The 144179-nt window shown below is 42.1% G+C and overlaps 2 protein-coding genes across 3 annotated transcripts; one reads left to right on the top strand and one right to left on the bottom strand.

Annotated features, from left to right (window-relative positions):
* The first annotated feature begins 30066 nt into the window (after positions 1-30066).
* Positions 30067-32994, top strand: LOC147450594 (putative WRKY transcription factor 74). The gene is made up of 3 exons (XM_086519762.1): positions 30067-31562; positions 31669-31794; positions 32625-32994. Exons 1-3 carry the CDS (start codon positions 30742-30744, stop codon positions 32779-32781), a joined length of 1104 nt encoding a protein of 367 aa, XP_086375888.1. The 5' UTR covers positions 30067-30741; the 3' UTR covers positions 32782-32994.
* Positions 32995-48532: 15538 nt separating this feature from the next.
* Positions 48533-103238, bottom strand: LOC147450593 (uncharacterized). Of its 2 annotated transcripts, XR_015189146.1 has the most exons (16): positions 102988-103238; positions 52627-52674; positions 52066-52126; positions 51954-51989; positions 51765-51889; positions 51271-51411; positions 51113-51189; positions 50673-50965; positions 50506-50562; positions 50223-50391; positions 50074-50131; positions 49917-50002; positions 49455-49511; positions 49240-49340; positions 48933-49154; positions 48533-48801 (listed from the first exon to the last, which is right to left on the bottom strand). XR_015189146.1 is itself a non-coding variant. In XM_086519761.1 (15 exons), the coding sequence occupies exons 1-14, from the start codon at positions 103154-103156 to the stop codon at positions 49254-49256; spliced, it is 1464 nt and encodes a 487-aa protein (XP_086375887.1). In that variant the 5' UTR covers positions 103157-103238; the 3' UTR covers positions 48808-49154; positions 49240-49253. The 2 variants fall into 2 exon arrangements, 1 of the variants encoding a protein (XP_086375887.1); XM_086519761.1 differs by lacking the exon at positions 48533-48801 and having other exon boundaries at positions 48808-49154.
* Between the last annotated feature and the right edge of the window lie 40941 nt (positions 103239-144179).

The following is a 144179-nucleotide window of genomic DNA, read 5'->3' as shown; positions in this document are numbered from 1 at the left end:
CATGGCTGGTGTGTGTGTGTGTGTGTGTGTGTGTGTGTGTGTGTGTGTGTGTGTGTGTGTGTGTGTGTGTGTGTGTGTGTGTGTGTGTGTGTGTGTGTGTGTGTGTGTGTGTGTGTGTGTGTGTGTGTGTGTGTGTGTGTGTGTGTGTGTGTGTGTGTGTGTGTGGGGGGGGGGGGGGGGGGGGGGGGGGTCCATTGGTGTGTAGGAGTGGTAGGGGCATCAGACATGGATAGAGGGTGATGAGGGGGCAAGGTCCTTGGAGAGGTATTTGGGGAAATGGGGATGGGAACATGATGCTACATTGCTAGAGGAGCTTGGGGGTATCTCCTAGGTTAAGGCTGTGGAGTGCGCCTTGGTGTTGGTGGCACAAATGCATTGGACACTCCTTCCGGGTGCATTGTTACAAGGTTGATCATGTTCTTGATCAATGTGGTTCTAAACAAGTCAACATGCACATATCTATACTATGCTAATTTTCTAGCCTGCAAGATCATTCAGCCCCATACGTTAGCTTAAGAAGTTATCAATAAGTCATGGATAGTGATGAACAAAAGGCAAGTTCTTACGCTTCTCCGCTCCTCCCCATACATGCACTCCAACAGGAGCTCTACATTCACTAACACCCTCGAGCCACAGGAATGCATGTATTCTTGTTTGGGGGCCTTGCAACTCAAAATGGTCATGTCTGCACATATCTTCTCCTAGGTCAGCACCTCTAGATCAATTACCAGTTTTCGAATAGACCTTAAACAATTGTCATTAAGTGTCATAACAATTTCATAAATAGCATGTGACACTCAAGAAAGAACTCCACTAACATTTGCACATTCCCATGGAAACCATGAGAGGAGTTTGTAAGGTAGTAATGCTTCTGGTCCATGGCCAATGGCAACAAGGCGCCAGTGGGAAGGGTGTAGGCCACCAAATTTTAGCAAACATTATAGCCTTAGCCATTTTTTCAACAAAAAAATGAACTCCCACGTGCCTCATATGTGCTTCTTGCAAGATTGGAAAGTATTCACTTTTTGATGCACAAAGTCTGAGTTGATTATCTTTGCAATGCTTGTACAACTGATTGCCAATCACTTTATATGACTATGCTTCAATTTTGATAGCTTTTATCCTAGCTTTGGACAAGTTCACAGGGAAAGGAACCTGGTTCAAACAACCCACAATATACTTACTCCAATGTGGTGCTATGTTCACCTAAAATAGTGTAGCATACTCCTTAGGGGGTCTGCCTATACATGATTTGAAATTATCAACATACATGTGTGCATGAAATTTCATACTAAGTCAGAAAACTCCCATTCTCATCAAGTTCTGGTAGGTTCTAATTTTCCCATGATGGATAAAGTCCATTGTGACATGTGATTCTCTTAGGTACAAAGGAATATCAGAGGCTTTGATACACAATCGCAAGATTCCATCCAAGCCTCTATGATATATGTGTACGCTAAGCCGTTGAAATGAACTTCTTTGCTCGATCAATCGTCTATCAGCTATTCTCTCTCAATCTATCAACAATTTTCCTATAGTAAAAAGTAGGATTATACTCTCACTCTATCTAGGTATCATTTCTAGGTTAAAGAGATATGAATCTGCAAGTCATCTTTAGCTTATTTTGGGTTCTCTCCATTTATTGGCCAAGAAAGGTGATCAGCCCATTGATGGGATGTCCCCTTCTTTACCACAACTATGCCAAATTAAATTCAAGCAAGATGATGAACCATCTCACTATTCAGCCCATGTTGCATGGCCTTTTCACCAGATGCAATAGTGCTTGATGATTCGCAAAGAAAATGAATTGATTGTGTAAGAGATAATGCATGAATTTCTTCTAAGCATAAACCATTCTTAATCCTTCCATTTCTGTACTTGCGTAATTCCGTTCAGCATTGTTTAGTTGACGGCTAGCATAGCATATGGGAAAATCCATAGTCCCTTCACCAACTTGTGCCACGATACATTCAAAGGCAAAAGCAGAGGCATCCACATGAACATGAAAGATCTTTGTCCAATCTGGTGCTTTAAGTATTGGTGCTGAAACCAATGCTCGCTTCAATTTCTAAAATGATTTCTCATAATCTTTTATCCAATCAAAGGTCACAATTAAACCAAAAGAGGTTTAAAAATGATGCCATACATGTAGATAAACTTTTTTGTAGTATCCATAATGTCCCATGAATGATTGAACCTCACTCACAGTCTTTGGGCATGGCATGTCCACAATCACCTTGATTTTATCCATATCCATGGATATTCCATTGGCAGAAACAATAAGTCCCAGGATTTTACCCCGTCTAACCATGAAAACACATTTTTTTTTATTAAGGCATATCCAATAGGTGTAACACATTCAAACACTTCTTTTAAATGCTCTTTATGGTCTTTGCATAACATTGAGTTCACACATAGATCATCTATATAGATTTCTAAAAATATATGCAAGTATTCTCTAAAAGCATGAGCCATGAGTCTTTGGAAGGTGGTTGATGCATTTGTTAGTGCAAATAGCATCACTCGGTATGCAAAAAACCCCAATCAGTAGCAAAGTTGTTTTATGTTGATCTTTCAATTTAATACTCAATTGATTATAACCTAAAAATCCATCCAAAAAGCTATGTGCGCACTTCTCCGCCACTCTTTCCAAGGCATGGTCAATAATAGGAAGGGGATAATTGTCAAGGATGGTAGCTGCACTCACTTCTTTTAAATTGACACACACTCTTAACTTGTCTTCTTGGATACCACCACAATTGGGGACACCCAATCTCTGTGTTCAATTTCATAAATGAATTCAGCTTTCTTTAGCTTATCAACCTCCTCTTTGATCTTCTTTGCAACATCTTCATTGTAAATGTAAGGCATTGTCTTCTTGGTTTACAATCATAGTTTAAAGAAATTATATGATGACAGATGGTGAGATCAACCCTCTTCAAGTCCTTATAAGACTAGGGGAACACATCTTTATACTCCTTGAGTGTTTGAATCAATAATTCTTCCTCATCTGGAGATAGATCCATAGCAATATAAGTAGGTTTGGGTTCTTCTCTTGGCTCTACTAGATATATTCTTTTAGCATCCTTAGGTCCATCATAAGATTTCTCTGGTTTAGCCTTCTCCCTAATGAAAATTCAATAATGATTTTGTGATCATGAATAGTGTACTTGTTTTAATGAAAAGGTACACTTGTCCTATCCTTTTCTGACTCTTTGTCTTTTATGTTTTCACTCTCCATTTGTTAAGTATGGAGCCTGATTTACCCCTTGTAATTTTTAATATTAAAATCTCACATTTGTAAGGCCCCGTTATGAGGAGAAGCCATCGTGCATGAAGAGAAATCACTCACCAAAAAACCAAAATTTCCACGGCCAGTCTCGAGCTGCAAGAATATTCCTTTTGGCCGAAATATTATGACCGGACGGAGGCCGAAAAGTGGTCAAAAAATCGCCGGTCAGTAGGCAGGTGGCCAATTTCAAATCCGAATTGTCTTCTCAAGGGCGGCCACACATGGGCGCATGGGAGGATTCAACTCGGACTTGTCTACACAAGGGCAGCTACACACAGCTGCCTCTCATGAGAGAGGGCATCCCTTTTGGCCTATAAAAGGAGGCCTTTTCTACACACAAAAATGGATTGAAGAGGTGTAGCAGTGTGGTGTATTGTGAAGTTGATGTGAGGTGGTGAGAGTGAAGCAAGGTGGGTGTTGTATTAAGGGTATAATCCCTTTGTGACCTACTTCTTGTTTGAAGTACTAAAGCCATAGAGTGGTTGCTTTCCCATTGATGTAGCCCACATTGGGTGAACCAGGTATATCATGTGCCTTCTCTCTCTCTCTCTCTCTCTCTCTCTCTCTCTCTCTCTCTCTCTCTCTCTCTCTCTCTCTCTCTCTCTCTCTCTCTCTCTCTCTCATGTGTGAAAATTATACGTCTCCATTAAGTAAACTACTATAGTATCTACTTAGCTACATCATATTCCCTAAAACCATTTACATCGTCCACACCTCTTTCAATGTTTGTTTCAATTCACTGTACTTCTTTTCTTGCTCAACCTTTGCCCATCTAAGCTCACTGTATCAAGGGTGTCTAGTAACATTCATTACTTGGCTCCCTATCATCCTTTAGAATCTGTCTTGAATCACTTGCCATCATAAGATCTTGAATAGAAATCTCATCTTGGATACACAAGCACTACATTTTAGTCTCTAATTCTCATATCACTTCACTATTCCGTATTGTTCTCTGATTATCTCTTTCTAGATTCACCCTAATCGTGCAAAAAGGAACCAAGCCTAGGCCATTTTTGTCTCGCAAAACTTGGTAGGTGTGATTTCATTGACACACATCTAAGGTGGCCAAAACTTGAGTCCACTCCAAGGCCCTCCATTCTTTCTTCAGATAAAAGCTCAAGTATATAGTCAAAATCTTCAACGCCATCATTAGCATACATCTCACTGGTGCTGACATGAGTTCTTGCTATGATAGACTTGAAGGTTCCTCGTTGTGATGGTAGGATGATAACATCAAATTTTCCTTCATAAATACCCAAATAAGAAGGAAAGTACTCCTTTTGAAGATTTCCTCCCTACTATCCTATAACACCATACATGGATTGCATATAGATATCCACCATGCCTTTATCAAGGTTGACTTCAGCAATGGTTGTTGACCCCCATTCCTGATTTTCATCTCTAGTCTTCTTAACTATGGCATAGCTCCATTGATGAGTGCAATGACTTCAGTGATCATAGAGCCACAAAATGTTGGTAATGAACCATTTAGTGACATCTTTGGTTGTGTTTATGATAGTCACATTTCAGCGGGGTGGATTGATGCGCATATTGTGCCATACAATCACCTCTGCCAAAAATTCCTCTTTGTTGTTTTTTTGCCAGTCCAATTGGCCATTAGAAAAAACAATGACCATGCAATAGAGATCATGACTTCTATAGTTGAAAGACGCTATCAACCTATGATGGTACCTTTTATCGTGTCCAAATCTTTCCTTAGACAAGATCTTGAATCTTTTGATAGGTGTGGTGTTCATGGGAGAGAGTTGGTAATGTCTGCCACCTTTGATAATCAAATTAGACTCATTCCATAGCCTAACCATATGGAGGAGAAAATGTTCATGGTGTGGGACGGCAATCATCGGATTCACGCATGGAAATATTGGGCATTGCATGAGCGACTAGATGAATTCTCAACCTCAAAGGTTGAGTACATGCTCATGAAGTTCAATCCTCAAGAGATGGTGGAGTTTCTATAAGTGCTTGGCATGATCAAAAAGTAAGGTTCTTTAAATTTACTTTTCTACACTTTAATTTTAAACGATCGCTAAATTGTTAGTAAAATAATTAGGACCACACGAGTTAATGTGCCTGACACCACTACTCACAACATTTTTATGATGCAAAATTTTGCACTTACAGACCCATAGTCCTTGTTGGACAAGTTCAATGAGGAGGATAGGGCAAAATCTAAATAGGAACTTTGTGGCACTGCCATGAATCAATCAAGGTGGCTTAGACTTCCAATGTCCTTGCTAGCCCAACTATTGTGGAAGGTGAATGTAATTTATAGCATACATGAATTGGATGACTTAACTATATTGTGTTTAAAATATAATCCATCTTTATGTTGCATACTATAGGAGGACTTGGATGCAATGTATCGCCATAAAACATAGAATTTTTATAGTAAAAGACACAAGGGAGTACCTTTCAAGAGAAGAAGAATACAAAGCAAGCTATGACATGGCTTTAAGTGCTATAGAGAACTTCTTCATTTGAAAGGAATTGAAATTATGTCATCACTAATCTAGAGAGTGGCATAGACTTCTTTCAAAAGTGTATTCATCCACGGCTTAGGGAGAGAGGGGGTGCAAAATGACTCCCTTCAAAGTAAATGAGATTGCAAGTGCACGCATCAGCCCTAGAAAGTAAGTATTCATTGCTTTTGAATGTAATGGTTTTTTTGCTAATTAATATGGTGCTATATCAATGAAACAGTGTAGGAAATGTTGTTTAGTGGACATATTGGCCAAGGGCAAGGTTTTAATGATCAAGGCATCTACACAGGAGAATTCATTCTTGCAGTGGCTGAGAATGCATGTCTATTGGTGGAAGTTGCAAAGGCGAGCATAGTAACATTAAAGAATGGGATCATATATATGAGTACAATGTTGCTAATACTTCTTGTGCAGGGGTGTATTGATCGTGGAAAGGAAGATGGAGGCCAAGAATTCAATGGTAAAGAATCTCCATTTATGTATTGCATACGATTATGGACTATCTCTTAAAGAGGCATTGCAAGCTTTTTGAGAGGATCACTTCAGCAAAGCATTTATGCAATAAAAGTCAACCATACAGTCCACACACAACAAAGAAGTGTAGTTGCACTATGCATGCGCAGTGTGATGCTTATTGTACAGGTATTTAGCTATTAGATTTTTTTGGGTGTGTCTGATTCACACTATATGTTTTGGTCAATAGTAGCCTTGAGTGAGCTTATGACACTTTACTATCTATTTTATATACCTAATTCATTGGACACTCATTGCTTTTTTTTTGCATTGTAGGACCCTCCAAGTGTCTCTCACACCGGTCAAATGGATACTAATTGACGGGGTGTGACTTGTGTGGATAGACTTATTGACACAGTGTAAATTGAGTGCTGGTATTATCGGTGTTCCCTCTTGGAATGTATTCTCTGTTGAGCTCGTGGCTAGTGTATTCAACCTAGCTATAGAGTTTTTGTTGCCAAATGGTACAGTGGTGGTGGCATGTCAAGAAACCCATCTACCACTTGTCATCTAGGAGGCTTGCAAGTGTGAGTTTCACCATCTTTCTACCATTTTCCTTTGGATGTTCTTGTGCACATATGTTGTTATCAATAATTTCATAGATTCAAAAAGCCATAAATCATTCCTCTATGTGTTTAATGATAGTTATATTTTTGTTTTTGTTGTAATAATAAACCATGTTGTAGGTTGAGACTTTAGTGCTAGACATGTTATACACAAATTTGATGGGCTTGTAGTTGTTCCATTGTATGATCCTTGCATCAAAGATGTTGCAACTGACGGTGATATTGATAGTGACATGGTTGGGAACCATTTTGAACGATTGCCATGGACTCTTGACCATAGTAGAGTACCCTTTCAGCCCGGTGTTAGGAAGAGTGAGTTCTTGGCTCGGTAAGCCATGAATTAATTCAAGTTACAAACTATAGTTGTCATTGAAATGCCAAAAATTTAAGTATGTGCTCTTCTTCAAGTGGCTTTTAGATACATTCACGAGGGTTGACAATGCAGTCCTAGACTGTCTTGCTAGATATGGTGGCTTGGCAATGGAGTGTGAAAGTCTACAATAGCATTGCATCGGCATTCACCATGAGTGATGCCAATATGTTGGCTTGGCAATGGAATGTGAAAGTCTACAATTATATTGTATTGGCATCGAGCGGGATTATGGTGTGTTTATGGCACGTATGTTGCCAAATCAATGGCTTCCAAGTGGGCTAGGTCAACTCTACATTTTGGTAATTTTTCACAATCCATGGAGACATATCCACGCACATCACACCCATCACATCCCCATGACCCCATGCTATGGTCTAGTCCAGATCCAAATACACATCCATCTATAGTGCCTAGTTGGTCATACCACGGGCCATCACTCCACATGCCACTCTTTCCCTCACTATCCATTGGGCCTCCACTAGCACCACCTAGCCAAATAGCACAGCCATCACCTGAACCATGATACAAAATTTGTATTATGTAATTCTTATGAACTCATTCTAATTGCTTCTGTCACCATATTCAAGTTTTACAAGGGATTGCTATCTGTTTATGATAAGTGAGTTTAGTGTATGTGGTCTAATTGTCCACGGTTTATTTTCTAGTTAACCAAATGGTGTTTAATTTTGATAGTGATTGTTAGCAGATCACCATGACGGACATCTATAGCACAGCATTCTGGCACTAACATAATTTTGATACTCAACATCAGAATCAACAATGAATATACTTGAATGAAAGAGCAATAGACAAAAAAACACATTGCAAGTTTTGGAATTGAACTGTGATTATCTAAGCTTAAGATATGAGGATTACAATGCGCATGAGAGTGCCCCTTCTCAGTCATAAGCTCCAAAACTCAAAACTTTGATAATGATAAGGGATCCTTTTCCCTCTTTATAAAATGAGTTTTATACCTAGGGCTCTCTTGGTGGCTAGTGGCCAAATTTACAAGGCTCAGACACAATTACAAACTTTACAACTCAACTTTGGTATGAACAGACTTAGAGATTGTCCAACTACAATCAAAGACTCTTAATTAATTATAAGGCTTCTCGGGAAAATAATGAAGGTACATCAAAATTTTAGGGCTCGCAAATGAAGGGGTCAACTCGAAGGACGGTTGTCTGGTTTGACTGCCAACATCCCCCCTTCCTAGTCTTTGCACATCCTCATGCAAGTTATCTCAGGTTTTAGCTGAAGTACCATTATGGTGTCTTTGCTTTGCTTGGGCAATTGTTGGAGTGATCCAATTGTATCCTTCTTTAGTAACCCAGTCTGCGCTTCTCTAGTGTGTGGGTGAGTAAATTGAACTTTTTTGTTCTCGTTTGGATATCCACCTTTGTTGCTAGCTCTCTGAAAGGATTGTTACTTAATGTGCTCTGATAAGCTATATAGCGGGCATGCGTATTCTTTGTCATGGGGTTGAAGATGGAAGAATCAAGTTTGAAGAACCCTGTCATGAATGCCTCTTTGAATGTTTTCATGTGAGAGGGCAAAAACATGACTCGGCATACAACCCCATGACTACATTTTGGCTTGGAATCTCTGTCTTGAGATTCCAACACAAGCCTTTGGTGCCTTCTAGGAACACTTTCCAAGGGTGCTCCACTGCTTCTATGTCTTCAAATGAGGTGATGCATATGATGATCATTTTGGCAATCTTCACCAGCATTTGTCATGTTAAATCCAGAACATCATTTGGTTGATGACCCTTTGTAAATTGCTGACCATGTACTTTTTTGATGGAGGAAAGTTATTCGTTGGCTTCGCGAGAACTGGGTAGTTGATCACCACTGTTCATTTGCTTTGCCATGTATATAAATTATCGAAGGATCGCCTTCTATTGATAGGACAAAAAGTCAGGTCGATCCTGAGATGTTGTGGTGTGTTTTTGTAATATGTTTCATCATTTGGGTGCTTTTCAAACCACCTTTTCCGCAATAGGGGTTGATGTTCAAGAATGGCCAATGCCTGTTTTACTATTAAAGGGACACCCCTGTAATCCCCTTGGTGATTTGGCTCTAATGTTGGCAACATATTTCTTTTTCACAAAAGGGTTCATCAGTGGAAGAGAGATCATTTCATGCCCATGGTTTTGACTACTTCATCAGGGGTGATCATCAAAAGTGCTACCAGCTCAAGTACCTTGAGTTCAAATTGCATATATTCCTTGTGTGATGGGTCACACATTTTGGATATCCATCTTTGAATTTCCTCCCTTGCATCTATCCTTTATTCTATGTCATCAAAATCATGTAAACCTACCTCTGTAGACATGCTTGGCACATCTTTGAATTTCCTCCCTTGCATCTATCCATGCTTGCTTGCTCTTTGCCAATTGCTGGTGGTGGGACTTCCACTTCTACTATCTGAGATTTTATGGCACTAATGGCCACATCTTTTTGTTGTAGTTCGAGGCATGTGTTGTGCTTTGTGCTACCAACTCTTCTTGTGCTTTAGGCAGTTGTTCTTCCAGCTGCTTGATCTCATTGTCTTTTTTAATCTAAATTGATCTATGCCCTGTAGTCATGATCTGACGGTCATATTTTTCTTGAGCTAGAGCCTCCTTGTTATCTTTGAGCTCTTGCAATCTTGAGTCAAGAGCTGATGAAGTAAAGGCAGGGGTTGGGGTGTCTTGTGCTGCCAAAAGCTAAGTGAGTGTGCTCTTGACTAACCCGTATGACTCCCCTAACTTGGCATTCCTTTGATGTTCTTCACTAAGCTCCTCTTCTAGCCGTTGTTGTTCAACTTGTAGCTGGTTGTTTGCCTCGTTGAAGTCTTGAGATTCTTTATAGTAGTGGGGAGCATTTGCTTTTTCTTTTTATAGTTCAGCAAGTAGGTCCAACTGCATGCTTTGGAGTTCATCAATCTTGCATTGTGGCCCTTGGTTTTCTTCTTTTAAGTCCAATTCTTTGATGTTGTTGGAATTAAATTTTGATATGTTTGAGATTCTCATCAATGTCAAAAGAGTAGACTATCTTCTTCCCATCCTCTATGATAGCTTTGGAGCAAGGAGATATTGTCTTTTGTTTGATGTATGCGGGTCATTGGAGCTACCCGCTTCTTTATCTTTATCTTTTGTCTCTTCCTTAATCTTTTCCTGTTCTTTCTCTTGTATTGTTGGTGGGGCCAACTCCTTCTTTTCTTGTTGCTTCATCTTTCCTTTGTCTTTGACTGTTGGTGGTATTCTTGACATCTGTTCTAATTTGGTCTCTTGTATTTCCTTCTCTTGCTTGTCAGTCTCTTGATTTCGAGTCTAGTCAATTATTCTTGAGTAGGAGGAGGGGTGGTTGGTTGGTTTGAGAGGGGTGGAATATTATCAATATGTTTCTCCAAAGTCTCCACACCACTCTTCTCCCTGGTCTTCGTCCTCTCCCTAAGATTGTGAGGAGTCATCCAATGATTCAAGATCATTGACTCTTTGCCTCTTAGAATCTTACTGTGCTCTTTGGGTAGCTTTCCGCTTGAACTCCTTTTGAATGCATTACCGCATGGTGCCGGGGGCAAGCTCCACATTAGTTGTGGCAGTTCTTCTTTTGTACTTCTTGATTTTTTCTAGCTGCTCACCTTTTGTTGTTTGAGTGTTTTATGTTGATCATCTTCACCTTCATCATCACCTCTACTCCCATGGTCTTCTTCTCCTCTGCTATTTTATTTCATAATTTCTCTATCTATGTCCGAGAATCTTTCATAGATCTTTGTGTATGAGAGATTGGTATTTGATCTCTATGCTCTACGGATTTTCAACCAACAGAGAGTGTATTCTTCTTTTTCTTTGTCATCTTCTTCCACTTTAGAGATCTGGCATTTTGACAAAGTGTCTTTGCTCCTTGGCATAATTTCTTTGTGGAGCTTGACATCTGATTTTGTCTCCTCATTATCCGATCTCTTCCTTCTGGAGCTCTATTCGACTAATTTCTTGGGTGCTTGAGCTAGTAAGGGCCCCGCCACTGGTCTAATATCATGCTTGGACTTGTGCAAGAAATCCAACTGTGACTCCACCGATGGTAGCTGATCCACCAATCCTAGTGCTTGATATGCAATCCTTGTTAGCACATGTCCACCATTCATGTATGTCTTGTTTCTATCATTGTTTTTTAGATTAGCTTCAACTAGATTTTGAGTAGATTTTCCGAGATATACGTGCCCAAGTCATAGCGGATCATCCTTTTCTTAGATAATCCAATGGCCATCACTATTGCAATGTGCAGGTTAGACTCAGTGTATCTTGGAAGCTTTTGGACTCTCAAGTGTTGTGATATGAGATGCAATGGAAATTTGGTCTCTTAGTACACCGAGTCTCTGTATGTGAACTTGTGACCCTGCTGCTTGACGTAGGCTTTGTCATTATCTGTAGCCTTGGTCTTGAGTAGCAAGTTGTGTTTGCCTGGTGGTAAATGTAGGGCTCGATTTATCGTATATATAATGATTCGCACTTTTATAGCTTTGCCGTCTTTATCTGTCAGTGTGGCTTCTCCATTGTACAAAATTGATGACATAAACTCATGTGCTCTTTGGAAGTATGTCCCCCATGGCTGCAAGTGGAAGAATCTGTCCATCTATAGACACCTTGATCCTTTAATCACCTCTTATTGTTGATGCGAAGTCCAAAGTTCCCTTGGGAAGATGGTGGTTTTTACTTTAGTGCCATCCGCAGGTTCGAATCTCTCAATGAATATATTTGTCGAGATTATTGCAAGCTCCTCCTCTGATATGCAAGCCTTCTTGTTTGAGGAGATTTCTACCACTTGGTAAGGTGGGGATTCCCACTGCTTTCTTGGCCATCTGGGAGGCATTATGTGATCAAAAATTCAAATGATTAGATCCAAAAGTTGGCCATAAAGTTGCCGAGAAAGTTGGAAAATCCAAACTTTTACCATAAAATGAAAAATGAGCATAACTTGATCAAAACAAGTCCAAATCTGTCCAAACTTTACCAGTGCAACTAGGGTAGCTACAAGCACTAGGTCAGGTGGTTGATGGTCAAATTCGGCTCAAGGGGTCATGGATCAAGATCCCATGTTGGACAACATTTTCAACTTTTGGTGGTACCCTCTGATTAAGCATGAGTTGGAGATGCTATGCCTCACTTCTTTTTGAATTTGGATCACTAATTGAAATTTCATGCCAAATTTATGAATTTTTCTTAGACTTAGAGATTTTTGGGAGTCTGGTAGGGATTTTGAAATTCACATGACTTGAAACTCTAGGGTTAGGTTATCCTTGGTATTTGGGACCAAGTGGTATGGTTTTTGATTGGCCAGCTTGCAAGGGGTCATGGATCACGATCAGTGTTGGACAGCATTTTGGGGTGAAACATGGGGAACTTTTTCCTATACCTTATCCTAACACACTCGTGAAGTTATTTTCGAATTTGGACAAGTTTCTCTCTAGTTTTTCCAGTTTTCCAAGTTATGGATTGATTTGCTCTGATTTTGTTGTATTTGTTTTTGGTTGGCAATTAAGTTCCTTGATTGTGATCAATCTAGTTGGCAATTTGCACTTCTGACGGTTGGTGTTGGAGTAGTACCCAAATCCGAGATAGTTGTTGATTTCTCGCCCATTTGGCGTCTGTTTGACTTCCCTAAGTTTCCTGGTAAGTTTTGATCATTTGGTGAGCATTCCTTGGCTCTCTTTTGCACTACTTCAAGTTTGCAATTTACTTTATCTTTGCACTTAAGACTCTGACTCTTTGATACTACTAACTTTGACAAAAGAAGCACTTTTTAGCTTCAAGAACTAGATTGAAAATGCATGGCACATTTCTTGACTTATACAAAAACTTTTCGCTTAAAATTGGTAAAATTTGGCTATGGGGGTCATGGATCGCAATCCATGTTCAGGCATAAAATTTGACCAATGACTTCATGAGTAGGTTCTCTGCATGGTTACCAAGCCTTTGATGCATTTTTTTCCAAGTTTGGACTAAATTTTCCCTATGTGGGTCAAAATGACCATTTGGAGACTAATTTCTAAATTTCCCTTGGGTTTGGGTGGTTACAAGGTTCAATTCACTCCAAATTTTCAGGGCACATTCCCTAAGGCAAGGTCAAATTGTATGGACAAAAATTTCTCTATTTTAGCATGTTGGGGGGCATGGATTGCGATCCATGTTCAACAACATTTTGCAATTGTAATCACACCAGTGTAAAGGTTCTTTCTCAAGGAACCTTTGACACCACTTGCTTTTGGGATCTGAGGTGGGGGAACATGGATCGTGATCCATGCTCCACCCCATCTAGCAACTTTGAATGCATAGCCAGATTGTGCTCAGTGAATGGAGCATTCCTATGAACCTACTTTTGAATGTTGACATGTTGCCCATCCCAAAAGTCCTTTGATAGTTTGCACAAATCCCATCTTTGATTTGATTGATTCTGTCTTTTGTGCACTTTTTGTTTTCAAGAAAGAATGTGCTACGATACCACATTAGTGGTGCTAGCTCCAGAAGAGAGTCTCCAAGAAGAGAATGCTAATCCCAAAAAGGAAAACAAATAATTGAAAGCTCAAGTAGCTACATTACAAGCCAAGCTCGACTGCAAGAAGTTGGTGTGCACCCACATGGACGAACACGGTGACAATGACCAAGATGAGCAAGGATATACACACAGAGAGCATGATGCTCAACAGAGACAACAACAAACCCAATAAACAAAGTTGTCTTCTGAAGTGACTCACACAACATCCAATAAAGGTCGTGATGACAGATTGAAATAGCAAGCTACCCAAGAGATTCCAAAAACAAGTACAGCTCAAGAGATAATAGCAGAGGGTAGCAATGAGCATGAAACCCTAGCAAAAAGAGCACACCGCTTAAAAGAGGTGGCCATAGCTAAGATGAAAGAAAAGATTGCAGGTACAGAGGAAGACCATTCAAAAAAGTAATTGGAATGGAGATCAAAATCCTCCATTTAGTCAATCAATAGCTCCTCAATTCAATGACAATCAATGAGGATTGGACACTTGTTCACTCCCTCTTCCTCTAATAAGGTATAGATGCCTTTACAAGAAAGCCACCATCAAACAAGAAATGTTAGAAGCTCAATCACAAGAGTGGCAGCCAAAGTGGAGAATGGCTTGGCTTGAGAAGTATCCGGAGTGGAGGATTTATATGATGAGGGTGCCCACTTCCCTTGAAAAAGATGCTACTTTCTGCCTAGTGCCCCGAGTGCGGACATAGATTCAGCATGAAACACTGCAATTACAACATTGCAACTTGTTGAACTATCAAATTTTTCCAAGGCACAAAGATAAAGAAATATTAGATGAGAAATACATGCTCAACACTCTCTGATCAACAACAATCAAGCAATATGAAAGACTTCATGATTTTTCTTGTTAGATGTTAAGGAAACTCTACAGAAAAATGGATGTATGCATCACGATCTATCATAAACCCTGGGATTTAGAAACTCCATGGTTATCCTTTTTGGAAGGAAAAAGGGGTTTAGTCTATGACCTCCATGAACACTTTTGAAAAAGCTTTCTCTACAGGATTTTTACATTGAAGACCCCTCTCTTTGGTCCAAAAGTCAACGACATCCGGGCAAGGTTTGTAAGTTATCATGCAACGGAACTTCATCGAACAGACACAATGAATTCCTTTGCCCCTAAAGATAAAGATCTGGGCAAGAGAATATCAAGAAGGATTACAAGTGCAAGCAAAGCACTCCTTTCAATGGTGACGCTTCATTCACTAACAGCCTCGATTCTGACTTGTGTCAAAAAAGACATGAAATAGGAGGGAGAGAGTGTTGAAAGATTCCAACGACAATGAATACCAAGTGTATACCACAAGCGATTTCATCATCCTTGTAATCCCAATTCATTGTATTTTTTTTTCCAAAACCTGTATCCACAATCATGATGTAATTTTGAAGCCTGCGATGTAATTTTTGTTATTACTGCAGCCAAATCTAGCATTTGTACCATAAAACCCAAAACCAGGGTATAAAAGGCAACCTTGTAAAGTTTTTGACATGAGCGTTATTATAAAACGAACGAGAAGTTAAGGTTCTTTTGTACATTGTGTGTTATCTTCTCTATATTGTGAATTTATTTATTTGCATTGCACTACACAATTGTTGTATTGAAATTCCAAGGGCACCATTGTGTTCATCTCATCAATCTCTACATGTGGATACCTTCATTGCAAGCGCTTTGCAAAAACCGAACAATGACTTCTACGACCTTCTAGGTGACATATCTCACTATCCAAGTGTCCTATTGTGATTCTGTCAATTGCATGAGATTCTCGGCACTTAGGAGAACCTAGCAGGCAAGTTTGAAATCTAGAAAGACAACCCACGTCTAGCTTGCTAGAGAAAATTTTGTTTCTCTCTCATGGTTTGATTACCAGTTTGATGACCCAATTCTATTCTATATAGTCTTAGGAAATTGCCTATTGACTTTGGAGTCAATTGGAGTTGATTTGCTTGTAGATTTGCATGTGGTTGTGTGAGAGTATTAGAGAATTGAATCCAAGATTCCGGTAGATAGAATGCACTTTGAGAGTCAAAGTGGAGTGTACTATGTTTAGATGAGAGATTGACAACCTCTTGTCATGCCTCCATGCCCTAGTCAAGTCACTTTCTTTCCAGGATTGACATTTAAATCATCATACGGTCCATTTGCAAGGAGTGCATATAGGCAATTTTATTGTGTGTGGATGCCAGAATCCAACAGATAAATGAGAGCGTCATTTTTATTAAAGATTTCATTAACACTATCTAAGAGAATACAAAGCAAAAATTGTGTGGAGAAGGTCACTATGAGTTACTGGTGCCAGCAGGAATCATAGAATTTCACCCGCATCATAAAATCAGAACGATCCTTGGCAGTATGAAGACATGTTGCAAGACCTCAATGAAGAACTTCCTCCCACTTGCGATATGACCAAAATAGAGCTATGGGACAAACTGTTGGGCCTAGGGAGGATGGAAGCAGTGGGTCACCATGGGGTGCACATGCAGAGAATGAAGAGGTTAGTGTGTGTGTGCGTGTGCGTGTGCGTGTGTGTGTGCGTGTGCGTGTGCGTGTGCGTGTGCGTGTGCGTGTGTGCGTGTGCGTGTGCGTGTGCGTGTGCGTGTGCGTGTGCGTGTGTGTGTGTGTGTGTGTGTGTGTGTGTGTGTGAGAGAGAGAGAGAGAGAGAGAGAGAGAGAGAGAGAGAGAGGGGAGAGAGAGAGAGAGGGAGCAGCCATGCAAACCTCTAAAAGAAATGGAGTGCATCTGCATGCTCCAAGAGAATGTTCCCATGGGTTGACACGATCGAACCAAGGCTTGCAAAACCCAACATCCCCCCCCCCAAAGCCCAAAACACTAACAATGGACTCGATATAGAACATGGCAAAGTTCAATCACCTGAACCTATGAGTAGAAGCCCCTCCCTTGACAACAACATATATGTGTGTGCACTTCCCTCAAACAACTATCAAAGTGAGACAAACAAGAACTCGACCAAACATAAATGGGAGGTCTTACCATTGATGTGTGTGGTAGTGTCTATAACCCATACAAATTTGTGGCATGACAATGACTGACAATTTAAAGGATAACACAGCTTTGAATGAGCGTGTAATTGTGTTGGCAACAGATAGAAAAATAACAGAGGGATTTTTTTTTTAAGTTGTATGCCACGTTCTTGAAGCAAATCTTCGTGCATGATGGTTGGTGCTTCATGGCTCCAAAATCTCCTCTTTCTCATGTGCCTTGAGCACAACTCATATGTGAACCAATGAATTTTTGGAACAACCTTCAGCACATATATGGTTTTTTTTTTGCCAATTTTTGAAGTCTTGTCGGATATATGAAATCCCCAGATCCTACTTTGCATCCATGCCATGACAAAGTTTTGAGATGTTGTAGGAAATTGGCAGCACTTCTGAGGTCATACACATAAGCATCTTGAGATGCTGTGAAAAATGCCAAAGAAATGGTCCTCTACTGCTTTGCCTTTTGAGATACTAAAAAATTGTGAACCTTGGTATCCAAGGGCATTTTGATATCCTATTGTTGGCAGACCTTTGTTTGGCTCGACCACTGTGAGATTTTTGAGATGCTCACCGATTGCACACCAACTACCTCTATAGAAGACAGCATTTTGAAGGATTCTTCTTGAGCTTGTTAAGCTATCTTATCACACACTATTAGAATTTTGATATGCTCTCAAAATATACCTTTTGAAGACAACGTTTTAAATTGCCTTTCAAAGCTGCCTAGCAAAAATGCCTGTTGGAAGGTAAGGGGGGAGGAAAGATTTATGCAAGGGGGAAATGGCATAACCAATCTACCACACTTGGGTGATAGAAAGGTTATACAATTTTCCTCTTGAATAACAGGTCTTGAGTTCAACTCTCCTCGCCGGCTAGATCTCTAAGGTCTCTTGGGATAGTTTCCTACGATGTTAAAATTCTCTTCTTCTTCTTCTCTCTCTCTCTCTCCCCCTCCACACACGCTCACATGCGCAAAATTTCAACTTGGAGTGCCTAAGCTTTGTGTGGGAGGATGACAATGACCAATGGCTACTGCAACGAGCGCTTATCAGAACGTCGCACCCACGCCTTTTAGGTCATACCCGCCTGGGCTCTCATATCATATCATATATGTTGGGAAAAGGCCTAGGGAGGATGGTAGTTGTCAATCACCATGGTGTGCATGTGCAAAAAATGGAGAGGTTAACAATAGAAAGAGAGAGAGAGAGAGCAGCTCGACACGCTAAAAAAAATAACAATTTTGTATGTATTAATCTTAAAAGACTTACATATATAAAGAGTGAAATTTTCCATGTAAACTTCTAAAAGAAATGGAGTGCATGTGCATGCTCCAAGAGAATATTCCCACGGGTTGACACGACTGAAGTAGAGAGTGAAAGTGTAGAATCAATCCAATTTGGCAGAGAAAATCAAGATGGCATAAGATGCATAGGGAGCCATTGGTGGCCGACTAAATGCCAACGGCACAGGAAATTTCATTTGCACAACGTTGAATGCCAAGTGTGTGCATTTGATAGGCATTCCCTACAAAGCTCTGGTAGAAGATGCTAGGATTGGAGCAATCTTGTTTGGTGTCTGCAACATATATACTATTAATATATATCCTTCTTTCCAGAGCATATCAATTACGTAGGAAGATGCTACATCTATGATCTACAATGTTCGAATTCATACACAAAGGCCAACGATATATATGCAATAGGTTTTTTGTATGAGATGTTGATAGATCATCATTTGTTGTAAATGATTTGTCATATGGTATTTTTAATTGGACCATACATCTCTAATCAATCATGATTTATTTTCACATGAATAGTTTTTCATTTGGGTCAATAGACTATAGTCAATTATGTTGACTATTGTACACATGAATTGTTTGCCAACTTTTTATAATCGTGTTGATTAGGCTAACTATTTATAATCATTTTCATTGAAGGAACTATCTATAATTATGTTGATTTAGCTATGTTTAAGCATTCTAAATCCTGATATCTTTGGTTCAATGCGGTCTTGTCATGGTTTGTAAACACTTTGAATAGAAGAGTTGCAGAGTAGTTGTTGGAGAGATAAATGTTTGGCCAAGATATTTAATATTTGACTATTTGGCAATTGCAATTGTGAGACTCCATGGCTGAGCAAGAGTTGGCATGTGACACACGAGTGATGCCAGCATATCAATACCAAGTAGTTGGTAATTCTTTTCAATGCATGAATTCTATAGCACATGGCATATCAATGCAACAAGCGACATGTATGGCTCATCGACTATCAAAATGGGCAAATCCGAACCACATGCAATGAAAAGAAATCAACAAAGAGTGACCAAGAAAATGATCAAGACAATATGGCCATGTGAAGATGCAAAAATCAAGAAAGGCCGATGGAAAGTATCGAAATGCCTAAAGTATCGAAATGCCTGCACCAAGAAATCATGGAAAATGTTAAGAGGATCTACTTAGAAGTTTTTGAGCATCCATTACACAATGTAGATTGTGTGTTGTACTTTGCAAAGATGTTAAATGCACAATTTATCCAGCATGATATCATCTAGTAGACTTCTCCTCACCTTGTATAAACCAAGCATTCTTTTTCATTTCAAGATGAATTTCACAACTTAATGCACGGCGTCAATTATTTTGGCAACCATGTAGTTTCTCCACTAGTATATCAATATTTTAGGAACAAGTTTAAATTGTGTGTAATGCAATTATTGGTCTAAATGTGTGCAAAGCATCTTTTTATTGTGTTAGTTGCATTTTTATAATTCTTTGTATTTTCCATGACTACTTGAATGACATGTTTAGCACCTATTTCTTTAATTACATTGATTAAGACCTCAACAATATATTTACCACTTTTAATAGCCCCAAAACAGTTAATAACTTTTATGAACATCTCTCCGCTTGGACAAACCAACATAACATTGATAAATGGTCTTCTTTGAAAATTAGAACAACTATCACTAACAATTATGTATCTTGAAAGTGATATATTCCCAAGAATTGTTTTTTAAACACACTCTCCTATTTCGACTCAACATTTGTCCAAGAGGTCGTGTGATACAAAGGGGCTGAAAATCCTTGATTGTACTCACTAATTTTCTTCCATGCGTGTTTCCAATGATGGCTGTCAACCATGACTAATGCACTCCCAATGAAGAAATTTCTTTTGCAAGCGCATTTTGGGCCTCTTCTAGCATCTGCGTTCAATGCAATGATCTTTGGGCATCTGCGTTCAATGCAATGATCTTTGTCACATTTGTCCAAGCCCAACCTTGATGTGGAACTTAGAAGAAACAATGCTTGGTATTGTGTCTCCTTGCATATGTTGTTATGTATTCTTTGGTGTTACCATTGAATTTTCATGATTAGTATTCAACTCTGGCTAATCTTGGTAAAATCATTGATCAGAATGCATTTTTGGCACCATACTTATATGCAATGTATATGGTAGCAATAAGGTAAATCACTCTGAAAATGGCAAGAAGTCACAAATCAATATTTATCAATGATTGCATTAGTGCTAGGCATGTAGGAAAGGAAAAAAATCTTGAGCTTGAAAGCCAAAAAAAATTAACTAATCTTAAGAGAACTTATTGAAGATTACTAAAATTATTGTCACCGCTCATCCACCTTCTCTCGCATGCAACTTGCATATGTACATGTACAAAAAAAAAATTACACTCTACAAGTTCTAAATTTGGGGCTCATAAATCTTATTTATAATACATTTCTCTACTCGGTGTCTCTTGCCACCATTCTTCACGAGTTCTTATCTCAAATGCTTTGCAACTCTGCCTAAGAATATTCGCATTTGCGACAAATTTTTGTAAAGCTACCCAAAAAATGGTCAATACATGGAGCCCCGTCTAATTTTGTGGTGAAGCATAATTTATATTTCCACTCCATATATTGACCACATATGTTGTGAGCAAACTCCCACTCTTTGCCGAGGGTTTTTTTTTTCTCTTTCCTAACTGCATCCCACTTCTGCCGACTTTTTTGTCCATTCATTGCCATTATAGCCGAAGGCATAAGAACAATATATTTAATTATAAAAACAATTGGCTACTTTTCAATATATATTGAAACTTAAAACTTCATTAAGAAAGCAATCAAATTTACACAATGTGTGATTTGCAAACAATAAGATACATTGTAAAAATCACATTATCTTTATTTGGTGGTGGTAAATTTTATTTAATGCTCCATTTTTTCACATGTAACAAAAAATAATCAACTCCTGAGCCTTTAGGCATGGTAACAATGATAATTAATTGCAAAATACAAAAAAAAATCAACCCTTGAGTCTTTAGACATGGTAACGATGATAATTAATTGCAAAATACAAACACAAATGTCAATACATATGATTTCAATCTCATGCACCAACAATCTTTTACAGTGCGCAATGCACTCTCTATTTGACATTATGCATAAAACAAAACTATGAATTCTTCAATGCAATTATACACTTGGGGATTATTTTTACACATTGCGCGATTTGCAAACAATAAGACACATTTGTAAGCATCACAATTTTTATATCTAGTGGTTCTAAAATTGATTATTTTCAATTGCAACAAAGAATAATCAACTTAGACAACAAAATTATGAAATCTTTTTTTGGGAAAATTACACAAATCCCGTGCGAAACGACAAACATGTACGTGAATGATTACACACTTGAGGACTACTTTTACTCAGTCAATAATTATAGCCCCCTTATACATTCAACTAAATATATAAAAGCTATTTTTACCCTATTAAGGATTGTAGCTCTCATATTGTGCAGTGACAAACAATATACATAAAATAAAAACTATGATGGTGTGAAATACAATACATCAAGCATCTTTATACATACTTGGTACACTAGTACATGACTTCCAACCCTTGACTAACGACTCATTTTTAGTATATGCTCATCTTCTACAACCAACTTCAGCCCCTTTACCGCCCAGTGGCTCCTTTGCAATGAGCATGAGCCTAAAGAGATCCAATTTGTTTAGCATCGTATCTTTGTCTTAGGTCAAGGATTTTAATTTTTTTAAGATCTGTATACCATATTAAGAATCATTTTCAGCGTGGAAATAGAACATGTGAATCTATAACCTTAGGTCCGTTCACAAGGAGAAATAATTGTACCAGGTGTAAGAATACACACCCTAGGGATCTAACTAGTCAAAAGGCTACAAATGGTAGAATTTTAACTTTATTCAAAATGGCCCATTGGGCTTTTTTAATTTCTCGACAGGCCCGTCAGGCTTTCTTCATAGCTCAGCAAGCCACCAGGATATTAAAAAAACCTGGGGGTGCTTACTAGCTAAGGTGGTTTTTACAGGTTACAACGAGGAGTTATTTAATATTTAACATAATTACATGTTTTTGATATGTAATTACTCAATGTTATTAACATTTTCACGTGTTCATGGTCATGCTAATAAAGTCCTTGATCAAAAAGTGCCAAATCTGGGCAAAGTGTGGATGACTTGGTGGACAGTTCAACAAAGTTTAGAAAATCCTAAGGAGTTAAAAGAGTCTGTAGTAGAGAAGGAGTGGCGAGTACCATTATCTATAAAACAATGTAAATTTTTGTCTATGTACTTTCATGCAAGGTGGAAGAGTGCTTATAGTCCACTCCACATTATGGCTTACATGTTGGATCATGAGTACTGTAATATAGACTTGATGTCAAAGACAGAGGCGTTCAATGACTTCTATCAGGTAGTCAACATGTTCTACTCCAATTTTCAAGATTGAATTAATTGCATCAAAGAGATGAGTGTATTCATACTAACGGAAGAACCTTTTGCGAATGATTTTGTCCAGTCGATGGCAAAACAGCAACCTGCATGGAAGTGGTAGATGATGAATGGTAGGAAGCATTACTCAAACTACGTCCTCTTGCAATGAAAATTTTGGCGATAAATTTTTGCTTGAAAGTGAATTTCAGGCATCTTCTGTTGATAAATCTAGCTCATAGCCATGTATACTGACAAAGTGAGAGTTTTTGGATGTACCATGCATGCCCGCTTGGCTTCACCAATATGAACACCTTGTGAAATAGCATTCAGACAAATTTCAAAGTTTCCCTAAGTTCATATGTTGATAGCATATTCCAAACTTTGAAGACTTCTATGCAAGATGTCCAAAATTGAAGCCTTGCTTCACCTTAAAAACTTCATCAAGTTATTGTGCTCATAGCTATCTTATGCATCTATAGACATTCACCTATCATGTAATTTGTAGGAGAAATTGTATGTTGTTCAATGGGTCGTGCCTGCAAAAGAGCATGTAGACTCACAAGGTATACCATGTCCCATTGGTACAAGTGAAATACCTAACAAACACAATCCAAGCAGCACTGAGAGATTCAAATGGTTGTGGAAAACAACCTTCAGAGAATTTTATAAAAGAAGAAACTTCTGCAATTTCTTGCCACTACATGTGTTACATCTATCAGTTTATTGCATACTATACAAATAACTAAAGGAATATATACCTAACGGACGACTAGCATTTGACGATGGACACTCTTTAATGACATCCATTAAAGCCCTATGTATCTAGTGCATGGGGACTTTTTGATGTTGTCCCAAAGTAGTTAAAACATAATTTTTGCACTTTTGCTCTTTGAAAATCCATAGTTGAAAGTCTCTTCTTGGCCACATTGACCAAGATCGTTTCCCCTTAGGTAGCTACCACCCTCTTTGAGATGAAAGAGGGACCAACTCCATTAGTTGTTGCACTTGAGTGGTGAGCTATTGAACACGACCACCAACTTGCAAAATTAGTCATCAAAATTTTTGAGATCACGTCGCGTGACGTACTTCTTTGCTTTGAGTAAATTGATGGTATTCTCCATAATTTCAAGCACAATTTGAGGAGGAGGAGGAGTGGACACCTATGGAGAAAGCTCAAAATCAAAAAGGTGATTTTCCAAAAGCTTTGTATCCAGTGAATCAAACATGGAGTCCATGACGTACTACATATTATAACAAGAGTAATAAGTAAGATTGCCTTGCAAAATCAAAGAATAAGCGCCAAGGAAATTGATGAGCCTTGCTAAATCGATACCGACAAGAGCTAGTCAGTTGTCAATGTCGAAACCGAAATTTTTCTAAAGCATCATCTAATCACAAACTGCACCTATACTTGAACGCTCATCATAAATGACCGTGTCTAATCCACCACCCCATTGTTGAGGCCACTTTGCAAGCCTAAAGCTTCGTCGATAAAGAAGATGGAAAAGATGCTTACAATTTTAACTCTCTAGAACTTCTTGAGCTTCACAAGCTTCACATAAATTTAAGACTGAAGCTCTGCCTGAATTCTGCTCACCACTTCAATTGAATAGGTGCTACCCCACTTAAGAGGAGATAAGGGTGGGGGTGTGTGCCATGAGCACCCTCCCTTGGGATTTTTTTTTTGTTTCACCTCCAAGTGGGGTTAAGTTGCCCTTGGACGCCCACCATGAGAACTCAACAACCTCCACGGTATGGTGACGAGTGGTAGTGTTGCAGAGAGAGAAGTCGCTCACTACGCACCATAGCACGCTCAAGAGAGAAAGAACAAGACATGAAAAATGTTTCTCCCCCCTTGCACTCCAAAATGAGCTCGACCATGTGTGATTCGGTGCAGGGAGATCTGCTCCTCTTCCTTTTCTAAGCGGCCCTGTATGCACAACTTTCTTGTCTTCAAGAGCCCGAGAGAGGAAGTGGGAGTTCGTGCAAGTTTTTTTTAAAGAAAATAGCTCGACGCCTTCTTGCCCACATTAGCTCTGATACCACTGTGAGACGAGAGGAAGTATTGAACCCTTCTCTCTAACCAACCTCTGCCCCTTATATAGACACCTCTGAGCTTGGTTCAAGATAGCCCTCCTACCTCTAACCCTTGCCCTGACAAAAAATGTCTTCTTAGTTGTAATTATGAGTATAAGTGTATAAATATCGATAATAGATCAAAAGAAGATTGAGGAAATGGTGATAATTTTCTAACTAAGTGTAGTTTCAAATCAAAAAATGTAGTGACTTAATAATTAGTACCAACATCTTCATTGGATGGAATCTAAAGAGATCCTTTCGGCACTTGAGAAGGAAAAGGGAGTCTGAGTGGAATTAAAGTTCTCCTTTGATCTCAAATCAAACTTAAAAGTTAAAAAACGTTATTTTCATTTAACTACTTGAGAGAGGGAAGAAAGTAAAAGGTAAGGGTGAGGGGTAGGCCCGGAAATTGAAGGGTGCCCTTGTCCTTCCTAGGGAAGGGGAATTTCTTAGTTGGCCTTCGGAGAGGAAGGGCCATCATACACTTTTCTCGTCATCATGCAAGGCAAAAACGCACCAAGCCGTCACTCGATACCCCTTAATTTTCTTGCTCCTATGAAATATTCACTTGCTTTTGATGTATCTTTTGTTGTTCCATACTTAAGAGGAGCTAGCATTAGGTAAATTCGATGGTTAGTAAATTTTTAGAATATTGGTATATTATACTTCAGCTCTGTTTGCTCCTCTTCCCCCCAAAAGCATCACCATTAGTTTTCACGTCTCTCTCTCTCTCTCTCTCTCTCTCTCTCTCTCTCACACACACACACACACACACACACACACACACACACATCTTGAGAGCACTCACTTTAGACAACATGTGCCACAAGAAGAGTATGCAAGAGTGTGCAAGTTTGAGGGACATTTGTGAGGTGAGGCCCTCTGAGAAAAGGAAGAGGAGGGAGGCAATTCAACGAGGTAAGACCCTCTAAGAAAAATAAAGAGGAAGGTGTCTTGGTCAATACCTATTGCAACAAAGGCATGGACGACATGATCGAGGAGTTTGTGCAAGGGTAAAGGGGCCAAGATGTGGTTCGAAATTCTCTTGGCATATAGTGGCCCTTCAACGGGCATGCTCCTACTTGCATGCTATAGCTACAAGTAGGAGAGAGGGCAGTGGGTGGCGTAAAGAGATAAGGAAGTGTACATAGAAAGTGTTCATCTCTCATGTGAAGCCATGTAGAGGCCAGAAATGCGGAGAGAGAGAGAGAGGGAGAGAGAGAGAGAGAGAGAGATCGTGACTTGTTTCCTTGAGTTTCAATGCTATCTCCTCATTTCCTTTAAAAGATTTATGCCCAAACTCAATTGTAGTCACACATGCGCTAGAGGCTAGGACATTAAAGGAGGAGCTTAGAGGTTGCTAGATTCTAGAATCATCATGCACGTTGCACACATCACAAGTCTGGTTGCATCAGACTTTGCATTGCAAAGCATCTACGTCCGTATAAAAAGCATAACTAGTGAGCTGCCACTCTCAAATCTTGTCCCATTTTGATTTTTTGAAGGTCTTCATTAAAAATAACATATTAAAAGTGTTATCTCTTCTTTGACTTAGAGCTTAGGCTTTGTTTTTTTTTATAATATATAGGCAATGCTCAATAGGAGCTATTTATATTAAAGAAGAAAAACACTACAAGTGTCCTGGCTTTTATATGGACCCGCAACCCACCATTACAGACCATGAAAACCCCATGTGCATCACCCACAAGGAGCATAAACACCATAAAGACTAGGATCTTACAAACAATATATTTGGACACAGATCTTGAGCAGCGGATGCCACCACATCGAGGTCCTTGCCACCCCACCCCAACATGTCCAATGGATAGGAAGACAAAACGATACATGGCAGCAAATTATAATCTATCGGAGAAACTTCCTACCACCATAAAGCTCAAACTAAAACGAGTCAATCCTAAATGCAGCACATCCGAGTTACACCTTAGAACTTAGGCTCATGTTTTAACTAAGCAACCTTCTACTTTGATTTTTTTTGGGCTATTTTATAGAATTTATCTTTGAAGGGAATTTTCAAAACTTGCCCTTCCTAGTGAAGGCTTATTTTCAAAGGACCCGTCTATTGGGAAGGGGCCTCTAAACAACATGCTCTTCACCGGGAAGGCCTATCACAAAAGTGCCATGCATGTGCAGAGCTAGACCCCTAAGGAAGGGTGGGAAGGGTTGCAATTTCTAGCACTGACCTGGGGGAAGGTAGGAAAAGGAAAGGGGGGGCAGGGGGGGGGACGGCGGGGGAGCGGGGCATGTCAATCTTTTATTTTATAATGCTTAAGGTCACTAGGAAAGCCACCATAGGCTTGTACCCTATTGGTTTAGCTTGACCCTCATTGATTCAACGTGATGAGTTCAAATAATGAAAGTTGTAATTATGAGTGGTTTTGTGTAACCTTTGAAATGGAGAGCTCACTGTATTCATCATGTATATCCATTGAGAAATTATGATACAATTGGCACATCGTGTACGAGAAAATGTTTTTGCGAATAGTTGAATCAACTACACTTGTTCTTATAATAGCTATTATATTGCCATGGTGCATGAAAATAATTCACATATTTAATTGAGAGAATAAAAAACATGAAATTAAGCATCGCATAAGGAATATCTTCTATAACTTTCACTTTATTCAAGGTTAAAAATAAGATGTTGATGTAATCTAGATCTGTTGTAAAATATTTAGATGATTGTATATACAAAAAGCAATGATGTTGCTTTGGATTATGTTGAGCTCGATGATAGCAATATTGATGGAGAAATCACTCAACATCTTATATTGTAATTTTGCACAACACTGTCCATAAAAGAAGCACTAGAAATAGTAAAACAAGAGAGAAATGAAGTAACAAATAAACATAATCATAAAAAACTTTTAAAGCATGCATTGTAAATGGTAATACACAAGAAGGTAGGGCTTGATAGTGTCCAATCATGAAGATCCATGAACTTTGAACTTAGAGATGATTTGTCGATGGATTTAATGGACTTGAAAAATCTTAAATGCTTTGATAGATAAAGTAAATTTCCATCAAGCTAGAACAGTGTATCACAAAAGCCAATGGTAAAGTGCATTACAAAAGAGATACTACAAGCCATTTCAAGACATAATGAGGACATAAATACTCAACAAGAGATACATTTCAAGGCTATTTTAATGTGGCAAGGAGGTTGCAAGTTATGGAGGTTATAATGTTTTAAATAAGTAGCACTAACGTTTGCATTAGATGGAATCTAAAGAGATCCCTTCGCTTTGGGCTCAAGAGAAAAAGGGAAGGCAAAAATAAATAAAAAATAAATAAAAATTCTTGCTTTCTACGTGTAGTATTTGGAGATATCTCTCTTGGTTGGATAGATATTTAAGGTCTTTTGGGATAGTTTCCTGCGACGTTAAAACTCTCTTCTTCTTCTTCTTCTTCTCTCTCTCTCTCTCTCTCTCTCTCTCTCTCTCTCCTCGTGGGATAGAAGCCTCTATCGTTGTTTTCAAGATCTCTCTCTCTCTCTCTCTCTCTCTATATATATATATATATATATATATGTGTGTGTGTGTGTATGTGTGTGTGTGTGTGTGTGTGTGTGCAGGATATGTGTCGTGCGCAGCTGCAAAGCCATGCCAACACGCAATGTGGGGGTGTGTGGGGCGGCACAATGGGATGGATCAAGAGGACATATTTATGATTGATTTAGTTGTTTTGCAACAGAAGAAGAAACAAAACCATGCAAATCAATAGCAACGAGGTTGTTATCCATAGCCGCATAGAAGTTCATCAACGAAATTGTGAATGATGCTTTTCAAGTAGGAGGATGATGCAAGTGCAGTATGGGTGGGAGGTGCCAGGTACGAGGGGTAAGATAGCGTAACGGTGTGAGGGTTTGAAAACAAGAGCAGGAGCAACGAGCACGATGCATGCAGGAGCAAGGTGAGGTGAAGGGCATGAAGCGGGGCGAGATGGCCGACTCTGCAATCATGTGCACATCACCCCAAATCCTACATGTGCAGGCTCAAGTAATTTTAGGATGGTGCATCACTGGTAAATATGTGAACAAAGCACGTGAGTTCAACAGGGGGTTTTAAAGCTTGGATTTTGCCTTTATTTAACATATAAAAGGGTGAGCTAGGGTTTGGGGCAGTGTGCTTGGGGATGGGAGTGAAGTGAGGAGAGGCCTCTACTTCAGGGATGCTCATGTGGAAGGGGGAAATGGTTGGGCACCCCCGATGCCTCATCTATAGCGCCCACATCCTGTTGTTTTTAGAAACTCGGTGTCTCGGGAGCCACGCACAACAACGTGGGAAACAAGTATGTGATGTGTCTCGGGGGCCACGCACAACAACGTGGGAAACTCGGGTGGATGATGGAGTATGGGGAGCAAGCAACGTTCAAAAAGTTTGGAGGCTTATGTGCTCTCGTTAGACCCTTCAGCTGGTGCATCTCACTCCCCTAGAATGTAGGGCATGCTACACCTTGAAGACGGGCTTCTGGGGGCTATGGTGGCTCCAGCATTGGCGTCTTGGAAACTTTTGTGGGTTAGGTGAGGCTTGGTTTGCAAGGTGGATTGGATGCAGTGTGCAGGTGGACAGCTTTGTAGAAGGCTACTATGTGTTGAGATGTAGAGAGAAAGAGAGCAAGAGGGAGAGAGATGAGACAAGAGACACACCATGTACGCTCCCAAAAATTGATTCATATTGAAGACAAGATACATATATATATATAGGTGAGACTAAGTTGAGAAAGATGATTCTGAATAAATGATGCTGTCAAAATAGCTTCAGCCCAGAAAACTAGTGTTAAAATGAAGCTTCACCCAAACCAACTCCGCCAAAAATCAAAGGGTTACCTCTCGCGTTCAACAAACCAAGACTGCAGAGCATCATCAAAATTAGGACAGCTTGTGGGTGCGAAAGCGCTCTTAGAAAGTGATGAAGATTTTAGCGCCTCAATCCATGATTATCAGCGTAGCTATGCATTTGTGCTGTTTACAACTTACATTCAAAAACGATGATCTCTTGCGCTTCCAAGAATCTGATGTCGGCGCGTGAGCAGGTGCTTAAAATCTAAGGTTTTATTTTCACTTTGTGAAAAGCGACTGTAGCCAATTATTAACGGGACTTTCAAAGTTGAAAATGGCTGACCAGCGTACGGAGTCAACGGCAGGAGGCATCCGACGGTTGGGCGACATGCCACATGGGATTGAGTGTGATCTGGCTTACCCACTATCGCTGACGTGTCAGAGAGAGGTCAGAAAAAACGAACTCACGGACCGGAGCAGTTGCATCATGACGACGCGTCGCTCTCCCATTGGACGGTGGAGCATTAAAGGGCCACCCTGGGGGCACTTTTACTTCCCCACTCGCTCTCTCTTTATCTGAAACTTTGACAACATGATTGTCCAGACTCCAGTGCCCCAACACTCTCTTGCGCACACAAACACACACACAATGATAAGAGAGAGTAATTGATTCTCTCTCTCTCACACACACACGCGGCTCCTACTAAGAGGAGTAGAGAGAGAATATGTAGAGTTTATTGGCTTCAAAGGGGAGAGAGAGAGAGAGAATAGACTTCAATAGAGTACTCTCTCTCTCTCTCTCTCTCATGTGACAGGTGACATTATGCTCTCATTGAAGAGTTGTCTCCAGACTCTCCACATCCAGAGAGAGAAGATTCCCTCCAAATTGAGAGCAGAAAATGATGGAGATGGATAGGCTACAAGGCTGCAGATTTTGGTGGGCTTTCAGGAGCTGGTTAAAAGGATGCCTGTAGTGGGATTGGGTTTGAAAGGGAAAGAGAGAGAGAGAGAGAGAATGTGTCTGTTTTGTGTGTGTGTGTGTATGTGTGTCAAAGAAGAAGGAGAAGAAGAAAATGATGCTGCCATATGCTTTTATGGCTACTCCCAACAGTGAAGCCCCTGCTTGATTTGCTTTCTGATTAAAGCTTTGCATGCATTCTGCTCTCGCCGCACACCACGCAACGTCGATGCACATGGCAACTCCAGCATTCCTCGTCGCCGCACAGCGCCAAACTTCCTGTTCGTTGGAGCTTCCCACCTGCTGAGCTCTACAGGCCAGCCCTTCTAAGTCTCTTCCTTGAATACCATTTTGTGTCCCTATGGAGCATTGGGCTTTACATAAACCCACAGAAGTAGCAAAAAGACCCATCATGGAGCAAGATTTTTTCTCTGCGTCATCATCATCGAGCTCCCATGATCATGACCTTCAAGCGGCGCTCATGTCGGGTCTTGAGAGCGCGCATTGCTTGCTCCATAACCTCTTAATGCATGATCCTAACCGGCGATTCGTGTCGAAGGATAATGCCATGATAACTGAGGATGCAGTCTCCAAATTCAGAGATGCTGTGACAATGCTGAGTAGAAAGGGACATGCTCGAGTTCGGCAACGTCCCGGCAAGCCGGAAGGTTTCCCACTGCATGTGCTCGAAGATAGATGCGCAGAAAATTGTCTTATTCAACCTCTGGAAGCCGCCGCTCCTCGCAATTTGAGTGTGTCTGAGAGAGCCCTTCCGCAGAGCATTTGCGAGTTGAACCCTTTAGTAAGCCCTCCATTATCCCTTCATGACAAAGGGTTTGATGCCTTGATCAACTACCACACACATCTGCTCGGGCAACGCATGATGCATGCACCGGCCTACACCCCTCGCGACAACAGCACTCCATCTTGTCTATGGAGCGACGGAATTGCGAGTCCGCTCCTTAGCATGGAGCACTCTGTAAGCTCAGCCAGGTCTTTCTTGTCTTCTGTCAGCATGGATGGCAGCTTATACAATGGCAAGCCATTTCTGTGCCAGTCCTTTCCTCAGCTTAGTGAGCATATTTCTTCGAGCTCAATGAGAACTTGCTCTGGTAAGAGGGACATTGTTGCGGTGGACAGGAAGTGTGCGCTAAGCGGGCGGTGCCATTGCTCGAAACGGAGGTAAAATTCAACTACTGTGTGTGTGTGTGTGTGTGTGTGTGTGTGTGTGTGTGTGTGTGTGTGTGTGTGAAGGAAGATCTAAATAGGAATTAATGCCCATTTTCAGGAAGTCTAGAGTAAGGCATGTCATCAAAGTACCTGCCATGAGCAACAAGCTTGCTGATATCCCACCTGATGACTATTCTTGGAGAAAATATGGGCAGAAACCAATCAAGGGATCTCCATATCCCAGGTATACTACCCACCATGTACTTTGGTTTTTCCTGCAATGCTTGCACCCTCAAGCATATGTTTAGAAGTCATTGATGTGGAGATGTATGCATGCATCATGTGTAGGCATTCTTTGTATGTACATACATAAAGGGGTACATACGTATAGATGTATCATTATACCTAAATATATGCTATGTGTACATTTTGTGTGTATGTACATACATAAATGAATATGGATGTATTTAGCTGTCATTATACCTAGGTATATACTATGTGTACATATGGATCATGTGTATACATTGTGTCTATCTACATACATGGATGTGTCTAAGGTCTCTAATTGAGATTGAAATCAGTGACAAAAGCTTCACCTTGCGAGAGCAGGTGCCCAGCCCCCGCGGCTTGCTAAAATATGTGTGTATCGTTATATCTAGGTGTATGCTAGGTGTATATATGGATCATGTCTTGAATATGTGTATGTATGCATAACTATATGGATGTATATGCTATCTTTTGAGGCTTGATGACTTTTTATCAGGCATTTTGCGGAGGTATTAATGCAGGGATGCATGAGTGGATCATGTGTATGCACGCATGTAAAATGCATTTGTATGTATCTAGAGTGTCTCTATGTATGTTTGCATGCATGCATATTTGTACATGTGTATGTATGTGTCATATATCTCTTTTGTTACACGTTTGTTATGCACATTAGATGCACATGTATGTGCACTGGCATAGCCAATGTTTGCATTGGAACCATATAAAGAAATCAGCTGATTGAACTCTCTTGCAAAGGTACCCTTGACAACTTATGTTGCTCCACTTGGGAATGTGTGGTTTTGGCAGGGGCTACTACAAATGCAGCACCTTGAAGGGGTGTCCAGCACGGAAGCATGTGGAGCGCGCAAGGGACGAGCCAACCATGTTGGTCGTGACATACGAGGGGGATCACAATCATGCATTGGTCATCCCTGGAGGTGGAAGACCAGTGGCATACTCTTAGCACTATGGAAGCAAATGCATATGGGCTTGCTTTGTGGTTAAGGGAGAGCTTCAATTTTGGACTTAAAAGCCAGAATATACCAGAAAGAGCATTATGGTAAAATTCTTCTCTTTTGACACGTGTGTAGTTCTCTGGTCAACACAACAAGCTAATCCAAAACCCCCATTTTTGAAGGAAAATTGAGCAATTTGATGTCACTTTTCTTGTGGTAAAGAGTGCTATTCTTGTAAGATTTGAACGCTTAACATGTTACACCAAAATAGCCATCTTTGAATGACTTGATTTATCGGTCGTAGAGCATGTGTAACTTTGTGAGCTTTGAGCACATGGCATTCATTGATCAACAACATATCCTAGCTATGAGACTTGCTTTATCCCAATAGAATGGGTTGTAACCTAGTGTTAATATTTTTGTGTTGATTGACAAATTGGCTACTTTAAATCCTTTGTTTAACTTTAGTGATGCTTCTTATGAGCAAAAAGGCCAATCCCCCAAAATGCCAAAAGATAATCTTCACTCGGGTACTTTAATCTTTGGTGTAACTTCGGTGATGCTACTTATCAGCCAAAAAGGACAATCCCCGAAAGTGCCAAAAGATATAGTTCCAAGAAGGGACATAACTTCTACCGAAATGGGTTTCGCTTCTTGGTTATATGAGCTTGAATAGCATTTCCTCATGAGCTTGAATAAGACTCCATTGCCATCCAATCAAAAGTCCATAAGGCCCTTATCTTCATAATAGTCCCCCATAAGGCCCTTATCAAAGCTCATAATATCACCCCTTCTCTATAAAACAAAAGAAGGGCCATATTAATAGCAAGCCCCTTGAAGTCTAATTAAGGTGCCCTTATCAAAGGTCTAGCTTAGCCTTTCTTCTAGTGATTATTCTCTCAAACTTGGCTTATAGTGAAAGTCTTAAAAGGTTGCATCATTCTAAGATATTTGAGATTGAATGCATTATACATATCACCCTTCTTTTTTAGCCATCGTTCATTAGTTGTATTGTGGAATAAAAGAAAATGGAGCAAATGCGGTCACACATCACTTGATCTCATATTGTGCTATTTGGGAGAAACAAGCCTCTTAAGAGAAAAGATTCTACAAAATAAGGGAATATGAACCTTGGTTTTTTGCTTTCTAATACGACTTCCTTTACCTTTATGCTTTTTATCAAAAAATGAGAGATAAAACTTTGTATTAATAATCTTTCAGCTGGATATTCTAAATATTTAACAAAGTAAAATATATTTTAGGCCGAACCAACAAGAATTGAAGCTTGAAAGCTCTTCTTTTCAAAATGAGCCACACAAATCCTCATTTTGGGAATTGCACTTTTATTGTATCCTCACGGTGTTAAACATGCCAATTGCGTAGATTTACCCTTCCGTATGTAAGTCATGTATTAGGATTAACAAGCAAGGGCTCAGGCAATACAAGTTGGTACTACAAGGTCATAGCCAAAGGACAAAAGTATGGAAAGCTCTACAAGCTTCCCAATTAGAAAACATATAACATACTTAGCAACAGGTGCTTCTTATTGTACAACCATTGCTAGTTTGCATATATTCTTGACATTATGTAGTTAACATTATACGAAGAGTCATTGAGTTCAATAAAGATCACAAATTGTCTACATTGTGAATTGAGTATTACATTGGTTAAAAGAACTTCTTGTATTGCGAGTCTTCTCATGTTGTCAAGCTTACACTTTTTCACATGTACAAACAGAATGAAATCCTTTGTGTCATCTACTTTCATAGACATCAAAGAAGTCGATGCAAAATAGAAATGGGTTTTATTGTCAAAGGGCTGGTATATAAGAGAAATTATTGAGTATTTTCCTTTTATCTCTTTATACAACCTCCATTATGATTTACAACGATAGGATGATTATGGATACACTAGTAGGCAAAAATCAAATCATAGAGCAAGTATTGATAGCAACCTATTGCATAGAACCGCTTAAAGGTGCATCTCATGCAATGTTGCTTTGGTGAAGATTCGGACTACTCTATTGGCTTTGAACTTGGGACTTACTCAAGATACACTTTAAGTGTTGGTCTTTCTCATGGTGTCAAAAATGTTATTGTTGCTGAAATTTGTATGCATGATGACGTAATTTTGGGAGTCTCTTCAAGTCACAAGGGATCACCTTAGGAAAGGTCCTAAAAAACTCCCAAGACCTTGTCAAGATGAAAACTAGGAGAACTAAAATGTGCACTTGAGCAATTGAAACATGGAAAAATAAGATGTGCTACACTTCAGAGATAGAAGCATACAATGATTGATTGAGTGTGCATGTGTGTGTGCGTGTGCGTCGATGTTTTTTAACTAATACTTATACACAAGAGAGCATACTAAGACAAGGGACAAAGAGTAGCACAAAATAGACTCAGGTTCGAGTACATTAATGTGAGCATGAGGTGTCATTCTAGTATTTTTGTACATAAGGTAGTCTAAAGTGACTATCTACAGTGTGAAAAATGCTCTAGGTACATCAATGACGGATAACAATTGCCAAAAAAGATCTTAAGAAAGGATAGAGTCTTCACCTGCATCCATGTAAACAAGACAACAGATTCGTTAATCTTGAATAGGTATGACAGATTTTGACAAACCCTATCAATTGTTATCCATGTCCAGCTTACAACCTTTTTAATCTTAAACTGCTACCCAAGTCTATGCGAAAAAAAAAATCACGGAATATGTTTTTGTCTTTTTGCAAATATATAAAGCTTATTGCCTAATAGACTAAGTTTTAAGGAGTGTTTTAGTTCTTTTTAGACTTTATCTTTAACTTGAGATCAAAAAAGGTCATCACTCCTTTTAGATCCAAGTAAGATTAAAAGGTTTTAAATAACGTTACTTAATTATCTCAATTTTTAAAGAATTTTTAGTAATTTATTTACATAGAATAAGTTCTTATCAAAAGGCCAACACCCTTCCAATCCAAGTGTTTCATCCCCCCAATATTTATGAGTCACATAGAGTCAATTGTATTGCAAATCTATTTTAAAAGTGCATGCTTATAAATCTTTTTTGTAGCTCTGTCCGCAAGATACCTTAAAGTACTTACTAGCTATCATGCCAAAAAAAAAAAAAACCTCTACGGACTCTTTATAGATTAAAAACCAAATAGTCATACTACCTCCCAAAAAATCCGAGCTTGTAAAAAACGAACCAGGGTTAGTAAAATTTACCCCGAATCTTCTAAACCATGAGCTTACACAATTTTGCCGGAATGGGTTTGAATAGCATGTCGTCATGAGCTGGTAGAGCTTGAATCAGAATCCATTGCCATCCTATCAAAAGTAGGCCCATTCCAAAATTGGCCATCTTAATAACAACCCCCATAAGGCCCTTATCAAAGCTCATAATTGCATAGTCCTCTTAATTTAAAAAAGGGCCATCTTGTCTTTCTTTTTTTTTTACCATAAGTGTGGGGAATTGTATTAGAAAGAAACATAAGTTACATCGATAGGCTGTCGAGCCAGCCTATAGATTACAAAGCCAGGTAATTCAAAAAATCCTACAAGAGTTACAATAAGCATTAATCTCATTTTGCAGTTGGCCGTTGTCCCCACAAGGACCACCAAAAATTAGTTTTTAATTTGACACTCCTACACACATTTCACTTGCTTGTACCTACTTTGAAGAAGCCAGATTTGTTGGCCACACAAAACCAATAGTTGTAAACACAATGGAAAGTCCTGATCTTCAATTTTTACACCAAAATGGAAATTTTTAGTGTTCAAGGACTACTTTGTTTCTCCACCCCATCCAGCATTGTGTCTTTGTTGTACTTGCCCTTTTACACATCAATTGTTCACTTGACATTATATATAACTTTAAGTGGACTTCTTTGTTGTACTTGCCCTTTTAAAAATCAATTGTTCACTTGACATGCAATTCAATTTGATTTTTTAATAATTTTTTGGATCCCTACATAATTATTATTTATTTATTTTGTTATTTTTTTTACATAGTTTTATGTTATATTTTTCAATTAATGGGAACAAGCCCACATTTTAGAGAGAGAGAGAGAGAGAGAGAGAGAGAGAGAGAGAGAGAGAGAGAGAGAGAGAGAGAGAGAGAGAGAGACCATGACTTGAGGATGTTGGTTTTATAGTTCCAAAGGTTTAAAAATTTAGGGCAGATTTGGAATTTTGGCTGGATTATCGTTTGGAGTTAGATGATGAGGCCGTGTGCTGCCTCAATTTTGTGAACCATCATTTGAAGACTTCCCTACATACAACAACCTCCCAAGTGAAAGGAAGGTGCCATTATAGTCCTCATTATAGCTATAACTAGAGAGCAGACACTTCTCTATCCACAACAACCTCAAAAGTGACCTAAATGGGGTTTTTGAAAGCTCTTTAATCTGCCCAACGTTAATAAGATTGATTATTGAATAGAAAAATACATGAATGCCACGTGTACAAGAATGTTGTGTTAGCCATAGTGTTAAAAGATGCTCTCGAGTACTCCCTCTCAAAAAAACCCATGTTTTATTTTTCAAAGTCTAGAAGTGGTTCCGGGGTGAATTAAGACAAGGTTTTGGTATCATTTTCTTGGATGTGTATTGGTCCAAGTGTTTGATCCAACCTTTGGCTTCATTTTGAAATGAGTGGATGAGATGAAAATGCTTTGATCCATGTGAGAGTGGATTTTTAGCCCTTAAATCAAAACTAAAATCCATTGTTGGAGATCATAGGCAAGCATGGGATTCAAGGAGGGATATTGAATGAGATCAGGATCAAGTGTTGCCAAAGAAGGCGCTACCCAGTGTTCGGGAAAAATATGTCTTGGCTTAATATTGTGCCGTTTTCAATTTCAAAAATGCCGGTTGAGGGAAAGGGGAAAGGGAGAAATTCCCCCCCAAAATAGAGAAAATAGTGTAAAAACCCACAAAAAAACATAATTTTCTAAAATTTCCTCTTGGCAAATTCAAGGAAAGGAACTTTGTATGTTTGGAAAATTGAATTTGCCAAGTGGAAATTTTAGAAAACTTTCAACATAGCCATCACTTTCACTCTATTTAAAACTTTCTAATCATAACTTGCTCCCACCAACTGTGAAAAGGAGATTTCATGTATAAACAAGTTGTCATAGTCCTTCAATTTTATTTCAAACAAAGCCTTACTTCTTGGCCAGAAACCAATTCTTTTAGAACTCATTCCATAGATACATTGTCAAGACCGCTCAACATTTAAAAAAATTTGGAACAAAGCTAGGGTTGAATTTCTCTGGATCTTCTAGAGGCAAAGAATTTTTTTGATATTTGAGGGAGCTTAACAAACACCTAGTCTAAGAATATTTTTTGCTGATGTCAATCTACAGGCCCTGAAGGTTGCTACGGACCAGGTCACGTTATATAGAGCTAAAAAAGCTATCTTAAAAGATAGGGGATTCCATTACCGAAGGATGATCGAAAACCAACAACCTTCCTCCTCAACTTTGGATAAGATCCTTACCAGAGAACGGTGGGAGAAGTGTTAGGACGTAGAGATTAGCCACATGGAGTGTCAAGTCCAGGAAAGGAATATGTTCATTGCTCCACCATGCCATTATCATGAGATCTACGCCCTATACAACACTATTATAAACAAGAGATGGTAGTGATCTATTTGAATACACATAGGGCCATTGGGAACTTTTTTCCCCCTTTAGAGGTTTTTTCCTTGCGGTTTGTATATGCACCCATCAGTCTTATGGAAAGCCGCTCATTGATACTACTTCCTATATTTTTGAAGATTAAAGATCAAGATGAGTATTTGTGAGGTCATTCCTGAGAGTTTCCTTTTGTAAACTATTCCTGATGCACTACTATATTCTTTTCAAACAAGTGCCTACTTGGAGACTTGTGATAGAGAATAACTTTGATGTTATTAAGTTTGATGTTCTTATCGTTATACTACTACAAGAGCTAGAGTCTTCAAAAAAAGTAGCAAAATCCATATGCTATTGAACACGCATTTGTGGCTACTCATACGAAGAGCACTAATGTTTCCATCCCTACTGCTTCTTTGAGCATAGGACCGTAGTGGCTGCTTCTTCTTCAAACAGCAGTATCTTATGCACTATGAGGCTAGATGTTTAATATGCAGTCTCACAGGTGAGCATGTTTATGCATAGTCCACGGTCTAAGAATCGGAAGGCAGCTAAGTGCATCTTTTTCTACTTGAATGGCACTATATATCTTGCATTTTTCCATGAGAAAATCATTGCCACTAGAATATCATGCTTTTTAAGACTCAGTATGACATACGAGCAATTGTGGTTTTTGTCCCATGATTGACAGCTCATTGAGACCTTCGTTGAGCAAGAAGCAACCAACATTGACCACTTCCAGTTGTGAGACTAAATATGGTACAAGTTTCATAGCTACGGTTGAGGGTGTTTGGCTTAAACTCGTTCAGTTGATTCGGTTGTTGGCTAGCACCACTATCTTCCTTGACGGAGTGATTTGGTAGTTGCAAGGAACCCAGTGTTCATGCTGAAATAAGCACATTGAGACGCATTATCCTTACGTCAAGGTGAGACTCTGTGTCTTGAGAGGTTGGCTTGGCTTTTGGCCTGCACAAAACAACCCAACTAATTTTTTCACAAAGGCTCTACCTTGTGAGAATAAGTTTTTTCACAAAGTGATGGGCTTCTTCTCCTCTGTGGATTGTCTAGCACTTCCCTACACATGAGTGCCCTCTCAAGTTCACATCACTTCTTTTGAAGGGGATATTTGTTACCATACTTGGGTAATTTTGTATGAACGCATATAAAATTGTTAGACACTTTATTCCATCACTAGGAGGTTTTTTCCACCGGCTTTGTTTATTGTGCACCATTTTAAGGCAAACATATTCTTTGTATTACCATACTCAATAATTCTCTAGCCTCTATTGTGTGCTCTTGAGTTTCTACATCATCTTCTCCATCTCGGCATTCATTCTGACAATGGCATGTCCAACAATTATGAGCCCAAAGTAGAAGGCAAAAACAAGATGGAGAGGAAGGAAGAATGAATTTAAGTTTTATGGACGCAAGAGATTCCATTCTAGGGCAAACCTATTATTTGTATTAGCACAACAATTCTTTGGCATGTGTTGTGTGCTCTTGAGTTTCTATATCATCAAGCTCCACCTCTGCATTCATTTTGGCATTGGTATGTCCAACAGTTATGAGCTCAAAGGAGAATGAAAAAACAAGATGGAGAGGAAGGAAGAGCGATTTTAAGTTTTATGGACACAAGACATGCCACAAAATAATTGCATAAACTCATCCAATCAAGAATCAAGTAATTCTCATATGAATTTTTCGTGATAATAGTTAAAATTTTCCATGTGTCTTGTCTTGTCCATACAATGCTCGTGCTTCTCAACTCAAAGAACTATTATTTATTATCGATATGTTTTTACAAATCATATTGCATGCGGATCGTACATGCACCAACACAAGCTACATAAGCTAGATAAAACAAGGAAATTTGCAACAAAGCTATGATAATAATAGGATATCGATTATATAGATTTATTATCTCCCCACTTATATACTTTAAGCACTTGAGGTCCATCTCAAAAACGAATTCCTAATTCATGACTTGGTTTTGCGTAATCACCTTTATTTTCTCAAACTCGTGCAGCGTGAATCCACACACGCCACTTTTTCATTGTACCAAATTCCTTAGCCCAAAACAAGGTTGCTAGCTCTTTAGAATATTTCAATGTCGTCTGATGAGATACAGAAACTATTGATGTTTCCCTTTGATCTTTCTTCTAAATATCATCAAAAGGTGTCAATGTTTTCTACAAAACCTTAAAAACCACATTGGGCTTTATACCCCAACAACCTCCCACTTAAATTCCAATGTGGTACTTTAAGTGTGAGAGAAGCTACTATACAAGCTAATATACAAGAGATGTAGAGAAGTGATGTACTACCCTACACCTAACTGCTTGCGAAAATGCGCAAAGCTCTCTGAGGGAAGTCCTTTTGTAAGTAGATCAGCAGGATTTTCTATGGTGTGAACTTTGACAAGCTGAAGTTGCTTATCCTCGAGTATTTCCCTAATGAAATGATACTTCACATCCACATGCTTTGTCTTTGAGTGATAAACTGGATTGCGAGCCAATTGTATAGCACTTTGACTATCACAATATAACACAGGCATCTCTTCTTTGATTCCCAGATCTGTTACTAGTCGATTAAGCCAAATTGATTCTTTGCATGCCTCTGATGCTGCAACGTATTCAGCCTCTGTAGTAGACTGAGTAACACAATCTTGTAATCTAGAACGCCATGATACTGCTCCACCAGCCAATGTAAAGACATACCCTGACGTAGACCTTCGGTTGTCTAAGTCACCTCCATAATCTGAGTCTGTAAAACCCTTTACACTTAGCTCCTGACTCCCATAGCATATACGCATACTCTTGGTAGCTTTCAGGTATCTCAATATTCCTTTCACTGCCTCCTAATGTTTCTTGCCTAGGTTTGACATGTATCGACTTACTACTCCCACTGCAAATGCAATGTCTGGGCGAGTAGCAATCATTGCATACATCAAACTACCCACTGCAGACGCATATGGAATCTTATCCATTTCAGCCTGTTCTTCCTCAGACACAGGACAATCTTGTTTGCTAAGTTTCACATATGGTGGCAATGGAACACTCAGTGCCTTTCCCTTCTCCATATTGAAACGTTGCAAAACCTTGTCAATATACTCTGTTGGAGATAACCAAATCAACTTCTTTGATCTTTCTCTCTCAATGCACATACCAAGTATATGACTTGCCTCACCCATGTCTTTCATGTCAAACGATTTTGCCATCTTTGACTTCAAAGCTGAAATTTCTTCCAAGTGCTTGCCAGCAATCAACATGTCATCCACATACAAAATAAGGATCAGCCAACTACCATCCTTAGCCTTCTTTGTATATAGACAGTGATCGAACTCACTACGTTTGTAGCCTTGAAAAAGCATAAACTTGTGGAATTTATGGTACCATGCCCTCGGTGATTGTTTTAAGCCATAAAGACTCTTTAACAACTGGCATACCCAATCTTCCTTGCCTTTCTCAACAAACCCTTCTGGCTGCTGCATGTAAATTTCCACATCTAAATCACCATGCAAGAACGTTGTCTTGACATCCATTTGGTGCAACACCAAATCTAATATGGCAACCAATGCAAGAAAGCATCTCAAATGTAGTCATCTTGACCACCGGAGAGAAGACTTCATTAAAGTCAATGCCTTGTTCTTGCTTAAAGCCCTTGGCAACAAGCCTTGCTTTGTACTTTGGCTGACTATCATGAGTGGTGATCTTATACCTGTAAACCCATTTACAAGGTAGAGCCTTTTTGCCCTGTGGTAATTTAACTAACTTCTATGTCTTGTTTTTATGCAGAGCTATCATCTCTGACTGCATGGCCAATTGCCAATTCCCGGAGTCCTTCATTTGCACTGCTTCCTTGTAACATGAAGGCTCATTGCAATCAGTCAACATGACATAGTTCATAGATGGAACAAACCTATCAGGAGGTCACGTGACACGTCCAGATCTACGCACAATAGGTGGCTCAGGCTCAATCACAACCTGTGGTTCCACTCTATCCTGTCCTTGCTCCTCTTGAGCCCTGACATTTTGTCTTGCACGTGCAGGTCCATCTTCTTGGAAGACAACTCTTCTAATCTCCTCAACCCTCTCTGGTTTAGAATGATATTTGGATTCATTAAAGTGAACATCATTGCTGCGGACAACCTTTCTGGATTCGGGATCCCAAAGTCTGTACCCCATCTCACCAGAATTACCATAGCCTAGAAAGATGCACTTTCTACTCTTTGGCTCAAGTTTGTTCCTAAATTCCTTTGGAACGTGAGTATATGCCTCATAGCCAAAGACTCTTAGATGCTTCTATGAGGGCATTTTTCCTGACCATACCATCTCTGGCACTAAATCCTTCTGCAAAACCTTGCTAGGAGATCTATTTACAAGATGAACAGCTGTTGATACAGCTTCAGCCCAAAACCCATTTGGCAGCTGTGCATTAGACAACATACTTCTGACCTTCTCTTGTATGGTCCTATTCATCCTCTCAGCAACACCATTTTGAGGAGGATTGTAAGGAGCAGTAAGTTCACGTTTTATACCTTTTGACTCACAAAAGTCCTGAAAGGCCTTTGAAACATACTCTCTACCATTGTCAGTGCGTAAGCATTTAAGCTTCTTGCCACTCTAATTCTCCACAAGTGTCACAAACGTTTTGAAAACACTAAACGCTTCATCCTTGTGCTTGAGAAAGTAAACCCATACTTTCCTCGAGTAATCATCTATAAATGTCATAAAGTAAGAAGCTCCCCCTAGAGATAGGTTAGGCATAGGTCCACACAAATCACTATGAACAAGTGCCAACTATGTATCTCTTCTACTGCTTCTATGCTTATGTGGCTGCTGTGTTTGCTTACCATACAGACAATGTTCACAGAATTCAAAATCATTAAATGAAAAGCCAGGCAAATAACCAGAATGAGACAAGATTTCCATTCCCTTCTTGGACATATGTCCTAACCGGCTATGCCACAAAGAAACGTTCGGCTGCTCGGTTACATTGATTACATTTTTAGAGACATTTGATACATAAATCATGTAAAGTCCTCCTAGACTTTACTCCATGTGCTACTATCATAGAACCCTTGGATATCTTCCACATGTTCTGTCCAAAAGTGGTGACGTAGCCAGCATCATCAATAAACCTGTGCTGATCAAGCTCTTTGTAATTGCGGGAACATGTCTCACATTCTTCAGCGTGAAAGAAGAGCCATTCTGAAACTTCAATTGAACATCTCCAACACCTAAGATCTCACATGTCTGCCCATTGCCTAGCCGAACATGATCTTTAGTGGTCACATAAGAAGTAAACCACTCCTTGTTTGGAGACACATGAAGTGATGCCCCTGAGTCTATAATCCAGTCACTCAGTGCATTTCCATCAGATGCTGTAAGAAGAGCTGAGTCCATTGTATTCTTCAAGAAGTAGATGTCTCCTGACACTAGACTGTCATCCTCTGCAACAGTGTTTGTCACATTTATTTCTTGAATCTTCACTGAGGACTTGTTCTTCTCACCATGGTCTTCAGCTTTCTCTTTGCCTTTTTCTGCTTTCCATTCTCTGCAGTCTCTTTTCATGTGACCCTTCTTGCCACAATGGTAGCATTCTATGTCACTCTTGCCTTTAGCACTGCAGGACATGCTACGAGACTGATTCCTCTTTCCACCTTTGTACTTGTCTTTGGTCCTTCCCCTGACAACTAAGGCTGTTCCTTTGCCTTTGTCCATTGTCTTTCTATTGGTTTCTTCAGTAAGCAGACTTCCTTCTACACCTGCTATGTTCAAACCATCTGGAGGTGCAGAATTACTCAAAGCTGTGCGAAAAGTGTCCCAACTTTCCGGCAATGTGATCAACAGGAACATAGCTTTAACAGGTTCATCAAACTTGACACCTTAAGATGGCAACTGACTATAGATTGTGTTGAATTCATTCAGATGATTGGACATAGGTGTCCCTTCTTTCATCTTCAAGTCAACAAGCTTCTTAAGCCAGTATACCTGTGAAGCTGCACTCTGCTTCTCATAAAGATCACTCAGCTTTAACCATGCTTGATAAGCCGACATCTCTTCTGCTACATTAAAGTAAACGCTTTCTGCCAAAGTCAGCATAATGGTAGAAAGTGCCAATTCATCCATTTCGCTCCATTCATCTTCGTCCATATCTTTTGGTTTTATCTCCTTGAGCTTTATAGGTTTTATCTGCTTCTTTTGTACCAACACGTGCCAAATCTGCTTCTTCCACAATGGGAAATTGGTTCCATCCAGCTTCTTGATATTGTAAAGAGCAGTGTCCTGTGATCCAGCCATAGCTACGCTTCACAGTAGTTTACTTTCCTGGAAAAAATTCGGCAGAGTTTCCCCTGTAAACTGACCTCTGAACCAATATCAACCTGTCAAATGAACCAAGAAAGCTTCAGATTCTGCATAAATTTCGGCAGAGTCTCCTTTGTAAAATGGCTCTGGTGTACTAAAAACAGACCAAAAAACAGCTCAAAAAACACTGTCTCTCTGACACTGTAAGCTGCGGGTAAACCTGTCCTGCACCTGTACTGTCTCTCACTGTCCTGTCACTGTCCTGTAAGCATAGACTGTGACAATGCCTCAACGGCAGTAAAGCAAAGATGCAATCCCAACTGTCTAACTCACAGTCAATACATCCTAGCTGCCTATCTAAGGGTGCTCGAGGGATCGCTCCAAGACCAGTATCACCGAAAGGATCTCAACATTCGAGAATCCCCCAGCTCAATAAAACCTCACTCGACCATCAACAAAGGCTGCAGTAAATCTGACAGTACATAGACTTCCCACAAAGTCATACATCCACAAATTTCCCACTATATGCTGTAACCGCTACGGCGGTTGTTTGCTGCGTGACTCACAGCCAGCAAACCCTCAACAAACATACATCATCTCTGACAATACATCCCATGTGGAAGTACCTGCAATGTCAGGATGAAATCTGGAATATCAAGCAGCAAACACAAGCTACCTGATGAACTAGTGGATGTCGCCTACAGTCTGTGTGTAGATGCGCCCATGTCGTATGTGACACGCCTCCAAGAACTGTGAGCCGTCCTTCGATGTGTAAACAACCACAAATCAGCACTCTGGGAGTGTCGATATCCTCAGCACCTGCAGTCGTAGGCGGAAAACCCCAAATTTGCATAGTCAAATCTGCACCCGTCGAGACCACGTAGTCGAAAATGGCCTGCGCAAACCTTTGTCGAAGCCGAACGGTGGCCGAGATGACCTCAGAATGAAATTCTGACAACACCAAGCCCTTTGGCTTACCCACGAGATTTGGGGCCGTGTCTTCGCCTGTCGAATTTCACTCCAATCTGAGTTGGTGACTCTAGCCTTCTGCAGTGCTGCCCCGAGCCTCGATCTGAGCTCTGATACCAGTTGAAGGAGTACGAGCGGAAGTGCGACGCGAGAGAGAGTGCGAGAAGAAGAGCACGACAATATGGTGAACTCGCTCTACTGTAATGTGTAGAGCATAGTGAGTTCTTATTAGGTTTTTACAAAAGAATATGTGTACATACCTGGCGGCTCGCCCGCTTACCTGGGCGACCACATTGGGCTTTATACCCCAACACAGTGCTCCCTAATGGTAATTTTCAAAAGACATAACGTTTTTCTAATATGACAAAGCAAAGGCGAAAACACGTGTATCCTCAAGGGGAATTCCACTTATTATCGTAGAAAGTTCGCTTGCACACCCCCTCCCCCCCCCCCCCTCCCCAACCAATACACACTCACAACATTGAAATATATATACTTGTCATGTACCAAGTCATCCTTTTATTTTGTCAAAATTCATATGGAATTTGGACCTTGCCTCTATGAGAATCTAAGTGTTAAGATCGTCCTAAAATAGCCTATTAGAAAGAGGATGAGATTTTGAGGGCTTCTTAACTTTCCATGAGATTATGGAGGTGATTAAAATTTTGATAGATAAATCTATGCCATGTGTGCAAGAATGTTAGGTGTGTAAAAGAGGTGTAAGTGTAGTCAAATGACGCACATGATTTTCGGCTTTCCATAACTTATACACCGATCTAAGCGCAAATTATATGATTTGTAACCTACACTTTGAGCTCTTTTTGTAGATGGTATATGATAAAATTTTCATGCAAAACTTAAAATGAATTCAAAATAACCATCCATTTGTGCCCATTTGAATTTGAAAGTGTATTCTTTGCTTTCTTTCTTAATACAAAGGTTTGACTCCATACAATGCCAACTAAGGAGGTCCTCCAAGACCTCATTCTTAGTAGCACGGGCATCAATTATTCCATTGACAAACTTCACTACTACAAGGGTTTTCACACATGGGTGATGCAAATGTACTTGTGCTTTTGCAAAAAAAAAAAATACACGTCATTCAAGATTATGAGTTCAATCACATAAAAAAGAATATGCATAGGTCTGCACTTACCATGCAACAACAATCATTGTCTCAACCAAAAAAAAAAAAAAAAAAGGAGAGCTAAGGTACAAAGGAGGAACCGATCAACATCTTTGGACCTAGAGTGAGGAATTGAGAGAGACACTTAAGGGTAAAGTTGCATGTCCTCGAGGAAGAATTCATTAGTGATTCATACAAAGCGTTTCAAAGAAAAGGCCTATGCTCAATCACCTCGACAGAGTGAATGCAATTATCACAAAATATATAAGCTTTCCTAACTAAAAGTAAATTCAAATACCAAACAAAAATTTCATAACCACCTGACAATTTGACTAGGAAAAATTTGGCTGTTCTAACTCTTCGTAATTTTCCTTCAATAATCCTTTTCATTTTTGTTTTTTCTCCTTATTGCCTTGCGGTCTGTGAGATAGGGTTAAAAGTCCGCCTGCGCCGCCTAATGAGAAAAGGTAAGCAGAGCCCCGTTTCATCAGCTTGACGAGGGCAAAGCATAGGAAAGGCAGTAGATTTTGTTGCATTTTCTAGAATTTTCTCATTTAGAGCAAAAAGATTCAAATCTCACAAAATCACAATGTTATAATTGCTTTGACGCCTTCTTGGACTACATAAAGAGTCCTTAGTAAAACGTTAGATTTTGGTGCAAATGTGGACCATTGGATAAAGCTCACACATCATTGCCACATGGCAAAAAATATTACTTTTAATATTTCTTCTGTGTCTGTGAGGTGTTGACATTTTGTGTACGGACCCTTTAAAGATAGCCATTGAATATTGGTTGTCATTATTTTTTATGCTTTTGGAATATATCGTAATCTAAATAAGTCATTGTTACACTAATTTCCAAAAAGTGTAATACTCTGTTGTGACCAAAAAAATATATGCTAGTGTCACTCTCTCATTTGTCCTCTCACAAAGAACCCTCTTATTATTAATTTCTCTCAATAGCATTATGTAGGCCATAGGGAACTTTCACCTTATTTTAATGATATTATCAATAGCAAAATTGCATATTATCAATTTGACACTCTTGCTTCATACCTTTTCAATAAAAGGAAGTATTACTAATCTCAAAGAGCCTCACATATATGTTGTCCAATCGTGTCAAGTACCAATTGAATGTACCCAAATATACATAGATCTGTAATCCGTGGAAGTTTGCAACGAGAAGATTGCATCTTGGATCAAGATGTAAATAATGATGATTATATACCAAAACCCTTTCCAGAACATTTTTTCAAGCCATTTGAGAGGACTAAAATTTTAGCCACTATGGATGTATGTGTTAAGGAGTCCACGTCTACTCAATTTCGTATTCAATTTTTTATGAAAAAACATGGAATCTAGAGAAAAAAAATTTCATACAACTATACTCTACATCAAAATGGTGTTGTTGAGCAGAAGAACATGCACATTGCATAAGTTGCTAGAGCGTTGAAGAAATAAATGACAAGAATATGCCTCACTGTTTTTGGGTTGATGCTATTTCTATAGGTGATTACATTATGAACGGGACTTGTCATAAAATCCAATATCTAACCAACACAAATGATTTTCTCATATTGTCAAGCAATGAAATTGTCAAGCACAAACAAGGCATAGCATAAAAACATGATAATTCAAGGCAATTTTGGCATAGCATAAAACCACAAATTTTCAAAGACATGTTTTAAACATCTTAGTAGCCCTCAAGCAACCATGATAGTAACTGCAACTGTATCATGATCAACAAATTTTGACAAACCATAAATTAAACTTGCCGAAGAGAACATGATAAAGACCGCAACACCCTTTCAATCGGACATTTAACATGGTTCAAGGAAATAGGAGTGTGAATACTAAGGTAAAACAGCCACTTCTTCAAGGTAAGTTGCAAGTCTGATTGAATGGTGTCTCCTCTTTATAAAATACAATGCTGCAAATTGATACGATCAAGAGAACAATCACACCAAGAGCCTGCAAAGCCAGCCACTTGCTCAAACGGTTGACCCCTGAAATGAGTTTTAATTCGAGAATTTCAATTAATCAGAAAATAGCCAAAAGATGCTGAACATGTCCAGGACTTTCATTAACATCCTTTGATCCCTAGGATACTAACAGCATTTGACTGAAAGCCATCTACCTAGCACTGTTTTTTATGTTCTTTGTTCACTCCCCCACATGCTCAGTTGTTCCAAGACGGGCTTTCTCTTCTCTTGTACAGGTCTTGTGTCGAATGATAAGAGGGATCAAGGAACTCCACTCCACCAAAATCATTTCTGCAGAATGGTGCGCAGACAATGCTTACCTTGGAATGTTTTTTAAAAATTTATGTTCTACATTGCTACCATAATAAGTTTGTTTCCTGCAAATGATCAATATGGGCTTCAGTAGAGCATGCCCGCCGAAACAGAAAAAGCAAACAAGGGACCGTAGAAAGATGAGCATACCGTTTATATGTCCCCTATGATACTTTCTCTTTGTCTTGCAGCTTTCGTACATTTCTATCAAATAGTAAAACTGTACTCACGCTTTCAACCAAGAGGATCAACTGCGGAGTAGTTTTCAGGATAATTCAATATGATTGGTCCGGTATGCTTTTGCACAAATGACAAGTGGCAGTCACCTCTTAACAGTATTTCTACATATAATCGTAGTAACAAACCTGAACACAGGCATAACTGAGAGCCATGGCAAAGTAAAAGTTTGCATTGCCTGTCCCCTGAAAAAACAATGACAAACAAAACAAAGTAAGAGGAAGAGGATGACAATCGATTACCATTCTCACATTAAACAAACAAGAACCTTTACAGTTCAAGGCCAACTATAAACACCTGAATAGGCATGCAAACCTCCACGACAAACTAGAGCATGCACATGGAAGCCCAATAACAATGAGACATATTCTTCTCATTCATCATTGCCCTTGCAACTTCTACGTGTACATTTTCATTCAGATTATAAAAATAGATGGGCTCTGATAACTAAGGTGGTCGCTTCTTCTTATTATTGAAGGCTAGTACTGAAACATCTTTAATTATAAAACTACGACACTAAAAACTTGGAAGTTGTGATGTAAAAACCCATAAGATAGACAAAACCTAAAGTCAAGTGTGATGGCCTTTACCCTCCAAATCCACAGGTTGTACATTACTGGGCTCAACAGAGCTACACCAATATAGCCATTCAGTAAAAAAAATGTGAATCTCATTCCTGCAAGACAAAAGATGAAAGAGGAACATGTTGAGAGCTGGTGCAGCAGAAACTCCAAAAAAGCTGTTTACCTGTGAGCTCTGTTATAAAAAGTGGCATCAGGCCCAAATACAAAGCAGCATCACCAACCTGTAAAATAAAACAGAACGCCACCTAATATGTGGAAGCCTGAACAGCATGACAAAGATGCAGCATGACAATTTTGTAGAGTCACACTTACAGAGGGGTATGCCTTCAGCATGGCAACTATGGAACAAAAAACAAAAGCAAGAAATAGGGGTCTATGATGCAAACGAATGGTGAGCGGTAAGATCATGAACAAGATATTGGCATGGAAAACCAAGAGGAAGAAAGGCCTGAAGAAGTCAAAAACTTCTGTAAAGAAGTACCTGAACATGAAAACTCAAGATTAATTCCCAGACACAAAAAGGTACACGTCAGAAAGCAAAAGTCCTAAATTTTTTAAGGTTAGCACTATCAAACATGGACGATTTGGCCATTACCAAAACAACCCTAAATTTGGTGAAAGCTCCTCGACATTGAGTATGAAACCATAAGTCCTGCATGAAACAAATCCCCAGAAAAGTAAGCATTTGCTGTCACAATGCTAGATGGATCTCCCATCAGAGAAAACAACTACGCCTATTGAAAAGCTTTTGACAATACGTACTCAGAGAACATTTTTTGAAGGCCACCCAATTTTCCTACGGATATCTTGCACAAGATTAGAACATATGCCCACCACAGCGTACACCAGATCATCAAGTCTCTTAGTTTGGTGGCTTCAAACTTAAAGGAAGTCTCTGTTGATAAATCCTGCTCAGCACATGAAGCTACTATTCTTTTGCCAGACGCCAACGAAGAACTGCTCACCGATTCCTTTGTAAATGGTTCACAGAAATTAGCCCTCTTGAACAATTTCTTCGGCGGGTGATCAATGCCAACAGTCAAACTTAGGCCTATCTGTGATAAACAGCATCAAAAACAATCATGCTGCATGTAGCTAATTGACATAAGACACTTCAAAACAAAGCCTGTCCTCGATCAAATCCAAATGAGAAAACCAACAGACACAAGCATGACTTTCATGAAATGCAAAGATAAGCATACAGGAATGAGCAGAATTGCAGGATAAAGCGAGCAATGTGTTGCTATCACCCAACCAAAAGCTGCAAGAGGAACATTCCCTGAAAAATCATCTTTTGACACTCAGGTCCAACGGAAAAGCCAACAAGAAAAACTGATTTAAAACTTTCGCAAAGTTCAACCTGTTACGGCTCCATACAAAGATAAGATTATCATGGCATTCTCAATGGATGATGTACATCCTCCAACACAGCTTAGAATTGTGAAGGGATTCCACAAGTAGAACATTGCTGCAATCTCTCCCACCCCAGGATTGGTCCTCCCTGAAAAAGGAAAAAAGAATGCTCTTACACAAAATGGAAATAGGGAGTATACTGCAGGTAATAATCAAGAAGCGCTTAGCCAACATTTAGCTTACTGCCCTACAATCATGTCTTCAAGAGCGTAAGTTGAACTCTTACATATTGGCAATAATCAAACCCAACAATTCTAACTTTGCACTACTAAAGAGATGTGGCAAGGAAAATTTTCCCTGTATGGATGCACTCATAGAACATCTCTAGTCAAGCAACTTAAGTTATGGCCCGTTTCACTCTGCAGGTTCTACTGGAATTGGCTTTAGTTATCTATCCTCAGATATATAGGATCTTGAAATTGTAAGTACTTCATTGCATACCTTCATCCTTTATGAGCCTTGTAAGCCCCAAGAATGAAAATTGCTTGGATTGTGCAAACTGCAAATGTCTCCCAATTTCTACCAAGAGTACAGCTGCAGCAAGATCTGCAATGACACAAAGAAAACTGCAAAGCACTTTACAGATGAGCTTGTGAAAGCAGACAAACCTCAAATAGAGTGAGCCGATACCTTAAACTCAGTTTTAATGCAGGTGTCCCTCCTGCCCTGAGCCAAACAGGAAAACTTGACAGTCAACACACTCTTGAAACGATTGAATAGCAATGCGATGCATTGTTCTCACCTGCTTGTGGTCAAAGGGCCAAATATTGCGAGCAACAATGGTGATCCATGATATGCTGACCCTACACAAGCCACAGGCATGAAGAATATTATCTCGCTACGAAATAGTAGGTTAACAGCATCTCCTCACACCTAACAAGACTGACTGACTGATATTTACAAATATGGATTGACTAAGCAATGGCTGTAAGGCCAAAGTACCCCTCCCATGAACGTGGTGAAGGTTTACTTTGCATTCTAAAAAAATAAAATGAAAAGGAGGTCAAGCCATGTAAGGCTGTGAAATAAAGGACCCATTGACAAACTGAAAACAAAAGAATATGTCCATTGTTTGCATTAAAAGGTAGGTCCAATCAATGTAGGATAACCAATTTCAAAGGTATGCCTAACTCTCTTCTCCTTAAGGCTTCTTTTAGAAAGCCAAAAAACTGCAGCATGCCTTGGATGAAAGATTTTTGAGATATGCAAGACCAGTTTTCACTAAACACACGCAAATGTAAACTCCAAGAAGTGGCCACTTTGACCTACAAAAGAACCAAGATTTCAAAAAATTAATGAATACCTGCATAAGGAGAGTGTCCAATATGCTTCAACCAATAACCTTCAGCTACTGCATAAAGAAGCTTTCATTCAGAAAAACTCATACAGGGAGTAGATGTTCAATGACATAAAATGTAAATCAAACGTAAACAGTTCATCAATGTTTTTAAAAATCCATACTGGGAAAGCAGCTTCAGTTATCTTTATGGCACTAAGAACTTTCATATTCAAAGCCACCTTGCCCATTGGATCTTGCTTTCCCACATGGCTTCGCATCCGGTGCGTTGCCGTCGTGATTCCTCTTCATCTGCTATAGTTTTCAGCCATAAACACCTGCTGTTTTCTCTGTTTTCAGCCCACTTTGAGTTGCTACATTGCTTCCCCTCTCTACACCCTCTGCACCACTCCGGACCCTGCCGGGAGCGTAGGAGCACCGTGAAAATCGCTGGACAGCAGCGTTTTCATCACCTCACAGTTCCGTTTTTGGGTGGACAGCAGCCACATGGCTTGTGTTTTTCACAGAGGATGAAGTTACCTCCTGCCACGACACCATCCAGTGGTGGTCCATGCAGTCTCTCAGTGACTGGTGCAGTACACGGTATCTTCGACCTCGGCTTCATCATTTACGGGCGTACAATCCTTGGGAGATCCATTCATTCCAGCCTTTCTTCGGCGGTTGCGCACTCCAAAGGGGGTGTTGACTTGTGGTTTGCTATGGACACACCTATGCACTCATCAAAGGAGTTCATACAAGATATGGCCATGCTCATGGCATATGCGATTATGACATTCCCAGAGAAGACACCACCATCGTTGTGGACAGACACTTACCACTTAACCTGTAACAGACTTGGACACTCCAAGTCAAGAATCAACCGCGACAACACCAAATAACCACTTCAAAACAATTCACAGATCACAATAGATTTGCACTGGCCCGGCGGAGTTCCGTGCCTAGAGATATTGGCCCCAAAGACTGGCGCCCCTTTCAGTATTTCTTTTTGTATTAATCAATCATCAAAGTACAAGAGAGCGGTTAGGGTTTCACTCTTAGACTCTGCGTCCAGATGCTCTGAGAAGTGAGGCCCTCACCACTAATTTAAAGATTACAAGGGATGCCCAAAAGCAGAGCCCCAAAAGCTCTTAAAATAAAAAGCATCAGTTCTCCCTCTCTCTCTCTCTCTCTGAGAGTCTTTTCTCTTTTTTTATTAAAAAAAAAAAGCAAAATTCACGTCGCTCATCATTTTTCAAGAAAAAATAATATTAATAAATTCAACCTCCGCGATTTCCGGAAATTAGGGTTTCTGGCATAAATTAGGGTTTCTGCTATCCGCCACGTCATCACTTTGTGACATACCCCCCTCTTGAAAGCATTGTAATCGACCGCGATTACGCCTGCAAAACCGACAAAAACCATAAACCGTCTTAGCAGACACTGACTGTTAGTACCTACGTACTAGGAACACACATCTAGCACATGTACAAAATCGGCAGTCACATCACACAACATCACGGGACATCACCAGACATCACAGGACATCACATGACATTCAACATTCATTCGGATCTTAGACCATGATTTATCGGCAATGTAGCTAGTCTACGTCCAATCGGGACCTCATCGATGTCCGATTGACTAACCCCTATTGCAACCATGTCTATTCGAGATCAATCAGACCAAAATGCTGCAGTCATTTCGTCTATCAGTTCCTGCACTCACAAGAAGTCAAGAACAAATCAGTATCATTATCAGGTATTCCATTTCATAAAGTCATCCAGCAGAATACTGTCAGCTCTAAGTATCCCTGAAGCTCAAAGAGACATCAATGACTTTAGTATCAAAATCGAGGCATCTGTTGACAAAGGAGCGGAGTAACTCCCCTCTTGTGCATCCCACTGCACCAGATCTCCGGCCAAGCTGAATTCCGGGTTCCGTTTGAAGTAGACTATGCTAAACCAAAACATCGAGGTAAAGTTTCACAATCCGAGGAGTATCTGCTAGGTCCTCCTCCTCCATCCACTTCGCATCAAATGCAGGAAAATTCTTGAACTTAACCAAGAATCGCCTTCGGACTTTACCTTTCTTCGTATCGTTATGTGCCAAAATCTGTTCAAGAACAAGGATCTCCTCGTTTTCTTCCACTTCGGGTTGCTCATCAGGCTCCCCATCATCAGGCACATCACCCTTAACAGGGTTCAAGAGACTCACATGCAATGCATTATGAATCCTCCAAGTATCTAGCAGTTTCAATCGGAAGGAGACATCATTTATCTTGTCAGTGATCTGGAAAGGTTCGTAGTATCGCATACTAAGCTTTGGAAAAAGCCTCTCCTTTCCCTTTTTCTTTCTTAGGCGTGCCTACTCAAAACGTAAGAGCACCCAATCATCCTCCTTCAATTTCAAGTCGCGACAAGGGCGATCCGTTGCCTTTTTCTGTCGTTCTTGAGACTCCTGCAAAGTCTGGCGAACCTTGGCAAAAGCCGTATCCAAATCTTGCGAATATTCATCCGCTTCCAATATCTAATCTTTCGTGCTCAGGAAGGATGGAACCTTTGCAGCACTTTCAACAATCTCACATGGCGTCTTCCCCGTCGAAGAGTGTATCGTGTTATTGTAGACAAATTCCACCAAAGGTAAGTTCTTTTCCCATTGAGTCTTCTGATCCGAGATACAAGACTTCAATAAATCTAAAATCACTGAATTGGCAATCTCAAATTGCCCGTCAGTCTGCAAGTGGAACGATGACGAGAACTGAACCTGCGTGCCAATGTTCTCCCAAATTGCCTTCCAAAACAAACTCATAATCTGGGGTCTCTGTCGGAGACGATTGTCTCGTCTCAGACGTGCCATGTAATCGGAAAATCATTGTGATCATTCTGTGTTCTCGGAAGATCAAAAATGAAATCCATTTCAATACTTTCCCAGGGATGGGTGGGTATGGGTAAAGGCTGTAACAATCCCTGTGCCTTATGCCTGTCAAACTTGACCTTCTGGCATACCAAGCAACTGCGCACAAACTCTTCCACATCCTTTTTGAGTCTCGGCCCAAAGAAGTATCTCTCTACCCCCTTCATGGTGGTAGCAATGCCGCGGTGACCCATAAAAGGTGGAGAGTGGCATTCAGTCATAACCTTTTCCCTCAACGGCTGTGTAACGCACAACATCGTCTTTTTCATCAAGTAGCCTTTTCGAAGGGAGTATCCAACTACTGTCTCCCCATCCCGTATCGGTGTGAAAAATATCTGCAAAATCTGTATCTGTCGCATACCGATCGACCATATCCTCGAAGCTCCTATGATGTATCGCGGAAATAGCCAGAACCAACAGTTTCCGAGACAAAGCATCTGCCACCACATTCTACTGTCCCTCACATGGACAATCTGGAAGTGGAACTGTGACAAGATGTTCGCCCACCGCATCTGCTTTTCCGAAAGCTGCTTTTGTGACAAGAAGTAGCGCAAACTCTGATGGTCTTTAAGACAGTAAAATCCGCTCCGAGTAGGTAATGCCGCCACTGAGTAAGAGCATGGATAACCGCCAAAAGCTCTTTCTCATAGATTTGTGCTGTCATCTCTAGCCTAGAGAACAAACGGCTCTCGTAAGCTATGACATGGCCTTCTTGCATCAAGACCGCACCCAGACTACGACCACAAGCATCACAATATACTTCAAATGACTTCTGCAAGTCCGACAAAGTCAAAATAGGTCCCGTAGTCAATTTCTCTTTCAATGTCCGAAAGGCGGTTACCTCTGTGGGTCCCCACGAAAAAGGTACTCCTTTCTGTGTCAAGGTATGCAAAGGGCAAGCAATCTCTGCAAACTTTCGTATGAACCGCGTGTAGTACGAACATAGTCCCCAGAAGCTTCTAACTTCATGGACATTCCTCAAATCGGGCCAATCACGGATAGTCTCTATCTTGGCCGGGTCCATTTGCACTCCTGCTGTAACCGGCATGTTCAATCCAAAAAGGGCGGTAGACTTTACTTTAAACCTTGATTTAGCTTTCACCCATTATTAGTCGTCTATTATACCTGCGCTTTAGTGACACAAGAGAGGGGAATGGGATACAGATGCTAGAATGCACCTGTATGAGAAGACCGACACCAGATTGGCCCCTAACTTAGGCGCCCCTTTCGATATTTCTTTATTGTTTAAAAGAGGGAATAAACGTTGTGGTTCTTTCCAAGCTGCCCCACACAACCTTGGCTGAATTTTGACTGTTCTGGCCTGATTTCGGCAACATAACTGTACTAGAACCCTTCATGGTCAGTATTCCCACGCATTAAATGACTTTCCCGACGCATACGGGCACTTTGCAAAACCTGGCGAGAATCTGCAGCACGCTGAATTCTCTATTTTCAGCCCTGAAAATGCGCCAGATCACCTGTACAACGGTCCTGTTGCGTCCCCGAACCTCCTGGGGGTATTAGGGTCCGTTTAGGGCCAAAACCCTAAACCTGCAAAAATATACAGCAGGCTGTAATTTACTGTTTCGGGCTCTGTTTCGCGTGCCGGTCGCATCCGTAGCAAGTCCTCGAGCTTCTGCACCTGTAGGGCTACTTGCCCTTTGAATCAGACGAGATTTCGAGCGTGAAACCTCTCCGAATCACCTGTACCTACGGGGGATTAGCCGCTAGCTAATCCAGTACCTGTGCAAGAGGCTCTTGCCTCGGCAATTGCGCATGAACCCACACAACTGTACATTGGTCAAATGAAAAGCCCACTAGTGGGGCATAACATACTGCCAAAGGGGAGAGAGAGGGCAGTGCGTAGCGTGCAGGGCATCACTCCTGGCACCGCACTGTACATAGGAGGGAAAGCAAGCACTCCATAGCTCTTAACCTGTGACAAATTCTGAAAATCAGCCTCCTCTCTCGTTTTAGGCGCCCCCTCTCTGGCCAGGAGTAGCAGAATGCTCACAGAGTGCCACATGGCACATTTTCCGACTTTGGGCATTCCCGACTAAAAATATCTCAACTGGTGCATCAGTTGACTTTGCAGCAGAGCAAGAAAATGTTCCCCTTGTCATTCCGGAGGTAATGACGCCAACACATTTTCAGGTCCCAAAATAGCAGTTCCCTAAATTTTAGGAGATGCTTCCATTGTATCTTTCTAGGTCATCCGACCCTCTTTGTACACTGCGGCCACATCCAGAACTGAAATGTAGCCTCTGTAGCAAAGGATTCCACTTTGGCTAGTCAATGACCCCACTTTGGCTAACCGTAGTCCTTGTCCAACCTTAGTGCTCTCTTGCCCTCAGGCCTGGACTCCCTCTGGACAGTTCCACACTAGCTATGCAATGCAGGGCAGTTAGATTTCCCGAGGGGTGTTTCCAAAAAGTGAAAGTAAATAGATAATAAGAAAGAAATCAACAAAAAGGATAGATAGTAGTCACACGCTGGTGACATACCCCCCTCTTGAAATCTCAAACGTCCTCGTTTGCATCTATGCCGTACATGCTCACGGTCAACACTGATGTATTCAACACCTGTCGACACATGTACGACACATACATGCTCATTGTCGACCCTGGTGTATTCAACACCTTGTCGACTCATGTATTGCCTGCGTGTGAACCCTGTCCCAATGACATAGTGGTAGCTTCGCACTCTGCCATTGCTTTGAGTCACTAACTTTCCAATGACAAAATGGTAGCCACACATTTTGCCACTGTCTTATAGTACACGTTGGATCCCGTAACACTTTCGAGCATACCCAAACCGACAGTTTAAGAATGCAGTTACACATGTACTCTTTCATAGAAGCAATTATTGTATCCTTGACAAACTGACAAGAAATACTCACTTCTATAACACTAACCAAACTTTTGGACATTCCATAAGAGCAATTGCCAAACTGACAATCTGTACAGCTCTAACATTCATGTAATAGGTATTTCATTTGAGCTCACTTTAAATACCATGTACATCATTTCTTTCAGAAGCCATTGCATACTGACAATCCATGTAGCTTTGAAACTCAAGGGGTCAAGGTAGGTTGCAAATCGAAGGCTTCAAGGTAAAGTGATAACACAGTTGGTGACTCTGCAAGTTCACCTTCTTCCATCCACTTAGCATCCATTGGTGGATAGTTTCTGAACTTTACTAAGTAACGCCTAGCAACCTTGCCTTTCACTTTCCTTTCTTTGTGTGCCAAAATCTATTCAGGGACCAAGATCTCGTCAAGTTCCTCGACTTCTGGCTGATCTTCAGCTGGTATATCTTCTGGCACATCACCCACATAGGGTCTGAGAAGACTCACATGAAACGCATTGTGAATCTTCCAACTGTCAGGCAATTTCAGCCTATATGCAACATCACTGATTATGTCGCACACTTGAAAAGGCCCATAGTAACGCATGCTGAGCTTTGGAAACAGTCTTTCCTTGCCCTTCATCTTCTTTAACCTTGCCTTTTCAAAGCGTAGAAGCACCCAATCACCAAGTGAAAATACCACTTCACGACGGTGACGATCAGCTGCTTTCTTTTGCTTTGCCTGAGTCTTTTCTAAGGCCACTATGACCTTCTGGTACATTTCATCCATGTCCTGAACATACTTATCTGCTTCAAATATCTTGTCCTTTGTATGCAGTATGGGAGGAACTTTCTTGCCACCTTCAACTATCTCAAAAGGTGCCTTGCCAGTTGATGAATGCACTATATTATTGTATGCATACTCCACCAATGGCAAATACTGCTCCCACTTTCCTTTATGCTCTGACACATAGCACTTCAACAGATCTAGGACAGTAGAATTTGCCTCTTCTGACTGCCCATCTGTTTGAGGATGAAATGACGAAGAGAATTTGAGCGTGGTGCCCATATTCTCAAACAAGCCTCTCCAGAACAAACTTGTCATGCGTGGATCACGGTCGCTAACAATCGACTGTGGCATGCCATGATACTTGAAAATATTGCTCATAAACAAGCGTGCCATCTGATCTGGCTTTATCTTCTTCCTGACAGGAAAAAAATGAGCCTATTTGTTGAATCTGCAAATAATGGTCCAAATACCATCGTTTCTTGTCTGCGTTCTCAGAAGATCAAAGATAAAATCCATAGCAATACTTTCCCATGGTTTATCTGGAATAGGTAGTGGTTGCAATAACCCTGGTGCCTTTTGCCTGTCAAACTTGACCTTCTGACAAATTAGGCACTCTCGCACAAAGGCATCTACATCTCTTCTCAATGTACGCCAGTAGAAGAATGTCTCAACCGCTTTAACTGTAGCATCGATACCACGATGCCCTATATACGGTGGGACATGACTCTCTTCCATAACTTTGCGTCGGAATGGCTTTGTGACACACAATCTGCCATGCATCATCATGAACCCATCTTTGAGAAGATAGTGTTCATGACGTTGTCCATTCATTAGCTGCTCGAAGACCCTTGCAAAATCTTCATCATTTGCATATTGTTCCCTCATATCATCAAGTTCATGATGATAAGGAATTGACACAGCTGAAATTTGTGGCTTCCTTGACAAGGCATCAGCCACAACGTTCTTCTTGCCTTCCACATGCACGATCTGAAAATGGAACATGGACAAGATATTTGCCCATCGCATATGCTTCTCAGATAACTTTGTCTGTGTCAAGAAGTATCGCAAGGTCTGATGGTCCGTTTGGACAACAAAGTCTGCACCTAGCAGGTAGTGTTTCCAACTGAAGAGCGCATGAATCACGAACTGCAGTTCTTTTTCATAGACTTGCATAGTCTTTTCTGGCCCTTGCAAGATTCTACTCTCATAGGCTACTACCCTGCCATCTTGCATTAGCACTGCACCAATGCTACTACCGCAGGCATCACACTGGACCACAAATGACTTCCTAAGATCTGGCAACACAATGACTGGATCTGAAGTCATCTTTTCCTTTAAGAGATTAAAAGTTGAAATCTCTTTCTGTGTCCATCTAAAGGTGACTGCCTTCTTTTGAAGAGCATGTAAAGGTGAAGCAATCTCAGTGAAATTTCGGATAAACCTTCTGTAATAGGAGCATAGTCCCAAGAAACTTCGGACATCGTGCACCGTCTTCAAATCTGGCCATGACTTGATCGCTTCAACTTTTGCAAGATCCATTCTGACACCATCCTTTGAGACAATGTGTCCCAAAAAGTGGATCTCTTCCAGAAAAAATTCACTTTTCTTTGCATTGATGAGCAACCTATGACTACGTAGCTCTTTGAACACAATGGCCAAGTGATGCCTATGCTCCTCTTCATTCTTTGAGTAGACTATCATGTCATCAAAGAATGTACCAACAAACTGCTGGTGTGGACGGAAAATTCTGTCCATCATCCTATTGAACATAGTAGGAGCATTTGTGAGACCAAAAGGCATCACTAAAAATTCGTAAAGGCCAAACGTTGTTCTAAAACCAGTCTTGTGCACATCCTCTGATCTAATGCGGATTTGATGGTACCCACTCTTTAGATCTATCCTGCTAAACATAGCTGCTCCTTCTAATTTGTCCATAATATCATCAATTCTAGGTATAGGGAACCTATTCTTGATGGTATTCTTGTTCAGTGCACGGTAGTCGATGCACATACGCCATGAGCCATCCTTTTTCTACACCAACAACACTAGAGAACAGAATGGAGATGAATTGGGCTGAATCAGCCCCTTTTCTAACAGCTCCTGTACTTGGCCCATTATCTCTTTCTGCCGAGCCACACTAACCCTGTACGGAGGCTTATTTGGTGGGCTACTGCCTGGCACAAAATCTATCGCATGGTCCTCGGGTCTCTCTGGCGGTAATTGAGACGGTAATGAATCAAAAAAACAGTCACTATACTGTTGTAAAAACATTGACCTTTCTTTATCTAGCACAGATAAATTTGATTCATCACAATCTGACACTTCACGTGCAAAAACCAAGTACGCAGAAAGATGCTTTTTCATTACATAAGTAATAGCAGAAGCTTATACAGTGGGAATAGACTCCCCTTTAAGCTTTACATCCAAAATGTGAGTCTTTCCCCTCCTCTGTACAGTGATCTTTTTGTTGTAGGCGTCCATGATTCCCTGTACACGAAACAACCAAGGAATACCTAACAACACATCACATCCGTCCAGTGGCATGATGTAAAATTCTTCAGCATCTACATAGGACTAGATATGTAGGCGCAACTTTCCAATGATGGGTGTCACAGCCTCTGTATGGCTAGGACATGCCAAACCTGCCTCTGCTGTATACCCCATCTCTTCAGGTTTGATTCCCAACTTTGAAGCCAATTCTGGGGAAATAAAGTTGGCTTTGGCACCTGGATCAAAGAAGATAAGCACTGTTTGATCCCTGACCTTTCCCCATGCTCTGCAAAGCTCACTTGCATCTGAATTTGGCTTGTCACCCACCATATCTGGCACTAGACCAGCCATGGGCTTCTTTCCTTTCCTGTCCTCCTTGTCTTCAGAATCAGCTGGCCTTTTCTTTGTAGGACAGTTGTAAGCAATGTGGCCAGGCTACTCACAAATAAAACATTTGTTCTCTGACCTCAGGACCACCTTTTGCTCTTCAGACTTGCGAGGAAAACGTCTTTTCCATTTCTTCGCTGGTCCCTTTTCTGATTCAACCGAAGCTTTGCCTTTCCCTGCGTTGGCTGGCTCCTCAGTCACTTTCGGAGCCTCTTTGGGAACATACTTCTTCGCTGAATTTTTCTTGGCTGATCCTTCCTTGACGCCAGTATTGAATTCACAATCTTCTCCCTTGAGCAAACCATTGCCAGTGTTTGCTACCTCGATGAGCTGCGTCAAAGTGGTGACTTTGGTCTTCGTGCAGTACTTTCTCAATCCCTTTGGGTAGGCCACAACAGTATTTTTCAATCTGTTCTGTCAATGGCACAAACCTATAGAAAGTTATTGGAAGTAGAGCTTTCCAAAACTTCCGATTGTAGTCATCCAGATTCTTGCAAGTAGCAGCATTAAGCTGGTGCCATTCTGTCATGACATCTGCTTCGAAATCATCAGATAACCATGCTGCTACAAAAATCTGCTTGAAGTAAATCCATGAGGACGGAGCTTGCCCTTGAAGCAATAAAGTTGTCCACCATTGTCCCGCATTCCCTGTCAAGAAAGTGGCTGCCTTGCGGACCTTTGAAGCCTCTGTAAAGTTTCCCCCTACATAGGCCTTGTCAAACTGTTGGAGGAATGAGAGAGCCTTCTTCCTGTCATCAAACCCTGTAAAGGTCGTGAATGACACACCTTTGCCACCTTCTTTGTACGGAGTTGGCCTCTCCAAAGGCGTTAAATTGTCATATGGAAGTGACTGAAACATGGGAACACTGTTAGGGTTCATTTGTGTTCCCTAACCGCAATTAAGTTGACCTGGAAATGCCATATTTGGTTGCTGATTTGTAATTCCAGCCATACCAATATTTGCCAGTGGCATCCCAAATTGGCCCTGAGTGCTCTGAAACCCTGGTAGCATGCCCGTGACACTATACATGGGATTAGGCATCATCGTTTGAGCACCCCCGAACACTGTTACTGGCGTGTAAAACTAATTTCCAGGTGCATGACCAGCCATGCTCTGGAATACCGATCCACCTCCAAAATAGCCAGGGTGTACTGAAGGTGGTGGAAAGACTTGTTGCATAGCCTGTAGGTTGCTTCCCTGCCCATTAGAACCAGCTATAGGCTGCTGAAAGGTGGCAGGCTGAACTGGTACAGCTTGAAAGACTGGCATCTCAGCCACCTGTTCTTGCACCTTAGACACAGGTTGTGGAGACTGCATGTTCTCCGTCAAGTGTACACGTGTTTCCATTGACTGTGTAGTATGAATCACCTGTGCTCGAGCCTTAACAGGCTTTTGAATATGATCCAGTGACCCAACTTGCTGAGACGGAACAGGAGCTTGCAGAAAGACTAAAAACCTCGGATTCTGCATTACTTGTGTGAACATAGCCACAGCAGTAGCCAACTGGGTCCTGAATATATCATCATCCGTCTGTGGTGGTCTTGAGGACTCACCCACTTCATGTGTCTGTTGACCCCGTGAAGAGGAAACCTCTTCAGTCACATCATCTGGTCTGTCAGCCATAATTGCTATTTCCTGTGTCTGGTCTATGATCCCCTGTGTCTTCAAGCCCAAACTGACCAAGGCTCACTTCTATGGGAAAAAGTGATTTAATCCCGTCGATGGAACCATGTAACCGGCCTATTCAATCCAAAAAGGACGGTAGACTTTACTTTAAACCTTGATTTAGCTTTCACCCATTATTAGTCGTCTATTATACCTGCGCTTTAGTGACACAAGAGAGGGGAATGGGATACAGATGCTAGAATGCACCTGTATGAGAAGACCGACACCAGATTGGCCCCTAACTTAGGCGCCCCTTTCGGTATTTCTTTATTGTTTAAAAGAGGGAATAAACGATATGGTTCTTTCCAAGCTGCCCCACACAACCTTGGCTGAATTTTGACTGTTCTGGCCTGATTTCGGCAACATAACTGTACTAGAACCCTTCATGGTCAGTATTCCCACGCATTAAATGACTTTCCCGACGCATACGGGCACTTTGCAAAACCTGGCGAGAATCTGCAGCACCCTGAATTCTCTGTTTTCAGCCCTGAAAATGCGCCAAATCACCTGTACAGCAGTCCCCTTGCGTCCCCGAACCTCCTGGGGGTATTAGGGTCCGTTTAGGGCCAAAACCCTAAACCTGCAAAAATACACAGCAGGCTGTAATTTACTGTTTCGGGCTCCATTTCGCGTGCCAGTCACATCCGTAGCAAGTCCTCGAGCTCCTGCACCTGTAGGGCTACTTGCCCTTTGAATCGGACGAGATTTCGAGCGTGAAACCTCTCCGAATCACTTGTACCTGCGGGGGATTAGCCGCTAGCTAATCCAGTACCTGGGCAATAGGCTCTTGCCTCGGCAATCGCGCATGAACCCACACAACTGTACATTGGTCAAATGAAAAGCCCACTAGTGGGGCATAACATACTGCCAAAGGGGAGAGAGTGGGCAGTGCGTAGCGTGCATGGCATCACTCCTGGCACCGCATTGTACATAGGAGGGAAAGCAAGCACTCCATAGCTCTTAACCTGTGACAAATTCTGAAAATCAGCCTCCTCTCTCATTTTAGGCGCCCCCTCTCTGGCCAGGAGTAGCAGAATGCTCACAGAGTGCCACATGGCACATTTTCCGACTTTGGGCATTCCCGACTAAAAATATCTCAACTGGTGCATCAGTTGACTTTGCAGCAGAGCAAGAAAATGTTCCCCTTGTCATTCCGGAGGTAATGACGCCAACACATTTTCAGGTCCCAAAATAGCAGTTCCCTAAATTTTAGGAGATGCTTCCATTGTATCTTTCTAGGTCATCCGACCCTCTTTGTACACTGCGGCCACATCCAGAACTGAAATGTAGCCTTTGTAGCAAAGGATTCCACTTTGGCTAGTCAATGACCCCACTTTGGCTAACCATAGTCCTTGTCCAACCTTAGTGCTCTCTTGCCCTCAGGCCTGGACTCCCTCTGGACAGTTCCACACTAGCTATGCAATGCAGAACAGTTAGATTTCCCGAGGGGTGTTTCCAAAAAGTGAAAGTAAATAGATAATAAGAAAGAAATCAACAAAAAGGATAGATAGTAGTCACACGGTGGTGACACCTGCTGCTGACACAATGTGTCCCAAAAAGTGTTCTCTGGTAGGAAAAATTCACTTTTCTTTGTATTAATCACTAATGTGTGATCTGGTAATGCCTGAAAGACTTGAAGCAGACGATCTCTGTGTTCTGCCTCATTCTTGGAGAAAACAATGATGTCGTCAAAGAAAGTGCCAACAAATAGCCTGTACTCTCGAAAAATCTTGTCCATCATCCGGTTAAATGTCGCAGGAGCATTGGTTAAGCCAAAAGGCATCACCAAAAACTCAAATAACCCAAAAGTCGTCCGAAAAGGTGTCATGTAGACATCTCCTGGTGCTATCCTCATATGATGATATCCACTCTTCAAGTCAATCCTGCTAAAGCACGAGAATCCCTCTAACCTGTCGAGTATATCATCGATCCTAGGAATCGGAAATCTGTTCTTGATGGTGATTTCTTTGAGAGCGCTATAATCGATGCACATTCTCCAAGATCCGTCTGTCTTCAAAACCAACAACACTGGAGAGCAATACGGTGAAGTACTAGGTTGAACAAGACCCTTTTCCAAGAGGTCTTTCACTGGGTTCATAATCTTTTCATTCTGTACTCGGCTCACACGGTAAGGTGGCCGATTCGGTGGCGTGCTTCCAGGTATCAGATCAATGGTCTGATCAGGCCCTCTGAAAAGCAATCGGTATGAGTGTGGAGAAAAATCTTGGCGTTCTTTTGATCAGGTCAAAACATATTCAACCTTTATCCATCGTTCAGTTCTCTCCCAAAAGAATGAGTAAGACACTGAAGTTCATCAAGTACAATCTCTAAGCCCTTCATTTATCAAAGTTGCTTTCTCGGCCCGGTAGTCAACCACGGCGTAGGTCTTGTGATACCAAGGGATCCTGAGTAGAATGTCACTCGCGTGCCCTGAACACCCCTGTCATTGTAAACAAAGTTTGCCAATGCTCGGTGTAATGGCAACATCCAATCCGGGTGCCAATCAAACTACCTCCGCCTGTGGCGTCAGTCTGTCGGGCGTAATTCCAAATCGAGCCGCCAATTCCAAGTGAAAAGAAGTTGGCCTTGGCTCCTTCAAAAGAGCTTCCTGATCCTTCCCTTTGCCCCAAAAAGCGGCGTACTTTCATTCATTTGATTCGGTGCAAGTCCCACGCCATGTGGTACCAGTTCTGCTTTCCTATCTGCCTTTTCTGCCACATTTCTCAGCTGCTCTCTAACTCTCAGACCTGTCGTCGTCTTTATCATTCTGTTCTTTCTGTGCCTTTTTAGGGCACTTCGCGGAGATATGTCCATGTTCCCCGCATCCAAAGCACTTCCCCTCTCTGATGAAGCGAGCTCTCTCCTCAGGAGTAAGCTTGGGTCATGCATCATTTTTCTCTGGGTTGCTCTTTTTCTTTCTACTTTCATTCCCAGAAGTCTGTTCGGCTCGTTGTGTCATGGCCTCATCTGTGGGGTAGGTCAGATTGCCAGAGTGAATGGCAAAGCCCCGCTTCGCATGACTCATCAACTCCTGAATAGAAGCTGTCACAAAGTGATGACGTGGCGGACAACAGAAACCCTAATTTCTGTCAAAAACCCTAAAACTCCTGCAAACCCTAATTTTTGCCAAAAACCCTAAATTCCGGAAATCGCGGAGGCGGATTATTTTTTTTTTTTTAATTTTTTTTTTTTATTATTTTTTTGGAAAATGATGAGCGACGCGAATTTTGCTTTTGCTTTTTTTTATTAAAAAAAAAAGAGAAAAGACTCTCTAAGAGAGAGAGAGAACTGATGCTTTTGATTTTAAAAGCTTTTGGGGCTCTGCTTTTGGGCATCCCTTGTAACCTTTAAATTAGTGGTGAGGGCCTCACTTCTCAGGGCATCTGGACGCAGAGTCTGAGAGTGAAACCCTAACCGCTCTCTTGTACTTTGATGATTGATTAATACAAAAAGAAATACCGAAAGGGGCGCCAGTCTTTGGGGCCAATATCTCTAGGCACGGAACTCCGCCGGGCCAGTGCAAATCTATTGTGATCTGTGAATTGTTTTGAAGTGGTTATTTGGTGCTGTCGCGGTTGATTCTTGACTTGGAGTGTCCAAGTTTGTTACAAGCTGACTTCTGTTCCAAGCAGTGATCTCGGATCTCTGTAGGTAGACCCAAGGTAAACCGCTCAATCTGTTCTCTGAACGAGATCTTCTTGAATGAAGAGGCGGGTAGAAAAGAGCTCCAGAATCTTTCACAATAAGCATTGATTGTATCTTTCTTGGTCATCCGAAGATGGTTCCAAGCAGCTCGTACATCTCATTCATATTCTTGCGGCAACCAAGAAGAAATAAAAAGCTTCTTAAATTTCAGTCATTTAACTGGCGCACTCTTGTTAAAAGAAGCGTGGACCACCAAGTACGAGCATTCCCCTTAAGGTAAGAGGTAGCTCTCCGAATCTTGGAGTGCTCTGAATAGCGTCCTCCCGCGAAATCGATGTCAAACTGCTGTATAAAAGACAAAGCCTTCGAAGCATCTCAGTATCCTGAAAAAGTATCGAACTTGATCGAGTGGCCACCTTCCTTAAACTCTCGGACTTTCTTGCTTTTATCTTCGAGAAAGTCATACTGGTTGGCTTTGTAAAAATTCTTCTTGTTCGCATAAAACTTTCCGTCATCGGAATCTGAGCTGTCTGTAGACGAGTCCTCAGTAGAACTGTCAATCTCTGGGCGAGATGTAGCCTTCTTTGCCTTTTTCTTGCCCTTTCCGAAGCTTTGTTTCTTGCTTCGCTTTTTACCTTTTCTGTCTTCTTCGCTCGAATCCGAGGAGCTAGAAGAACTATCAGAAGAAGAAGAAGAAGAAGAACTGGGTACTCCTTCAAATCGAACACGCTTCTTCTGTTTCTTTGCCTTGTCAAAAGTAGACCGACGACCCAAATAACCTAGAAAGTCAGTGCTTTTCTTCTGCTTTTTGGCTTTCTTTTGCGCGTCAAAAAGCTGAGCAATCCGTGCATCAACCACGTTCTCCAGTTCTTTCTCCGTATATTTTCTTGGAGGCAGAAGGTTTCTTGAGAGCGGGTTTCGGGAGTGGTGTTGTGGTTCTTTGCCACTCCATCTGTACCTCTTCCAAAGAGGTCTGGTTCATATATTTTGTCATCTTCGGGTCCTTGGCAAAACTGAGCATCATCTTCGTTGCATCGCCGATCAATTGACGACGCGTCATCTCTCTTTGCTCCGCCTGAGTAGGCCGAGGCCGGCCATACTCTGCCAGAATCCTCGTTGTGATCCCAGCCCGTATCTCCAGATGCAGGGGGAGTCAACTGATCCTTGCGTGAAGCCATAGGTGCCGCGGAAAAAAAATTCAGGGATCGGATTTCCCGTAGAAGAGAAATCGGTCGTGCTCTGATACCACTGTAACAGACTTGGACACTCCAAGTCAAGAATCAACCGCGACAGCACCAAATAACCACTTCAAAACAATTCACAGAACACAATAGATTTGCACTAGCCCGGCGGAGTTCCGTGCCTAGAGATATTGGCCCCAAAGACTGGCGCCCCTTTCGGTATTTCTTTTTGTATTAATCAATCATCAAAGTACAAGAGAGCAATTAGGGTTTCACTCTCAGACTCTGCGTCCAGATGCTCTGAGAAGTGAGGCCCTCACCACTAATTTAAAGATTACAAGGGATGCCCAAAAGCAGAGCCCCAAAAGCTCTTAAAATAAAAAGCATCAGTTCTCTCTCTCTCTCTCTTAGAGAGTCTTTTCTCTTTTTTTATAAAAAAAAAAGTAAAATTCACGTCGCTCATCATTTTTCAACCAAAAAAAAAAAAAAATCAGCCTCGGCGATTTCCGGAAATTAGGGTTTCTGTTGTCCGCCACGTCATCACTTTGTGACATAACCTCGACACGCGGATCACTTGCTTACACAAGAGCATCTACATGGACTTGGGGAGAGGATCTTGGATCTCTTCTTGGACAAGTTCATTGCTTGGATCTATAGACTGGAGTGGGACTTCAGTGCTTTGAACTTTCTTGGAGAGTTTACCCGCAAGATGCGGGAGATCAGGCATCCAGTGACTACATTCGGAGTCACCTGGAGCTTGGCTTGGATGGTAGTGCAGTTGCTCTTCTACACTCCTGATCATTTGGATTGCTACCTCAAAGTTGCTTACACTCACCCTCGGTAACCTTATAGGAGAATTATCCCCCGACCTGGGCAGTAGGATACTCCCAGCTCATTCACATTGAGAGCCACACCGAGTTGCGGTTTGGTGGCGTGGATTATGTTTTGGTTGACACCGGAAGGAGATACAAGCAAGACGGCGTAGACATATTGTCTGGCCTTTCCTCATCTTAGAGGTTCTTCACAGCGCAGACTTCTCAGTCTAGCTTCCCTTCTTCGTATAGGATGATCATGGTGCAAACAGCTTGGTCTGACCCCACCTTTTCTCAGAGGCCCTTCACAGTGCAGACTGTTGAGTCTGGCTTTCCCCTCATCTTGGATTACCCTACCTACTGACAGGATACCATCCGGTGGTGGTCCGTACAGTCTCTCGATTACTGTTGCAGCTTATGGTAGCTTCTAAAGTGCACATTGTTTAGTCTAGCTTTCCTTGTTTCGGAGGACATTTATGGTGCAGATTGCTACATCTGGCCTTCCTGGAGTTTTACACAGCTTAACCACCTGGGCACACTTGGTTGCAGGTTCATGCATTGACACGCTTCTGGTCATTCTCATGACGGTTCCTGGGCTTTCCCATTTTCTCAAGACGGTTTGAACTTTGACTACAGACACCACAGATCCTATTGGGCAGGACACTTGCAGGATTATTGGCACTTCTTTCACGACAAGGAGTTGTTTTGTTTTCACATTTAGTGGACATTTTCACCCCAGGCTGCTGCAGACATCACAGCAGAAATCTTCATCATTTGCCTCACATCTTCGGCTTCATGCGGTTTGTTCAGCATCCGGTGTTGAAAGGGGGTGGACTTACACCACTCTACTGCTTCACTCAAGTCTACGACATACTTGTACGACTAGTACGTCTCCGGGTTGGCCACTCATAGTCCAACTTGTACTGGGCGCCCACCATGGGTTATTTTTCCTTGTTGGGTCGTGGGGGCATTTTTTATGCATCTGCCCTCCTACCTCCCCTTGGCACCTATATATGGAGCCAAGGGGGTACTCATTTCAGATACGCTGTATTACAAGTCTTGTGGTTGATGGTAGTCATGGGGGGCTGATCGCCCCTCTTCCTACATCTTGCGTTTGTGTCTACTCTCTCTCTCTCTCTCTCTCTCTCTCTCTCTCTCTCTCTCTCTCTCTCACATGCTTCCACACACGCGCACTCGCAGGAAGAATAGGACAATGGTAGAAATGGCACGGACCATGCTTGAGCATCGAGATTTACCAAAGTCCTTATGGGCCGAGGCAATTGCGATGGTTGTCCACACCATTAACCGATCTCCAACCTCTTTAGTTCCTAAAAAGACACCATTTGAAGCCTATTTTGGGAGCGATGCCTATATCATGCACCGAAGGAGCAAAGGGGGAAGTTTGACCCAAGACCCGGAGAATGATTTTTGTCAGCTACAACTCTCTTTCCAAGAGATAAGAACTCTATGATCCAAGGAAAAGGGATGTTGTACCAAGCCGTGATGTTGTCTTCAACGAGATTATACCTTCAGAGGAGGCTTCCGCTCCCAAGTCTTCCATGACGACCCCCGATTTCTCGATACTTGGAGACCCAGATTTTAATTTGCCTCTTGATGAGCCCTCTTCTCCTACCCCTGTCCCTCAGGCTTCTGAGGAGCATGTGAAACCAGCCCGTGGGGCGGTAGGCGTTGGCTTTCACCCGAAATTCTTTACTTTAGACACAAACAGAGTACTTTGCAAAAAGAACCTGCGACCGGAATTAACACTTGAACACACACACGGCTCGGAAGCTAGAATGCCCCGAGCAGACACCGACAACTTGTAGGCCCCAAAATTGGCGCCCCTTTCGGTATTTCTTTATTCTTTGAGAGGGTAAATTACAAAGTAAGGTCCTGGGAATCCTTTATCTGTATCACACTAGATACTACATGATTTGGCCAAATTTCAACAACATAACAGCCCCAAAACTTGCGCGAAATCAATTCCCCTACTGGATCTCACTTGCACTGGCATAAACCCTCTAATTCCTGCCCAAAAACAATAAATTCAGCTTGCTGTATTTACTGGTTTTTGCCCTGTTTTCAGCCCCAATCAGTCCCCTACCTGTCCTCTGCCAGTGGGGCACGATTCCCAATGGTTCTGGCGTCCGTATGGCTGAAAAACAGTCAATTTACAGCACATACACAGAGCTGAAAACGCACCTGTACGGTGAGGTTCTGACCCTCACCGGTGCCTGCTTTGGAGTAGCAGTTAGCTACCTTTGTTCCTGTTCAAGGAGGCTATTGCCTCAGCACAAAAGCATGAACCCACATAGCTGTACATCAGTCAAATGAAGAGCCCTCTTGTGGGGCATCACATAACTGCACGTAGGGGGGGGAGAGAGCAGTGTGTAGTGTGCAGGGCATCACTCCTAGCACCACATTGTACATGAGAGGGAAAGAAAGCACTCCATAGCTCTTAGCCTATGAGACAGGTTCTCAATGAAGCATCCCCCAGCATAAATCGAGCGCCCCCTCTACTGTCCTTGACCTGTAATGCATCTGTGAACAAATAGATGCAAAAAGGGGAAGATCTCTATGGCTGCCAAAACCTGTGTATCGCTGAAAACGCAGCAAAACAGCCCTGTAAACACGCATCTGATGCCTTCCAATGCTGAAAATGAGCTCCTTGGTCCAAGACAAAGTCATGGAAAGCTCAAAAATGGAGAGAAATGGCTGAAAATCAGTGTTAGAGGCTCCAAAAAGTCAGTTACGAGTTCTGTTCTCCCAAACTTGGTAAATTGACCAAAAAGTGCCATTTGACACTCATGCATGCAATTTCCCCGCATTGGGCTTCTCGCTTAAAAATCTCTCAACTGGTGTATCAGTTGACTTTGCAGCAGAGTAATAAAATGTTCCCCTTGTCATACCGGAGATAATGACGCGAACACATTTCACGGCCCAAAATAGCAGTTCCCTAATTTTTAGGAGCTGCTTCCGTTGGGCTCCCACTGGTCATCTAACCATCTATCCTCATTGGGACCGCATCCAAAAGTGCAATGTGGCCCAACTATCAGATACTTTCTGTTGGTGATCCCACCTTGACTTTATGCCTTTATTGAGTTCACTTCCTAGTATCCACCAACTTGCTAAGTGCGACGGGGGGACCTACATGATCTTGAACTGAGCCTAGACATCCTCTTACTATACGAATTCCAATGCCGACCAACTTCCCGTCTGCGGGTGAAACTACCGTTCACATTGGCCATACAATGTCCGACCATTTGCAACTTCAAAAAGAGGGTCTCAAAAATTAAACAAAAATCATTGGAAAGAAACCAACAACTAAGGTTAGCAATTGCCATGTCCTCGTGACAGCATGCACCCATTCCAGATGATGCAGATGACAATGGTTCTCATCATAGTGCCGAGTTAGAGCCAGATATACCAGTAGCTTCTCCCTTGGGGAGCACGACTGACAAGTTTCCTGGCTATTGGACACTTTGCCAGATTCAGCAACCTCAGACTTTCCACCTGACTAGCGTAAAGCCAGTACTACACGACGATCTCAGCGACTTCGACTTGCTGAGGTAGATGAGCCTTTACAAGAAAACTATGCTTTGATGTCCACAGTGATCCAAAACAAAGGTACAGTTGAGGAGGCACTTTCACAACTAAAGTGGAAGTTGGGTGTGCAGAGAGAACTTGATTCCATCAAGAAGAACAACACTTGGGTGTTGGTTCCGAGGCATGCCAGGAGGAAAGTGATTGATGTCAAATGGATCTACAAGACCAAGTACAAATCTGATGGTTCTTTGGGCAAGCACAATGCAAGACTTGTTGCCAAAGGCTTTTCCCAGAAACTTGGTGTAGACTACGAGGAGACCTTTGCACCGACTGCACGAATGGCGACCATTCGGAATGTTTTTGCCCTTGTTGCCTTTTGGGGTGGCCTGTTTTTCAAATGGATGTTGTTTCCCCTTGCTGCCTTTTTCGGGTGGCTTGTTTTTCATATGGATGTTGGGAGGAGGTTTATGTGGAACAACCTCCAGGGTTCGAGGATTTAGACTTTGCAGACATGGTGTGTAGGTTGCTCAAGGCCCTCTATGACCTAAAGCAATCCCCTCGAGCGTGGTACCATAAAATTGATTCCTTCTTCCTACAACACTCCTTTCAACGATCTTCTGCTAACTAGACTTGTACATTTACCATGAGGGAGGATTAGTGACACTTGTTATCCTCTACATCGACAATCTTGTGATCACAGGTAGCCATGTTGTGCACATCCGTAGAGTGATGGCAACCTTAGCAAAGGAGTTTGAGATGAAAGATCTTGCTTGCTTCATCATTTTCTTGGATTGGAGGTTTGGCAGACAGAGGGGGCCATCTTCCTCTCTCAGGAGCGGTACATCCAAGAATTGTTGGAAGCATTTGGTATGACCGAGTGCAAACCTATCTCAACTCCCATGGATCCCAATCTGAAGTTGTCACACTTTGATCTCCCTATTGTAGCAGATGCTACACAGTATCGAAAACTGGTTGGTTCTCTCATTTGGGTTCTCAACACCCGATTCGATGTCAGTTCTTTCATGCAGAAACCTGCCAAGTTACACTTGGAGCAAGCTCTTTGGACCCTGCGGTATTTGAAGGCGACCAAGTCATTAGGCATACACTCTGCAGGCTGGAGGTACAAACTCCCATATCATTCTACGAGGATGGAGTGATTCAGATTGGGATAGAGATCCAGATGGACGACGGTCGACTACAGGTTATACCTTTTCTTTTGGCTTGGGAGCGGGGAGCAGTTTCATGGAGCAACAAGAAACAGGCAATAGTTGCCTCGTCTTCCATAGAGACAGAGTACCGTGTTGTTTGCAATGCTACATGTGAGTCGGTGTGGATTCGGAGGCTACGCAGCAGACGAGCATTATGTACTTAGACAACCAAAGTTGTATAGCCATTGCGAGGTATTGCTAAATTGGCTTTATCTGACAAAAAAATAATTCTAAATGAATTATTAGATTTATAAGTGAGAGGGTTTTCTCGCTTGGAACACCAAGAAAAATAATTCTAAATGAATTATTGGAATTTTAAGTGAGAGGGTTTTTCTCACTGGAGACATCCAAGTACAGAGTATTCCTAGTGCGTCATTCAAAGTAATGACGGGAGCACTGTGAAAGGGAATATCTGTAAGGCCACCACGAACGGGTACTTATGATGCGTCACATCGGATGGGTAACAGGGAGCATCGGTAAGAAGTATTCGACCATCTGGGAACGGACATCTCTGATGCGTCATAGGATGGGTGACATAGAGCATCGTGAAGGGGATTGTACCGTAAGTTTGGTAGGAATGTAACAGACTTGGACACTCCAAGTCAAGAATCAACCACGACAGCACCAAATAACCACTTAAAAACAAGTCACAGATCACAATAGATGTACACTGGCTCAGTGGAGTTCCGTCCTAGAGATATTGGCCCCAAAGACTAGCGCCCCTTTCAGTATTTCTTTTTATATTAATCAATCATCATCAAAGTACAAGAGAGCGGTTAGGGTTTCAATCTCAAACTTTGCGTCCAGATGCTATGAGAAGTGAGGCCCTCACCACTAATTTAAAGATTACAAGGGATGCCCAAAAGCAGAGCCCCAAAAGCTTTTAAAATAAAAAGCATCAGTTCTCTCTCTCTCTCTCTTAGAGTCTTTTCTCTTTTTTTAATAAAAAAAAGCAAAATTCGCGTTGCTCATCATTTTTCAAAAAAAAAAAAGCTTCCGGGATTTCCAAAAATTAGGGTTTTTGGCAGAAATTAGGGTTTGCAGGAATTTTAGGGTTTCTTGTAGAAATTAGGGCTTCTGTTGTCCGCCACGTCATCACTTTGTGACATACCCCCCTCTTGAAAGCATTGTAATCGACCGCGATTACGCCTGCAAAATCGACAAAAGCCATAAACCGTCTTAGCAGACACTGACTGTTAGTACCTACGTACTAGGAACACACATCTAGCACATGTACAAAATCGACAGTCACATCACACGACATCACAAGACATCACCAGACATCACAGGACATCACATGACATTCAACATTCATTCGGATCTTACACCATGATTTATCGGCAATGTAGCTAGCAATCACATCTAGGTCCAATCGGGACCTCATCGATGTCCGATTGACTAACCCCTATTGCAACCATGTCTATTCGAGATCAATCAGACCAAAATGCTGCAATCATTTCGGCTATCACTTCCTGCACTCACAAGAAGTCAAGAACAAATCAGTATCATGATCAGGAATTCCATTTCATAAAGTCATCCAGCAGAATATTGTCAGCTCTCAGTATCCCTGAAGCTCAAAGAGACATCAGTGACTTTAGTATCAAAATCGAGGCATCTGTTGACAAGGGAGCGGAGTGACTCCCCTCTTGTGCATCCCACTACACCAGATCTCCGGCCAAGCTGAATTCCGGGTTCCGTTTGGAGTAAACTATGCTAAACCAAAACATCGAGGTAAAGTTTCACAATCCGAGGAGTATCTGCTAGGTCCTCCTCCTCCATCCACTTCGCATCAAATGCAGGAAAGTTCTTGAACTTAACCAAGAACCGCCTTCGGACTTTACCTTTCTTCGTATCGTTATGTGCCAAAATCTGTTCAAGAACAAGGATCTCCTCGTTTTCTTCCACTTCGGGTTGCTCATCAGGCTCCCCATCATCAGGCACATCACCCTTAACAGGGTTCAAGAGACTCACATGCAATGCATTATGAATCCTCCAAGTATCTAGCAGTTTCAATCGGAAGGAGACATCATTTATCTTGTCAGTGATCTGGAAAGGTTCGTAGTATCGCATACTAAGCTTTGGAAAAGGCCTCTCCTTTCCCTTTTTCTTTCTTAGGCATGCCTTCTCAAAAGTAAGAGCACCCAATCATCCTCCTTCAATTTCAAGTCGCAACGATGGCGATCCGCTGCCTTTTTCTGTCGTTCTTGAGACTCCTGCAAAGTCTGGCGAACCTTGGCAAAAGCCGTATCCAAATCTTGCGAATATTCATCCGCTTCCAATATCTAATCTTTCGTACTCAAGAAGGATGGAACCTTCGCAGCACTTTCAACAATCTCACATGGCGTCTTCCCCGTCGAAGAGTGTATCGTGTTATTGTAGGCAAATTCCACCAAAGGTAAGTTCTTTTCCCATTTAGTCTTCTGATCCGAGATACAAGACTTCAATAAATCTAAAATCACTGAATTGGCAATCTCAAATTGCCCGTCAGTCTGCAAATGGAACGATGACGAGAACTGCAACTGCGTGCCAATGTTCTCCCAAATTGCCTTCCAAAACAAAACTCATAAATCTGGGGTCTCTGTCGGAGACAATCGTCTCAGACGTGCCATGTAATCGGAAAATCATCGTGATCATTCTGTGTTCTTGGGAGATCAAAAATGAAATCCATTGCAATACTTTCCCAGGGGTGGGTGGGTATGGGTAAAGGCTATAACAATCCCTATGTCTTATGCCTGTCAAACTTGACCTTCTGGCATACCAAGCAACTGCGCACAAACTCTTCCACATCCTTTTTGAGTCTCGGCCGAAAGAAGTATCTCTCTACCCCCTTCATGGTGGTAGCAATGCTGCGGTGACCCGTAAAAGGGACAGTGGCATTCAGTCATAACCTTATCCCTCAACGGCTGTGTAACGCACAACATAGTCTTTTTCATCAAGTAGCCACCTTCCTTAAACTCTCGGACTTTCTTGCTTTTATCTTCGAGAAAGTCATACTGGTTGGCTTTGTAAAAATTCTTCTTGTTCGCATAAAACTTTCCGTCATCGGAATCTGAGCTGTCTGTAGACGAGTCCTCAGTAGAACTGTCAATCTCTGGGCGAGATGTAGCCTTCTTTGCCTTTTTCTTGCCCTTTCCGAAGCTTTGTTTCTTGCTTCGCTTTTTACCTTTTCTGTCTTCTTTGCTCGAATCCGAGGAGCTAGAAGAACTATCAGAAGAAGAAGAAGAAGAAGAAGAACTGGGTACTCCTTCAAATCGAACACGCTTCTTCTGTTTCTTTGCCTTGTCAAAAGTAGACCGACGACCCAAATATCCCGGGAAGTCAGTGCCTTTCTTCTGCTTTTTGCCGTGCTTTTTGCCTTTCTTTTGCACGTCGTAAAGCTGAGCAATCCGTGCATCAACCACGTTCTCCAGTTCCTTCTCCGTATATTTTCTTGGAGGCAGAAGGTTTCTTGAGAGCGGGTTTCGGTAGTGGTGTTGTGGTTCTCTGTCACTCCGTCTGTACCTCTTCCAAAGAGGTCTGGTTCATATATTTTGCCATCTTCGGGTCCTTGGCAAAATTGAGCATCATCTTTGTTGCATCGCCGATCAACTGGCGACGCTCCATCTCTCGCCGCTCCGCCTAAGTAGGCCAAGGCGGGCCATACTCTCTGCCGGAATCTTCGTTTTGATCCCTGCCCGCATCTCCAGATGCAGAGGGAGTCGACTAATCATTGCCTGAAGCCATAGGTGCCGCGGAAAAAAAATTCGGGGATCGGATTTCTCGTAGAAGAGAAATCGGTCGTGCTCTGATACCACTGTAACAGACTTGGACACTCCAAGTCAAGAATCAACCACGACAGCACCAAATAACGACTTCAAAACAAGTCACAGATCACAATAGATGTACACTTGCCCGGCGGAGTTCCGTGCCTAGAGATATTGGCCCCAAAGACTGGCGCCCCTTTCGGTATTTCTTTTTATATTAATCAATCATCAAAGTACAAGTGAGCGGTTAGGGTTTCACTCTCAAACTCTGCGTCCAGATGCTCTGAGAAGTGAGACCCTCACCACTAATTTAAAGATTACAAGGGATGCCCAAAAGCAGAGCCCCAAAAGCTTTTAAAATAAAAAGCATCAGTTCTCTCTCTCTTAGAGAGTCTTTCTTCTTTTTTTAATAAAAAAAAGCAAAATTCGCGTCACTCATCATTTTTCAAAAAAAAAAATCCGGCCTTCGCGATTTCCGAAATTTAGGGTTTTTGACAGAAATTAGGGTTTGCAGGAATTTATGGGTTTCTGGCAGAAATTAGGGTTTATGATGTCCGCCACGTCATCACTTTGTGACAGGAAAGGACTAGGTGATGGATATTCCTGATGCGTCACAAGGTGGGTGACGGGTGCATCGGAAAGGGGATACCATAGTCGAGAGGAAGTCCGAACAGGAAAGAGGAATACGCGTAAAGACGTAAGCACAAGAATAAAGATGGGTTCTGAGAAGCTTTTCTTAAAAAGCGGAATATTTTAACGAGTTTTCCGGGAAGAGCAAACGCTTTCCGGCAAGGAATCTATGTTTGCATTGCATTCGTGTATGTGGTTGCATCCAAGGACGGCTGGGAAGTGTTGTGAAAGGCATGTTTTTAACTTATAAGGTTTTATTGAGTTTTTGGGCAAGTTCAGACTAATTTTAAAATATGCCGGCCACCCACTTAATAAGTGGGCAGCCACTTAGAAAACAAAGCCACAAAACCAGCCAACGAATTCTCTCTCCCTATTTTCGGGTCGAGCAGCGCCAAAAAAAAAAACGGTTGCGATCTCTACGCAAGCAGCTATTCGTGCCGTGGCCAAGGAGCTATAAAAGCACCACATGCCCTCACTGAAAAGGAGTCACCAACGTCAGCAAGAGAAGACTCTGCCGCCAGATAACGCAAGAGATCGCGAGACTACGAAGCACGGAAGTCGTTTTTCCCGCGCAAGAGCGACAGGTATCTATTGTGGATTCGCCATACGAATTGTTGTCGCTTGTTTGCGTGTGTGTTTGCAAGTACTTCATCGCGAAGGAGAAGTGAGAAGGCTTCGGCCTACGCTTGGGAATTCCGGGAACGGAATTCGGAAATTGTCTGCAAAGTCTCGACTCCGAGTACATACGGAAAAAGGATTGAGAGCTCGTCTCTCAGATTTCCCTTATGGGATGGAACGACCATCGAGTCAAAGAATTAGAACGGAGGGGTTTTCTCCGGTTCTTGTGCTTGTAAAAAGATTCTCCCTAATAAAGGATTCTTTGTAAGGGGGGGGACCAACCCAACTTCTGGTCCCAGTACTGTGTCGATCTTCTCTCTCTCTCTCTCTCTCTCTCTCTCTCTCTCTCTCTCTCTCTCTCTATATATATATATATATATATATATATATATATACATATATATATATATATACATATATATATATACATATATATATATATATATATATGTATATATATATATATATATATCCTTTGGCTTCAGTATTAAGTGATAAATTCTATTTATTCGAGTATATTTTATATTGTTATGCGCTCCCGTTTGTGACAGTGGTATCAGAGCATGGTCTCCTCTCTTGCTCTGTAAAGGAGGACGACTCTAGGAAGATACGGGAAGAAGCCATGACAAGCCAAGAGAGAAGTAAGCAAGCGGAAACCTAAGTCCTGCAGGAAGAAGCTCGCAGAGTTGGAAATTTTTTTTCTCTCTGCAAGAAGTCGACACAAGACTTGGGATTCTTTGAGAAGGCAACAAGAGCATGATGCTCAAAACCTAGAGAATCCAAGGAGCTGAATGCTTGAGATCCTTCAGAATCCAGAAAATATCCATTAACATCAATCCATAACCATAGCCAAGAAATCCCATCATTCCGGGAAGGATATGAAGAAGGTATTTAGACCTCAGAACACTCCGGTCAAGTTTGATACTTTTGACGGATGGGAAGATGTCCCAAAAGCTAACGCTTTTATTCGACAGTTTGAAGTTGCCTTTACAAGCGGCAATTTCTGAAAAGCGTCAAAGATGAGGCATGTGACCAAACACCTCAAGGGGGATTGCAAGTACTTGGTGGTATACCAAAGCTTTGCAAGGAACTTGCAACAAGACTTGGATTCAATTCAAGGCTGAATTTTCGGACCAAATTTTTTTTTTCCTCTACGCTTTGAGGAAGGCATTCAAGAAGATTGGGATTGGTTTGCCCAATAGGAACACGAGCGAATCAAAGCAAGTAGTGGTTCACTCTTGCCAAGGTAGCTCTATTCTTGATCCTCTCTGAGGAAGGAAAGATAAACAAATTTAACGAAGGACTTTTGCCCGAATTTTGTAAACCCATCTGCAAGATACTTTGCAGCAGATGGTGGAGTCAGCAATAAAAGCTGAAAGTGTACACCTTGATGTACATAGAATACAATCCGCGCAGTGGGACGAGAACCATTGAACACAGAAACAACGAATTTTTGTTACCTCTCCTCGAAGGATACATTGCTATGCGAAGAAAGTTTGGAGTAAGGGAATTCAATCTAACTCCTGAGTTTTTGACCCTCAAACTTTAAGTGAGAGGGCAGGTCTTTGATCAAAGTTAAATCTTTGAGGAACTCATCAACTGCGTATTGCTTTTATGCACGAGATATGCACATGTCTAACCAAGACAATCACTCTCGAGTGTTTATGAGAGTAAGGCAGGACAATCACTCTCGAGTGTTTATGAGAGTAAGGTTGAGTTAGAACATTGTTTTATACGATGAACTGCTTTGCTTAACCATCCGGAAGGTCCATGATTGATCTGGTATCCAGTAGTTCTGCAACAAATTACTTGCTATTGCGGGTAGGAAATTATGAAGGAACCATTCTGAGCTTTCAAGCAAAGAAAAGCTTTCATGGAGCTTGAGTACTCTTTAAGCCCACAACCCCTACCCGGTGAGGGAAGATATGGTAGTGCTTTTCGCACAAGTGAAGGAATACTCTCTTTACGAGGGAAGGAAGTGCCGCTGTGCACAAGGAATCTTCAGATTGGAACCGTCCGCCTACGTTGAGCGACGGCCCGAAACAAGAACCTTCTTTAAGGTGATCGCAGACTTTGTTTGTGAAGGAAGACATCGAGATTAATGCTCTTATGCTTTGGGCATTCCCTATGTGGGAGGACACAAGAGGTTTAATACCCTCTGGACTAACATCGCAAGATTATGCGCAAGGACAGATACCTAGATTGATCTCTAAGAAGATTATTCTTCTCGAATTTGAGAAGACGGAATCAAGTTAACAGAGTCTCGAATAAGGAAACTTTGGATCAGGACAATTGGCCTACCCAAAGCAAAGGCTCCGGAATAAGAACTTACTTGGGTAAGATGGCACACTTTGTCTGCCACACAGGAAGATTCACATGAGCTTAATGCTCTCGACATGCCCTATGCGGGAGGACAAAAGAGGTTTAATATCCTCATGACTAATAGCGCAAGGTTATGCGCAAGGACATAGACCTAAATTTATTTTTAGGAGGATGATTCTTCTCGGGATTGAGAAGGTGGAATTGAGTTAACAAATTCTCGGAAAGACACGAATGACGAGTTCTTACATGGCTCGTAAGTTTAATGAATGGTGAAGGATATCCTCGAGGTACTGGAGGAAGGACATGAACCGGTAAGGTAAGTATTGAATTATTGAATTATTGAATTATTGAATTTTTGTTTAATTTAATTTTTAAGTTCTCTTTTGAGAAAGGACTAGCTCAACTCACCATTGAGCAAGATTTGAAATTTTTCGGTTTCTCCCCGGCAGTTCAGTTGGACCTCTACAGTTGAGAACAACTGTTTATAAGTGAGAGGGATGTTGCTAAATTGGCTTTATCTGACAGAAAAATAATTCTAAATGAATTATTGGATTTATAAGTGAGAGGGTTTTCTCGCTTAGAACACCAAGAAAAATAATTCTAAATGAATTATTGGAATTTTAAGTGAGAGGGTTTTTCTCACTGGAGACATCCAAGTACAGAGTATTCCTAGTGCGTCATTCAAAGTAACGACGGGAGCACTGTGAAAGGGAATATCTGTCAGGCCACCAAGAACGGGTACTTCTAATGCGTCACATCGGATGGGTGACAGGGAGCATCAGTAAGAAGTATCCCACCATTTGGGAACGGACATCTCTGATGCGTCATAGGATGGGTGACATAGAGCATCGTGAAGGGGATTGTACCGTAAGTTTGGTAGGAAAGGACTAGGTGATGGGTATTCCTGATGCGTCACAAGGTGGGTGACGGGTGCATTGGAAAGGGGATATCCATAGTCGAGAGGAAATCCGAACTGGAAAGAGGAATACGCGTAAAGACGCAAGCACAAGAATAAAGATGGGTTCTGAGAAGCTTTTCTTAAAAAGCGGAATATTTTAACGAGTTTTCCGGGAAGAGCAAACGCTTTCCCGCGAGGAATCTATGTTTGCATTGCATTCGTGTATGTGGTTGCATCCAGGGACGCCTGGGAAGTGTTGTGAAAGGCATTGTTTTTAACTTATAAGGTTTTATTGAGTTTTTGGGCAAGTTCAGACCAATTTTAAAATATGCCGGTCGCCCACTTAATAAGTGGGCAGCCACTTAGAAAATAAAGCCACAAAACCAGCCAACGAATTCTCTCTCCCTATTTTCAGGTAGAGCAGTGCCAAAAAAAAAAAAAAAAAAAACGGCCACGATCTCTACACAATCAGCTATTTGTGCCGTGGCCAAGGAGCTATAAAAGCACCACATGCCCTCACTGAAAAGGAGTCACCAACGTCAGCAAGAGAAGACTCTGCCGCCAGATAACGCAAGAGATCGCGAGACTACGAAGCACGGAAGTCGCTTTTCCCGCACAAGAGCGACAGGTATCTATTGTGGATTCACCATACGAATTGTTGTCGCTTGTTTGCGTGTGTGTTTGCAAGTACTTCATCGCGAAGGAGAAGCGAGAAGGCTTCGGCCTACGCTTGGGAATTCCGGGAACAGAATTCGGAAATTGTCTGCAGAGTCTCGACTCGGAGTTCAGACGGAAAAAGGATTGAGAGCTCGTCTCTCGGATTTCCCTTATGGGATGGAACGACCATCGAGTCAGAGAATTAGAACGGAGGGGTTTTCTCCAGTTCTTGTGCTTGTAAAAAGATTCTCCCTAATAAAGGATTCTCTGTAAGGGGGGAGACCAGCCCATCTTCTGATCCCCAGTACTGTGTCGATCTTCTCTCTCTCTCTCTCTCTCTCTCTCTCTCTCTCTCTCTCTCTCTCTCTCTATATATATATATATATATATATATATATATATATATATATATATATATATATATATATATATATATATCCTTTGGCTTCAGTATTAAGTGATAAATTCTATTTATCCGAATATATTTTATATTGTTATGCGCTCCCATTTGTGACACGAGGAACCCAATGTTCCATGCCTAGACCAAGCACATAGAGATACAGTACCATTTTGTTCGTGAGAAGACCAAGGATGTCTCTATCCGACTAGAGTACATCCCATTCCAGAACAAATACTGGCTCACAAGGAAAGGAAAGTGAAAGGTAAAGTGATACGACGGTTCTTAGTTAAATTCAAGAACTATCCGGCATTGAATGCGAAGTGAATAGATGCGGAGGACCTAGCAGATACTCCACTCGAACTTTACCTTGAGGTTGTGGGTCTAGCTTCGACTATTCCGAGAGATCCCGAGGATCAACAAGGTTGAATCTGGTGCAGACAGGACTGCACAAGAGCGGAGTTACCCCGGTCCTTTGTCACAAATTACCTAAATGGAATAAGGTCACTGATTTTCCTTTGGATTTCAGGGATACTAATGGACTGATAGTATTCTGCTGTATGACTTTATAAAGGAAGTACTTCGAACTGGGAATTCCCAAAATGAATCTGTCACAAATGGGTGACGTGGCATGACCCGGCACACTCCCAGATGAGCTGACAGTCCCGTAAAACACGGCAGATTTGTTGATGTGGCACCTCCATAATTCGCGGCGCAAAAAGCGGACAGACAGTACGGAAATCTGCTGACGTGGCAAAAGCTGTGCGGAAAATTGCTCTTGCGCTGGCTGAATTGGCAGCTTTTGGATAACTTGCTTTATTTTTACAAGCTTTTAAAAGAGAAGCTTTTGGGGCTCTGCTTTTTGGGCATCCCTTGTAACCTTTAAATACGTGGTTAGGCTCTCACTTCCCAGAGCATCTGGACGCATAGCCTGAGAGTGAGAACCCTCCCACTCTCTTGTACTTTGAACTCAGATTAATACAAAAAGAAATACCGAAAGGGGGCCAGTCTTTGGGACCAATATCTCTAGGCACGAAACTCCGTCGGGCCTGTCAACTCAATTGTGAATTAAGAAATGTTTTGAAGTGAATCTCTGTTGTGTCGCGGTAGAATCTTGACTTGGAGTGTCCAAGTTTGTTACAATGGTATCAAAGCGCGGCCAATTTCTCTTCTACCGGGAAATCCGATCCCTTTTCTTGCGGCACTTATGGATTTCAACAACAAACAGTCGACTTCCTCTGCATCTGAGGATGAGAGAAGAGATCACGAAGAAGATTCTCACAAAGAGTACGGCCCGCCTCGGCCTACTCAGGCGGAGATTGAAGAAATGGGATGTCGACAATTGGTTGACGACGCAACAAAGATGATGATCCATCTTGCGAAGGATCCGAAATTTACAAAATTTTTGACTTAAACATCGTTCGACAAAGTGCACTTCCGGTGGGCAGAAGGCCACAGAACCGCCCCTCAAACCGGCAGTCGAGAAACCTCCTACTCCGAGGATGTCTACAGAGCAAGAATTGGAAGAGGTGGTTGATACACGAATTACTCAGCTTTCTGGCCGAGGCAAAAGTAGATTGACAGAGGTATTTAGTCAAGTTCTTATCCAATCTTGACGTAAAGTGGATGAAAGAGGAGCAGCTAGATACTTCTCAGACATTAGAGCTTTACCATAAAGCTTTTGGTTTAGTTGTGCCCATTCCAACAATGCACGTTGAACCAGACAGTTAGTTGAATGTGGAGCGGTGTATGCTACACACTCCACTTCTTTGACACAGATTTCCTAGAAGGGAATAGAGTCGACTCATTTCTCTTTGAGATTTTGGGGGTGCGAGATTTTTGGGGTGCACATACGCTGACAATTCTCTATTGGGCGACTTTATGATATGTACATAAAAAGTCGACCATAATTTGTGGGATTGCAGCTTGGAATTACTTAAGAATTGATTAATTGATGTACTCTTGCAAACATGTGTTTGTTTGTCAGGTGCAGCGGAATTGAAATGGAGAAGATATAGGTTTTACACTTCCACGAAACCTTTACTTCTTTTCCATGCGTAAGTGATTGCTTTTAGCTTGAGAGATGGTTCTTTTTACTTTCCTTGAAGAGAGGGAATGAGAGAGAGCAGTAAAGATGTGTAGAGAGAGAGTGTGTGTAAGGTGCAGCGGAAGTGAATGTTGAACTTTGCTCAAGATGAGAGCTCCGAACTGTGCTCAAGGATTCCTTTTACTTACGGAAGGGAGAGCCTTCCGTTCCTTTAGTGAGAGAGTGCAATGGACACAAACAAAGTGAATGGACACTGTGCGTGAAGGTGCATGAGATTGAGAGATAGAGAGAGAAGAGAATACGACACCAGAATGTTGTCAAACCCTCCTACGAAGGCCCCACTCTCTATGGCGAGAGCGGTCTACTTATGATTGCACAAATCTCTACAATGCTTGGACTTGCCAACAATGAGGACGACGACGAGACGGGCTGAAATCTGAGAATGCTAAGGGCTGAAATCTGCAAATCTTTATCTGCTGAATTCTGACTCTATGTCGGTGACGATGTCGATGACGACGACGCACTGAAAACGCAGGTGCTAAAATCAGCGTTTTCCGGGCTGAAACTGTAATGTGAGGATGTTAATCCTTAATTAAGTACTTAAACTCATGATTAAGACTTAAGAAACTGAAACTGAACTTAGAACAAGACTTAGAAGACTCTGTGTTTGATTGATTGATGACTTGTTGAAAACTGAGTACAATAGGCTCCTTATATAGGAGACGAAGAGACATAAATGAAAAGACACGTCTCTTGGTGAAGAGATACGACTTTAGACGTAAAGACACATCCTTTCGACGAAGAGCTGCAACCATTGGGCGAAGAGTCGCACCCATAGAGCGAAGGGGTGTGACCAGTCGTCGAAGAAGTGTGGCTTTTGGCGAAGAGACACGTCCTTTGGGTGAAGGGGTGTGACCATCCAAGCGCAGGGGTCCTCCTTGGCATGGCACTTCGCGTATCTGCAACTAGGAGTAGATGTATTGCTGTTAACATAGTCACAATCGTGACATTCCCTCCCATTTAAAATGAAAGCCTGTGTCAAAGAAATGACTTCTGATGTTGATAGAACTCTGGAAAAGCATTGAATCTTCGAAAATCTTCAGTCTTTGAGTTATCAGAAACCTTTGTCTTGAACCTTTGTTCTTGCGAAACCTTTTTGCTTTGACTGCTAAGTCCCATATCATTGCATTGTTCAAAGACATTTTAGAGGAGTCTGGCTTAATTAGGTCGACTGCAACAAAAGGTTGATCTTCAAAATCCTACGTGTGATGTAAGATTTTTGGTTCAAAATCTTCCAGTAACTACGAAATATTTGGGGAAGAGGAAATCTTCTCAAGGTACTCTTCAGATGGGATGACTTCAACTTTAGTAATCTCTGGAGAGGATTTTGGTTTGAGACTGTAATCATCTTCCAATAATGAATCCCAGAACTCTTCAAAATCATCTTCTGGAACTGTAACTTCATAACTTGTAATTGGCATATCATCATCCAGTAAAGAATCAAAGAAAGCATAGTCGTCTTCAGACTCGGAATCTGCAACTATATCTTTATCTTTGTCTTCATCAATTGATTCGGGAGAAGTTAATGAATTCAAAAATTCATCAATAATAATATCTGCATCTGTATCAGAAATCATATTCTCTTCATAATCCACTGTATCATGCTGTTTGCAATTGACTAGTACACGTGAGGCTTGAATCACTCTTTCCGCATGAGAAAGCCCGTGTAAAGTCAATTCACGTCCATCTTTGAACAAATTGATAGTATGTCCTCGAAAGCTAATTGCTGGATCATATTGAAATAACCAATGTTGACCAAGAATCATGTCATAATAAGATAAAGACATGACTTCGAAATCCAGTTGATCTGCATAAGTTTGAATCTTGAACTGCAACTGTCGAACTGTCTAATCACAAGTCAAAATTGATCCATCTGCTAATTCCACATCATATAAGTGAGATGTCTTTTGAGTTGGTAAGCCAAGTTGTTGAACTATCTGAGTGCTGACGAAATTATTCGAGCATCCGATGTCCACTAAAATATTGATGGAGCGACCATTGAGTAGTCCAAGAAGGCTCAAAACTTGCTTTGAGAGAGGCTCCAAAACTGAAGAATTGCACTGAGCATGCTTCATAAGAATACTCGTATCCTCTGAGACACGAAGATTCGATAATGTTTTCGCGTTGGAATTTCTTTTCAAATTAGACGGATTTGGTCTCTTTGGACATTGATACAATCTATGGTCACCACCGCAAATTGTACATAATCCTTCCTTCTTTGAAGTCGAAGATCCATTTGACGAAGAGCCTTGCTGAGGATTGGAATGCCGATCTTGAGAAAAATCACGTTCTTTACCACGATCAAGTGGAGGAACATGTGAAGAAGATCTGCTTTCAGATTGTCGATCTTGAGAATAGAACCTTGAAGTTGAATAAGGTTGCGTTGCTTGCTGTCTGAACTAAGACTGATGTTGCTGACTTTGGCTATAGTTGTCTCTGCAATCGCGCTGTGAAAAGCGAGCACTATCTGAAGATCTGTTACCAGGGAGAAAATTCCGTGTAGGGCGTCGATTATCGCCAAGACGCTCCACATAGGCAATTGCAGCATCCAAAGTGGTAGGGTTGTATTTGTGCACATCATCCTTTAGGTTGGGTTCGAGTCCGTCGATAAAGCTGTGAAGTTTATCTCGAGAGTTAGCCTTGGAACTCTGTGATGTACGCGGCCAAGGAACCTGTCTGGCTCAAGCGGCGAAGAGAGGACCGGGCATGAAAATCCGCATTGGCAGGTTCGAACGCCTTGCAAATAGCACGCCGGAATTTATCCCAAGAAGGTGTGTGTTTACAATCAGCAACCCGTCGTTGCCACACCAAAGAAATGCAGTGTCTTTGAGTAGAGAACTAGCAAGTGCAACTTTTTTACTCTCGACCAAGTCTGTGTTCGATAAGTAAATCTCCATTTTGAACAGCCATTGGTCCAGCACGCGCTTGTCGCGGCGACCCATTATACGGTTCCGGCAGTTTAACATCAAGCTTCTTCTTCTGTGCAGCATTAAAAATTTTATAAAGTAATTGAAGTTCGCGATTGTCTACCTCATCAGTTGGATCTGGTTCGTTTGGTTCATCCACTGAAGCTTCGGATGAAGGTGTCGAATCAGCATGTGTAGTCCGAGAAGCAACAGGTCGACTTCAAGAAGTGTTTTCCTTGTGCATCTCATCCAAGCGAGTGTGAAGTGATGCGAGGCTTATGGAAAGTGTGGCCATCTGCTCCTTGATGAGAGTAAGAGCATCGTCAGATTGACCATCTCTATCCTGAGAATTTGGCATGGTTACGCTTCAAAAAAAACTCTTGAACAGATGTAGATTCTGGTTCGAGAACAGGTTCTGGGATGGATGCTCCGTGAGCGGAAAAAAAAGTCTTTGGAATAAGTTCGCGCTCTGGAGTCGGGGGATCGGGAATAATTATCACTTCCGGCTCTGAGTACGGGAATTTACCCGCAAAATTTCATCCGGGAAACTGTGTACTGATTCGCGTTGGCCATGTGTGCGAAATATCATGCGCAAAGTAGGTGCACACAGAGCAAAGCAAGGGAGAGTGGGTTTTCTCTTTGGTTTTTTTTTTGTTAGTTTATATGGGGTTTTTTTTTATCAAGTGAGTGAGTTCACATGGGTTTTTTAAAAATTGGGGATTGGCCGGCCACTAAAAAATAAGGTCACTTTTTTAATAGCGTAAATTGACTTGCTATACTGCCCAGTGTAAGGAAATAAAAGCCAGCGTTGTCCAGACAAAAAATTGCCCAGCGTAAGGAATTTCAGAAGCGTAGCTGTCAGCCAGCATTAAGTGAAACGGCAGCCTACAACCCAGCGTTTCAGAATTTTCCTGCCAACGTTTCAGAACGTAATAATCAGCCACTGAATATTCAGCCAGCGATCCCTTTTCAACAGCGCAATAAGCAGCCAGCGATTCAGGAAATTTTCAGCCCTTCTTTCAAACCCACGCAACGATGCAGGGAAAGGGTGCGATTTAGGGAAAGGAAGGGGTGCGTCTCAATGAAGGGGCCTTCCTTGGTGCCCTCTCGCGAAGAGGTGTTGTCCTTTCACATGAAGAGGTGCTAACACACGGGAGGTGCGAAGGAGTGCAATCCGATGAAGGGGTACGCAGGGTTCTCCAGGTACGCCATGCACACACATCTGTGTTATGTCCTGTATCCTTTATGTATATAATTGGAACATAATAAATTTAAGTTACCTCATACGCGTAGTAGAAGTACACCATCTTTCCTCTGCAGCCATACAACAGACGAGGTGAGTGTGGCGGGTAGGGTCGGCAACGGCGAGGCTAGGTAGACGCCAAGTCCAAAGGACCGGGAAAAAAATTTGCTCTGATACCACTGTGAGGATTCTAGTCGCTAATCCTTAATTAAGTACTTAAACTCATGATTAAGACTTAAGAAACTGAAACTGAACTTAGAACAAGACTTAGAAGACTCTGTGTTTGATTGATTGATGACTTGTTGAAAACTGAGTACAATAGGCTCCTTGTATAGGAGACGAAGAGACATAAATGAAAAGACACGTCTCTTGGTGAAGAGACACGACTTTAGACGTAAAGACACATCCTTTCGGCGAAGAGCTGCAACCATTGGGCGAAGAGTCGCACCCATAGAGCGAAGGGGTGTGACCAGTCGTCGAAGGAGTGTGGCTTTTGGCGAAGAGACACGTCCTTTGGGTGAAGGGGTGTGACCATCCAAGCACAGGGATCCTCCTTGGCATGGCACTTCGCGTATCTGCAACTAGGAGTAGATGTATTGCTGTTAACATAGTCACAATCGTGACATGTAGACTTCGATGGATCCCACCGTGGGGCGAGGAACTCCTGCGGGAAGGTGAGATCTGCGAGGTTCAGGACTTCTTCTACGAGTGCTAAAGGCTGAAAACTGAAAACGTTGGGGTTTCTTGACGTTCCGTCGCGGTGAAACTGCAAAACGCTATGCTGATGCAAAAACGCTAGGGCTGAAAATGGGCCTGCTGCTGCTGGTTGTCCTGCAAATGCAAAACGCTAGGCTTCTTGATGGGTCTTGAAGCGGCCGGGGCTGATCTACTGTGCAACAAATGCCAGGCTGCCTGGGGATGAAAACGCTAGGTCCTTGTAGATGCAAAAACGCTAGCCTTGCTGAGATGGGGTGTCTTGCTGAGAAGTTGCCTGTTGAGCAAGGTGCTCTTGCTGCCTCTCCTACAAGAAAGTGCTAGCTCTGGTTTGCTTATATATTATCTTAGCAAAATTGCCCTACCTAGTTTCCAACAAAAGTCACTTAAAATAATAAGTGAAAAATGTCAAAAATAGGAAAAATAGGTTTAATGCAGTGGAAAATTCCCCTGATGGATTCTGATGGGAATGCTTATGATCATGTTGTGTGCAACCGGAGGATACGCATCTAATCTAAGTGACTGGTCATGCACGGTCTGCGAACAGACTCACAAAAGTGCCAGATCACTTCCAATTCTAGACTTGACTGAACTCTGGTCATGCTGTAGCTTGTCCACGGACACATAGGGTTGGATGTGTCACGTGACATCCCCTCCTTTTCAAAGTGAGGTATTGGTACCGGACTGTATGGCGTCGAGGGAGATCGCCAATAGGGTCTGGAATCTTGGAAAGGACTCTTCACCTGCACACTCTGCTGCGTGGGTCATACGATACTTGAACTTCATAAAAGTTTGCAACGCTTGCTTCTTTGGGCCGCGCCGAAAGCGACACAAAGTCTTATGTGGCTCCTTCAATGCTTCAACTTTGTCTAGTGTCGTGCTTCTTTCTTCTTCAAGAGTCTCCATGGCTGAAAATTCTTGAAACCACTTCCAACACAAAAACATGAACATACCCATTCCATGTAAAGTGACTGGAAAAAATATTGTCTTCCTAAAAGACTGTGCATGCAATGCAGATGAACATAGAGACGTAGTGCCAAACCGTTCATCACACACATGCAAACAATGAGATCGAATCTTTTCTTTCTGATCTAAATCAATCAACTGTGGCAATTCACAACTGAAATGCCCGTGCTTGGTGCTCATACTTTCTTGTGCTCTTTCTACAACTGTGTCATGCCAAGGAAGAGACATGGAATGTGACTTCCTTGAATGCATACTTTTCAGCTTTTCATGAATAATCCGCATACATCCGTGCTCCTTCATGAGTGGAACGTGCTCAACGTACAAGATGTCATGCCTAGGAAAAGGGATCACATAAAGACGCTGACGAATATACAAGAAACGATCACAAATGAAACACTCGAACAATGTGTGATGACTAATCATTCGAACACATAGTACTTCCTGTAAGGGTTCTTTGGACCTAGGCTTGAGAGCCAAGATCGATTCGTCGTGTTTGATCGAATTTGCCTGGGGGTTTGCTATGTATCTCGACTCAAAAGCCAAGATCGATTCTTCGTGATCGATCGAATCTGCAACGAGGTTAGCTTCGCTAGAAAAAGCATCAACTAAACCATCATCCTGGTGAACAATCACGTCTTAATCATACAAATCATCATGCTTGTGAGAAATCACATCACGGTCATCATGCAAATCATCATGCTTGTCAGTGTCATCTAAATCATCATGCTCATCATTATCATTCAAATCATCATGCTTATCATCATGCAAATCCTGTGTATCATGCTTTGGAGAAGACGAGACCAAAAGAGTCTCCTCCTCCTGAATCCGTTCAATCTTCGCCTACACATTACAAATGAGAGATGGAGAATGAACAACTTGCTCTCCACGAATGACAATGGGAGAGTCACTTTTGGCATTGAAAGTGAGCATATTTTCCGCCCAATCAATGAGAGGGTTATGCTCAAGAAACCATCGAATGCCCAAAATCATATTACATCCTGAGAGAGGAGAGACAAAAAAATTTCTGCGGAAAGCAGCTTGTTGCACTGTAAACAACACATCAAGGCACTCTTTCGTGACGAGAGAGTCAATACCGGGAGCGAAGCCAGAGACCTCGAGAGGAGATTTCTGACTAACCTCTAGGCGGGCTCTCTCAACAAGAGGGAGACTAATCACATCATGCATACTGCCTAGGTCAAACAATATGACAAAACGCTGCCCCGTCATATGACCATAACATTTAAAGAGAGACTCATCAATGGGAGGGTCAGGAGAAACTTGGGGCACACTCGTGTTGTCATTTATTGCATTGACAGAGGAAGTGGGTTCTGTGGGTTCTTTAGATTCATTCGATTCAAGCTTAAGACGTGTTCTTTTTATGTGACCCTTAATGTGACAATAAAAACAACGACCTTCCTTAGAATAAGTGCTTTGCTCTTCCAACGTGATGTATCCTTCTACAATTCCTTGTGCTACCTTTTCATCTGAAGTGAGCTTAGGTTTAGCAATTGTGTTAGCTTTACCCTTAGGTTCACTTTGAGAGTTCTTTTCTGAGAGACTATTGGAAGATTGGTTAGAAGAGTTACCGTTCTTATCAGTCTTACCGTTCGAAGGGTTCTGAGAGATCTGAGAGGTACTTGTCGAAGTCTTGTTTTCCTTAGGCTTTCCCTTGTTGTGCTTCATCTCTTGTGCGAGAGCAATCGCTACAGCCTTGTTGAGATCAATTGAATCGAGCACCTCCACATCATACTTGATATAGTCGTCCAATCCATAAAGGAATGCCTCCTTGCGCTCTGCATCCGATTTGCCTAATTGAGTGCCGAGCTGCAAAACACGATTAGAGAAAGACATAATTTGGCATACCATTTTGCTTGAGACCGTGCCAATCGTCCTTCAATCGTGCAAAGTACTAGGTGGTATAAACCGCGCCTTGAGCTTGTCTTGGAAATCGACCCAATTGAAGAAAAGGGACGTGAATTCGTTGGCTTCCTCTAGGTGCGTGGCTAACTGTGCCTCTTGCCATGCGTGGTACCAATTGATGGCATCACCGGCAAGGTACATAGTTGCCGTCAAAACCTTGCTATTTCCTGTCTTCTTAGTTGTCGTAAAATAAGCATTAAATTGATGCAACCAAGAATGGAACTTGTCGAACCAATTCTTGCATGCGTAGGTCTCTCTGAACCTCACGATCGGCCTCCAAAGCCGCTCGCCTTTCTTCGGCTGCCTCCTTTCTTTGTGCTTTTCTTTCTTTTTGTGCATCGCGCTCGCGTTCCAAAGTAATGCGAGTCGCTCCTCGTTGTGGCAGTGCAACGCGATTCGCTTCTTGTTGTTGTGCCATCATGTCCATCATCGACTTGACCAAAGCCTCCATAGGATATGGTGCAATCCCTAGCGTAGATGGCGAAGGGAGAGGGTCAGGAAAACCGCCATGGTGAGGAAATTCTTCTTCACTACTTTCATGCCCATCACCTCCATGCGAAGTATCCATTCCGCTTCGCGTGATGACCATACACTGTGATCTTTGGTTCTTAAGTTCATGAGAAACTTGGGTTCTTGTGGGTCTTGGGTTCTTCGGTTTTTGGGGGTCTTGAGGGTCTTGAGGGTCTTTGAGGTTCTTGGGGGTCTTGAGGTTCTTCTTTCGCTTGCAATCTGTGTTAGAGAAGGATTCGCCCAAGTTCTTCTCTTTTCCGCGGGCGCACCCCTTGGCGGCCTTGCGCTCACACCAAGGTTGCTTTTCCCCACCTCACGTCGATTGGCCAGCCGCTAAGTACACGGTCCGCTCTCAATAAGTGAAAAGAGATACAAGGGGAGGCTAGACAAGCCCTTCTTCCTTGGGATTCCTGTCACTCTTCAAAAAACGATTGGGAATCAACACGCCCAAGAGGACTTGTGTTAGGTGCAGCGGAATGAATGTTTGCGCTTTGCTCAAGATGAGTGCTCCGAACTGTGCTCAAGGTTCCTTTTGTTCTTATGGAAGGGAGAGCCTTCCGTTCTTAATGAGAGAATGCTATGATCACAAACAAAGTGAATGGACATTGTGCGTGCAAGTGTATGAGACTGAGAGATAGAGAGAGAAGAGAGATACGACACCAAAGACATAAAACCCTCCTCCAAAGGCCCCACTCGTCAACGAGAGTGGTCTACTTATGATTGCACAATCTAGTACAATGGTGATGCATGAGACTGATGCAAGTCTAGGCTATGACGACGGTGATGACGAAGTCGACCTAAGGGCTGAAATCTGCAATCTTTCCACTGCTGTCCAAAAACGCTATGGGCTGAAATCTGTTGCGGGTCCAAAAACGTTGATTTTTGGGGCTTTTTCTGTGGGTCTTTGTCGCTGAAATTCTGCAGGTTTAGGGTTGAAAACTGAGGTGTCTTAAGGCTGGAAACCGATGGTCTATCCGGACTGAATCTGCTACTCCTTTTAGGGCTGATCTTGATGGTCTTTTAGGGCTGCAAATCGCTGCATATGCTGGATCTGCAAGGCTGAATCTGGGACCAAAAACGCTAGAGGCTGAAGTTGGACCAAAAACGCTAGGCTGATGTTTTCTGCTGGCGAGGATGCTGATGCAAAAACGCTATCTGTTGGGATCTTCTAGCGATGGTGCTGATGCAAAAACGCTATGTCTGATCTTGCTTCTGGCAAGGATCTGCTGATGAGAAAAACGCTAGGGACAAGGGTTCTTCTGGCTTGGCGGGAATCCACCAAGGTCTTGTTGAGAAGTTGCCTGCTGAGCTTGGCTCCTGTTGCCTCTTTTGCCATTTAGTGCTAGCTTTGGTTTGCTTATATATTTTCTTACCCAAATTGCCCTACCTACTTTTGTTGGAAAGTCACTTAAATTAATAAGTGAAAAATGTCAAAAATAGGTAAAATAGGCTAAATGCACTGGAAAATTCCCCTGATGGAATCTGAAGGATTCTGATGGGAATACTGATGATCATGCCATGTGCAACCAGAGGATATGCATCTACACTACGTGACTGGGCATGCACAGTCTACGAATAGACTCACAAAAGTGCCATATCACTTCTAAATCTAGACTGACTGGACTGACCGAACCCTCATCATGTTGTAGCTTGTCCACAGACACATAGGGTTGGATGTATCACGTGACATCCCCTCCTTTTCAAAGTAAGGTACTGGCACCGAACTGTATGGCGTCGAGGGCGATCGCCAAAAACATCCGGAATCCTGAAAGGGACTCTTCGCCGGCCCACTCTGATATGTGGGTCGTGCGGTACTTGAACTTCATAGAGGTCTGCAACGCTTGCTTCTTTGGGCCGCGCCGAAAGCGACACAAAGTCTTCTGTGGCTCCTTCGATGCTTCAACTTCGTCTTTAGTCATGCCTCTTTCTTCTTCAAGAATCTCTATGGCTGAAAATTCCTGAAACCATTTCCAACACAAAAACATGAACATACCCATTCCATGTAAAGTGACTCGAAAAAATCGTGTCTTACTCAAAGATTGTGCATGCAATGTAGATGAACCAATAGACATAGTGCTAAACCGTTCACCACATACACGCAAACAATGAGATCGAATCTTTCTCTTACGATCTAGAGCAATCAACTTTGGCAATTCACAACGGAAATGCCCATGCTTGGTGCTCATACTTTCATGTGCTCGTTCTATGAATGTGTCATGCCAAGGAAGAGACACGGAATGTGACTTCCTTGAATACATACTTTTGGCTTTTCATGAAAATTCCGCATACATTCGTACTCATCCATGAGTGAAACGTGCTCAACGTACAATATGTCATGCCTAGGAAAAGGGATCACATAAAGACGTTGACTAAAATACAGGAAACGATCACGAATGAAACACTCGAACAATGCGTGCGTATCAATCATGCGAACACATAATACTTCCAGTGAGGGTTCTTTGGACATAGGCTCGAGAGCCAAGATCGGTTCTTCCTAAAGAGGTGCTTTGGACCTAGGCTCGAGAGCCAGGATCGATCCTTCGTGATTGATCGAATCTGCAACGAGGTTAGCTTCGCTAGAAAAAGCATCAACTAACTCATCATCCTTGTGAACAATCACATCATCTTCATGCAACTCTTCATGCTCGTGAGAAATCACATCTTGATCATGCAAATCATCATGCTCGTGAGAAATCACATCTTGATCATGCAAATCATCATGCTTGTCATTATCATCCAAATCATCATGCTTATCATTGTCATTCAAATCATCATGCTTATAATCATGCAAATCATTATCATTCAAATCCTATGTGTCATGCTTTGGAGAAAAAGAGACTGAGAGAGTCTCCTTCTCTTGATTCTCTTGAATCTGTGCTTGAACTTGAGAAAAGAGTCGCAAGAACTCTTCCATGTGTTGGTCGCTCTTTTCTTTGAGGGCTTTGTTCTCGTGATCAAATTCTGTTTGTCTTGCTTTGTTCTCTCGATCAAATTCTGTTTGTCTTGCTTTGTTCTCTTGATCAAATTTGGCTTCACTTTCTTTTTCTTCCAAGTCGTATGGACGCTCTATGGCTTCCATTCTTGCATCGTATTCACGATCTATGGCTGCCCATCTTTCTTCGTAGTCACGATCTATGGCTGCCCATCGTTCTTCGTAGTCGAACTTCCTGTCCATAAACAATTGCGGCAACTCCTTCATAGGAGTTAGTGCAATCCTTGTCGTAGAAGGGAAGGGTCAGAAAAACCTCCTGGTAGGGATTCGCCTCTCTCATGCTCATCACCTCCAAGCGAAGTATCCATTCCGCTTCGAGTGACGACCATTCTGAAGTCGTGGATTCTTGTGGGTTCTTGTGGGTCTTGGGTTCTTAAGTTCACGAGGAACTTGGGTTCTTGGGGGTCTTGGTTCTTGGGGTTCTTGCCGGTCTTGAGGTTCTTGAGTTCTTGAGGGTCTTCAAGTTCTTGAGGTTTTCTTTCGCTTGCAAACCGCGTTTGAGAAGGATCTTCTCTTCACCCGAGTTCTACTCCTTTTCGTGGGCGCACCCCTTGGCAGCCTTGCGCTAACACCAAGGTTGCTTTTTTCCACCTCACGTCGATTGGCCGGCCGCTAAGTGCACGGTCCACTCTCAATGAGTGGAAAGAGACACAAGGGGAGGCTGGACAAGCCCTTCTTTCCTGGGATTCCTGTCACTCTTCAAAAACACGATTAGGAATCGACACGCCCAAGCGAACTTGGGTTCGTGCGACCGCAACAAGAAAAAAAAAAAATCTTTTGTGATTCTTGTGGTTCTTTCCTTGAGTGATACAGAACACTGCCAAAGCTCTGATACCAATGTTAGGTGCAGCGGAATGAATGTTTGCGCTTTGCTCAAGATGAGTGCTTCGAACTGTGCTCAAGGTTCCTTTTGTTCTTATGGAAGGGAGAGCCTTCCGTTCTTAATGAGAGAATGCTATGATCACAAACAAAGTGAATGGACACTGTGTGTGCAAGTGTATGAGACTAAGAGATAGAGAGAGAGGAGAGATACGACACCAGAGACGTAAAACCCTCCTCTGAAGGCCCCACTCTCGTCGGCAAGAGTGGTCTACTACTGAGTGCACAAACTGGTATAAATTGAATGCATGTGACTGATGCAAGTCTAGGCTATGTCGACGACGACGACAAAGATGACAAGGCCGACACTAGGGCTGAAAACTGAAAGTCTTTATCTACTGTCCAAAAACGCTATGGGCTGAAATCTGCTGCAGGTCCAAAAACGTTGATTTTTGGGGCTTTTTCTGTGGGTCTATCGCTGAAATTCTGCAGGTTTAGGGCTGAAAACGGAGGTGTCTTTAGGCTGAAAACCGATGGTCTATCCGGGCAGAATCTGCTACTCCTTTTAGGGCTGATCTTGATGGTCTTTTAGGGCTGCAAATCACTGCATATGCTCAATCTGCAAGGCTGAATCTGGGACCAAAAACGCTAGAGGCTGAAGTTGGACCAAAAACGCTAGGCTGATGTTTTCTGTTGGCGAGGATGCTGATGCAAAAACGCTATCTGTTGGGATCTTCTGGCGATGGTGCTGATGCAAAAACGCTATATCTGATCTTGCTTCTGGCGAGGATCTGCTGATGAGAAAAGCGCTAGGGGCAAGGGTTCTTCTGGCTTGGCGGGAATCCACCAAGGTCTTGTTGAGAAGTTGCCTGCTGAGCTTGGCTCCTGTTGCCTCTTCTGCCATTTAGTGCTAGCTTTGGTTTGCTTATATATTTTCTTACCCAAATTGCCCTACCTACTTTTGTTAGAAAGTCACTTAAATTAATAAGTGAAAAATGTCAAAAAATAGGTAAAATAGGCTAAATGCACTGGAAAATTCCCCCGATGGAATCTGATGGATTCTGATGGGAATACTGATGATCATGCTGTGTGCAACCAGAGGATATGCATCTACACTACGTGACTGGGCATGCACGGTCTACGAAGACTCACAAAAGTGCCATATCACTTCTAAATCTAGACTGACTGGACTGACTGAACCCTGATCATGTTGTAGCTTGTCCACAGACACATAGGGTTGGATGTGTCACGTGACAACTTGGGTTACGTGCGACCGCAACAAGCAAAAATAAATAAAGTTATGTGGTTCTTTCTTTGAGTGATACAGAACACTGCCAAAGCTCTGATACCAACGTAAGGTGCAACGGAAGTGAATGTTTAACTTTGCTCAAGATGAGTGCGCCGAACTGTGCTCAAGGATTCCTTTTACTTACGGAAGGGAGAGCCTTCCGTACCTTTAGTGAGAGAGTGCAATGGACACAAACAAAGTGAATGGACATTGTGCGTGAAGTGCATGAGACTGACAGATAGAGAGAGAAGAGAATACGACACCAAAATGTTGTCAAACCCTCCTCCGAAGGCCCCACTCTCTATGGCGAGAGCGGTCTACTTATGATTGCACAAATCTCTACAATGCTTGGACTTGCCGACGACGAGACGGGCTGAAATCTGAGAATGCTAAGGACTGAAATCTGCAAATCTTTATCTGCTGAATTCTGACTCTATGTCGGTGACGATGTCGATGACGACGATGCGAAGACGGCACGCTGAAAACGCAGGTGCTGAAATCTGCGTTTTCGGGGCTGAAACTACAAACTTCGATGGATCCCACCGTGCGGCGAGGAACTGCTACGGAAAGGTGAGATCTGCGAGGTTCGGGACTTCTTCTACAAGTGCTAAACGCTGAAAACTGAAAACGCTAGGATTTCCTGACATTCCGTCGCGGTGAAACTGCAAAACGCTATGCTGATGCAAAAACGTTAGGGCTGAAAATGGCCTTGCTGCTGCCGGTTGTCCTGCAAATGCACAACGCTAGGCTTCTTGATGGGTCTTGCTGCGGCCGGGGCTGATCTGTTGTGCAACAAACGCCAGGCTGCTTGGGGATGAAAACGCTAGGTCCTTGCAGATGCAAAAACACTAGCCTTACTGAGATGGGGTGTCTTGCTGAGAAGTTGCCTGCTAAGCAAGGTGCTCTTGCTGCCTCTTCTGCCACAAAGTGCTAGCTCTGGTCTGCTTATATATTATCTTAGCAAAATTGCCCTACCTAGTTTTCAATAAAAGTCACTTAAAATAATAAGTGAAAAATATCAAAAATAGGGAAAATAGGTTTAATGCACTGGAAAATTCCCTTGATGGATTCTCATGGACTCTGATGGGAATGCTTATGATCATGCTGTGTGCAACCGGAGGATATGCATCTAATCTAAGTGACTGGTCATGCACGGTCTGCGAACAGACTCACAAAAATGCCATATCACTTCCTATTCTAGACTTGACTTGACTGACTGAACCCTGGTCATGTTGTAGCTTGTCCAAGGACACAGGGTTGGATGTGTCACGTGACAGAGAGAGAGAGAGAGAGAGAGGAGAATGACACGATGGGGTCCCAACCAACCCTCTCAAGGGCCCCCCACACCGTTGCCGATGTGGTATTTGCTTCAGATTGTGTAAATGGAATTTACACACATGCAATACCTCAAGTGCAGACTCTACTCACTCGAATGGTGAATGTCACCGCATTAACTCCTCGAGACAAGGCACCTCCAGGGCTGATTAGACGCACCTTTGGATCCTTCTCGATATGGAATTGTGGATGGCCACCAAGGGATAGATCTAGGGCTGAATTGTGCTCTCAATGTTAGAGAAATGAAGGGAAGGGCTGAAAACGCAGATCTCAATGATGGGCAGCAATGGGAGCACTTGATACAGCAAGGGAATGCCCGAGGAGAGGCTCAATGGACTACCCAAGTAGCATACTGCATCTGGATGGTGGCGCTTGCAGATCTTGCACGTCTCCCATGACGGAAGGGGCTGAAAATTGAAAACGTTGCTGATCTGTTGTGCTTGTGCTAGCACTAGGCTGCAAATTGCAAATCGCTAGTAGCTGATCTGTTGCCAAAACCCTAGGGGCTGATCTGGGAGCAACACGCTAGGGCTTGTCTGCTACTACCAAAACGTTGAGGACTCCTCCAGCTAGCGCTTCCAAATCTACTACAAGTGATGGAGCTCTGCCCCTTTAATGGGCATGAATTGTAAGTTATAAATCTCTTAAGGGCTAGGTAGGGCAAAACCTCTATCAAATCCCTTAAAACTAAATCATAAAAATGATTTATAGATAAGTTTGATGAGAGCTCAATTTTTGGGTGAAACTGTCGCATATCTGCCCACCCGCGAATCCAATTGACGCGGGGAATGGCTCGTTCGATTCCTCTAACTTAAAACTATATGCACGTCATGCCAGATACCCACCGTAGTGTAATAAGCATGTGTCAAAACACATGTATAAACCATTTATGCAAGAGGGTTCCAAAACTGGAAAACCTGATCTAACGAATTCGTCCGGACATGCAAGTTGTGGGAACAGCTCACAAAATTGTCAGTACTAATTCTCCTAGGATTATACACACTCCTATCTAGGGATAGGTAAAAAAATGGCTCCGGAAGTCGATGAAGCATGCTCGCCTGGCACACAGAGCCATGTGCACGTGACATTGTTTGAGGGCGAGAGTTGAAATGTTTCTAACATTCAATTGTTTTGTGTGGCCACTCACTAATTCTGAATACAACTGGCATGTAAACCATCAATTTATAAGTCTTTGGTTGCTAAAAGCATTCTTGAAGCATCTGCTAAAAACCACTTAGTCTATTAAAAGTGATTTGAACCCATAGGAGCTCCAAAAAAGCATCTACGATGCAAATTTGCCCCATCAATACTGCATGTGCACGCTAGCACGTCATCATATTTGCCACAGGTATAAGTCTTTCGATGCTAAAAGCAACATTAAAGCAACTGCTAAAACAAACTTAGACTGTGGAAAGCAATTTGAGTTTAAAAGCACAAGTAGGAACTCCTTAAAAGAATCTACAATCCAAAATTGCCCCGTCAACTCTATATTCGTTAGCTAACACATCGTCACTTCTGCCATGTCAGCATCCAAACGGACTGCCATATAAGCATGCAGGTTTGCAATCTAGTATCATTCTATGACAGCAGATTTCTCTCTAGTGCACTGTTTTTAGATATTTTCAGTCTCTATGCAAGTCTCAACAATGATTTCGCCCCAAGCACGTAGTGTTTAGTGGTTATAGTAGTTCAGAGCTACGCGTTCTGATCCTGAATCTGCTCATGACTTGCAATTGAAAGTTCATGGAATCAAAGGAATATGCCAAGTTTTTAGTGGGAGAGTTGCAAGCATTGCCCATGCAGTAAGGATTTCAACCCAGGCAGTTTGTCACATTTACAAAATTTGCACAGTTTTTCATCCTTCCGTAAATCAGAAAATCCCTCCACCGAATCTTCCTTACCGTTCAAGAACTTCAACTCAAAGTTCAGGAGATTCTTCTATTATTCCACCACCACCTTAGGATCAGTATTCCTATCCGCCCTACCAAGGATACCATGGATACACCCCTTGTCATCCACCTCCACCTACTCAACCAATTTAAAGGATCTGCGGTTCTCTGCCATCAAGGATTAAAAGAAGGCCTTGCAATTTCTCCAACAATTTGAAAATGATTTCTCTCCATGAAATTATACCGGAGTGTCAAAAGAACTCAAAATTTCAAAAACCAGAGACTTTAAGCTGCCAAACCAGACGAGGTCCTTTTACTGCATCCTAGAACGACATGCAAGAAAGAAGACACTGTCAACTGGATAGCTAGAACACTTTTCTCTTGTGACTTGAATGAAATTCCCACAAAGCCCATGAAATAAAACAAGACTATAGCTGAATATACGATATCCGATTCCAAGGTTCAGCTGCCATTTGGCTTCAGCTCCTTCCCAGCACGTGTGTGTGTGTGTGTGTGTGTGTGTGTGTGTGTGTGTGTGTGATCTCCGCCATCAAGGATTAAAAGAAGGCCTTGCAATTTCTCCAACAATTTGAAAATGATTTCTCTCCATGAAATTATACCGGAGTGTCAAAAAGAACTCAAAATTTCAAAAACCAGAGACTTTAAGCTGCCAAACCAGATGAGGTCCTTTTTACTGCATCCTAGAACGACATGCAAGGAAGAAGCCACTGTCAACTGGATAGCTAGAACATTTTCCTCTTGTGACTTGAATGAAATTCCCACAAAGGCCCATGAAATAAAACAAGACTATAGCTGAATATACAATATCCGATTCCGGGGTTCAGCTGCCATTTGGCGTCAGCTCCTTCCCAGCAAGTGTGTGTGTGTGTGTGTGTGTGTGTGTGTGTGTGTGTGTGTGTGTGTGTGTGTGGGAAGCTAAAGAACTCACATCGAATGAAGCTGTTAACAGGGGTGGAGATCTCGACTCTCCGTCCCAACAAGGATGGCGCACCCAGTAACACGCAGACCACCCTGAGCAGTAAAGCGATACCCCATCCGAGCCTGATACACACTCTCGTCCTCCATCTTCGTGTCGAGCCACCCTCTGCCTCTCTCATTTTGGCGGACTAGCTAAAAGTCGTGCCAGTATGAGAGAAGAGAGAGGAACATCTTTCATAACGAGCCGCTTCCTCTAGAGCAATCCCCCGAATTGAATTTAACAAGTGCCCTTGAGAGGAGAGTGGAAGGTAAAGTCTACTATTGCAATTTTAAAAAGGGATCAAAGAACATTATGAAAGACAATTACTATATTACTAGAATCAAGGTAATTATACAGTGCATTGTGTAGCAAGACAAGCTTATACGTAATCAAAGGTGAGCTGCATCGTGGATTATTAGGCACAAATGAAAGTCGAGTGTCAAAAAACACATTGCATAGTAGAGGGCAAGGTTATACAGAATCAAAAATAGGCTTGAGTGTGGATTGTTAGGTAAAAGAAAGCCAAGTGAGCCTTGTTGCTATTGGAAAATGCGGGAAGGAGAGGGGGGCACTCGAAGGTCGCGGGGGGGTTAGCAATGGAGAGGTATGTGGAGAGGGAGTTGCAGAAGGAAACGTTTTCTCAATGTAGAATATTTTGGAAGCAAAAGATGTATGATGAGTGCTCTAACCAAAAAAAAAACCTCTTTCCACAAATTGAAGCTAAAGGAGAGTTTTTCAACAAGATATGGTCAAGTTTTGAATTGTACACTGTTGTTGTCTCGTGGATTATTTGGTGATAGTTTCTTGCATGCAACATAGCATGCCACTCTTGGTAGTGAGTGTTTGTTGGGTCAATGTAAGTGTTGAAGTCACCGACTATGGCACTAATGGCTATGACATAAATATATTGAGCCAAGGTATCGAACAATGCAATCAAGAACCTAGCATTCACTTTCGGTGAGTTGTAGATGGAAATGACATGCAAATCATGTTGTCCTTGCATGGCAAAGAAGGTTTGGATGATTTCAATTCCTTGAGCTGATAATGTGGTATAGGAGCACAAAGATAAATGTGGCTTGTAATAGATGAATGCACCATACCCATTGTAGTGGTGAAGATGATTGAATTCAGGAGCAAGCATGTTAAATGTCGATTGTTGTCTTGTTTGTTGGAAGCACAAGAGATCTGCTATTGTGAAGTTTATATCACTTTTGATGTGCTAGATGTATTTTTGAGTGGACATAATGTTCAATGAGTGAATACTAAGATGAGTTTTCACTACAAGAGGCTCTTCACATTAGCGACGCTCACACAGCGACGCTCAAAAAAAAATATTCCCGGCGTCGCTATGAGCGTCGCTATAAGCGTCGCTATGAGCGTCGCAAATTCACAAAGAAATTTGCGACGCTCATAGCGACGCTTATAGCGACGCTCATAGCGACGCCAGCTGGGGTAAAAAAAATAACCGAGCGCGCCCAAAAACTCAGATCTCAGATCTGAGTTTTTCGGCGCCCTCAAGCAAAGAGCAGGTAACGCTCTCCCTCACTCTCTCTCTCTCTCTCTCTCTCTCTCTTTTTCTTTTACACACACACACACACACACACACACGAGGAGAGGAAGGAGAGCCAGGTATGCTCCTTCCCTCTCCTCATTCTCATGTTCCCTTCCCCTCTTTCTCTCTCCCTCGCTCTCTCTCTCACACACACACATACACACACACACATAGTGTTTTTGAGAGAGAGAGAGAGAGAGAGAGAGCGAGAGAGAGTGCAAAAACGCACACACATACATAAACAAAGAATGCACACACACATTGAGAGAGAAAAAGAGAAAGAGAGCATGCATAAACAAAAAACGCACGCATTGAGAGAGGAAAAGAGAGAGAGAACATGCATAAACAAAAAACGCACACATTGAAAGAGGAAAAGAGAAAGAAAACATGCATACGATCCAAAAAAACGCACACACATTGAGAGAGAAAGAAAAAGAAACTAAGGGAGCGTCGTAGGAAACTAATTAAAATTAAAAGACCTAAAGATCTAGCCGACGAGGAGTTGAACTGAAGACCTATTATTCAAGAGAGAAATGGCATAATCAATCTATCATACTTGGCATGGGTGATAGAAAGGTTATACCATTTATCTCTTTTTATTGGCACACACATCCACACACGCGCACACACACAGGAAGAAGAGAGTTATAACGTCGTAGGAAACTATCTTAAAAGACGTTAAAGATTAGGTTATATGTAGACTTACATTAAATTAGATTTAGGTTTATTTTTAAATAGATTTACGTTTATTTAAGCTAGATTTAGATTTACGTTATATTAGATTAGATGCGGGTCTCCATAGACTGCGATGCCTGCATGAAGCGGGTGAAGAAAGCCCTCAATGGAATATAGGGTATTGCTGCCTTCACTCATGGTGGGCTCCGTCGATCCAAAAGTACTGGTGAAATGTCTTCAGAAGATAGGGAAGAAGGTGGATCTTCAGGGCGGCAAGAGTCACTACATCCCCGACACAATGACCATCTAGACAACCTCTAGTCATTAGACTTACGTTAAATTAGATTTAGCTTTATTTTTAGTTAGATTTACGTTTATTTAGATTTACGCTTATTTACGTTAGATCGAGTCCACGCAAGAATTACTTACGGTTTAGGGTTTAGAGTTAGACGAACAGTGAAAAGATCTACTGTGAAAAGATGTTAAGATGAAGCGAAGTGCTACAGCTAGAGAAGAGGCAAAGGGATTTTGTCCACTACATGCAGTATCATGTAGACGTGGGTGTCTAGATTTCTTGTACCCACAAATATAGGTATTGACCAATAAAGACGAGATTATAACCCGGTGGTTCTGATCTCCGTGCACCTCTAGACCGAGGTGTGCGGGGATTGGACATGACTAGAGAATGTGAGGTAAAGAGAGAGAGAGAGAGAGAGAGAGAGATAAGACGAAGAATGCCAATAGAATATTAAATTTGTTGTCCAGGTTATAAGTTTTTTATCCTCATTATGAGTAGCGACGAGGATGTGGGACCGTCCAACCGAAACACCTATCTCTCAACGAGGGTCTTATGTCCTTGTAATCAATGCAAGCATGCTGTGCGACGGACAAGACGTGTTTCTTTGCAGCACGTTCGCGAATTTGGCGAGTTCGATCCATCTATTATAGATCGAGTTGTTGCCAATTATAACTCGTCGGACTCTGACGCTGGCCAACAAGCAGCAATCTTGCAACCCAATAGACGTATTCGCAGGCGCTTTGGTCAAGCAGCATATGTGAGGCCACAAGATGTAGCCTCTGACAGCTCGGGGGATGATCATGCAGAGCACATTCCCAACGAGGCAATGTTTGAGCCCGAGATTGATGAAATGATCGAGACGATCATGGATTCAGAAAGGCTTATCTATGATGATATGAAAAGTGAAGCCGATACATCATTGTATAATGGAGCACGTATGTCTAGATTGAAAGCACTCCTGGTTCTTCTCAACATGCAGGCAAAGTTTGGATGGAGTGACACTAGCGTCACAACGCTTTTCAGGTGATCTATTACAATTAGTTTACTTTAATAGAACTCTAAATGTATAATGATCTGATAGATTTTTACACGACTGTATCATATTTTTATGTTGTGTAGATTGTTGAAAGAGCACATTCTACCAGCTGACAATGTGATGCCAGATTCCCGAGATGAAGCAAGAAAGATTTTGCGAAACTTGGGGATGGATTACAATTCTATCCACGCTTGTCCTAATGACTGCATTCTTTTCAGAGGGGAATACACAGACATGGAGAAGTGTCCGAAATGTGATTCCGAAAGATATCGAGTAGATCTCCACGGGACAAAAATTCCACAAAAGGTTTTGCGACATTTTCCTTTGCTTCCTCGCATCAAGCATTTCTTCGAATGTAAGTCCATGGCCGCCCTAGCATCATGGCATGAGGAGAATAAATCTTCGGATGGTGTGCTACGAACTCCTGCAGATTGCGCAGCCTGGAAACATATAGATGGAACATGGTCGGATTTTGCCAGGGAAGCTCGAAATTTGCGCTTAGGCCTGGCTATGGATGGCGTAAATCCATTTGGTCAAAGATCAACATCTTACAGTGTATGGCCCGTTGTCATCGTCAACTACAACATTCCCCCGTGGTTGACTACGAAGAAGGGGCACCTATGGCTAAGCTTGATTGTGCCAGGGCGATATAAAGTGGGGAATATGGATGTGTATCTTCGTCCACTATTGGAAGAGCTACAACAATTGTGGATTGGCATAGAGGTGGTGGATATGAGCCGACACACAGGACGACGGAATGCTTTGATCAGAGGTATTCTAATGTGGACCATGCATGACTATCCCGGGCTAACAGAATGCTCAGGTGATCTATTGACACTCCTCTCTCAGACACTGTAAATCTTGTTTTTCCCCATAGTTGATCTATTATCATGTGTATACATGCAGGGCTTCAAACAAGCGGATACAGAGCATGTGTCACATGTGGACCTAGACTGAATGCACGTAGGGCACCCTCACTGAAGAAGCAAATCTACGAAGGTCATCAAGCGTATCTTTCGGAGAATCATGTGTTACGCGACGACTTTTTGGGAAGAGAGCCACCAAGGATGTCTGCACAAGCATGGTTAGAGCAGAAGGAGATGTGCGATGACGGATTGCCTCCAGGGATGAAGAGACTATCTCTATGGTACGAGTTACCATACTGGCCCCGACTCGTGATCAATCACTTGCTCGATCCAATGCACATATTCAAGAATGTGGGTAATCTACTATGGGACCATTTGACCGGCAAGAAAGATACTTTGGGAGCCAGAGTTGACCTTAGAAATGTGGATCGTATGGAGCAATATTGGCCGCAAACAGCGTCTGATGGATCGATAAAACTTCCTAAAGCACCATGGATTTTCACAGGAGCCCAAGAACGCAAAGTAAAAGAGGCCATTCGATCTTTGCGGACCCCCACTGGCGTAATGCACTCGCTCCGAACGTGTTTTACTAAAGAAGGAAAGCTTACCGGTTTGAAGTCACACGATTGGCATAAAATGTGTCAGGTACGTTCATAGTGGACTTTAATATCATTGCATAAAATGTGGACTTTAATATCATTGCTGCACATACTTTACAGTTTATTTTACCGGTTGCCATTGAGGGATGTTTGTCTCTCGACATCCGTAACACAATCTACAAACTTGCAAAGCTGGTGCAATGGATCTCACAAAAGGAGATCGACGTAGACTCCATACCATTCGTCAAACTAAATGCTGCGGAGCTTGTGTGCATGTTTGAGAAACATTTTCCTACTACAATACTAACCATTCAGGTGCATCTTCTTATTCACATAGTTGATGAGGTGGAAATAGCTGGCACAGTTCATTCCAGATGGATGTTCTTCTTAGAGCGTTTCATGAAAACGCTTAAGGGATATGTGCGTCAAAAGGCACGTCCGGAGGGTAGCATGGCAGAAGGTTGGTTGGTATCAGAGTCCCTAGTGTACATTGGAGAGTGGCTAGACGGATTTGATAAATCCCGGGACACGCTATGGCGAACCATAGATGATGAGCGCATATCTGGGATTGTCATGTGCAATCTCGGTGTTGAGAAGAAGATGACGGAAGATCTAGAGGCTAAAATCAACCGATTTTGCATGCTTCACAATCCAGTGATGCAAAAGTGGATTTCACAATATGAGGATGCAAAGCAAGAGCGACAAAGGGCACGAATCGAGTGGAGACGGGGAAGACGACCACCGATGCACTATCCAGCGGTTCTGGAGAGCCTACCAACCTTCATGAGCTTAAGATGGTTGCACAACCAATTGAAAAGCGCACAACAATGCGGTGACGAAGTGACTGAAGAAGAGTGGGAGTACTCTCGGGGTTGCGCGACCAAGGTAAGTTTGCAATGTACGACTAGCAAGTGACTTTATTTATAAACGTTTGAACGGCCACTCATAATCTTTGTTCGTTGTAGTATAAGTCATACACAGCAGCATGGTGTAAAGGTCGACATTTTAGGGTGGAACGAATCGACAAAAAGCGTTTTACTCAAGATTGTGGAATCATGGCAAAATTTGAACAGTCTAGTCGACGACGTTCCTCTGATGCAGATCCCGTGGTGGCGGAACTCACTTACTTCGGCACGCTGCAAGAGATTTTGAGGATCGATTACAGAGGATTTTTTGTCGACTTTTTCGACGTGCAATGGTTCAAGATAATCATGGAGGGTCGAAACGCTACTGTGCGTAGAGGAGAGTCTGGTTTTCTTGAGGTGGATTCTACTAAGAAATGGACTGACCTAAGAGACACTTTCGTACTACCCGAGCATTGTGAACAAGTAAGTATATAAATAGTTAACATCCCCCTTTTACAAGTTATGTGGCTCTCATGTAAGTTATGTGGCTCTGGCAGGTAGTATTTCATCCTACAAAGTCTACATCAAACTGGTGGTACGTCATAGAGGTAGCCCCTCGTAGTGCAAGGACGTATGAAGGCTACCATGTGCCAATCACAACGACATCAATGGAGGAGATCAGAGAAGATGCTCAATCAGAAGCCGCTGCGGTGGTGCCAGACGAGCATCAAGATGCTACTACTCTATATGGGGTGCATGCAGAGGAGCTACAAAATGAAACAGAGGATATGTGTTTAAACGGAGAGCTCTATATAGATATAGGAAGTTATGCTGAGTTATGCGAGGATGAGAGAGAGATCTCTTAAAGCCACAAATATTGTATTTGAACAATTTTGCTCCGTGCTGTAAAAGCTCTAGCTCTCTAAGTAGCTTCCATGGTGTGTAACGCTCTTTTCTACTCGCGCTCACATCTTTTGATTGAAAATTCTGAGTTTTCGACTTGCCTCTTCTATCACTCGATTCATTGCGTCATTGTATTTATATGCGTCATTACGTCATTGTATTTAATGGTCTTTGCGTCATTGTCTACTCTATTCATTCAATAAGGAGTTTAAATATTCGTGTGTTTAATGCAGGTATGGATGATGAGGAGTTTCTTTCTTCTTTGTCACCGCAGCAGAGACAGTGGTACGTGGAGTGTCATCGCTCTGGCGCATCATCGCGCGTTCCTACACCATCCGCATCTCCCTCTCTTTCGGAGCATTCGGCGCGCTCCGAAGCTTCGGCGTCGACGAGACGAGCGTCACACTCGTCTAGACACCGACGCTCTAGTGGTGGCGGTGGCGGTTGTTGTGGGGATTCCGCCACCGATGCCTCCACACCGCCTCGTGTTCGACGAGGCTCTTTACCCTCCCCTTCTTTGCCCGCCCCCACACCAGCCACAGCATCGCCGTCTACGCCAGGTTTTGTACGGCTGACTGTTCCTAGAAGCTACACACCTCTACCTACTCCGCCAGGAGCCACCCCACTCGACACTCCTCGCTTCGGCGCCCAGACGCCGATGGAGACACCTGACGTCCGTACCCCCATCGACACGCCGCTAGAGACCCCTGCCGGGACACCCAGGTTCACGCGTCACCGGCCAGAGGGCTTGCCTTACTCCGTCGACATCAGCGGCGGCATCATCATGGATGATGACGGCAAGAAGGTGATCTCGCGCATGCGTGGTCTTTGCTCTCAGCTGTTTAGACACTATATACTAAACAAATGGAGTGAAGTACCAAGTGATTTAAAAAACAGAGTCATCAGCATACTTCATGATGAGTTTCCCGTTCCAACACGGGATCAGCGCTTCAATGAAGACCTGATGAAGATTCGAATGCGCGAATACTGCAAACACAAGCGTTCCGAAGTGCAAAAAGCAATCAAGAATGGGTGGAATAGGCCAGATTGGCTGGCCAAAGAAGATTGGAAGAATGCGAAGAAAGCAGCGCGCGAGAATCCCGACAAGTGGAAGCAACAAAAGGATGCAGCCAGAGCGCGAGTAGAGGCAGGGAGCTCGCACCACTTGGGGAGCGGTGGATGGGCATCATTTGAGGCCGATTTTGTAAGTCTTTTCACATTGCTCTTTATGCATGTTCGATAGTTTAGGGTTTATGAGTTTTTTAGTTCTAACATAATGAAATCTTTGTATGTTTTGACAGTGGTCGATGACAGGACGTGATCCCACACCGTACGAGCGCAAGTACGCAGGCAGGAAGGGCTTAAACGCCCTGATGGACATTCTCAGTTCTCGCGGCGGCATGGTTAGTATTAGGGTTTACTCTTTTTTATTTTTTGTATTGTTTTATAAATGTCGTTATATGTTTATATTTACTGAAAACTGTCTTATTGTCTTTTTTTGCAGAATCCGACAGATACGCCGCTTGGACGCGATGAGACGTCTGATTAGACGACGTCAGTTTAGCCGTAGCTAGATAGCATTAGTTTAGGGTTTCTCATAGCTTATGTATCATGAGACGGATTTTATACGTCTTTTTGAACCATGTATATTATTACATTTGTCACCGCAATTCCTTTTGCCAATCAATTCTTTATGCCTATGATGTTGTACAATTGTCATTATTACATTTGCCAATCAATTCAGTTTGTCTATGATGTGTACAATTGTCAATTTTGCAAACAATGCGTCTTGTGGGTGACTATTTTGGGTCTATTATTTACCTTTGCACTTTTTTTAAAAAGTGAATCAAGTACAATATGGTTGATGGGTGGCAGGGCATTCAATGCCCTGCCACCAAAAAAATATTCTCTCAGGCGTCGCTATAAGCGTCGCTATTTATGGCTCTGTAGCGTCGCTATATGCGTCGCTATACTCTTCTGTGAGAGCGTCGCTATCTGCGTCGCTATAGGCGTCGCTATGAGCGTCGCTATAGGCGTCGCTATGAGCGTCGCTATATAGCGACGCTCATAGCGACGCCTATAGCGACGCAGATAGCGACGCTCTCGTAGCGACGCTTTTAGCGACGGTTATAGCGACGCCGGGGGTTATAAAAACCCAGTGTATTTCCGTCGCTAAGAGCGTCACAAGAGCACACAACCTCTTGTAGTATTTTTTGAATGTGAAAGACAGTGGACATAAACATTCCCATTTTGCATTCATTTCTAGTCTTTCAAGCTCTTTGAGCACAACTTTATTAATCTTGATTGAATTGGCAGGAATTGGATTCAGAATGTGCAAGTTTATGGGGAATTAGGGAAAGTTTGGACTCAATTTTGGGCCTTGTAAGAAATGCCATGTCAACATAGAGAGAGATAATAGAAAGTCTCTATTTTCGTTGTCCATATTTGTTTTCCAAATATCCTAAAACCACACATATTGCAGGGTACGTTTAATAAAAAAATTTAAAATGTGTTCATTTAATGATAACCACGACGGCTCAAAATTGAATGCCAAATATCTCAATCTTCTGCTTTTTTCAAAACTAAGACCTACCACGAATGTCTTTTGTCCACCCCTTTCAAGTTTCCGTCATTCTCGCCTGCTTTTGGCCTCTCCTCGTTCTACTAATCGTTTTGATGTTGCCATTGTCTCCTCGTAGAAGTTCTACCAGGAATCAAAGAGACGTGTATCATTTTCATATAGAGCTCCCACGAGAATATGAGCCTCTCAGCAAGAAAAACAAGCAACACACTATTTTTGAAGCTTCAAAAAAGAATTTCTTTTTGAATTTTAGGACATAAGGCAAGAAAAGTGTGGACCTTTGGGTCGATGGTAGAATGTATCCTAAGCATCCCATCACAAACTCAACTCCACATTTCAAGGACATAATTTCATTGTTGAACTATGTGGGAGATGGCCATAACGGTCTGTACGAGTATACCAAGCACTTGGCTGCACATAATGATATTTTGCATACACTTTGGAAAAAGAAAATCTTCGCTTGAAAGAAATTGTAGAGCACTGTGCTCAACAACTCAAAGGCAACAACGACATCATCACGAAGCTTACACAAAAACTTAGAGAAAAAGAAACTACGTTGGGTCCAAAACAACGAAAAAGAAGACTACTGGACATCGACCATCTAAAGGTTGGCTATGGGGGAATTAAGAAAAGAGCCCTGGCCATCAAGTAAGTTCATCTAATTCATATGCTCTTTGTCTTGTATCTTGCTCTTGACTTACTTGCCTAGATCATTGCTTCACCCCCAATAGGATGTCGAGTGCAACGCACCCACTTCATATGCTCCATACAACCTCATATTGAATCGAAAAAATGTTATTGGGCTATTGGACGACAAGTGCTATGGCAAAATCTTTGCCAAACAGCTTGACAATAATCTAAAAGAGAATCAGCTTCCTACACGGGATGTTTAGTCTATTTGGGATGAAGCTAGTATTTCAAATAAAGGATATTCTACAATTTTCACGTATGTAATGTTATGTGCATCTCTCTCACATTATAAGGGGACTCGGATTACTGAACTCTATCCTTTTCAGGAAGTTTCACCTGAAGCACACACTATTGCCAAACCCTTTCTCCATTCAGAAGAAAAGGCAGCAGGTCAACGAGGAGGTGTCAGGCCAAAGGCTAGAGGGCAGGGCCCGACCTAGGGGAGTTAAGGACTTAGGCCAAGAGCCGGATTGAAGGTGTGGATAGGGGATCCGTTTAGGGCAAAGGGCCATGGGCTCTTCTATAATAGGTTGGCTGGGAGGAGGATCCAGGGTTCAGTCTCCCCTCGGCCTTTCACTGGTATCATAGCTATGGAGGAGGGGGAAGGACTCTCTCTCTCTCTCTCTCTCTCTCTCTCTCTCTCTCTCTCTCTCTCTCTCTATCTATCTATCTATCTCAGCATGAAGCATGGCCTCCACCTCTTCGAATTCTTCTCTCTTTTCCAACTTCTTGAGGAACAGGACGTGCATGTCTCGCGTGATCATGCAACCATGGTGTGCAAGGAGGCTAAGCAGGCGGTCGGGTCGAGCAGAATTTTGTAGCGGCCATGTGCAGGCGCTCTTGGAGCGGGAGAGATTCAATTTTTGACCTGGTCGAAATCTTGCACAGGTGGGTTCAGCAGGGCCGTGGCTCCAAGGGGAGAGACTCTTGACCCTGTGACGTGTCAAAACGAGCAACACAGCACATGGTGTTGTTTCTTCTTCCTTGCGCTACTCTACAGCAGGCCACCGCCATCGTTTTACTTCTTCTTTTTACACTTGGGGGCCGCCCATGGTCACAGGGTGGCCAATTTTTAAGGTTCTAAGGGTGCATGCCCACCCCAGGCACACACCCAACAGTCACAGTATTAGCACACCCTGGCATGTGCACAGCTATGGATGCAGATAGGCCATAGGGCTACAAGGTGAAGTTTTTGAGAGATGCAGCATGCGAAATGTTCATAAAACAAATAGAGTCTGCCAAGGATAAGCTGGTTTACGAACCATGGGGGACTCGACCGGTACAGGTTTGAAATGTGTTTCATGCTTTTTTGGTTTTCTAGCTTTATGATAATTTCAAACCGTAGGTTGATTCTTTGTTGATAATTGATATGCTTTTCGTCAAGGATCTTGGTATAGCAGGCAAGGCATGCGACAAGCTGTTGCAAATTTGACTCTGTCGAGCCATGCAAGGCAAGGAAGGGGTCATTAAGAACCATCGACATGCAAAAGGTTGTCGATCTATCGGCTTCTAGATTCAAGGAAAGCAAGGTAAATAGTACGGTATCCTCAGTGGGTCGACAAGGTCCTCAATATGCAGATTTATTTAAAGCTTGTTACTAACCTCAGTGGGTCGACAAGGTCATCGATACATAGATTTATTGCAAGCTAACTTGCTTCTGAGTTTATTTTGCAGTAAACATTTTCATTAGTAAAAGCAAGCTTCAAGGCCATGACTCATGGTGGAAGGGGAGTTTGTTCCAAAGGATGTTTGTCAAGGACTGTTGGAATTAGGGTTGCAGAGAAACACACACAGCTTGGAGAAGACGAAGGAAGCTCAAGGCACACAATAGAGAGTGTGTTACTTAGTGTGCAATGGAAAGATAGATAGCCCTAGAGTGATGGGCGTATATACAACGCACGGGGGGAAAAACCTCCTAAAGAGGGAAAAAATGCCCCGACGGTCCTAGTGTGTTCACACACATCACTACCACATGTATATGGTAACAAATCCCCCATGAAGTGATGCGGTGAACGAGAGCTGGCACATGAGTAAAGGGAAGTGCCATGCCCTGAGGACAGGATCAGTCCACAAAGGGGAGTAAGCCCAAAGCTTTGCGGAAAGCTTCAAGCTTCTCGCGAGACAATGCCTTTGGGAAAAGATCTGCAAGGTTGTCCTGTGTTGGCACATAAGCCAAGTTGATCTCTCCTGCTGAGAGCCTCTCCCTGACATAGTGGTCATGCACCTCAATGTGCTTTGTGCGAGCATGAAAAACTGGATTCCTCGCAACTGCCAATGCACTCTGACTGTCAGTGTAGATAGTGTTGGCAGTGTCCTGTCCAACACCCAAATCAGCCATAAGGCGTCTTAGCCATACACACTCAACCGTAGCTGTGAAGACTGCCCTGTACTCAACCTCACAACTCGAAGTGGCCACAGTAGGTTGCTTCTTGCTCAACCATGATATACATGAACTGCCAAGCATGAAATAAAAACCACTTGTGGACACTCGCGTGTCAAAACAACCAGCCCAATCTGAGTCCGAAAAAGCGTGTAAGTCTGGCGGCAATGATCCTCCCTTGGGATAAAACAAGCCAAGATGTAAAGTGCCACTAAGGTAGCGGAAAATCCTCTTGACAGCCTGCCAATGCTTAGACCCTGGGCTATGTATAAATATGTTGACCCGTGAGACTGCAAACTGAATATCCGGCCTCGTGTTGCATACATAAATGAGGCAGCCAATAGCAGTTTGATAAAGAGTGACATCGGCAGGATCACCAGCATCATGTAGACTCAACTTCAAACCTGTTTCCATGGGAGTGGCAATAGGTTTGCAATCCTCAAGTCCAAACTTACATAGCAATGTCTCTATGTAACTTTTCTAACACAAGGCAATACCACCATCACACTGCTTAAACTGTATACCCAAATAATGATGCAACAACCCCAAATCGTTCATCTTGAAAGTAGCATTCAAATCAGCCTTAAATTCAGCAATATGTCTCTCATTTGGTCCAGTGATCAGCAAATCATCAACATAAAGAACCACAATGAGAAGTACATCACCCTCACGCTTTACATACAATGTGCTTTCTGTTGGACTGTTACGAAAGCCTTGTTTGACCAAATGAGTGTCAGCTTTCTCATACCAAGCACGAGGAGATTGCTTCAACCCATACAAAGCCTTGTTACATTTGCACACTTTGTCCTCTTGTCCTTTTATGACAAAACCGCGAGGCTGCGTTACATAAACTTCCTCAAATATGTCACCATTCAAGAAAGCAGTAACAATGTCTGATTGATGTACATCCCAACCAAAATGAGCTGGCAATGCACATAGAAAACGCACAGTAGTCATACGACAAGTGGGAGCAAAAGTCTCTTCATAATCTATGCCTTTTTGCTGTGCATAACCCTTTGCAACAAGTCGAGCCTTATGGCGATCGATCTCACCATCCGGCTTGCGTTTCAACTTGTAAACCCACTTCGTACCAATGGCCTTTTTGCCAGGAGGCAAGTCACATAAAGTCCACGTGTCATTCTCTATAAGTGCATCATATTGTGATTGCATGGCAGCCATCCAATTTTCTGAATTTTGTGCTTCATCAAAAGTCAGAGGCTCCTCAACATCATGTAAGCTAGACACGGCCAAAGCATAACAATCTGATGTATAAGATGCATGGCGAGAGCCTGAACGAGTACGACTAGACAAAGGTGCATCCAATTTACTGTCACGCAAAGTGTGCACCAGCCATTTTGGCATACCTCTAGCCTGCTCATTTTCAGCCCTTTCCTCATCAAGTACATCATGTACATCTGCATCAGTAATAGGTTGATCTAGAACATTTTCAGAAACCCCCATAGGCTGTACATTTGCCTCATTGGAACTTACATTTGTATTTCCACCACTGAAAAGAGGCAACAAAGTGTCATAAATGTCCTGTGAGCTTACATTACTGTCTCTAGTACATGACAACAAGGGCTGAACAGAATCTTCCACAAACACTACATCCCGTGAAACCAGAATACGTTTTGTTTGCGGATGATACAACCTGTAACCTTTGCCTTTAGCACTATAACCAACAAAAATACATTTGACAACCTTATCATCCAATTTTCTGCGCTGCACTTGTGGCACCAAAGCATATGCCAAACAGCCAAAAACACGCATGTGCTCAATAGAAGGCTTTCTATCATGCCATGCTTCATATGGAGTAATAGACTGCAAAGCTTTCCTAGGACACCTGTTAAGTACATAAGTGGCACACATAATGGCCTCAAGCCAAAAAGAATGCGGCAAAGCTTGACTTTTGACCATACATCGTGCCATTTCCGTCAGTGACCTGTTTTTCCTCTCAGCAACACCATTTTGCTGAGGTGTATAAGGCACTGTACATTGGTGTTTTATCCCAAGACTAGCCAGAAATGCATTAAATTCATGAGACATATACTCCCCCCCTCGATTGGAACGGAGGGTGCCCATAGTACATTTCGAGACATTTTCAGCCATAGCCAGAAATTGTTTGAAGCACATAAAAACTTCGGACTTCGCTTTAAGCAGAAATACCCATGCATGCCTGGAGTTATCATCTATGAAAGTCACGAAGTACAGGTAATTGCCCAAGGATGGAGTTTGCATGGGCCCACAAACATCATTATGCACAAGTTGCAACCTGCATGTGGCCCGAACTGAACCATCCTTTGGAAATTTAGAACGCCGCATCTTACCCAAAATACAACCTTCACAAACATGTTTGACAGGTGCTTCAAGAGGCGGCAAAGAAGCAACCATATCAGATTTCTGCAAACGCAGCAAACTGACAAAATTCAAATGACCAAAACATGCATGCCAAAGTTTTGCATCTGAAATAGCCCTTGAATCTGCAACAGCATTTGCAAAATTTTGTCCACACTTGTCATACAAAGTGAGCTTATACAGCCCACAGCACAAAAGCCCAAATGCAACAATTTCATCACCAAAACTGAGATCATGAACTGTACATCTGTCATCCACAAATTTGACTACAAGTCCAAGCCTAGCAAGTGCGGATACAGACAAGAGATTCTTCTTGATCCCAGGTACATAAAGTGCATCAACAAGTGTGAAGGAACTGCCATTAGCAGCAGTGAGCACAATCTTTCCAACTCCCTGAACTGGATAAGAGGCGTTGTTGGCACAAGTGACTGAATTCCCATGAGGGACACACTCGAGAGAGGTAAGCAATTCACGATGTGAGGTAATGTGCTTTGTAGCACCACTGTCGAAATACCACACATGTGAATCTGCAGCAACTGAGAAGCATGCAGCATGGACAACAGGATTGTAAGTGCACTCTGCACTAAAAGCCCATTCTGCATCAACATCAGCAACACAGTCTCCTTTCACAGAAGACTCAACAATGGCTGCATTTGTAGTGGAACCAGCATTTGCAGTGGAACCACCCTCTTTCTTCTTAGCCTCTTTGGCCTTCAACTTAGGACACAACTTGATCAAGTGATCATTGGCTTTACAATAATGGCAACGCATCTTCTTTTTGGCCTTATCACCAGAATTGCCAGACGAAGTACTGCCAGCAGAAGCATTAGGAACAGAATTTTTGCCACTCGTAGCAGAACCATAAGAAGTGGCTGCAGTACTGTTACCACCCTTTCTTTGAGAAGCAATAAAAGCCTGTTCAAATGCACGCTGCCTAGTCCTGTTTTTTCTAGAAAGTGACTCTTGCAACAGCAATGTGCATAATGCATCAAACTTGACAACTTCAGGATTTCCTTGGGTCATCAGTCTCCAAGTACTAGCAAAAGTCTGGTAGGAATGTGGTAAGGCATCAAGAACAGTCTGCACAAGGGAACTGTCTGAAATGAATTCACCTGCAGAAATAAGCTGCTCATTGATATCCTTGAAACTAGCAAGGAAAGTGTCCATATCATCTTCCTCATGCATAATCTTCGACTCTAGCTCTTTACGCAGTAAAGCAATTTTAGCCTCATTGCGGCTTGCATAAAGACCTGCTAAAATATCCCAAGCCTGTTTTGCAAATTTTGCTAAACGGATGTGAGGAACAATGGTGCGCTTCACAGACAACGCAATCAATGCATGAGCCTGCGCATCCTTAACATCCCAACGAGTTTGTTCTATCGTAGGCAAAACAACTCTAACAGCTGCAATCCTTGCAGCAAGACCTGCAACATCCTCAACATCGCCTACATCATCAGAACCAGGACGTACATCAATGCCCTGCACAATGTTCCAGACACCCTTTGACACAAGAACATGTTGCATCATATAAGCCCACATAGGGTAGTTGTCCCCATCCAACCTGTCCTCAGCAGCAAACATCTTGAACACATCTGTGTTGTTGTTGTCAGCCATGGTAAATGCTGCACCTGATGTGAAAACTGCCCGAAAATAGGAGAAACGGAGCGGGAACAACCTGTGCTATATAGCACAAACCATAGAAGACTATAAGGCACCTGTAATGCAGAAAAACGGCACTGACAGAAATTATGCACAAAATGACGAAATAGCATGTGCAGTACTGCATGTAGTGGAAACGGAGGCCGAAATGAGCCCAAATCAAAATTATGAGCAGACTGAGCTCTATGAGCCAACCCAAAATTTTTGTCGACCTGCGAACGCACGCCAAAACTCACTGAAATCGAAGAAAGTGAGCAGGCGTGTGCTTGAGCAGCTGGCGACTAAGCCTGGGAGGACGTGACTTGCTCTGATACCAATTGTTGGAATTAGGGTTGAAGAGAAACACACACAGCTTGGAGAAGACGAAGGAAGCTTGAGGCACACAATAGAGAGTGTGTTAGTTAGTGTGCAATGGAAAGATAGATAGCCCTAGAGTGATGGGCGTATATACAATGCACGGGGGGAAAAACCTCCTAAAGAGGGAAAAAATGCCCCGGCGGTCCTAGTGTGTTCACACACATCACTACCACATGTATATGGTAACAAGGACAACTGTCACAGTGTTCCGACAAAGCCGGCAAGGCAGGTTGCATAGCGGTATAGGCAAGGCCTTACGGCATGTAAGGCAAACATTATTAGGAAAATTGATGCGATACTTTACCAAGTATGTATGTTGCCGTGAAATTTTTCTTTTCCATGCTCGTGCAATTTCAATACTTACGGCACAAGCAAGGCTTGTGAGCATTACCAAATGCATGACGTTTTTGTTTTTCTAAATACACGGTGAGCAACAACCACTCACAGTCAAGCACGCCTTGAGTGATGAGCAATGTTCTCATTTACAAGCAATGCTTCTTCCCATGCTTGGCAAAGGTCAGGGCATGGTAGTGTTTGAGCATCTCATGGAGATCGACATGGACAGAAGTAGCCTTGATACAGGAAGAACATGTCCCTCAATAAGACCAACCATTACTTACAACTCGACAAGGTCGATTATTTGTGAATGCTTGACAAGGTCGACTTTCTTTTGCTATAACATTATACATTAGCAAGAGTATGTGTTAGCTATGAACTCTAGAATTGCATTAGTAGTTACGTGCAACAAGGCTTCCCTTTCGACATTGGCATAGCAGTTTCCACAGTTTGGAATAGGCGAATAGCACACAAACTTGGGGGAGCTTGCCAAGATGTCTACCGATTTTTTCAATAACGTGAGGGTGTAAATGATACATATGCTACCTCCCTCGAGCAGTGCCACATGTGAGCGACAAGGTTAGTCAATTTCAAGTTATGTTTGCTTTTGTCTTATGTTTTACTTTTCATTTTCGACAAGATCTCTTTACTGTGCAAGGCAAAGTGCTTGGGTAGACTCCATAAGAAGCCACTGTACAAAGAAAAGTGCTTTGCCTGTCTTCATGTGAAGCACGGCTTCTCTTATGGGCCAAGATATTATCGATCGACTCCAGATCAATGATATGACACACATCCTTGGCACTATGTGGATATAAGCTCATAGTTTATGCAACATCGCACTGTGATGTATCCATGCCAGTGTAAGCGTGCACGACACGTATATCAACGGCTCCCATGGTTGAGATGGTCATTGAAGCCAGGGGCTTATTATTCTATTTTTTGCTTACCTACCATTGGCCTAGCAATTGCTTGATGACTAGTAAAGCATCACCAACCTGGAAATACCAAACCCAACACACTGCTTCAATCCTCCGTCGCGACGACTGCTAACATTGGTGCAGCTGTCGGGGAGAAATGATCCTTAGATGGTGAATGACCTAGTGCGTATGTTGAAAGCATCTTACGTCAGGATGATATAGAAAATTGAATCTGTGATTTGAGCATCTGGATCTCGTAATATATATTGATATCCATAGAATCTAATGCAAGTCTTCTTATACCATCTTCTAGCTATATATCTACTATTAATCCTTCCTCCGTAGATGATAAAATTTTGTTGTTGCTGACATCGATTTCATGTATAACAATGTGGTAGCTTTTAATCTCTTCTTCTATAGCATTTGCTGCTTTTTCCTTCTCTTTTAGTTATTCATCTCCTTTGCACAACGATTTTCCTACTCAGCTCTGGCCCTGGTATTCACATTGTGGGTGACTTCTACAATCTTCACGTCTGCATGTGGCCTTGATGGAGGAATAAGCAAAATTTCCTTCATTTTATTGTCTATAAATTCATTGGGCTGGAGCAGTTAATCATATCTCCACCTTACTCTTTTCAAGGTTTCACTGTGCTTGTCCATAATGGTACCCTGTGTGCTGCAACAATTGTTATATCATTGAAATATTCTAGCAAAAAATCTTCTGCTACCTCTTGAAGTGCCAGCAGCGCAAAAGGTTTCCACCTCATGGTGCCAAAACATGCCTCCTCGCATATTGATCTGACTAGTCTTTTGAATGGAGGCTTTGGTATAAGAAGCTCAATATATTTATGAGCCTTCCTGATTTCCTTGAACATCTTGATGTGTCTTTATATCCCCTTCATCCTTGATCTTTCAAGATTTTCATGGGCTTTCCTGGTCTCTTCTTTTTACTAGCAGATCTTCCTCCTGCTTTAGCATTCAAACCTCTAGCTTTGCCTGCCTTTCTCACAGTTGCATTTGTTCTTGCCATTTACCTGTAAGGCAATAGCCTGTGTGTGTGTGTGTGTGTGTGTGTGTGTGTGTGCATGCGTGCACGCGCGTGTGTGCCCTAGCCTCTACTCTCTCTGCATGAGTCTCCCTTGGAACGAAGGGCAGCTCGGGGGGGGGGGGGGGGGGGGGGGGGGGTGGTTAAGCCTGATGCTCACCCTGCTGCTGCAATTAACTGTCGCGCCATGTTGCCCCATCTCCTGGTCATTGCCTTGCTCATTGCCACACAAGCAACCTTGCTGTCGAGCTGCTGCTTGCCCCAGTTTCTGCTCGTCGCACCTTGTTGCCCCACTGTTGAGGTTCTGGTCACTGTGACACATTCGACCCCGCCCTGCCCGTCATGCCCTTTGCAAAACCCTTAACTTTTAATTGCAAAGCTTTCAGAGCATTGACAAAGTTTATTGAGGACACTTTGCCTAGAGCCTAGTCACATTGCAACATATACTCCCAAAGATAAATACCCCAAAGCTCACCGCAAGGGTCTGACCAAGTTTTGTGGCAGTCCTAGCAGCCCCTAGCAAGCTCACTCAGATTGTACAGCTTCAAGCAGCCCTTAATGGAGTTATGGAGGAGAATCATGACCTTAAAGCCCGCCTTAGCAAGATCGAGGCATGCTTTGACTCCATGGTCCATCTCACCACCGACAAAGTAAAAGAAGTGGAAGTGAAGGTCACTCAAGCCCAATCAACCAACTTTGCTAAAGTACAAACTTACGTGACAGTGGAGTTTCGCGAACAAAGACTCCAAGAAGAAAACATCCTCAAGGTTCGCATTCCTCGCCATGGTGCACCACTTTCAAGGACACTCTCAAGGAAGCAATCACCAAGCTCAATGACGTCCTTCAACCAATCAACATCAAATGTGAAACGGTTTCTTGGATCGACGACACACATAGGCAAGGCCGCCCAAGCATTGTCTTCTCACTTTCAAGGACAAAGAGGATAAGATGCATCTACTATCGCAATCTCAACTCCTCAAAGGGACAAAGGTTTGGATTAGCAAGGAGATGACGACAAGTCAACTGAAGATAAAAAAGAATTAGCTCAAGAAGATGCACAAAGCTCGCAAGCGAGGTAAATGGGCAGTATATCGGGGCGGTAAAGCCATCATCCAAGAGTTCCAAGCCCCTAAAAGGGCTCTACCCAGCCCTCCTTAGGTCCTATTTCTTTCTTCCTTCTTTTTACCTTGATGATCGGACTCTCATTCCTTAATTGATATGTAGGCTTCACTCAGAAGCAACAAGCCAATGTAATGCTTTTGTGATGGTCCCATAGGTTATATCTGACCTTTGTGGATGGTAAATCAATCTATCTACTCTCTCTCTCTCTCTCTCCTTCTCTCTCTCTCTCTCTCTCTCTCTCTCTATTTCTCTATTTCTTTCCCTGTCTTGACTCTCATTCTGCTCCCTTGGATTACTCCCATATATGTCTATCTCTTTGTGAGAAAGTGGTATTATGGTGCGTGGATGCCATTTTGCTAAAAATAGAATCACATTACATTATGCAAAGTGGTCAAAGTCATGGGCACTGGTCATTTTGGGCTTATGAAGTGGTCCAAATAACATACCATTTCATCTTTAGCGCACACACACAAGCTCTCTCTCTCTCTCTCTCTCTCTCTCTCTCTCTCTCTCTCTCTCTCTCTCTCTCTTCCCTTTCCCTGCCCTTAATCTACTTCCCTCTCTATGTCTCTCTCTCTCTCTCATACGCATGCATATTTGGTTTGCTTTGAATGACAGCAAGACCTTCACCGTTGTCACCTTGTGCAATGCTCTTCTGAGCTGCGGTTTTTGTCTTTTTCTGAGTTTCCCTTTCTCTCTCTCTCTCTCTCTCTCTCTCTCTCTCTCTCTCTCTCTCTCTCTCTCTCAATGCTACACTAAGCACGCCAATGAATGTGGTACAACCCATAAAGTGTGAAAATGACCTCTCTATTGAAATTGTACGGTGCATTAAATGCCCACTAGTTATAATTAGATTTTTGACACGTTGGTGCAGCCAAAAGTTGTCGATCCTAGTAGAGGGCACATGCAACAGTGTGTATGCTTATAGATGCATGGCAGAAGGCTAGACCGGATGGGAAGAGCCTCAGCAAGCAAGTGGCAACAGAGATGTATGCTTTATGTGGTTTTCTAGGCCAAAAGGGCTCTAGATTGGTCCAGACAGGGTGGCAAGAGAAGGATGTTCAAAGTGCTAGTTTTTGGCTTGAATATGTAGAGCTTGAAGTGTTGAAGAAGTAGGTCCAGACGGCTCGTCAAACAGAGCCACGGTGTGCAAGATACAGTGCTTTGAAGTTGGAAGTGATTGCAAATCCGAGACAGATAGGCCAAGTGATGCCGGGTAGTCCAAGCCCATTTGGGGCTACCAGTGTGTAGTGCTTGATTTATGGAGCCTGTTGGTCTTTTCAGATCGGTGATCAGAGCCAGAATGAGAGAGTTATTGCCAGATCAAGTTTCACCGAGGGCCGAGTTTGTGCTTGTTTGATCGCCTCGATCGGTGTGCTATCTGGAAGTTTTTGTTGCTCGACAAAGGTTGCAGGGGTAGTGGACATCATGTGAAGCTAGCAAGAAGAAGCGGCTTACCCATCAGAGTCCGAAGTGTGAAGTTATAACTTGTTGAAGTTGGGGCTCGTTGCTGAGCAGGTCGCTTTTGATGATTTCTTTCAATCTTGGGGCACTCGGTTCGAGGCCATCTGGGGGTCAATGTGCAGTGAGGATGGAAGAGTTCAAAGTCGGGGACGGTAACTTCCAAGGGGTTTTTTCAGCTCGGCGATCGGAGCGCTAGGCTACAAGTGGCAGTAGTGGAAAGAGAGGGGGGGAAAGGAATTTTCAGAAATTTTGAATGATCTTTTGGGGGGTTTTCTACTTTGGAAGGTGGAGGAGAGTGGCAGCACCACGTGGCAAGCCTAGAGAGGAGTGCCATAGAGGTATAAGGCCCAGAGAGGAGCGCCACTTGGATGCATCAAGGAGCTAGGAAGCTCGTGGGATATGGCGGGGGTGGCCGGTGGTTCTGTGCAGGCAGCCTCCTTTGCAATTGTTCGGTGCACGGAAGTTGACGATCGCTAATGGCGCCCAGAGAGGGGTATAAGGCCAGAGAGGAGCGCCACTTGGATGCATCAAGGAGCTAGGAAGCTCGTGGGATATGGCGACAGTGGCCGATGGTTCTGTGCAGGCGACGCCTCTGCAATTGTTCGGTGTAGGCGACGCCTCTGCAATTGTTCGGTGCACGGCAGTTGACGATCGTTAACAGCACCCGGTTGGTGCTGGTTGCTATCGCGATGTCTGACGATGATGTCATGTAGTTGATGACGTGGTTATGGCCACACGTGGGTGTTCCCATGAGCCTACCAACCAACAAATTTTTTGAGGCTAACGAGGGGGTGTCCCACAGCGTTGTCATGCCGCCGTGACAAGGAATCCCTCCCACATGACTTGGAGTGCAAGACAACCCGGAAATAGTCCGGGTGCATGCGGGCTTGAGCCAAAAAAGGGGAGCCGAGCCAAAAATAGGGGAGATGCACACGCTCGTGATAGGGGCCGATTTTTGGCATACGAAGGGGTTTCTTTTTGGACAGCTTTGGGGAGCTTCGACAAGGCTCTCTTGGGGAGGAGACGGAGCGCGAGGGTGGAGCTTCAGGAGAAGCTGTTGAAGCTGACGAGCATTCTTTTTTTTGGTCGCTCTCCAACGAGGAGAGCCACGCGGAGGCAAGGTCGTCAATTGCAAAGATTTTTTGTGCTCGTCGATGTAGAATTGACGGAGCCGTTATAGCAGGTTTTGATGGTGTTGTAGATGATGTTTTTTTGCCCATAATTGAAGCAAATCATATTGGTTCTTTGTGTCGTTTCTTCCTCCTTTTCCCCCTTCTTCTCTTTGTTCTATTCCAACAATCTGGTGCCGGTGATTGAGAAGCGTGTGCCTCCCCGAGCCTCTCTGTGTGTGAGAGAGAAAGAGAGAGTGATGTGTGCTACTGCACGATTGTAAACGGGCCGGCGGACCAGTGTGGATTGCTGTCGATTGTGTGAGTTTTGAAGGTGAACTCAAGTAGATTGGGGTGCATTGACTATCTTGGGCTATAGAGAGGCGTTCTGTTTGTGTGATGGGTGTGTTCCACTTTCCCCCCATCCAATGTGTAAAGAATATAGTGGTTAATTATCGTGCATGACGGCAACGATAATATGAATGCCTAGATTATGTGTGTGTGTGTGTGTGTGTGTGTGTGTGTGAGAGAGAGAGAGAGAGAGAGAGAGAGAGAGAGAGAGAGAGAGAGAGAGAGAGAGAGAGAGAGAGAGAGAGAGAGAGTGATAAGGAGGATGAGAACTAGGAAGAGAGAGATTGAAAGAGATCGAGACAGACACAACATGGTTAAGGGTGAGTGAGAGAGAGACAGAGAGAGAAAGAGAGATACACTTAGAGGTCGTACACAAAGAGAGAGAGAGAGAGAGAGAGAGAGAGAGAGAGAGAGAGAGAGAGAGAGAGAGAGAGAGAGAGAGAGAGAGAGACATGTACACAAAGATGTTGTGAGACACTGGAGAGTGAAGGCTTGAAGTGTGCCCAAGGTACCAATGAAGTTTCCATCTTTGGAAGGTTGCCATGCCAAGCCGAAGGAAAGGTAACAAAAATGTTCAGGTGTATTGCAGAAACCACGAAATTGTTTTCGTCATGATAAACAATTGTGGGCATTTATTTAGGACCTACGCCGCTTGATGGCTCACCTACTAGTGTTTCTTTCTTCTATGCGCGCTTTTGGTGTCAATATTGAGAGAGAGAGAGAGAGAGAGAGAGAGAGAGAGAGAGAGAGGGACGATACGTTGCCCTTGTCTTATGGCGCACATAGGTGTATTGTCGATTCGTCGATTGTCCTTCGTGCGCCGTAGAGCACAAAGTGGGTAGCAAAACATGGAGAGAGAGAGAGAGAGAGAGAGAGAGAGAGAGAGAGAGAGAGAGAGAGAGAGAGAGAGAGAGAGAGAGAGAGAGAGAGAGAGAGAGAGAGAGAGAGAGAGAGAGAGATAGATAGATAGATAGATAGATAGTTCTATTATCGTCCTGGGAGGTCAAATATGACCTATGGGACCAAATGAACATGTCACGTGGTGTGAGTGGAGTTCATAAGTGACTCTCGATGCTCAAAAATGACTGAAATGAGCGTCGCAATAGAGAGTCCACATCGTGGTTGGGAGAGGAAGGTATGTAGGGAGAGATCATGGCTGAATATATGGGGAAAAGAGGACCTAATGTGATCAAAAGCTGAGCACTCAAGTAGTGTGTGGTACTCACTCTCTCGCACTTGACGAGGGCATAAGGTGCAAAGTCGATGACACTCCTCGCCAGTGCCCCAACGTCCTGTCTTGCAGCGTAGAGAATGGGAGCTAAGACGAATGGAGGCAATGGTGAGGATCGCACTCAACGGGATGGGCTCAAGGATGTAGGAATGGGTTCGGTTACCTCGTTCCGAGAGAGAGAGAGAGAGAGAGAGAGAGAGAGAGAGAGAGAGAGAGAGAGAGAGAGAGAGAGAGAGAGAGAGAGAGAGAGAGAGAGAGACACGATACGTTGCCCTTGTCTTATGGCACACATAGGTGTATTGTCGATTCGTCGATTGTCCTTCGCGCGCCGTAGAGCACAAAGTGGGTAGCAAAACATGAGAGAGAGAGAGAGAGAGAGAGAGAGAGAGAGAGAGAGAGAGAGAGAGAGAGAGAGAGAGAGAGAGAGAGAGAGAGAGAGACAATACTTTGTTCTTGTCTTATGGCGCACATACTTGTATTGTCGGTCCGCCAATTGTCCTTCATGTGCTGTAGAGCATAAAATGGGTAGCAAAACAACGAGAACGAGAGAGAGAGAGAGAGAGAGAGAGAGAGAGAGAGAGAGAGAGAGTCAAATAAAATGAGATGCAAACAATTTGCAATTTTTAAGAAAAGTGTTTTAATATTTAATTAAAAAGTCTTATGCTGGTGTGTCTATGATATGTTGCTGAAGCTTCTTAGTCCCAATACTCACCTATTATTGCATGTATTATCTTTTTGTTAGGATTAAGATCTCACAGAATGAAGAGGTAGAGGGTCGATCCAGAAATTGTCTTTGGTGGACAATAAGTAGAAGGGAGACCACCTCAATTGCTGAGAGTCTCCTTAAAGAGAGACGTGGACTTTGTGGAGGCCAAAGACATATTTCTTGGAGAGGATGTTATGGGGACAGGAACCCCCCAATGACTCAGAAGCATCAGAACATGAAGAAGTGCTTGTAATCCTAAAGCTTGAAGTGACTAGCACCAAAAAGAGAGACATTGATCTTTCTTCTGCCGGTGAGCCAGTTACAAAATGTAAGGAGGACGGGGTAGATGGTGTTGAAGATCCTGCATGTGTGGATGAAAGACTGTTTGATTTTGTAGTATCTGCACGAGCTGCTGAAATGTTAGACAAGGTCTCTTCTATCTTTAATGCCTCATTCATTCTTGATGAACTTATAGCTCAACATAGTGATGATAGACAGGTTTGAGCTTGAGGTCCAAAGGGGCAGGGTGGTTCTTGCTGACATGGTGGTGGTGCACTTAAAATATTGTGATTCCATAAGATGGTCATACAAGAAGTACCATTAGTTGCATGTCATTTATAGATCCTCATGGTGTCCTATGCATAAACAAGATTGCAAGCTAATCAAAGAATCCTTTGGGTTCCTTCAATTCTTAAATTCTCTATTTGCTGGTCTGTTGAAGGATTTTTTAGAGGTAATGGAGGAAGAGGATCTACCATCGATGAACAAGATGATGAGGACATAGAGTCCAATGAGGTGCCCGAGATTGAGGAGGATATTAACCTTGAGGTGGAGGCTAAAGAGGTGGAACGAAGCAAAATACTCTCAGTTAAAACATCTAAAATCAAACTACCTTTAGATGTGTATGGCTTTAATGAGAAGCAAGCCACATTGATGCTACCTAGACTGCCAGAGTTCAAATTTGGTGGGAGATCATACATTTTCCTCCATGACATTCAAAGTATATTTTCTTTAAGGGAGGACTTTGTACTTCCGCGATCTCCAAATTTCAAGAGGAGAGGAGTGGATTTGTATCTAATGATAGCAGTGACGATGAGGCAATGGAAACCTCTAGTAACTCACTGGAGTGCCTCAAACTCTGCTTTGACAAGGCAAAAAAGTTTAGAGAGACACTCCTAGATGATGCTACCTTCCAAGCTATCATAAACAAACTTAGGCCATCAACCAGTAATCAACAAGTAGAGGACCGGTTTACGCGTCCCGCACAAGGGTCCACGAGGTCAGTGGACCTATGGAAGGATGACTTATATATGCAGGATGAGAGCCCCCCCCCCCCCCCCCCCCCCAAAAAAAAAAAAATAAAAAAAATAAAAAAAATCTCATTGTCACTCTCTTTCTCTAACTCATCCTTTTGTGTAAGGTCACGGATTACTGTAAAGGATGACTTTCTTTGTCGTCGGACAAGAGAGTATCGTAAAAGAGATGCAGCACTAGGACAATACCTTGCCAGACTCTGTGAGGCACCCATACTAGTCTTTCACAATGGACCCAAGAGGGAAGTACTACAACTTTTGTCCTCAAGATGCTCTCATGCTTCCTAGGTGGACCAATGCTACCACAAAATGCAAAAAAAGTTATCCTCGTTAACAAAGTTTTTACGACAGAATGTTTTGGATATTGTTCGGTGTACACCGGTGGTCGTGCAGCTTATTATTACACATAGACAACAATGGCACTCACTTTAGGGAAACAAAACCCAAATGAACTCTTGGATTATGGCAAACATTTAATGATTCGATACAAGGGTAATGTGCCAAAAGATATCCACTATCTATCATCAAGTTGAGAGACTTGTGACTTGTACAGGATCTATTAAATCATTAGGCATCTCTTGTACATGTTGTGACCTAAGATCAAATTCTCTTAATCCACCTATGGTTAACATATTGCATTGTCTCTCCACTTTCTCTGGCCTTCACAAGCATTGGAGTTGTTGAATGCCTCTACTTGTTTCCTTTTCTTTTGTTGCAAATGCCTAATTGCTTGTGTTGTTGCCAAACACTCCAATACATGTTTTTGATGCAGCTGATGAAGGATTTTGCGATAAAACCACTGAAACAACTCTTTCAAATTGTTTGCCTTATCTCAAGAGCCACCCTACCGTGTGTGTCTAAAACATGCATTCTTGGTCATGTAATGAGACTTTTCCAAGTCTTGGGTGTTCCATATGCTTGGGTTTCCATACTTTTGAATGAAGTATGGTAAGTGATTGAAAATTAGTGCTACAAATAAAACAATTTGTCAGGAATTTTAAACATCCTTTTAGTCCTTTTCATGTAAAAGGGTGCTTTATCAATACCATGTAATGAGTAATTTGAGTTTCAGTCTGTTGTCTTGAATGTTTCTTTAGTAGCTGTGGCATTGCAAGTTGTGGGTTCCTGGTCCTTCACTGCCATATGCAGATTTTCCATTGTTGAAACTCAATTTTTCTGACGTAGGTGGAATGATAAATCCTTCCACGCTTGGTTAGCTTCTTATATTTCATGTGTGTTGGTTTAGATAAAGAAACGACATGCCTTGACCCCACCAATAGATGGTTTGCAAGGTACATCTTTATCATTCATTGACCTTTTCTCGTCCTGCTGGATTTTCACATTGCCCCCATGGAGACCCATCTCTGACAAAACCAGTTCAAGCGCCTCTACCGTGACCTTCTGTTGAGTTCTTGATTTTCCAAGAAAACCCAATGTACAAATACACCAAATTCTCCACAATTATGCAAAGAGCATGCATTATACAATTGTAGACATTGACAAGTGGAATATCCAAAACTGGGTGGAAATTAGGATCCTCGTTGTGACGAGTAGGAGCCTTTCTTCACCATTTTGGGTCCCATCATCTTTACAAACTCCATGTAATACAAGCATGGAGACTTTACCATAGCACCCATTCCACAATTATATATACACTTCAGTGTTTTAAGGTCACCTGCAAGATGCCATTGGACTTGAAAGTCTCCCCTCCCATTTACAACCATCACCTTTCCTTGATTCATTTGTTTATCAATGGTATCAGGATAGGGTTTTGATGGAACACCCAATATCAATGTCGTGGTCTTCTTTCTTTACCTTAAAGATTAAATCCTTATGCAACGTGAAATTTAAACTAAAATTAAATCACTAGAGGGATCACTAGAGCTGAAGAGAAGATGGAAATGGAATACCTAAAAAGCACCAAGCCACCATATGTTTGTTTCTGATGGAACACTGAAGTATGAAGGATCATCAATGGGGCATTTTGAAAGATCCCTATTCATCAATGTTATTGTGACTTGTTCTAGCTTCTTGTCTTTGAGAATCTCACACTCATCTAGCTTCAAAACAAAATGTAGAATGCCACCTGTCTCTTCAAATGTTACATTATAGAACTCAACCATTCTAGTTTGCAACAAAGTGAGGTCCATGAAGATATTGTTGTACTCATTGTAGGTTATAGTTGTTCCTTGAGATCTATAAATACCATCAATATGAAATGGACATCCAATGAAGTTTGTTTGTGCATGGTTGGGTTGAAGTCTCTCTTTCCAAACACTTGTTGTTGTTGGTAGAAGTTTAGACTTTATTCCATTCCTCACAAAAATGGAGGAGATAGATTGCTGAATAGTTGAGTACCCTCTCTTACTCATGCCAAGGGAGTCAAGTGTGCCCTGTATCTCATTGACAGGCACTACACTCTTTGTAATAAAACGGTCAACAACATCTCGTTGCAAAACATTATACTTTTTGCCATGGATTTATCCTTTGCAAGACCACTTGTTATCAAATGATTCAAATGCTTTCCTAGATTGGCCTTTGGATCTATGTTTTCTCTATCTGGATATGTAGCATGTCTACAAAGATAACATAATGGACATAAGAAAAACCTATGTATAGGTGATATAAACTATAAGGTTCACAATTCTGACCTCAATGCTTGGATTCTTTTCTTGATACTGCCAGAGCCAACCTTCAAGGTTTCAAGATTCCGTAGTCTCTTCTTTCGCACACGAGTACCTAAGCTTGTATCTTTCCTTTGTAAGTTTCACACTTTTTCTTGCAAGACCTGTATTTCTTGTGTGCACTACAAAAGGGTTTTTTAGTCCTCACAATGCAAATTAGAAATCGTAGAATCTCATTTGCTTGATGGTGAACCATGCTTTTCTAAATTTTTTATTTCCCAGTTAGAGCTTTGCAATAGCCAAGTAAACCATTTTGCCTGTCACCTACAAAGGTCAATAAAGTAGTGGGATTTGCAAATGTAAGGGAGGCATTGGTCATAGGATTCAAAGGATAGAGTAATCTATTTGTCCATAAATTTATGTGTTTTTCTCCCTCGACTCTGAGTCTTTCTTTCTCAATGGGTATTACTATTGTGTTTATTTTACTTTGCTTGCATAAAGGCTCATATTTAGGATTCAAATCAACGTGAAGATGATATTTATGTCGTTTAGTGAGGAGGTTTGAGGGGGTGGATGAAGAAGCCATGAATACGCAGTTAAAGAAAATCAAGAAACAAAAGAGGAGAACGTCATTAGTCAATACTACATACATTGTATGAAGAAGAACTTCCCTCCTATATGACGAGGTGCATTCAATATAACTAAAAAGGGACATTCCATCATTCATTACGACTGTCATGACTCTGTCAAAAGAATCCACTTTGAAGTACACTTTTTGAACGGTTGATGAGGACACCTTTTCTTTTACCACACCAATTTTCTAGAGAGGGAAGGTAAAAGATTTTATTTTCTTAGAAGGCCCTCAAAATGACCTCCAAAATTCCCTAATGTGTTTCAAGAAAGCTACATTATGACAGCTCACACCCATAGATCACCAGTCATGCCACAACTTTTCAACTCCCTTTGGCTCACCAAGTTTAGGTACAACAAAACATTGGTGTTAATGGGTATATCCAACATAAAGATGGACAACATTTTGAAGATCCTTCCACTACATTAGGAAGAGAGGGAATCACCTCTAGTATTAAGAAAGCAATGAAAGGACATCTTTTGAATTCAAACAAGCAAAGAAACTAGTTTATTTGAATTCAAGTTTCCTCCCAAAATGAAATTTTAAATCTAGTGGGCAAAATCATATCATGTAGCATATCTACGAAAGAGCTCATTGTGTAGATCACATATCTATAATCTCCACCCAAATCAAAGGTTGTCTGTAGGATTTATGATAGGCCAAAAATAATGAAAATTTCCATCCTCTTTTTGGAGAGAAAAGTGCATCCTTTGAACACACTTACACCTCTCTTACACACCCACCATTATTGCACACATGGCATGCACCTATTTGTCAGAATGCTAATCACCTCCATAATCTCATGGCAAATAAAGAGACCCTCCTAGACCCCATCCTTTTCCTAATGGAAAAGGTCAAGGTGGTTGACATTTCTTCTGCTTATGTCAACGCCCTGGAGTGTCTTTACCCACATTTTAACGTTTCCATTATCCTCTATTTTACTTTTGGACCCCAGAAGATTGACATTTTGGGGGACCTTAATAGGGAGTTGACCGACTCAATTATTAACTATTTTTTGTGGTTAGTGATTTTTTTCCATCTTGTGTTGGCTTTGTGGATTTTTCGCTTGCCTTGCATGGAAAGTCTAGGGTGAGGTTGTTGTTCTCGACTCCTAGCTTTTTGTAGTTTTCTCATCCGAGAGTACATCACTGGTGGAGGTAGTTGATTAGTTTCAAACCATCAACATGGAGACAATGAAGGTGTTTTTCTAGCTTACAGTGAGGAGTAAGAGTTGTCACTAATAACAATCTACCTTCTATGTGTATGCTGGAAACATGCATCTCACTTGGCTGTACTTGCTAAAATAGCTCCCATTGGAGCCTTATTGATTTGGCCATGAACCGAAAGCATTGCTACGTTGCAAACTCCTCTCATGGCTTCCACGATAATGTGTGAAGGTTAGTGGAGTCCTTTCTTGAGTGTCACATGCTATTTGTAAAACTGTTATGACACTTAATGCCAATTGTTTAACACTAGGTTGGTAATGGGACACTTTTATGTCCTGGGATACTTTTATGTCCTGTTAAGTGACCATTTTCCTTGAATTATGTCAAGAGTTTCAAAATGGATTTTGAGGTGCTGTCTGTCTAGAAAGTTGTCTCATGAGCTGAAAAAAACTTGACATTTTTTTGGAATATCAATTCCATCTTTAACCTTGTCCTTGCACAACATTTCACAACCTAAACTGTGTGGAAAAACGGGTCCTGTTTTTGGCTTTTCTCAACTTTTTGCAACTATACCACTCTAGAATTCATGTTTGTGAGGTCTATAATGCTAGAGAACTATCTTTAGTAGTCCTCAACATGTCCTGATGCTTCTAGGGAGAAATAAATGTTAAAGTTGTAAGTTATGACCAAATTACAAAAATTGTCAAATCCTGTTTTTTAGCCAATTTTAGCTCTTCTATGATTTTTTTGGTGGCTTTCATGATATCCAAATGCAGTTTTGATTTTCTATGTCGCATATTGTAACATAAAGCTAATATTCCTTGAGTTTTGGGGCACCTAATACCCTATTTTGCATAGTAGACAACGATGGTTGATTTTTTCAATTATAGAAGAAAACGAAACATTCTAGTATATCAAGTATAGCTTTTTCAATATTGTTAGTTTCTTGTGACAACTACATGCATTTTGTAGGTAGTAACCATATCTAGTTATAAGGATCAAATTTGGCTAGATATTGAATAATTTCTATGGGATTCTACAACTCATAATGTTGAACCCAATTTTTTCATGTTTGCTGTATTTAGCACTCCCTCTTTGTCCCCAAGATCCCCCTTGGTAAGAGATGTATTATTCTTTTGACATGCTCCATGGCTCCTTATGAACCTAAAGGACAATAGGGAACTAAGAAAACATGCATATATTATTTGTATTAAGGGTGGCTATAGAAACTTTGATGATAGGTTTGCAGAATGGTAAAAATTCAAATTTTTTGTACCTATTTTTTTTGGCAAAACAAAAAATAGTGAGTGAGAAGCAATCACATGTTCTGATCAGCAACCCATTGAAGTTAACCAGGGAATTTATCTCAAGTCCTACAAAAATCCCTAATCTTATTTTTATGCAACAAAACGTAAGAAATGATTGTTTTGATGAAAATGTAATGGTCCATCAACTTTGGAGGCTTGGTGTGACCAAAAGATGTGAAATTTTACAAGTTTCTTATTTTTTCCATGTGTAGTAGACCTTGAACTATAACCTCATGAAAGGATTTTACAAAATGATGGATCTACTATGGTTTTGGAGGTTTTTTTCATAACCCTGAAAGGACACTTTTATGTCCTGTTAGGTTACCAACCTAGTGTTAAGTTCTGTTCAAAAGCTGGTAGCTTCTCTAGAGGCATTGACCCAAGAGGAGATATGGGAAGACATGAATTGCAAGGTCCCCAAACAAGAAGACAAGCATTCCTGTGGGTGGAGGGTGTTAGTGAATGCAGGCTCCAATATTGGAGCGCATGTATGGGGACAAGCAAAGAAGCGTAATCACTTGCTTTTTGTTCATCACTATCCATGACTTATCAATAACTTTTTAAACTATGGGGTTGAATGATTTTGCATGCTAGAAGAATAGCATAGTATAAAGATGTGCATGTTGATTTTTTCAGGAGTACATTGGTCGAGAACATGATCGACCTTGTAATAATGTGCTCAAAAGGAGTTTCCTATGCATTCGTGATGCCAACACCAAGGCCCACTCCACGGCCTCAACTAAGGAGATACCCCCCCCAGCTCCTTTAGCAATGTAGCAGCATGTTCCCATTCCCATTTTCCCAAATATCTCTCCAAGGACCTTGCCCCCTCATCACCTTCTATCCATGTCTAGTGCCCCTACCTCTCCTACACACCGATGGACACCCCCCCCCCCGCCTCACCCTCTATCCCTCATGCCCCTACCCTTCCCCCCGGGGCGGTCACTTTTTAGAACGTGTATGATATCACGTGAGTTAACCGGAGAGGATTATTAAAAGACCAAAATGTATAAAAATGTATACATACAGAGGGGGGTGGGGTTTTTTTAAATAGGCTCACAATGTAAGTATAGTATGTATATTGGGGTATTATTAATTACCTCTTGAATGCACGTGATATAGGGGTCTTTTGATAAGTGACTGCCCCAGGCCCTTCCCCTACCTCGCCTTCTATTGGAAATCAATATAACACTCACTAAAATGTACTCATTTGTACTTATTGAATGAAAAATTGGACGCAAATTTTCCCATTTACCAATCATTGTATGATGTTTACAAAGGTGTTGTGTACAACTTCTTAAGAAAGTGGCATTCATATGTTGTCTTGGGTTTAGGGTAAAGTGATTTGTTACAACGATGTGTGAAACTGGTCTTTGTACCAGGGAATGCAACACAAAACTTCCAGTCTATCGTTTGCAATCTATGCACATACTACCATAGTTTCCTTTCTCTCGGGTACCTACAACACAACAAGGGAGAGATGAGTTTAGTCAACACGATCACAATGAGAACATAAATTACATAGACACAATAACTCTTGGGCGACATGAAACATAGTACCTTTTTCATGTTGCACTTGAAAACAAAATTTTGTAGGCATATTGAGGTCGATCTCATTAAGAAATCCTCCTACACCTGTCTTAGGGTGACATTACTTCTAGCGCTAACAATTGTCACCAGCTCATTTTCATACATTACTTGAATTTCCCTCAAGGGATTACTAGCATCATCAAACAGCTCCTGGTCCATAGCTACCAAGTGACCATTTAACCAATGCCACCATATGTAGTAGAAGGAAACTATGAAGTTTTGTGATGCTATCATACACTTGCACGCAATTGATTATTTGTCCACCTTGCACAAAATGCCCTCAGAATCATGGATATCCCAAGCGTCATCCAAAAAATCAAGGCAGTTTTCCAGATTTTAGATGAACATGGTCTCTATCTTTCTAACCTCTTCATCGTGGAATAAGTCTATAAACACATGTAATGGCATGAAGATAGAGACATGTACCTGCCTATTTGCAACATTTGATCGTAAGCACTTCTAAATTTCCTGATGGAGCTTGAGTCTAAAACACTCAAAAGTTTTAGAAGTCAGGATTGGCCACTCTAGACCATTATGTGGGGGAAGTGGGAGATGACTTAGGGTGCCAAAGCCATGGAGAGAGCAGGAAGCATTGTAGAAGAATTTATAGAAGAAGACCCCCTTTCTATGAGCTCTCTTCTAGCACTAGTTTTGTACATAAGCTCTCCCACCAATGCATGAAAAACATCAAAGATGCCCATTATGCACTCCACTGGGTTGCTAATATTCATTGTTGGAGGAATAAATATCTACAAAAGGAAACGGTAAGATAATGATCTCATAATAAATTCACAAAAGAAACTGCTATCAAGTTTAGTAAATGCATAGTTAGGTTGATTAGAAGGAAACCCCAATGGTGCCTCTTGCAACTGCAGCTGAGAGTGCATATATGCATGCTCAATGAGCACTTTCGTTACCATCTTCCCTGTCTGAGACGGGTGAAAGTCTTTCACACATCCTTTCTAGCTATTGAGGAATTCATTACCTGCTCGTTCTCTTCTTCTTGTTTGTAGAAGAACCCAATTTCCAATGGTTATTTTAATGGATAGTCATCGACCATGGTCCACGTTTAAGCTATTGAATATTTCCACTGACTTGATAAATGTAGACGATCGATGAGGTTGTCTGCTCTCCATTAATGTTTTCTCTACGAGCTGTGTGATGGAACATAGAGAAGATGAGGAAAAGCGGCACTATAGTTTAGACAACGAAGAAAATGCTGGGAAGAGAATTGCACCTTTGGTGTATGCAAAATTTCTTATTTAGAAAAGTGCTTTTGTATTCGATGTGATTTATGCCACATTCGGCTACCTCTATCCAGGAGAAGGATGATTTATGTAAATCTTGACGTATCTTCAATTCCCAAGATTTTTAAAGGAATTAAATTATCATTCCTCAAAACACAAAAATTTGAGATAGAAATGAAGCAAAACAGAGCTATCGTTACAATAGGCCAAAATCTATTGACTGGATGGCATTATCTCTCTAGCACCAAAAGGATCAAAATTGAGTCTAAACTTTCCCGAATGTTCCCTTCAATACAATTCATGAATCACCCATCGCTATCTTGGAAGCACAACCACCTATCACCGAGCGGGTCTCAAAACTTGCCCAAACATTTCAAAATAGAAAAATGAAGCAAATGTGGATACCCAAATAGAGACACTACAATGGTATGGCAGCCTAAACCTCAACAACAAATCTAGCGGGTAAAAGGACATAACCTTTCGACCATTTATCAACGAGCTATTGAGCTATAATGCTTTCTCCATGGTAGACTCTCATTAACAACCAAACAAGTGAACCTCGTCGTTGAATGCCCTTAAGCAAATTGTGTAAGACCCACCTCTCGCACAACGTTACTTTTTTCATGCATTGGCTGAGTATGCATATGTAGGGCCTCTTACACGACCTTACACAAGGCATCATTTTCATGCCCATGAAAAACACAACCCTAATGATACAATGTCATCCAGGCAAACTCTGACTAGGAGGGGGGGAGGCATTCTGAATGCAAACCTAGAAGTCACAGAGAAAAAGGCATTGTTTTATTGACTTTTGTGTTATAATTTGCGTTTGATTTCTCATTTTTGACACAATTTTTTTATTGTGCATTGAAAGATGAAGATATTTAAGACTAAGGGACAAATGCCAAAGATGAGCCCTTAGGTTTGTGTAAATATGTATATAATTATGCTTTTTGCTAAAATTAATAATAAAAAGTAGATTAATCCACCAAATTTTTTAAAATAAGGACCTCTCTTTAAAAGTTGGCTTTCTCTAATAAATAAGCTAATTTTCAAAATTTTAACCTCAATTTTGCTATTTTTCTTTATTTTTGGATATTTCTTATTGATTTTTTAAGAAATAAATTCCAAAAAAATCAATAAAATTACCAAAAGAACCAGATATCGGTACATGGACTCCAAGAAGAGACTAAAACTTTTAGAAGCTAATTTGGGACAGAAATGACCAAGTTATGGTCGAATTTGGATAAGTTGCGAAAACTACTTTTTAAGTTGAAAAGGCTTCATTTGGCAAAATGGATGTATTGGGGTCATATGGCATCCAATTTCAAAATGTTTTGACACGGTGGTCATTGAATGCATGAGGTAGGACTAATCGTGAGGTTTAGATGAAAACTATTCCAAGAGCCTCGGGTATGTATAGTCTAGCCCCATTAAAAGTCTCATTTCTGCTTGTGAGTTTGTGTGTGTGTGTGTGTGTGTGTGTGTGTGTGTGTGTGTGTGTGTGTGTGAGAGAGAGAGAGAGAGAGAGAGAGAGAGAGAGAGAGAGAGAGAGAGAGAGAGAGAGAGAGAGAGAGAGAGAGAGAGAGAACTACTTTGGAGTGGATTTTCTCACGAGCCCCATTCCCCCCACGCTTCGAGCTTCAACACTAGACTTGAGAGGTATGTTCCCTACCTGGTACACTGTCATTTGACGCCAATGCATGTGAAAAAAAGTAGGTATAAAACTCAGGGAGACCTAGGCTGGCTCACACACAAAGATGATGATTGCCCTAGGTCGAAGCACCCAATGATGAAAAAACTCTAGGGGTGGCTTGCCCTTGAGCCTACTAACATGTCCCTAACCTCTAACTTTAGTTTGGGAACTCTAGAAATCCCCTGCAAGAAGAAATCGCATTTTGCCATGTTGTGAGAATGATGCCAAATTTAACCAATGGCTTCAAAACAACAAAGTAATGAATTGGTGTGAAGGAGCTTCACTAGTGGTAGTGTTCAAGGGGGTGCGATAGTAGAAAAACTCTCGTAGCTCAAGAAACGGTCATTTCTACATAAATCAATGAAAGCGGTTCAAAATGGGGAAAGATCTTACATAGATCTTCTAAAGATCACAACCGAGCTGGCAATGGTACATTGTGCCACACAATGGTAGGTGATCAATTATCAGAGTCAAAGGGTTCTTTCACAGTGGACACAATGGCCCTACGCTCAATGTGATTTAATGAAGTGGCACCTTAGAAATGTTATGTAAAACTGTGTTTGAATCAATGCATGTTGAAAAGTTTGTTTTTATGCTAGATAGAGAAAAAATTGTGTTTTTTTCTCATATCTTGTGCTACAGACGGAGGTGTGGAGTTCCCTGCAAAATACCCGAAATAGCATACTACAAACCATAAAACAGACTAATCGACATACCTGGCAACCACATAGACACATAATCGCGAGATACACGAACAGAGAAAGACAGAGTGCAAGAGAGAGTAATAGGGCGCGTGCAGACGCACCTCCTAGAACGGAGTGCTACGCCGACACGGCGAGAGAGAAGAGAGGAGAGGTGAGAAGAGAAGAGCAACACAAACATTGGGTGCAATCTCCCCCCGTGCAAGAGTGAGCATTTTTCCTCTTGCACGTATTTATTATAGATTTCTTGAATGCCCAAAAATGAGTATAGACTGGCCGGCCGGTCATAAATGGCCAAAGCTCATAAAAGAGCACTTGAATAATAACATGTACATAAAATATAATATCCTTTTCCAATAGCCTAGCTTGGTCAAGCCTTTTCTACCTGTCAGTTGCAATAAATAGTAAAATGTCAATTCCATAACATACTCTCCGTTGGAAAGCAACTGTCCTCAGTTGCGAAGATAAAAATCTGCAAACAATACTTGTCAAAACCAATGATTAGAAATCTGTATCAAATAGTAAAAGAAAAATCCATATAATTAGACACATTGATTATGTCTGCGGTCATCCCTATACTACCTATTCTAGTGTCCCATACCACTAGAATAAGCAGTATATGTCATACCGCGATGAATCAGGATATCATTGGTCACGCTCATCATTGTATAAATCAATTCTCATCAATCTCAACTTCACTTTCATAAGTACTGTCATGACAGAAAATCATCATATACCAATTTCAACTCCAATTCCAAATCCAAATCCAAAATATCTTTCATTTTCTACACCTGGGTAACAAAATCATGCCAGTTGCAGTGGTGGCCAGTCTCACTACAACATGATTTTGTGATCGGTGTTGCCTAAACCGGCGAATCTACACCTGACGTGCTGCCTAAATCGGCGAATCTACATTTGGTATTGTTTAAAAATCATAAATCTGTAATGTTCAATGTGTTGCCTAAATCGGCGGATCTGTACCAAGATGAGTATCTACACACTGCCTAAATCGGCAAATGTGTGTACTAGGCTAGGCATAAAAATATAACATATATCACGTGTGTGAGACCAATTTGGAAAATGTTTGAGTAGGAGGGTACTTACAAACTGTTGTGTAGTGTCCCATAACACCTTAGCTCACATAAGTAGCTATATAGATTTATGAGAAATGATCGTAATGAAGAAACCGTCTAGAGGTTCTCTGATATGTTCACGTCGTGCTTAGCTGTATTTGCAAATGTGGTACTCAAAGAGAAAAACAATAAATGTGATTTAGCTAAGTACAGTGACGGTTGAAAAAGACGTAAAATTGATGTAAAAATTAGGATTGTTTGCCAAGAAAAGAGAATGACAGCAGTCAAATTTAAGTACATTTGAGCGGATAATGAAAATGTTATATGAATTTATAGAATGATTTGTAATGATGGGGTAAGTAGTAGATATTAGTTGTGCTTCAAAGTTGATGAGCACACTTTTCCTTGCAAATTTACAGATTTGAATTAGGATTGTATGTCTGAAATAAATTGTGGTTTGATTTGTGAATGACAAATGTGACCTATTACCAATGCACAAGGATGATTTGACTAACTTGTGCAAGAATAAAGACCAGTAGCAAATACACTATCCAGAAAACCAATAATGAAGAGATTTATTATTATCAAGCCATTTGATGGCAATCAAGATAGAGACACAGAGTGCGAACAATAATGACCACCATGACACTTGTTCTTTTGCAGTTGGACACACATTGCGGGGAGAAAGAAGCAAGCAGAAGAAATGATTATTTGCCAGGAGCGGGCGATGATGAAATGAAAATTGAAATTTGATGTCGAGTATATTATAGGCATAGACGAAATTCTACACAATGTTATAGTAATTGTATCTAAAATGCCAAAATTACCTACGAAAATAAAGTGAGAAGATGCTTGTGGATCTAATCCAATACTTGGGTACAAAATTAAAATGAATTACAATGAAAGACTAAAACTAAAAGTTTGAAATCATCAGAAGAAAATGCAACATCATCATCGTAAATGCCCGAGGATGCCCGACAGCAGGTGTTGTCCAAAAAAACTATCGCATCGATCGCTGAAGAGCTTCGTCTATGTCTGTTGCTATAAGAGAGGGAAGAAAGAGAGAGAAATTAAAGGAAATGTTATATTATTTGTGTTCCAAAGGCCTATGGGACGAAATTGATACAATCCTTATGGATCTACTACAATGTCTGGGTACAAAATGAAATGAAGTAAAGCGAAAGATTAAATTAAAAGACTAGAGCTAAACGATTAAAATCGTCACACTGAAATCATGATCATTATCGTCGTCCCGTGGATACCCGCAACAGCCATTGTCTGTCAAAGTATGACAGTGGTTGCGGAAGAACTTCCTCAATGTCTACCGTTTGTTGCCCCGTCGTCACTACCTGTTGTTGACACCGCCAACAGCCTGCAAGCGCCACTATCGAGCTCTCTAACACCCTGTCCTACACCACTTCTCGCCGCTATCTGCCGCTGTTCGATGCTACCATTGCTATTGTTGGCATAGCCCTCCCAACTTGTTTGTTGTCGACGCCTACTAGAAAATCCTCATACTGGTGGATACTGGTGGCAACTAGGTTGCGCGAGTTAGAGAATGAGAAAGATCAAGTACTATAGGGTCTGTTGAGGCTTGAGACGGGTTGGAACCTGTGGTGCGAGAGCTTGTGCTTGCCGCTTGGCTTGAAAGTCAAGAGGAGTTTGTGTGATGCCGCAGTAAAGGTGATTAGTGTGGGTGTAAGGCAGGTATGGAAATGAGGGGAGTTGAGTGCATGACGGCTTGCTCATGGATGAGAGCTGTAGCCGTACGTGATCAACATCATCGGAAGTGAAAGTGCCGAGGTGCATGGGTGTGTGTGTGAGTTGGTCGGCCACTCGTCATAGGAGGGTGGGGGTACGTGTCATGCCTACTGCAGACCTTCTAGTAGTTGCATGCAAAGTCGAATGTGAGGAGTGTGAGGAGAGTTGGCTGTGTGGCCAAGGTCGGCTGCAGGTTATGCATGGGTGTGAGCAACACCAGTTCCATGTGAAAGCAAACCAAGAGTCGGTTGCGGGCGTCAGTGATGGCCGCCAATGACGACGAGAGGGGGGGTTTGGTTGATGATGAGAAAGAGAGAGAGAGAGAGAGAGAGAGAGAGAGAGAGAGAGAGAGAGAGAGAGAGAGAGAGAGAGAGAGAGAGAGAGAGAGAGAGAGAGAGAGAGAGAGAGAGAGAGAGAGAGAGAGAGAGAGAGAGAGAGAGAGAGAAGGATGATGGCCGAACAAAGCGAGAGAGAGAGTTCCATTTTCACTGGTGACTGAGACTCGCGGCGACTGGCAGAGAGAGAGAGAGAGAGAGAGAGAAAGAGGTTGCAACTTGTAGCTGCATGGGGAGGTGGTTGGTGGTTAAAGGGGGGGTGGGGAAAAGTGTGTGTCCGTGAAGCTGCATGGCCATGAAAAGGGTGGTCGGTGCGACTGCGACTCCGAGGGTTGGTGGGGATTCGAGAATGTGCTGCAGGCAATAGCCAACCACATAGCTGGTAAGTGAGGGTCGAGGGAGAGAGGGAAGGAGTTTCTGCGACTCTACAGGAAAACGTCGAGGCCCAAGGGAGAGTGGGAGGTAGAAAGGTAGGTATGGATGCAATAGGCGTGCGTCAACGGCCACATAATGAAAAGTGTGTGCCTATGTACAGTTGGTTGGTCGACGGTCCGCCGCTGTTGTTTCTAGTCAGGACAGCGTGTCGGCCGTACGGCCCTATGAGCTTGTGTTTCTGGCGTCCCCACAAGCTTGCATGTCCT

The sequence above is a fragment of the Adiantum capillus-veneris genome, chromosome 9 (genome assembly GCF_014529385.1).
Source record: "Adiantum capillus-veneris isolate H3 chromosome 9, ASM1452938v2, whole genome shotgun sequence".
Classification (NCBI taxonomy): Eukaryota; Viridiplantae; Streptophyta; class Polypodiopsida; order Polypodiales; family Pteridaceae; genus Adiantum; species Adiantum capillus-veneris.
The sequence above is the reverse complement of the archived record's forward strand: the minus strand, read 5'-3'. Positions and strand labels throughout refer to the sequence as shown.

Coding starts and splice junctions, on each gene's coding strand:
- LOC147450594 (XM_086519762.1), top strand. CDS start 30,742: ATGGAGCATTGGGCTTTACATAAACCCACAGAAGTAGCAAAAAGACCC. Junction 31,563..31,668: donor TGCCATTGCTCGAAACGGAG/GTAAAATTCAAC, acceptor GCCCATTTTCAG/GAAGTCTAGAGTAAGGCATG. Junction 31,795..32,624: donor AAGGGATCTCCATATCCCAG/GTATACTACCCA, acceptor TGGTTTTGGCAG/GGGCTACTACAAATGCAGCA.
- LOC147450593 (XM_086519761.1), bottom strand. CDS start 103,156: ATGAGAGAGGCAGAGGGTGGCTCGACACGAAGATGGAGGACGAGAGTG. Junction 51,890..51,953: donor GCATTAAAACTGAGTTTAAG/GTATCGGCTCAC, acceptor AGTGCTTTGCAG/TTTTCTTTGTGTCATTGCAG. Junction 50,132..50,222: donor TGCTGAAGGCATACCCCTCT/GTAAGTGTGACT, acceptor TTTATTTTACAG/GTTGGTGATGCTGCTTTGTA.